We start from the raw sequence: 144,179 nt of genomic DNA, 5'->3' as shown, positions 1-144,179 counted from the left end.
CCCCCCCCCCCCCCCCCCCAAAAAAACAGGATGGAAAGACAAGTGTCACCTTCATATACTTCTCCTCTGCCTGGGACGCTTTTTTCTTTTCTCAGTTCTAGCAAAACATATGGAGGGGATGGGCGGATAAAGATCTATCAGACTCTCACAACAATTATTTTGTGCCATGTTCTACTGAAGGTGCAATTAGATAGAAGATCACGCGTCAAAGAAGAAGAGCCGCATTTTCATTCCAAAAAGGTGAACGGTCTTCAAAAGAGGGCGGCGCCGCGCTCATCTCGCCATGTTTTGTTGTGCGTTTATAACACAGTATTAATTGAACACATGCTGTTCCTACGATGGAGTTGACCACCGTGCACACGCGATTGATGGAAAACAAAGTGAGGAGAAAAAAAAGTAACTCAATACTTCCAGCTTTGATAAAGCCCAAGAGGAATTAAGAATTCACCGTACAGCCTCCAAGAGTCATTTTCTAAATTACAATCTCCTGAAATTGATTTCAATAGAATGTGCAAGACGCCTCAGGATTGACTGAAACTAAACATTATCCATTTTATCGGTGTTCCCTAGAATCCGACTGGAAGACAGGCCGACTGAGGTCCACCAATGAACAGGTGAGTGAGACAGAAACAGCAGAACCATTCGTACCTCTCTGGTGATCAAACTGCCGTATCCTCTGTACAAGCCTCGGACACCCTGGAGGAAAAAATAAAAACAAATTTTAAGAACACACTTTCATTCCAGCTTGATTACAATTTAATTTGATGGAGAATTTTTCATTTCACAAATCAAGGAGTTCGATTTAAACGGCACCAATAAGATTTTTGGATTAACCTACAATAATCCATCTTATTACACCTTTTTAAAAATTGATTTGGCAACACATCTTTTATTCCACCTTCATTTCACACATTAAACTTTGTTAGAGTCCAGATTTGAGTATGATCCGACCGAAGCACCTGAACAGCATCCGAAACTCCCAACCCAGCATCACCAAACTCAGTCGGTGATGCTGCCTGTCATCGCTAACCGGAGCTGAAACCACCAAAGACATCATCAAGCTTGTGGTAAGATGGAGTCTTCACTTGAGGAACCTCCGTTGATCGATGCGTACCTCTTCTCTGATTGTCGCCAGCAGGACGTTCCAGGTGGAGGATGAGGGGTTAGACTGAGCCCTTTGCTTCACCATCTCTGTAGGGACCCTAACCAGACACGACACCTATAGGATGGAAAGAGGAATTAATACAATCTCAATGTACAGGACTTCATTTTCCTCCTAAAAGGCTTTTGAAATCCAAAAATACCTCACGCCTCACTGCCACACATCACGACCATGGGTGTGCCCCTTCTGCAGCCGGTGTGGCTGGTGGACAGCATTTACAACTTGGCAGGGTAACGAGGGCTTTAGTTAGCATCCACTTGGGACGATTACCCAGCCCGACGCACATGGGACCCGTGGCGCTGCAGAACCCGGACCTGTGGCTCTCTGACATTTATAGTTTTGTATAGCAGCTCTGTAGTCCGTATCTTGTTCAGCAGCCTATATGCTACATTATGTTTTTGTCTGCTTCTGCTCTCTGTGTGCGTCTCTCCCCCCCCCCCCCCCCACTATGAGCCTCAGGCTCTGTCCGAGGTATCCGCCTAATAAAAGGAAGGCTTTTCCTTGCCTCCGTCGCCAAAGTGCTTGCTCTTGTGGGTCGAGTTGAGTTGGGTTCCGTCTTTCCCTGCAACACCTGTAAAGTGCCTTGAGATAACTTTCTGTTCTGATCTGGCGCTGGACAAATAAAATTGAATTGAATGACACCTCCCCAACCCCTGGAGAGATCCAGACACACATCCACACCTCCAGTAACCACTGTCCACGCCACAAGTTCCAACCCATCCACCGAATGTCAATACAAATATGGACCGTCAACCGCTAGAGAAGATAGGCATAAATATTTATGCCTTATAACTTCCATTGCCCTAAAGTTGCACAGAAGAGTTGAAACAAAAGACTCTTCAAGTCAGCGCAGCTCTTATTGATGCTTCAGGTGAACGGATGTGGAGCAACAGTGCCACCAAGTGGCCAGAGTCTCACCTGCGTCACCTCCCTGTAATAACTAATCTGGCTGCATCCATCTCCGAGATCTCATTTGCACCTCCCTTTGGTCAAGTTACCATTTATAATACATTGTACATCATGTTTTCCCCAAACCAATTTTCCAGAAGGACATGAATAAGGCAGCTAAATAGAAAGAAAGTGGCTATGACAAGTAATTACTGACGTAATTGGATGCGGGGGCCCGGAGTTGGAGCAGCCTTTTTTCTCCTGTCAGTGCAAAGGGGAAGGGCGGAATGAGCCAGAGATTATACCAAATAAATTACGGACATTGTTTATTTGGGAGTAATTTGCACGCTTTGGAATGGTGAAAAGGAGGGTGAGCGAGGCCTTGATGGCCATTTCAGATATCTGAAAACAGCGGAGAATAGGAGGAGGAGGCGGCGTCGAATCAAGGCGTGATCAAATAGGACCGGGGCTTTGCAAAGTCTGGATAATAGATAATAGATATCCAACGTGGACATGAGGTAATCTTGAAAAAAACAAACTAGAGACGGACGCTCGGGGAGACATCAGATGTCAGTTTCTGTTCTTTCTATGATTGCCCTTCATTCTTGGAGCTTTTCTCTGGCTTGTAAACATATAAACCTGCTGGTGGCCTCTTAAACTCCAGCTAACGTCCATCTTTATTTACAAGCTGTTGGATTTGTCAAGCAGCTTTAATTAGGAGTCTGCCCGCCTGTGATTGGAAGCCTTTCCAGTTTGCCTTGGCATTTGTTGCCGTTAATCCAAATGACGGAGCATGTTTTCAATTTCCAACACTGTGGCCGCCAAACAGCGAGGTAACAAGCCAGTGCGTAATCACGGGCAGACCGACGTGAGGAACGGGAAATCATCGGCACGGCTAGAAAATCAATCTGCGGATTGAGCCATCGCATCGCTCGGTCCTTGGTACGTTCCCTAAGGTGGGAAAAAACTCTGCCCTCTCCCCTCCGCGTCAGAATCCCACAGCAAAGGCATGAAATCAAAAAATATCATCGGCAACACAGGAAGACTAGAGCAGAGACCGGATAGATAGAAAGTTCGCACAAAACAAAACTACCAAGACTTTGTTTTTCATCGCTTGCCCAAACCTGGAAATAAAACACGGTGCCAAGGAGGGCTGAAATAAATGTGGGGGGGGAAAGAGAAGGAACAGAAGGAAGAAAAAAGGTCATGGAGAAAAAGAGATGAGGACACTGCATGTCTCCAAATGTGAAACAACAGCCAATAAATCACGGAGCGTGGCGCTGCTCGAAGGCGATGCATGGATTATTTCTCAGTGCCAAGTTAAGTGGCTGCCAGTTTTTACCCCCAAAACTGCTCCTCCTCCTCTCAGTCCCCCTATCTTGTCATGTCACACTGTATTTTCCAGTACATCCTCCCGCAGACGTGTGGCGATGGTGGGCGGGTGTGGGGGGGGGTGTTCAGATGCGAGAGCGAAGCCCCGATGCCTGGCCTTGACAAATGAGCTTTCAGGGCAGACGTCGAGCGAATAGGAATGAAGATAAATTTGATCTAATGGCTGGATAACGGCCTGCTAGAGCCTGACAAACGCCATCAGCGTACACATTCTCTCTGGGAGCGTCTCACCGCCGCAGTCGCACAAACATCAGGATCGCTCTCATTGGCTTAAACCTGCTTAAAGTCCAGTCACACGTTAAGCAGATGAACACGTAAATATGTTTAATGATGATGAGGTAATTTGGGTTCAGGGATTAAAATCTGGCTGAAGGACCAGGTCAAAGCCATGAGTACATTTGTGTTTTGTTTTTTTATCACAAACTCTTGTAGAGTAGAGCACGAAAAAGATGTAGAGCGAAGTAAATAAAAAATATGAAATTATTAAAATAAGATAATAGTGCTGAGACTAAAAGTTATTTCAGCACATTTTGAATTATTTGGTCAATAAAATTTAAGACACAAGCTCCGAATCGCAGCGCCCTAAATATCCACGGTGACAGCTTCAACTGCAAGTCAAAAGATCTCCAATTTAAAATTATATAAAATAGAGACCCGCTCAATTATTCAAGCATACTGCACCCACTCCGGCCGGTGTATGTCAGAACCTCAGTGCAGTAGCTTCATTAAAAATCATTAGCATTGACTGAGGAGACTCAGGATCACATGTGGCAGCCGTTGCATCATATCGCAGGCCTTAAGGCTGTGCACCGGGGCAGCACCGGGGCAGCACCGGGGCAGCACCGGGGCAGGCCTTTCATGGGAAAGCCTGAAGATTACTTTCTTTGAACAAGATGTATCCAGTTGCCAAAATGCAGTGGGATTCCGCTCCTGCCTTGCTCCGCTCCACGCCAGAGGATTTGTCTCTTTGATGTGCTCAAATCCAGAACAACGGGAAAGGGGTTAAAGGTAAGCGCAACCTCAGCCTCACCTTTCACACTCGTCTGAGTCGGGCCATAGAAAACATTTCACAGATTTGCAGCTCATACAATAACTGCCGCTTTGAATATGATGACCAGATACAGTAATAGTAATAAAAGAACACGCACAAAGTAAAATACCTTTACAGGTAAAATGCATTGCATGCTGTTAATTTGACTGCCGTAGTTCCATAATGAGAGGTGGAGTTACTATTAACTACAAATTCATATCACCGTTTCCTTTCGAGGGACATATGCTAAGACCCCTCCCACCCCGTCCCTCCAACGGTTCGAACTCCAGCCGCCAAAGTCTCACAAAACCCTGGGGGGGGGGGGTCTGAACACGCCTCCTCTCCCAAACACTATGAGACTCCAACACGCTGTGAGCACCATCCCATTATAGTCTCATTTCATAAACATGCACAACAACTTGTCTAAATTCTATCCATCCCAAAAAAAAATCAATGAATACTAAAAGCCCAGGATTCTGAACAAAATCACAGTGGTCGAAGAGGGGGGGGGGGGGGGGGGCCCTCTTTCCATACCAAACATTGACCTGCCCCCCCTACATTTCCAATGCGAGTGCACGTGGGCCACACACGGCTCCGGTCCCGTGAGTCCCGAAGCGTAAACGGTGAAAGTAGACGAGGCAACGCGAGGGAATGATGAGATCTTATTTATCCCACCAGCGAAGGAAACGCCGGGAGAGTCCTGAGGAAGCATCCTTCATTTACCAAGCTGGAGCCCGAGGCCTGTAGCCTCTCCTTTCCAGCTGCCCCCCCCCCCCCTCACTTAGTGGTCTGTTAATTCTGAAAAGCAATAACGTTAACAGACATGCTTGTCGCGTTCATCTGGGACTTCCACTGGTGGGAAAGGACCCAACGAGGCGAGAGCAGAGAGCCGGCCTTCAGCGATACGACGGCTGAGAGTGAATTATTATTAATAAGAACGAGTTGTCTTCCTGCAGAATAAATGGAAAGAAATAAAAATGAGAGGAAGCAAAAAATAAGGAGAATGAGGGACAGGAAGACTTACAAGCTCTCCAAAGGAGGCGGCCAGCATGTGAGTGGCAAGCGTCAATTGGGGTGATGCTTCCCCTCCGCAAGGGCTCAGCAGGGATTTTGTGCCGTCGTAAGTCACAAAAAAAGCAGCAGCTGTAACCAAGCAGAACCCACAGCCATTTAAAGCCCATTAGTCAACCGGCACAGGGCAATTAATATCCCTCACTAGCACCGACAGGGGAGAGGCTGAGCTACGAGCATTAATGTGTGTGAATGTTGCATCATAAAGGTCAAAGCTGGAAAAGTTAAGTGTGTCTCATGCGGACAGAGTTTAGTTCTTAACCCCCCCCCCCCCCCACCGGTAAAGTAAATGCTAAGGCTGTCATGAAACCGGAATCTTTAACTTTGATTCTGGTATAAAAAAATATATTGATATGGCAGCAAAAGAAAAAGTCATAGGTTCGAATGAGAGGAGAACTTTCCTTTTTTTTATTATTATTATTACCCGAAACAAGACGGCAAGAGGAAGTGTGTGTGTGTGTGGGGGGGGGGGGGGGGGGGGGACAACGACAGACTGATGGAGGTGTGATTAAAGAAACAATCCATTAGATTACATTGGTGACATGGATCATCATCATTCCAAGTTTAGTTTTAAAGGATTTTGAAATGATTACAGGACTTCTGTCACGCGGGAGGGGGGGGGGGTTGTTTGCTATGTACCTCTGACAGATCGATTACAGTCAATACTGAACAGTCTTACCACCAGGGAAGGAGCCGGCAGCAGCAGATATGACTCCAGCGTAGATTCCCCTGAAGCCCCCCGCCTTGTAGAAGCCCTGCTGACTCTGCAGTCTTGTCTTAATGGTGTCCAGGGGGTATAAGGCCAGATCCACAGTCATGCCTGCACAGCCTCCTCCCTGGAGAAACAAAAATCACGTCATGAGATCACAGGAGGACATTGTCATACCTGAGTTTATTTTTATTTTTAAAAAGATAATCTTGTATTCTTGTTATCTTATCTCTGTCCAATCTTCACGCTCACCCAGGCCGCCGCCGGTGTCCATATATGGGGCGCAATCTCTAATTTACTTTGACCTATTTTACGTTTAATCTTGGATTATTTTAAATCTTGTCTTAATTTTTTTTTTTCTCTGGTTTATAGTCATTCATTCATCCTCCTATAATCTGGGTTGCAGCATTTACTGGATCCTATCCCGGCTGACTACAGGCGAGAGGCAAGGCACACCCTGGACAAGCCACCAGTTCACCACAGGGCTACTAATAGACAAACAATCAATCACACGCACGCGCACACACACACTTGTGTAACCAGTCCACCAAGTTGGACTGGTTACTGATAGATTTCCACTTAAAATCCACAAAACATGTCTGGACATTTTCACAGGTTTTGCAAACTAGAAGTTATGTAGGAACAGTAAATCCCGAGAGCTGTCCACAATCCAATTTGTACCCAACATTAAAATCGAAACATCTCATGTCAAAATCAACACAGATCCTACCAACCTATTATTTATATAATACTATATATTTGTGATATAAGAATAAAGGAACAGCTTTGCATGGAATGGAAACTTCTTTAAGAGCGCATTCTTTTCTGAATGAGTTTACCTGGTCCAAGACGTGAAGGAAATATTTTGACATTTCCTTTTTAGAATGTGGACAAATTAAATGGAAGAGTGTGTGTGTGTTTGTGTGTGTTCATTTTACAAACATTCACACACATTCATCAGGGTAAAATGAATGTGTGTGAATGTATGTTTCAGTACTACTTCTACACTGTAGTTGACAGTAAGCATGAAACACAGTGGCGGTATGGTATGGAATGGAGTGGAGAGACCTGAAAAACAAAAACGAAGGAACGTCTGCGAGTTATGGAGGTTTTGTGGAGGTTTTGTAATAAACCGGCTGCATTATGATGCAGCGTGATGAGTTGCATCTACACAACTCGTTTATCAATGGAAATAAAACCCTGGAAAACATCCGTGACCATGAGAGCAGCTGTTGTTTAACATCTGGAGTTGTAAAATTCAGTTGAATTCCTGTCTTGAATTACGCAGCCATTTCATCTTTATATTAAAAAATAATTCTGCTTCAACTTTCCTCTGGACCTTAATTTTGTATAACATGAGGTTTGTTAACTAAAAGTAATTCACTAACCTTATGTTAAGAAAATTAATTTGTATTAATTTATTCTTATTATTTTTGTTATGCCACGCCCATCACACCCCGGTTTAAGCGTAACGAAAGGTGTCCCGGTGGATATATATATAAATACTACACATTTATAAGTAGAGAAACATTCTTACCATCAGCGACGCGACAAACTCTCGATTCTTCATGCTCCGCTTTTACAACCTTCTCTTCTCAGACGTGCACGCACTCTGGCACCTCAGTTGTAATAAGCAGCAAGGGCGCTGACATCTTAGTTTGCTCACGTGGAAATGGCGTCATGACGTAGGTTGCAACGCACGTCGTCTCGCGAGAGCTCCCGAGAAGCAGAGTCTCGTTTCGCTATCAGGATTTACGCAGTACAGTAGAGTGTAGTTATTTTTGACTTGCTGCGGATATATGTAATTTCAAGCAGGATTTTTTTTTTATAAACATTAAAAATGTAACAGTAAATATTGTTTTCAATAAAATTGAACCTCAGATACAGTCAATAATCAATCGATACGCCTCTACCCTACAGACTTGTTCCACCTTAAAAGACAATGACTATTTTTTGGAGCAATAAAACATTATAAAAGCAGAGCCTTGTAGATATTAAAATATCTAAACTGCTTCCATGTCAGGTGACTATAATAATAATAATAAATAATAATAAGTCGCTAAATTAGAGAGTTTTTGTTAACTTTGTTTCAGTGAATGAATTTAGCCTCACTTGGTGCATTAGCTACGTTACATCCACAAAGGATCTTCAGTCCTATGAAAAAGAATCCATTTAAAGGTCACAATGTGCCTCCGTGACTTTTGTGTTGGAATTCCATTACTGCAGCCGTTGCGGCGCCTGCTTCCCCGGTGGATCCTGTTGAGTGAGTGTGCTCAGGTGAGTGTGTTCTTTCCAGCGACACGCCGACCGGGTTATTTATGGGCTGCTGTCAGCCAGGCAGCGCCTACTATTAGGGAAGAGCAGGTGAGGGGGGCCACCTCTCTTTATTCAGCCTGGAGCAAATGATGTCTGGGCTGAGTGTGCCCAGTTTGAAGCTCAGCACCTGCCATCCATCTTGCTGAAGCGGCTCTCACAGGAATCCCATTGGATGTGAGCATCAGCTGGACCGGGACCAGGCTGCTGTCTGCACTGTCGTGACCTGTATTAGGCCCAAGGAGGGCCGTAACATCGCTTACACTCTGCTTCTCCAGCTTTTATTGTCTGTAATGGACTTCAGCGTGAATATTTCACAGCATATTAGGATGCCACCAATTGCCGAACATGCAAAACAAATATTTACTGTGGTGCTTTTGGTGTGTTGATGGTTGATTTATTATTGCAGCCTATCCCTATGAAAGGCTGTCACCCATGCCAGCACATTAATAGCCGTTCCATATCTGAGATATTTGATTTCTTTTGGTTTTGTTATGTAAAGTTGTTTTGTCCAGATTCCTGTCTGTTCTATCCTGCAGAGCCATTCATCACCTTCTCGCAGCCCGTCTCGAGGCTTTTAGGTTTTTTGACTGTATGCAACCCTTAAACCAGGGGTCCCCAAACTTTTTCCTGTGAGGGCCACATCACTTTTCCCTTCTCTGATGGAGGGCCGGGGTCAGTTTGTACAGGAAAAGTGTGATGATGGCAGGGGTGCCTAAACATTTAGGGGCCGAATGCGGAGGCAGGCTGTAGTTTAGGCTTCATCTCACCATCACAACTACACACAGTGACATGAATCGAGCGTCACACACGCAATGCCTCTCACACCCAAACTCAGTCTCTCTCCAGCACTATCACGAAGTGCAGAGGCGAAGAACGACTGGATCAATCAGCTGATCCAATACAGCTGCAGAGGAGCAAACAACAAACCTCGAATTATTGTAAAAAACCCGAATGCTGCACGCCTTGGTTTCGAACCCAGGATCTTCTAGCAGGGAGTCAAGTGCACTACCCACTACTCCACCTAGACGTCACCCCATCAAACATTAGGATAAATAGACAGTAGCATTGTTGACTTTAGACCAGAGGCACTGGTTTTGAATCCAGTACGACGTCACCTGGTCTGAGACACGCCCACTCCACATAACACAAAAGGAAAAAGCACAACACAACAACACAACAACATAGCAACACAGAACAACATAACAACACGCTGTGGTCTGAGAATACCTCAAGTTTCCCCACCTTTACGGTGGCGTGGTCGGTAGGGTTACCGACTCACAGCCGGAGGAACTGGGTTTGCATCCAACTGTGGGAGTGGGGGTGGAGTAGGGGCGGCAGGGTAGGCCTAGGGCCTTACCTGGGCGGAGTGAACTGGACCACTGGTCCACTCCACTCCGCTCAGGTGTGCCATGGACCTACCCTGTTGCCCCTGCTCCTTCTCATTCCCGTAGTGGGATTCAATACCAGGGCCATTTTGCCCCCTCAACAATGCTGCCAACTATGCCACCGTGGAGGTGAGGAAACCTGCCCTGTTATTACAAAGTAATTACTATGTAATAAGTTGATATTACAGAACATTGGAACATTAACTTTCTGGCCGTATGTGACCATCATTAAAAAAAAAAGGGAGGCTACTCATGTTGTATGGAAAGGAAAATAAGTACATTTTATTTTGGGTCTCTGGTATTGTTCAGGGGGCCAGGCCAAATGTGGAAATGGGCCGGATCCGGCCCGCGGGGCGGGGGGGGGGATGGAGCTGGAAGCAGCATGGTTTACCTTGGACAGCGCTTTAAATTCAACCCTGATGCGATTTGGCTGAAATGAACTATCCATTCTGTTTTCGAACACTGATTCAAATCTCACCTGTTACCACTTACAAACCCGCAAACTGAGAGTCGGTGCGTCAGGTCACCTTTGCGTAAGGTCAATGGGATGCACAGCGAATCTGGGCAGATTTGCAGGGAGCACCATTGATCCTGACCCACTCAGCGTATGATCTCACAGATAAAAGGGTGGAGACAAGAGGAAACTAATTCACTGTCAGCCATAAGTCAGCAAAGGGCAATTCTAGCCCGCAGGCTGTCTTTGAAAAACTGAAGGGCAAAAGCACAGAAGATTAAACCGCCGAGCTGGGGAGGACGGGAAATGCAAGCAGTCATAAGGTTTATTTTATAACACAGTTAGCATTTTGGATGTATTCTCCTCTAGAGGCTGGTGTGTGTGTGTGTGTGTGTGTGTGTGCGTGTGTGGGCTGATTGCTTACATCTGAATTCTTTCCTTTTCATTGGCTTTATACCTAGAAAAGCACTCAGAGAGCGCAGACCTCCACCAAGCAGCTCATTCCCCTCCTAATTTGATTTACACTGTCCACATGGTGATCTGGATCACCATCAAAAGGTTCTAAATTGTTCTCTGTATCTTTATACACCAACCAGGAGAAGTAAAAGTGAATCAGAGTTGATGTGTATTTAAAACAGATTTTCGAATGCATAAAAAGGGTTTTCAATGTTAAAATGAAATATTTTTTACTGACTGCATTGTGGATCCGATCCGGATGAAATTTCGAAGCTCCGTTTGACTGCAATGTTACCGAAAATTTCAAACTGATCCATAATCCAGGATCTCTCCAAAATGTAATCAACTGTTCCTGGATTACCATTCCCAACATTTCCCAGAAAGTTCATCCATAACCTTTTGAGTTATGTTGCTAACGGTTGGACGGACGGACAGACAGACAGACGCCGGTGATTAGATTACCTCCGCCTTGCCTCCACCGAGGTAATAACGGCTCAGTTTTTCTTTTGGACGCTGCTATGGACAAATGATTGGGTTTATTTAATTTAAGGAAGCGCCATCTGTAATGGTCATTTTGTGAGACACACATCTTGAGGCTGATAAAGCAATTTTATTCATGAGACCGGGGACTTGAAGCATGAGGAAAACTTCACCCGAAGCGTAGCTGCTGCTCATTAGCCGGCCTAAAATTTGCATCATTAGGACACGGCAACAGCAGGGGTAGGAGGAAATGGAACTAAGCGCCTTTCATACAACTCTTTGTTTCTGCTCTCAGGATGATAGGATACATGAGTCGGTGACAGGGAGCGAGAGAAACTGGGGGGGGGGGGGGGGGGGTTGGAGTATTGCTCCAAAAAGAGGAGAGGAAGGAAGGTCACAGGGTGAGAGGAAGAAGGGAGGTGAGATAAAGAGTGTAAAGGAGGAGAGAAAGGTGAGAGAGAAAGAGGAGAATAAAGGAGCGCTCATTATGTATTCACTGCATCGACAAGCTGTCAGGCTGTGCTGCCTTCCTGACTTGTTCTGCACCCCCCCCCCCCCCCCTCCTCGCACCTTTGGCTGCATCCCTTTCACCTGTTTCGACTTCACGCTACCTGTTCTCCAGCTTGACCCCCAAAAGCCACGCAAAAGCCATGTCATCATCTCACCCCCCCCCTCTGCGCTCTCACCCCTGTTGGGTTTACAGTGAAATATGAGCTGCCTGCAGCATATTGATCCCATTCTCAGCTCCTGCTTCAAGATGGATAGAACAGGGATGAGGCAAAGCACTCCCGATGCCTCCTCCTCCGCCTCCCGATGGTTTCACCGTTTGATATTGATTGTAACGATCATTTTCACCACAATGCGTCCTGATGGCTTCTCTGCCATTGTCGTTGTAAAAGCAGGTGAGCTGAGTAAAGTTCACCGGCCTCCGAGAGGTAAGAACAGGCGGAATCAGCCCTTTGTTTATTGCCGTCCAGCAGCATGGGCCGCAACTGATTTTTACAACATGAGTGAGATAGAGGAAAATGCAGCCTCATGGGTAGCCGGAGCTAGCGTAGCAGATGCTACTTCAGGCGTAAAGAAGGTAGAGGACTTCAGGTACCATCAGTGCAGGGTGATGGAGAGAATGTGGAAAGGAAGTGAAGAATCGTGTTCAGGCAGGCTAGACCGGGTGGAGGAAAGTATCAGGTGTGCTCTGTGATAGGAGAGTGTCAGCGAAGATGAAGGGAAAGGTCTACAAGACAGTGGTGAGGACAGCCATCATGGACGGCTTAGAGACAGTGGTGAGGACAGCCATGATGGACGGCTTAGAGACAGTGGCTCTGAGGAAAAGACAGGAGGCGGAGCTAGAAGTGGAGGAGATGAAGATGCTGAGGTTCTTCTTGGGAGTGACCAGGTTGGAACACGATTAGAAATGAGGCAATAAGAGGGACAGTGAAGGTCAGACGTTTTGGAGACAAGGTCAGAGAAGACAGACTTTGATGGTTTGGACATGTCCAGAGGTGAGACGGGGACAATATCGATAGAAGGATGCTGAGAATGGAACTGCCAGGGAACAGGGCTAGAGGACGACCCAGGAGAAGATACATGGAGGTAGTGAGGGAGGACATGAACCCTGTCATCAATGCAACATTGCGTTCTAATAACCTATCAGGGTGCAAAGAACTCATTTCCTGCACCTTCATTCTAGACCCTGTGTCAAACATGATCCAAGAAGGAAACGAGCCTACGTGCTGGCAGAAATCTGCTGACTGGTGCAAAACAGGAAAAAAATGAACAGCCACACTGTTCAAGAAAACAACTCACCAAAGGTTATCTCAAAGGAAATACAGTATCGATTCATCACCACTAGTGTGGTTGACTTCCTCCCTCCGCTGGCGTTAACTGATCGCTTTTTTTTTCCTTCTCTGCATCCTGGTCACAGACGACAGTTACATTTGTCATGGCCTAAACGCTGAGGAGGAAAAGGTGAGAGAACCCAAGAAATAATAGTCCTTGAAAAAAATGATAAATCACCTCACGCTCAATATGCGTCGCTCTGATGCAGCACGGATGAAACATGAAAGAAAAAACGCTTACCTAAATTTGCTAGATGTTTTTTTTTCTGCATTGCCTGTAGCATAACATAGCATGTGATGCGAGTCCACCTGGATGACGCCACTAATGTCAGTCTGTCATTTTATCTGCAGTGACAGATATCCCTGCCAAGCCTTATTGCCATCCAGCACCTGACGCCGAACAGAAGAAGAAGTTCTCCCATGCACAGGTTTATTACCTCGGCCAAGGAGGTCTTGTTTTTGCAGGCATTTATCTGTCTGTCTGTCTGTCTGTCTGTCTGCACATGAGCTCAAAAGGTTACACACAGATCTCGAGGAAATTATCAAAAAATAGTTGGTAATTTTGTTACATTTTGTTACATTTTGTTACATTTTGGTCCATGATCCAGAAGGGATACTGGATTCTGGATCTCTTAGAAATTTCTGTTACCATTGCAGTCAATAGAGCTTCAAAATATATTCCTCAATATCTTGGTTGATTATTGACCGATGTTTATGGAATTTAGCACAGTCATGTCGGGTGGTTACCTCGATGTTACCACCGAAATACATCTGGATCGGATCCGGATTGCTCATATCAGGATTTATTTTTAAAAATGGGGAGTGCACTTCTGTCTATTTAATATGAGAGACAGAGATTTCGAACAAGCATCGCCTCGTAGCTGAGTCAATTCCACATCGGAGTGGAATTCAAGGGAAAAAAAAAACGTGTTTGGATCTGTTCAAGATTTCTGCCTGTTAAAAGGTAGATTTTCATCACCCCCTCACGTTCTTGCGCATAAAGGATTGTCTTTTCAGTAGAATAAGAATCATTCAAAGCCTGCTCTTTTCTGGAAGTGCATTCGTATAACTTCTATTAGGTGCTGTATAAATGCATTGATTTGAATAAATTGATTGAATATTATTTTCTACATCTGCGATGAATGGCTGAATAAATATATATCGATTTAAAATATAATTAAACTGCCTCATTTCAGGAGTTTGTTGAAAGTGGGTCATTCGTTTCCCGCAGGACAGAGGAGTTTACCGAGTGTGAAGACGACGCACAGGTTACAAAGACTCTTGGTGCACACTTTCAAAGACTTTGGAATATCCTGGGACATTGTGGTCATGTTGCAACCGTCCAGAAGCACAGCTGGAAGGGGAAGATGGAAAAACTACAAATTGACTACTTCACCTGTCACCCACCAAGTAGAACTTGTACTACTACACCTCACAGTGCGCAGCTCAGTCAATATCCACCGGTGTGGGATCGGTCTCAGAGCTCACAGTTGATGTGCGGCCTGCCAATAGCCCCCCGCTGTGCTGAAGGGCTTTGCAGCGCAGGGACCAGATGTGAACAAGTAGGTTTCATCTTCGTCGGCAGTCATTCCCTCCAGCCAAGCTGAGGGCGGATCAATAATGGCGGTCCCCCATGTCTCAACATGAATGAGGAGTCTTGGAGAGGTTCTCGCATTTGTTGGTTTGCGCGGATCGATTCGGGACATGAGCATCAAATGGGAGAGGAGGATGGTGATGGATGTGCGTGAATGGCCGTCCATCTCTGCATCTCTATCAGCTCCTGTGCAGGGCAATGAGGATGGAGGAGATGCATCGCGGCGGCATAAATATGCACGAGCATGCTCCGGTCCTATCTGCTCCGTCCGTGGAGCCGAATAGAAATATGGATTTTTGTGTACTCCCTATCACATTGACATTTGATCCATCCCTTCATGAGGCGATGCAATCTGGCACCAGCGTGACACAGAGACGCTTGGGGGACAGTTTGTCACGAGACAATTGGACAGCTATTATCGTGCCACAAAGGACCGTTTGCCCAGCAGACATCTTCATTTGTCACAGTTGGGATTTTAAAATAGCAACATGGTTCATTTCCATCAAGTTGAACAGTGACAGTAAAGCAGCGTGTAGTAAGTGGAATACAATACGCTTTGACCAGTTTATCGTTCCTGCAACTGGGCAGCTCATAAGTTGAGACCTGCTTTCTCCAGCAGTGACACGTCGCACCTGCAGGTATGCGTTGGATAACTGAGAGGGGCCTGAAATATTTGACTGTGATCCAACATGTGATGTTGTTTAACTCCACGCCCGGCTGCAAAACGCCGGCATAATTCAAAGACATAAATGTTACACAAAATGTTCTGCTGCCTGCAAATGATGACCTTTAAATTCCCCCCCAAAAAAAAGGCACTGGGGGAGATGCTAACCTTTACATTTGAATGACATCAACTTGCTTTTTCTGCAGTATCAGAGTGCCACCTAGTGGTCAAACGGAACTCTGACAGAGAACCGAGTGCTGCATGTCGTGCAGTCACCTGTAATAACCGATTGAGTTAGAAAATTATGTTTTAAAAAAAACAAGACAAATTAGAGAAACAATGTGATTGAGATGCTCTTTCAAAGGCAAAATATTATGCGGCTTCATTGACCGTGCATCTATAATCCTCCCCCCCCCCCCCCATTTATCAGCTCTCAAGTGTTATATATTGTTCCTCCCCACCTTCAACACATGGGAACGTTTTCATCAAGCCACAGGGAGGATGAAAGTCATTTGGGGGCTCATGTATTTGACTGTCTGATAATAAGCCATTAACATGCTAATTTTAGAAATCATCTGTGGGGTAATTACCTCCATCTATATAACCCACAGCCTTCATTTGTAGACTGTGGTTCTGGATATTTTTAATACAAGTTGCATTACGACTTTTAATGTGTGGTGAAAGCAGATTTTCGTGTAGGTGGACTTGTTCTAGGAACCCTTTCATTCCTGATTGACGACAAGGACCTGGTTGTTCTGTTGTCGGCGTCCCGCCGGATCGGGTTCCCTCGTACACTGATGGTGTCTCTCAAACTTTCTTCATCACTTTTTGGACTTGAACAAACAACCCGCCGGTAAATGCAGTGACCCTGTCAGAGGTGTAGCCCACATTCTTCTTCTTCTCTGTCTCTGAACTCCTGCTCTTGGTTGAGGCATTAGATTAGTTCACAAGAATCAGTGATCACAGCAGACTCCTCGTAATCCGTGACCTGCACGCCATTGAAGTGGGATCAAACATACACCACATTCATGCAGCCTCTGAACAATGCAGTCCTCATTATAGAGCCTTCTGTTGAATATTTCTTCTTGTCTTCAGTCAGGCCAGTCAGGTGTCAAAGCAAACAGCCACTGTAATGAGGATTAAACGTGACTATTAATCTGAAACAGCCAGTAGCACCAAAGGGAGATCGATGCTTGGCCTGGAATTGGGAACTTAGAATGCAGTAATTGTTCCTGTTCTAACACAATCCTGGCTTCATTCAGACCTCAAAGCGCTGTCATCTCATTCCCCTCCAGATTTAAAAGTGTAAAACCTCCACAGGACATTTACAAGATCATATAACTCATCTGAACTCAAATGAGGCACATCTGTCATACATACATACATACATACATACATACATACATATACGTACGTACATACATACATACATATACGTACGTACATACAAACATATGTACATATGTCTTTGCAATTGTCATAATTGCTCGCAGGGCATCTGCACTGGTTTAAAAAAGAAATCTATTATATGAGATAATGGGAAAATGGCCATTTATTTGATTTATGGCCATTTCTTTGATTTATTACCTCAATATTCAGTTTCATAATGAGGTTATGTTAAATTATGATCCCATTCAGAATAAAGTACCAGTAGACAACACAGGGTAGGGTGCTGCTACATTGAGACCAATTCATCACTATGGAATCAAATATAGTAGATATAATAATGATAGAGGCGTAACATTTTTTTTTTTGGGGGGGGGGGCTTAGCAAACCAACTGTAATAATAATGATAATAATAATAACTGAAATAAATAAATATATACAGGCTGCATTTATCGGCTGTACACATCTTCCACCACTAACCAATCAAAATGCCCCATTATGTTTGACAAAGAGATATAATCATTCATTATATCATTTAAACCTTTGCAATTACACATCATCAGTATTATTAACACTAAACAAGACAAGGCCTCGTTGTCTTTATTAGCTTGTTTACCAGAATAACAGATGAATATTAATAGCTTGGACAGTAAACGTGACTAATTACGGTCTCCCAGTTTATTTCCTCCAATGTGTTCCCCTGACTTACTGCCATGTGTCTCCCCATACTAATTGGTCTAATCATCATTTCTCACGAATCTGCTGCCAACAGACTGTCCCAATGCTCGACTGGAAGCCTCCTGGGAATGACTTCCGCTCGATGTTCATTACTGCCAGGCGCTCCAAAAGGTTAGATACGAACGAGCAACACGGCGGGCTATGAGATGTACCAGATATGAAAGGGGACTGTGTAGCTATGCATGGTAATGACACAAGAATGTTTGTGGCATTTAAAAAAAAACATTATTTATTTATCTCAGAAACATTCTCAGGTCATGCTCCTAAATGAGCCAAGTTGCAATGCATAATATCGCCGGTAGATGGCGGACGAGTCACTCTATTAAGTGTGGAAAGTTCTCTGGGTATAATCAGGCCTCTTGGAACACAATGAATGAACTAAAATCCCATGTTTCATGCATCGCCCAAAGATGGAGGTTTTTCTCATGGTCCGCTCTGAGATCTCATGGATGCATGAGAAAACGAGAACAAATCCCTTCACAGCTGCTGCAGAGGCCGAAAGAGAGAGGAAGTTGAAGCTGCAAAGGATGGGGAGTGACGTTTCATGATATCCATCCATCCATCCATCTTCCACTGCTTATCCGGGGCCGGGTCGCGGGGTCAACAGTCTCAGCAGGGACGTTTGATGACGCGCCCATGCATGTTAATGCTGTTGGATAATGGCCGATCGCTGCAGGTTGTTTAATTAGATCACAAGCTAATAAACAAGTCTCAAATTTCAAATGAGATTTCCACTGGGTCGAAAAAGTAATGAGACAAAGTTCAAACAGCCTGTCTGAACTTTGTCTCATTACTTTTTTTTTATTTTCATTTTATCTCTGCACTGTAGATTCATTGATAACCCCTATGGGCTGCTGACTATTATGGGATAATGCCGAGTCTCAGCTTGTCTCCGACAGGGGTCTAATCCCGGTCACTAATAGGATGGATATGAGGATTATTCTTTACCTGCGCAGAGACGCAGTAAAAGAGGGAGCTGCATGGATATGTGGAAAGCTGATCTTTTTGATGGTATGACTACTCCTGAATGTGAAAGTCAGTTTTACATCCATCCATACATCTTCCACCTCTTTTCCGAGGCCGGGTCGCCGAGGCAACGGTGTGAGATAAAGCGTGAAAGCAGCGATGGGATAATGTCGCAGCCATATGAACCTCCTCGGGGTTTATGTAAGGTATTAGTCGGAGGGACCGACTCCGTTGAAGACATTTTTCTTTTGCATTTAAAGTTATACAAGTTCACAGAGAATCGTTTGGGCATATGAAGAGATGAATCCCTCTAATCTCTGATCCAGTTTGCTCCCAGGCTTTTTGCTCAGTGGAAATATCAAATGTTTAAGCCGCTCTCTCACTAAGAAGAAAGTCTTGCAGTCTGGTGTGCTCATACTCTCGTAGGAGTCGTCTTATACTTGGTGCATCTTAATACACCCTTAATAAGCACTGGACTTTATTTTGCATACATAGTTAACAGTTGAAAGTGATGTCTGCGTAGGTTCTCAGTCGTCCAGCAGTTTGTCATGTATGGCTCTCCTGCAGTTTCTTACATTACTTTTAGAAGGTTTCCTCGCTACACAGAGTATATTTAGAGTTTCACATCTTAATCATCAAACCAGAATTTTCAAACTTCTATAATATTTTAGACCTTAAACCCGGGGTCAGATTAACGGCGCTGATCTCGCCACCCCGACGGCAGCGTCTCGCAGGTCAGCCATGTTTGCATGCTCCAGCTGCTAATTTGATTATTCAAAAGAGAACCGGTAAACACGTTCTCATGCTCTCTTGCCATTTGGTTTGCTCGTTTGATAACAAGGGCTTCACCTTGTTAAGATTCCATCAGTGGATCATCAGATTGCACAATAAGAATAAGCCGGTACGCGCTTTACGTCTGTAACCAGCAGGATACAATAAAGCTAATCTCATTACACAGGTTCAATGGTAAATATACGCAGTGATCTTCCCTTGACTGGTTCACTTTGAAATCCTGTCAAAAGGCTGTAAACAAAGAGGACAATGTGTTCCTCTTCCACCATTCAGCCCAACCGGTTTGTTTGAAGGCAGATCCCCTGATGATTCTCCACTTGAGAGAACACTGGTGGGAATTAAGTTAACATTTCTTCAAAATAAGGCAGCGTCCATTAGGACTGGAGCGTTATCAAGCCAGACAGTTTGTTTCTCGGAGGTATCGGCATACAATGATTCACTTTGTGCAGATTGAGAGATTTGTGGTCATCAAATAAGACACTTCTGACAGTCTCGGCCTTCAGTGCTTTCTGGGTCTGCTGGGAAACGTTTGATCATTCAATCAGAAATAATCGGCTACATTAACAGGAAGTGTCTTTAGCATTACAAACTGTAGTAGAACTTTCAAAATCTTCTCTTTTTGCGGGGAGTTTTATTTAGAGGGTCTTTAATATTATATTATATTTAGACTTAGAGTGTGTAAGCAATATCAGATTAGCATTATGCTATATATATTATATATAACTATACCTTAATGTATGATCTTGTGGTATGTCGGATGTGACTAGCGAGGCTACACTTTAGTTGTTGAATTGAAATGAATAATTGAATTAGCACGGCAGCGTTAGCGTTGATTCATTCATCTAGAATCCAGATGTTATGTTTACTGAAAGCGAGTCTGTACACAAGCTCGCGTTCTGAAATCCCAATTATAACACAATGCTCTGGTGTTCATGGATCAACATGCCTTTTCTCCTGACCCTTTGAATGAAACTCATTTTCCTGCCTCAGAGGAATGCGCTGCGCTGAGCAAGTTCCACCAAGAGGAGCGAGCCGCACAGTAAGCCCAGTCCTCCGGGAACTCATTTATGCTGCTTCTCGGGAGTTTCCACAAACTCCTGAGAATATTGCAGATTTCCTCGCTCCCCATTCGTCTCCCTTACACGTGTACCTTCTATTTAATGAATAACAAAGCAACAACGCAGTATTCTGCTTGCTTGTAAAAACCTACACACTCGCATCTTGAGGCATTTGGATATTTTTTTTTGGTTGGGAATCGCAGACAGAACTAGAAAATGCCTGCTGTAAAAGCAGGTGCACATCTCCATTTACAGGACATAAAATATCCACTAAAAAAGAAAATACACTAAGCTTTAGCTCAGTATGTGTGTGTGTGTGTGTGTGTGTGCGTGTGTGTCAGAAGATAACATGTTCACCGAGTGGAAAGAGGTGCACTAGAGATGTGAGTACTGTACTTTTTATCATGGGAGAGAAAGAATGATGGGGAGGATGCTGCAAAGATGCCATCAATCAAACCACATAAACTCTGGTCTGGGCGCTGCAGTGGTGAGATGGTGAGCTACAGAGCCGGGAGGTGTTAAAGGCGTTTTATGAGCGTGTTTATGGAGATCGATGGGGGGGGGGGGGGGGGTGAGCTGCAGAGGCTGTGGACCGAGTGCAATAACATCAATGGGATTGCTGTTAAGTACGGAGGAAGCAACTGCCTCCCGCTGTGGGTCAACGCCAGCGAGGGTTCGCAGTAACACGTGAATCGTGAAATGACAGTAAAGTACAATCAGTTGGTCACATGACCAGTGTCAAAGGTTTGGCTGCCACCTAGCCAGGTTGAATTAATCATCATTAGATTAGATGCCCTGCGATGGACTGGCGGCTCGTCCAGGGTGTACCCCGCCTCTCGCCCATTGACTGCTGGGATTGGCTCCAGCTTGGCCCGCGACCCGATAACGGAATAAGCGGTTGGAAAATGACTGAATGAAGGATTAGATTAGAAGAATATGTTTACATAGATTATATGATGAGAAATAGTTTTATTGGATACAGAACTCATTTTACTCCTAATGATAACAGACCAAAAATACATGACCCCCAGGTCACATCAAACTGTCAACTTTCAACACGTAGCAAAACATAAAACACGATTACAGCCATAGTGGGTATAAATGCAGAATGGTAGTGACTCTATAATACACACTTGTGTCTTCTATGAAGGTCCACGGTCACAGCCGGCTGCTAATTGGCTGCTCCAGTCTTCTAGTTAACCGGGACGACGTCACGACGGCAGACTCGTTAGCAAAGAGGGTGTTTTTTTATTTGCACCGCGTTGGAAGTAATGATTCGTGATGCATTTACGTGCCCAGAGAGCGTCTCTAATGTGCGGCGCCATTTGATGTCGGGTAATGGTGTGAATGTGAGTATCAATTACTCACCCCGTTAAGCTCAAGAGAGGCTTTCATTCCGCTGTCGTCATCGGTTAACTATTAATACAGGAATATTACAATGACGGAACTTCTCTAAGCAGTCTCAGAGGCCGACAGAGAAGCTCAGGAGTTTTCCTGCCAAATGCAGTCCCCCATTTCCATCAGCTACTTCACGCTTGAGCTTTTCATGTATTGTTATGCTTCTATACATTTTCCACAGGGATGCGAGTGCACGGATAAATGGCGTGCTGTAAAGTCAACACGTTGGAAGGCGCGCATTGGCTGGAGCTCTGTTTTGAATTATTGTTGGCTTCCTGACCTCTCCCTTCCCAGCCGTCCGACGTCTCTCCCAGTCTAATTCCCTGCCCCTCCATATGAAACATTATAGAGCCTTGACATATATAACGGCGCTTTGTCAGAACCCCCCCCTCGGTCCTGGGGCCTTCGCCTCACCGGGGCACGGTGACTCCCTCCCTCGGACTCCTCCGACATCCTCTGAACTTCAGCCAAAGCTTCACGCAACAAGAGGGTAGCAGATAAAGCAAAGATTTATAGTTGTGAAGAACATTCTTTATTCTGAGACATTTTAACTAAGAGCAGAAGAATAAAAAACATTTGAGCCAGGTGCACAGGAGAGAGATGAGTAGAGAGTGAAAAAACCAACTCCATCATTATGTATTTATTTAATTTATGTAGGAGTTGGTGTGGGCAGCAACTTTCATATGAAGCTTCTGTTTCTCTGTGTATTCATTAGGTATGATATTTGCTTTTACTTCATGGTTAATACAAGTTTGAGTTGAGTTTGAGACTCATGCTGATACGTCACGAGGGTACGCCCTTTGTGCGTCTAAAGTCCCGCCCCTTATGTGTGGCACAGAATTACACCGTCTACATTCCATGGTCATCAGCAACAACCACACAAACACTGTTGGAGCCTTAACCCATGACAGCAGCAGTTGTTGTTGTTTGTTACCCTCCTCCAGTCAGCCGTGAGTTCAAACACAAAGGTTGGCTCTGTCCTGCAGAGAGACGATGACCAGAGGGTCGCTTGATGCACCAGGCAGGTCAGCCGCTGGCGGGTGGAGCAACAGGCGTGTCGGGATGCAGCTGTGCAGACTTGTTTTATTCATGTAGTGGATTCCATTAGAGCTTTGTCACCTGGTGCAGCAACAGTGACCCGAAGTTCAATAAAACCAAAATCTAATCCGTCCTTGAGCGTGGAAAGTGGAAACCTTTGAAGAAATCTCTTATAGGCGTTCCTGAGATTTTGCATGGCCAACGATGGGATGGACAGAAAGACATAAAACGCTAGCCGTGCAACTATAGACATCAGATATTCAAAAATGATATGAAGGCTTTCAAGCAAGGCAGAGATTACTTTGAAAGTTCTGGTTTAGGTCCTTCTGATGCATCTCAAGCAGATTATCACAAAGAAACATAAAGTATGAAGAATATATAGGGACCATTCCTTTTAATGTACTTTGGATTCCGTCCAGATTCCACTGGGTTTCCTGTTAAATCTGCAGGCTGCAAAAAAAAAAAAGCAGTGTGTCCCTTTTAAATAGCAGAGCGACAGAGTAAAGCACACAGAACAGGAATAATGGTCTATTATTATTATTAGTATTACCATTATTAGTATTAAAGAATCACTGATCCCAAAATGTGGCAAAAAAAAGAATAATTTATAACACATTTTAACAAAATAAGTCACAATCCGAGCCTCAGAGATCCGAAGCTAAACACAGCAGATGTGGGAATGGAGTCACGCCTGACGGGGTGAGGAATTTGTTGAGGCCGTGAGGGTCCTTCCTCGCCCCAACACTCCCTTTGTGTGCTTTGGTACTTTGTCATGTTTTTGCAACGCAGCTAAGTCGAGCAAACAATGGAGCACCTGGACACAATAGCAGCTCTGTGTGAGAGTTTGACAGGTATTTCAAGGCCAAGAGGCTGCAGGAGATGCGCTTTGAAGGCTAAAGTGAGTCCCGTGACAAGTCCTGTAAATAAATTAGCAGCGTATTTCAAGCAGGAACAGAACGTTTTATAGGCCCGGTCAACAAATTTGTGTCTTTGGAAACAGTCTTTTATGTTTCTGCAGGCAGGTTGGTATTATAAATGAAGTTAAAAAAAAAGGACAAAGCTCCACTTCCCTTTGTTTGGCTGGACTCTGCCCCCTAAAACGAACACTTGACTTGTTTCTGTTTTATTCCAGGCGCTGTGGTTGTGGTGCTGGCACGGGAGTCTGCAGCAGAGGGCTCAATGAATAAAAAAGAAATCATTGTTATTTGCGTTGATTTGTGTGTTTTTAGACGGCAGGAACGGATCTAATTGTTTTCAGTTATTTAATATGGGAACAATTGATTTGACATACGAGTGATTTGAGTTACGAGCTCGGTCCAGGAACAAATTATACTCGAATGTCAAGGTATTACTGTGCATGGTGTGGATCAGGTTTGGATAGAATGTGCTCAGTGGAGCAACAGGTTGGTGGTTCAATTCTTGGCCAGGTATGACACGGAATGGGAGAAGTTAGGATAGGATGGGTTAAGATAGAAGAAGATAGGATTGGATGAGTTGGGAGAAGAGGATGTTGGAATATCTCCTTTTTATCATCATCATCATTAGTTTCTTTTATTTGATGTACAATATGAAATTATAGCCACTAGCAAAATAACTCCATGTACACCTCAGTTGTACATGGAGTAGCATATTTAACATTTTCCATACTGGCAACAACAACAAAAAAAAGCCTGAAGCTGTCAACAGAGACAAATGTTAGCCGCTGTTAACGTCTGGAAAAGAGCAGAGTAGCGGAAAGACAGCTCTCCATGCACCGGCAGGCAAGACGAAAAGCACAGAGTCTAATTACCACGTATAAATCACTCAAAAAAATCACCGCAGAGCGTGTTCCACAGAAAAATGGCAGATCCTGCTGATAAGCAAGAACAAGGAAAGAAGACCAAGAAGAAACCACAGTTTGAAAAACAAAAAGAAGATCATTCATCTTTTCAAAGACGCTTTTCTATCTTCAGATCAACACTTGCTAGCATCTCTATACAACTACTGCGTTTTGAGCTACTTTATGGTGTTGGATTGTTGCTGCTCCTTCAGAGCACAATGTGAAAATGGTCGGTGTGTTCACCATCCGCCTTTCCTTCACTGAATTGATTGCATTCACACACAGCCAAAAGAGAACACCGACACACTATTGTACTATTTAGTAGCTTACCCCTGGGTAATGCATCTTTTACAATAGCATATATTCAGAAGTGCGAAGTTAGTGCTGTTTAGTTCAGTGACGCTTTGTGGATGAATGAGGATGTTAATAATTTACAACTCTTGCGTCTTGTTCTCTTATCACTGCTGTTTCATATTCACATTTATTGCTAATCAACTGTCTGCAAAGGCAATGCCCCTCAGAAGAAAGTGCAATAAACCGAAAGGCATTAAAGATGCATTTGATGTACGAGCAGCTGGAAAAGGATGGAGATGAGGAAAAGTTGTTCTTACTATTTCCCAACCCATCAATGCCATTGTTTTTTTTTTTTGCTCCCATGAGACCTGGAGTACTTTCACTATTATTTTAAGGATTGGACAAGCCCATCTTCTGTTCCCCCGGTGAGAGGCCCGGCCCATTTTATCCCATTAGGAAGTGTGTTCATCCCTGCTATCCCGCTGTGTTATCTCACTGTTCATCTTGCTGACTGTCCATTTATATATTCTGCCTTCCTTACTCAATGAATAATAAACATGCTTTATAGTTAGGACATCTTTCCTTTGTATTTGATGGGCTGATCATGTGAAATTTAGATGCAGGAAGGAAGAGTTATAACGCTAAAGTAACAACAAATATTAAAAACGGTCTAATCTGACAAGTAACGCCTCAGAGGAACTAATCATGATCAATTTTGCAGTACTGTACTGTGGGGATAATTATATCACCTTCAAGTGATTATGAGTCCTTGGCATACATTTCCAAAGGGAAGCAAAAGGAATTAGGAATGCCGACAATGCGTCACAATTGTTTTTTTTACAAAAATGTAAAATATTTAATGTACATTTCATATTAAATGAGATACAAGACGTAGTTTAGCAGTACGCATGCGCGCGTTGTAATTTTGTTGCTTTCAAGGGCAAGTTGAAGACTGCGAGGATCAAATTAAGCTGTATCCTTAACGCTAAAATAAAGTTTGCTTCGACACAAAGATATAACACGTCAAGCAATATCATATTATATTGCTCTACATTCATAAACGTCGGTGGTTACGGAACATTTTCATTTCCATTTCACTTATTGAGAACTTTCCACGTTTCAACATTGCACTGATCGCCTCCACAAGGTTGTCAATGCGCACTATTGATTTTTTCCGACAGCATTGAATGCAACACGAACAGCAACACATCCCCTGAGCTTCCAGCCGCGCGCACAGAGATAATGAGATTCAGCTAAGCGCACGAGAACGCCGTACCTGGGCAGCGCGCACGCGGAGGACCGTGTCACGCACCTTTGAAGTCGACCCTTTGACACGGAGGGAAGCGTTTACGGTCCCCGGTAACCGGCGGAAAGAAAGAAACATCATTTAAAGTGAGTTTATTGGCGTAACCGCGAGATTAGCGCGACACTTGAATGGGACGTAACGATAAAGGTGGATTAAACTGCGGCGGGGATGTTTAGGAAATAATGAAAACTATTTCCACGCAGCAAGGAGTGACTTCAAAGGCGACGGGAATGGCTTGATTGGACCCCCCCCCCCCGCCGGTGGGACAGCACTCTCAGAAGCACCCATGTTTCCGCTGGAGAGGAGGAAAGTTCGCGGCGCTTCATTCGGATATAAGTTAACTTTGTGAGAGACCTCGCTGCTCGACGCGACGGACAGAACCCGGACCGCTTCGGAGCCGCTTCGGAGCCGCTTTGAACCGTCGCCATGTACACAGCCGTCCAGAAGAAGCCCCACTGGGCCTCCAGGGTGAACGAGAGCTCCGTCAGGAAAGACGCCGGCGGCGACTGGAACGTGCCGCTGCTCGGCGGCGCGGAGAACGGGGAGTTCGCTTATATCGGACAACTCGACGAGGATGTTGTGGTTTACCAAAGTGGGAGATTAAATGAAGGCGAGCTGCTGCTGGAAGTGGAGAACCTATCGATCTCCGGATTACCCTTGTACGACATCCAGACCGTGATCAGGAGCTGCAAAGGTCCCGTCAGGTTGAAAAGTGTCAGGCAAGGTGAGGGGACCGGACGAAGCGGCGGAACGTCATCCAAACTTCTGTCGTTTAACGGTGTCGGGCTTTTATTCACGAAAGCGAGGCTTCAAAAAAGTTCTGAAGAGTATTAAATCAATCCAAAATCCTGAATAATCAATTCGGCGCACGAAAAACAATTTAATTTCGCATTACAATCTTACTTTCCGATTGTAGTTTATGAATCCCGAGCTACTTTTATTTTATTTTTTAATCTAGATATTAATTCCCAACAATCTTAAACATACAAAATGGTTTCAGTGACTTGTCTCTTAAGGTACTCGGACCCATCCCATATTTCTCCCTCCATGTACCAGATCCAGAATTGACCTGCTCATAAGATCATGGGCTGATTCTGGATGCAGTTATGGTTTATTTGTGGGGGGGGGGGGGGGGGGGGGGCACTATTGTTTGTCCAGATCTGGATTTATTCAGACGTCATCTTCTGAGCAGGTAGTGTTTCTGTTTCTTTTGGCTGCTGTGGAGGCTGCATACTATCTGCCGAGTCCTCAAACCGGCTGGACTGGTATCACGAGTCTAGCAGCTACCATGAATGTGAGCATCAGGTAATGCGGATCTGGCTACTTCCCGGTCAGATGCAGTAAAGCTGAGCTGCGTGACACTGAGTCACTGTGACAGAGTACCAGCGTGGGGGGTGGGGGGGGGAGCAGGCCTCAGAGAGGATGTCCAGAAGCCTTATAGATGCAGGCAAAAAAGAGCAGCTGGTCAAGGACAATTTGGGATATTTATACTCTGTGAATCCTGTCAGCGGAATTTGTTGGGCATTTTCAGAATTTGTGGCAGGCTTTTTATGCGTCCAACGGTGAACATCAGAATTTACCTGCTTAATAGCATATTGGGCGCTAATATGAATAAAAAGTGAAATATTGTACATGGAAAAACAATCTCTACCTGTTTTAATGTTTTTACAGTGTTGTTGAGTCTCGTGTGCTCCGACCTGCATCCCTTTATCTTATTATCTAACCAGTTTCTTTTTGCATGGACTAAAAGGCTTTTTTTTGTATATTATTATCTCCAAACAGTTAAAATTGTTCAAATTTGACTTTAAAAATCTGCACGGAGGGACTTGAATGTCACAAATTCCTTTTTATTCAGAAACTGTGAGGACACAAAAACTTCTAGGAAGAGATTTGTCTTGATTTCTGATTGTGGATTCTTTCTTGCAGCTTTCCCGTTGTGGAGCATGCATGAAACGGAGTGTTCACGCGTACTGAGCCCTCGTGTACACACGTTCAGCAACATTCAGAATTTAAATAGCTGTAGCAGCAAGTGTTTACGATGTGACGCTTCCTCCGTCCTTTGTGCGTCTTGCACGGACAATAAGAGGAAACTCGTGCCTCTCTTCTAACCAATCAGAAGTTTCAGTTGGTCCTTTTTCCAGGCGTCCATCTGGGGATGTTGGGTGTCACTGGAGTGTCGCATCCTGTTATCAGGTTCTGTTTCAAGTTTTTAATCATTCACACTGTCTGGGATTTTCCCCTCCCTAATCAGCCTTAATTGGAAAAATACGCCTGGCAAAAATCAGAGTGACCTAATTTTACCCGGAGCTGATGCCATTTTCTTACTTTAATTAAGTGAAACGTGTGGAGAGGTACTGCTGCAGTCTCCGTTTCGCTGATATTAACAAAGCATTTGGCGATGTTGGCAGGGAACCATATGAAAAAGAAGAGTTTTCTGTGCTCTGTTCAGACCACACACTCTTTCCTCAGAGACTGACCAATGTTGTGGCAGAATTAAGCTAACGCTTGCTTTAGGTATTGGTGGGGGAAAAGATAAATCCAAACTTACAGACAGAAATCAATGTTATTACACAACCTGTAAATCTGATTAATCTGATTTCTTTGTGGATAGTCGGCACAAATAAAATGACCCGCATGTGCAGCACAGTTATTGGCCAAGAGTATGGATAGATAGGATGGCAGTTGGCGACCCTGATGCTCAAATGTACCAATCTGCATTGCGTGGACTCCCAGCTCTGTGAGTCTCTGGCAGGAATTGCATATGGAAGTGTTTATTTCCTTTCTCTCAACAGGACACCCCTCCTAACCCCAGCCGCCCCTCCAGCGTTGTGTTCTGACAGCGGTAGAAAGACCCGACTTCCTTTCTTGTAGCCTGTCTTCAATTTGAGTTTGTCTGTTTATCTGTGCAGGAGAAAGCAAGACGGGGACACATATATAGGAGTCGTGCTCGGTATAATCGTACCTCCTTTAGGATCGTGTTGGGCTTAAGCTCAGCATTTCAATGCGGAGGTAGGTTCCTTAGTTATCAACTACACAGGCCAAGAAATGCTGTTTGGCTAGTGCACGGCTTTTCATCACACTAAATAGGCACACGTGTGCTGCCTTTTCTTTTGTTTGGCGTGGGATGGTCTTTCTTTAGCTAATTAACTCAAGTGTCAACTGTTGTCTTGAGCGTGAATAGAGATTGGTCTCACTTGGCACTCGCTGTTACACACTCTGTCACAGGAGAAAAGCCGGCTAATTTACGCTAGTGAGTTTAGTAGGCCCGAGGAGGCATCGGTGCGGTGCCCTTTACTTTTCCTTGGAAAACTGCTGTTATCCAGTATCCTCAGACCAGATTATCTTCCCAGGAAGGCTAGCTTTGAGGTTGTAGCCATTATAATAGTAAGTCAACAACACAGGCTGAGAGCTCTGCACAGCCATCAGCTTTGCCGAGCAGCACCAGTACTTTTACTGAGTTGGTTAGTTTTAGTGCAAGGCTACACCCTCCACGGCATTCTTTGTCATCCCCTGTCCGGCAACTGAATCTGTCAATGTGTTGCTGAGCTAAAATAGCCAAATGCATGTTTGTAACTTCTGTTGCAACTAAAGCAGATTTTGCAGATGTTGAGCAAAGGCAGTTCAGTCAGGAATGGGATCCTATACAAACCTTCAGATAGACATGGCGTGTGCGCGTATATATACTGTATGTGTACGCGTGATGATGTGTATGCGTGTCGGGATAGCAGACATCCTGACGTCTGTCAGCTCTGCTGCTGTTGAACTCTGAGATGTGGGTTTGTCTGCAGCTTAGAATGACTGGGAAGCAAAGTGATGGGGATAAAGCCTTTACGGACGCATCTTTAAGTTCCTGTGCATCTTTCTGTGATCTCGTGTTGGGAACATTTGGCATCTTTAGATACAAGCTAGTAAGCTCCAGGGTCATCATGCGACCTTTTCTTCTCACTGCCATCCTTACCACTCGCTTTCTTTGGACCCATCACTAATAATAAGGAATATTCTCAAATGCAGCGGAAATCACTGAACGAGTGAAGTGTACAGTGCAGACAATCAAAAGTAATACTCAGTTTTAACACTTTTTTAATAAATTAAATAAAACAATTATTTCAGTACCAATTTCCTTCCTTCTTCCTGTTTGAAATGGTTTCAATCATCATGTGTTTCAAAAGAAAATGCATTATTCAGTGCAAGTTATGTTTGTGATTTTATACGGAACCCTGTTACATGATGGGAATATTTATCTTTCTATTTATTGTTTTGCTTCCTTTCTCCCATAGTGGTCTTCCTTCTTTTCTTTTTTTTTTTTTTTTTTACCCTTAATTACATTCTGGGTGAGGTCTTGGGGTTCAATTACCCAAATCCCATTAATGTAAAGCCTCAGGAAGCTTACTCATGCACATGCATGTGCTCACACAGACAAAACAAAGGGGTATCTACAGGGTTTAGAGAAGAGTCTAGCCCTGATTAAGAGGCTTTAGGCACGGGTCTGTTTGTTCACGACAGCACACGCGTGATCTCAAAGTCCCGCTGTAGCGCTGCAGTGGTAATTACACGGCTGAAACCACGCTGCCTTATTTCTCCTCCTGTTTACTCACACTATTCATCTTGTCTCCTCTCACATCTTTATCTATTATCTCAACCCTCATTGTCTCTCTGAAAATGGGAATTGTGGCGACTCTTATTATGGGTAGCTCCCCCCACTCCTGTCCTTTAGCCGCTAAAGTCTCCAAATGAAAAGAATCGTCCAAGAAGTCACTTCACAAAAGTCTTAGAAGACAGCGAACGTTGGAGGTGGCTCCATGTCGGTGGCGTTCACTGCGTGAGTTTGGTGAATGATGGGTTAAAAAAAAAGATAGCATTCTTTGTTAAAGATTTCTCTCAAGTGCCTTTATGGATTGACGCAAGTAGTCTGCGAGGCTTGTCACGTTTTCACAGATATGCAAAGCAAACAGGCAAACCCAGGTTGCACTCTCTGGCAAGCACGCTAGTGTGTTGGTTGAAAGCGTTGTTGAAGGCTTTAGGAGTTGCTGCACGGCGTTCACAATTTCCTAAGTGTGATACAACCACAACAGTTTCACTGATGACATTTTTATGATAATATTAACTGTTAAGCTCGTTTCAAAGCTGAAGTATCACACTGGGGCAATAGCAGCCGGTGTATATCGATGCGTGCCCCAAGATTTACGGCCCCATCTTGGACCACATGCTACTGTAGAAGAGTCTGGGCTGATACTCATGTGGAAATACTACGATGTGGCAGGATTGTGGCTTTCACACACCCTCCAGGCCTGGACTCCGTGCCTGTATTTTCAGTTTATCCAGTGGCTGTTTTGCAGACTTCTGACTGGATGTCGCCAGCCTTGACGGAGCCATTGTGAAACCGAGGTTTACCACATAGCAAGCTGTTTATGCTGTTTGCAAGGACTTTAAGTGGGCACCATGTCATTTCTGCCTTTAGTCCAAATGGTCAAATTGAACAGGATTGTGTCTGAATTCAGTTCCACCACCTGGTAATCCACCGCTACAGTTTCACACACGGGAAGAAAAGCCCTCGTGTGTATTTTTTCAGTATAGGTTTTTAAAGTAAGGCCATGTGCAGGGGTATTGTCTTGGTCACTCCAACTTTATGCGCCGGTTACGGTTTCTGTGCACTCAGTACGGTTCAGGAATGTTTCTGTTTACATAGCTGGAGCCGCCAAGATCGCTATTTTAGTCTCTCAGGTGTCTGCTCTGTTTCACTGACAGTTATTTTACAGGCCTTTAGTATAGCTTGTTCTGCAGCATATCCACCTGCACCTTGCTTCTCCTCTGACTGAGGGATTTGCAGGAAGACTCAATGATCTCACAGACAATAGTGGAGTTAAGTCTGTCATTGAAATGCACTTCATGAGTCTTTTTTATCACAGGAAAAGTTGCCGCGGTGAATTCTTGAATAATTTACTTGGTCGATACGTCCGACACCTTTCTGCAGCGATCAGTTTACATCTTCAGGTTATTTATCTCCCTGAAATGTTGGATATAAGATTGGACGAGTTTACACAACTGTTACATGTGCAGAAAGACTGATGCCATGTGTAAGTAGGACCTGACAGTACTGCGCTGGATTTATCTTCCTACCTTCTGGCAAAGTTGAAACTTCCTAGCATGGCTTCCAGCGTCATTGTTCAAGTGAAGTGGAACTTCAGCGCAGCTTTTTTTAGTCTCTCTCAGAACTCGCCTCCCCCTCTCATTGTTTAATGTTCCTACTCGATCCGCCTTGCCATGAAATGAAACTTCCTTTACTGTTGATTTATTGCATCAATCCATTTAAGACCCAAAGAATCACTTATTTTCCTTTAAAAACTCATCGGTGCAAATAGGCAGAAGATTGCTGCCAAACACAGACATCCCTCCAAGACTTGAAGCTCTATCGGGCTCCAGAGCTCATAAATTAGACAAGAAAACTAATTTCCCTGAGGGTCTCTAAGGATCCGAGTGCTTAAAGGAACACCGTTTCTTTTCAGACGTGGTTGATTTCCATTCTTTTTGATGAAGACGGGCTGGTAAGGGGACATTTGGAACCAGATTGTGGCCTAGTTGCTTACCGAGTTGCTGCAACCGAGCAGCGCTCTTCTTCTCCTGCCCTGACCTTTGGGAGCAGCAGACATTAGTCTCCCCCGCTTTGGATTTTTCACCTCACTGTCTCCAAAGAGTTTATTATAAACTTTGAATTGTTTTGGTCTTTGGTGCTTTCCGTGACCCTCAAGAGGCTTACGGAAAGCACCAAACACTTTTAAACAATGTTATCCCAGAAAACCGCTCTAAAGCTGAAGTGTGAATGATTGTGACAAGAAAGGTAATTTTTACCAAAGTCATGTTATTGAGCTCTGCTGTTGTGTTTCTTTTTTGTCAATGGTTTAATTTTCATGTTCAGAGGAACTGCTTGCATTTCCTTTATATTTACTTTTGTAAACACTTGGCAATTATTTTCAGTCAACACAAACAAAGCAATCAGATATGTGCTAATAAAACCTGCCAACTAGTGACTCAGCCAATTGTAATGTGAAAGCAAACTCCTGACATCCGTTTGGTGGTTTCAGGATATGATTAGGTCATGATTACCTTGGCTTATTATTCTTTCTCCATCAGTAAAGCACAGTTGCTCAATATGTTCCTCATATTTTAAGGTTATTTTAAGGAGTGGTTGCCTTAGAGTACTGAATGCCTAGTGCGAGTAACATGGGCCGAACTTTATCATGACATTCGTCCGATCTTTATTTTTCTGCTAACTGAAAGAAGCTTTGCCCCCACCTCAAGTTCCATCTCACTTTCCAAATGAATCAGATGGTCCATAAAGTAACTTAGAGGATAAAGACTATACCCATGCTGCTGGTTAGTCTGAGTCGCTTTATGCGTCGACAGCCTGCTCATTGTCCTCAGGAATGGATGGAATCCTACGAAGCCAGTCGTGGCTGTTTTGTTTTTTATCATATGATCTTGCTGTCGGTTCAAAAATATGCCTCCGTTAACATCATAAGCAGAACATTTTTGAAAACGGGAGAGTAAGGGCTTTTGATTTCGTGTCCTTGTTGCATGCTTCCGGCTTTGGGAGCGTACCGATATCTTCTGTAGGGTTTTCCTGCTTAATAGGGTTTGCAGTTTGCAAAGATCAGGTTCAACTGAATAATCACCTGAGAGCAGGCGAGTCATCAGACGTCATGCTTGTTGCTGATCCGGTCCAACAGGTTGGAGTGAAACTGCAGCATACCTCGGCTGCACCTGTCGGCACCGGGCGGCATTACGACTAGAGAGAACACGGGTTGTTGTGGTTCCTTGTGATGTGACCACACCCTCGTACGTCCCGTTCTAAAATTTACTGCACTCTTGTTTCAGTGCTGCTAAATGCAAATGCCACAAATGCCACATTACATTTTGACTTTTGTCTTATGGTTCAGATTCACAAAACTAAACGGAGATTGATATTTCTTTGCAGTTTGCACCGATGCTGCCTTTACCCTTGTTAAATACCATATCAGAACACTCTGTAATCCTTCACCCTCATCTAGTTTTCATCTGGAGAGTGTAAACACGGTGTGCGAGGTGATTGGTATCGGATGACCTTTTGGTTACCACGGCAACAGGGTCCTAAATCCCAAGGCGCCGGCCGTCTCCAGGGGCTTGGCTGATTACTAAATAAAATCTTCCCAGACTCTCACACTCACACACACACAAGTGGACTTGGAAGGCGGTACGTAAACAATGGTCGGGAGCGCAGGAGCTTTCGGTCTCATGATGTTGGAGGCAGATTAATTTGTTTAGCTGTCTGAGTATGGACAGACCACATTCCTTCTGCCTCTCTGCACTGACATCAAGGTACGACGGCACATCTGGTCGGGGCCGAGTTTGACGTGCTAGACTTTTACCACAGTTCTGCTGCTGGCTGTTCAGCCTCGGCTCGGGCAAGTCTATGGTGCACCACAGGGAGAAGGTGGGATTAGCATGACCAACTATCTGATTGTGGTTTACCTCTGGCTTCATATATGTAGGAATATTTTCATAAAGCTTCTGCAATGAGGTCGAATCACCGACGCTAACGTGGCATCTGATGTGATGGAAACACAGGACAAATGGTCTTTATTTTTTTTGTATGTGCATCCTGAGTTTACTTTTAAGACTTTCCACAGGAAAATAGTCATTGTAAATGCCTGACATTTTAAACGAATGCTGTTGTAGCTTTGCCATGATGTGATTTGCAAAATGTGTGTGTATCTGTGCGGTCTAAACACAGCTATCTACTGTTACATAATTCATTGTGTGATAAAAGGCACTAACAAGGTCATAAAAGTGACTTTGTTTTGCCGCTCTGAACATGGGCTTTGTTTTTTGATAACATTTCCACAGGCCATTGTGTCCTTGTTTGATTGTGAGTCAGCAGTGAATCTGTATTCAGCTAATGCTGGTGCATGAAATACCAAACCTCAGAGCAATACTCTTGTCATTAACGCTTGTGCCCTACTTAGAATCTTGATGGAAGGTTTCGGTCCTATTTTTATTCAACAGATTTGGCTTTGTTGGTTGACTGTGTGAATATTTGTGGAATTCCTATCCTTTCATTGTTTTCAGCCACCAACTTTAATGATTATTATTATTATTATTATTAGCCCTGACTGAGGCGGGTCTGAGAGTTCCTTCAGCGACAGGCTGGTGCCAGGAGGAGCATTACTCTTGAGTCCTTCCTTGGACTACAATCAGTTCTACTCCCAGTACATTGAGACAACAAAACAGACAATAGCTACACTACAATATACACCTACCATTGTGGCATGAATATAGTATTGCATCCTTCATTTTTATTTATTTTTACATCATATTTTTATTTCCTTTCTGGCAGCCAGGATGGCTCAGTCAGCCGGAGTACATCCACGAGGTGTTTTTGGCTATCGGCTAAAAGTCAACAAGTGACTATTTTGCCCGTAAGTGGCTTTCCCTTTGACTGATGGGATGGGGTTATTTAACTGCAAACACACATGCACACACTTATACGTGGACAAATGCATGCAATGCACATTTCCCTTCTACATTGCAATCAGATGAATTAGAGCAGACACAGGAACAGCGGCTGGGTGTGTGTGTGTACCTGCACATCTGGTCTGTCTCTCCAACTGATTCATGCCCTGTTAAGCAGCAGCAGCAGCGTAGTTAAGAATTTCACTCATCCCCTGTGTGGAAGCTAAGCAGCTACTTAATTTACTAATGCGTAAATGAGACCGAAGATGATGCGAGTCTGACTCACAACGGTGTGTTCGTGGACAATCTGGAATAAGAGGATATCATTATGCTCCCTTATTTTTAACTTTACCCTTCTGTCTGGAGCTTTAACAGATTTAGACATTCATTATTAATTCTAGCCTCTGACTTTAACTTATAGTTTGTGATGATCTGCTCTTGGAACATCTAGAGAGAGATGGGAGAAGATACTACATCGGTTACAGTTAAAATGCTGCATAGATTGCAAACAAACAGACTTTCAATATGGTGTGGAAGAAGTAAGTTTTGGTCAGTTTTTATGTTGGGTTTGCGACGCTCCCACCAGTTTGTGCTGCCTTTCCTTTAGTGGCTTTATTTCATTTGCATGTAAAGTCACACAGTCGTGGACATTTAATAAAACAAAATTGCAAGCCAAGATTACACAGTTCTCCCGCTCAAGACATGGGAAACCAGTAAAAACACGGAGAGATGACCTCATTCTTCTTTCATTAGCGCTTAAGCTCACACCCATTTTAACTTAATTTCATTCCCTTGTGTTTTCTCTCTCCAGTGAGCTATTTTTCTCTCTTGCCGATGGAACAGAATATGTTGTAGATCATGGCTGGCCTCACGGATTCAAAGGAGCCTTAGGAAGAAACTGGAGTGGCTTTTCCACCAACCGAAGCCCCTATTCGCCCCTCCCCTGAGATTCTCTCCATCACTCAAACTGAAATCAATCCTTGGTCTCTTGCTCTGCACCCTCCTCCTCTCATTGCTCTCATTCGTTCACTCCCCTCCTCCTGTCCTCCATCATTTTTCTGGAGCCCATATGGAATCCACTTTCCTCACATGCTGTAAGTGTCAAACCCTAACTTCTTTCCAGCCGCGGTGCTACCCTTCTAAAAGATTTCTCCTATTCACCAGATAAATTCCCGGTGGGAATCTACCCCAAGGTGTGTCGCTCTGTCCTAGGTTGGCGGCCCCTCCTCTCCAGGGGCCAGGATGTCTTTGTGTTCCCACACTAAACAATGGTTGTGTTGACACTGTTCGAGTGCTGCCGTCACGTTTCTTTCTGACGCAGCAGGTGAACCATGAAAGAGAGCAAAGCCACAGGAAGGGTGGATGACGGTGGCGCTGGTATTGGAGGTAGAGGTTGTGCAGCGCCTGCCCTATCATAATGTTTTTATTAATTCTTCAGGGAGAAACAGAAATACTCAAACTAACGTCATCTGGCTTGCCTGTGTCGGGGAATTACACTGGGACAGGCATTCATTATTAAATCCATATTTGACTGGATTAATGGAGACGGATGTTTTGCCTTCCACGGTTTTGTCTTTTGAGTGTCTCTCAGTGTGTTGCGTCATCAAGTTGCTCGGGAAGCCGCAGACATTGACTCTATATTTCTTGTCATGCGAATGGATGTGCTCAGCTGGTCCCACTATCTAATCAGGGCAAAGTGACCATGGCAACTGCCATACCAAATCACCCTCATTTCCTGTTTTGGGCTGAAGTATGTCGTGTTTGTTTGTTTTTCTCAAAAATTCCACGTTGCCTTTCAATCTGCAGGGTTTCTGTGTCGGTCGTGGCAAAAAACGAATATTGGATGTTAGTGGCTGATCAGAACAGATTGATCTTTCTTTGTACTTGACCCTTACAAGTGCGTGACAATCACATAGATAGGATAGTCATAGGATAATCTTATCACAGGCTCCCTTATCAAAGATAAATAGATCAATAAAACCTAGTAATACAATTTTGGCCTAAAATTCTCCATGATTTAACAATTTAACTGAGACATGGGGTCATTTTTTATTTTATCCCACACACACTGCTCTTTATCAAAAGCATTAAAGACTATCTTACACATGCCAAAACAACTGACTGCCAACAGTTCAGTCTGAGAATCGGGATAGTTTAGTCTCAAACATCTGGTGTCACACAGGAAGATCTGTTAAGCCCATTTATTTTTAACCCAACTAGATTTTACTTTTCATTTTTTAAAATTGTCATCTTCAGGCCCAACTAAAAGTCGAGTGACATTACTTGGGGGCATTTATCAGACTTCTCACAGCCCCCCCCCCCCAGAAAGCCACTATAAGCATAAAGAATTCCCCTTTTAAGGAGCATGACTTTTGCACCAGCACATAATGAAAACAAATATTTTGCTCATACAACATCATTATTCCCTGTTATTCTATATGTGAAGGAAACAGCCGCTAACATCATTTCCCCAAAACCTAAGGATAAGTAGATGTGACTGGCTGCAGGGATAAGAACATCGAGTAATGACATTTGTGTATCAAATGGATGATATGGAGCACAGGAGACCGTCTGTGGCAAGATATTTGTTGTAATCCCTTTGTTTTTGTGTGTCTGTGTGCACTTGTGCGACGGATATGCTGCATGCTTAGCTGTGTCAGATGCGGGTACTAATCTGGAGCGACGCCCTCTCACAGCTCCAAGAGGAAGCGTGTGAACACGTCTGAACAAATCCTCCTCCTCATCCCTCTGTGTAACCTATCCTTAAAGGGACAGTTCACCCCAAGATATATATTTCTTACTTGCCTATAAAGCTATTTATTATCCATCCGCTTATTACCAAGTCTTTAACAGAATAGTTAGCTCTTGAAATTAGCATTACAGTTTACATTGGCCGCCTGAAAATTGGTAATTATTTTCAATCGTTTCTTGTATCTTGTCATTAAGTTTTGCAGCACACCTGTCGAAATCCTGATGCCAGTCATTCCAAAGGAATACTTTAGACAATAAAAGCCCCCTTGGATTACAGCTCTGCAAATTCGGAGCACAGCAGCCCGAGTGCTGTGACTGGCACAGACCATTTTAAAGCTCCTCAGGCAGCACGCTAATCTAAGTGCTGTACTCCCCTACCCCTGTTTTAATCACAACCATATGCCTTAAATTCCGCCCCTAGGAACCCGTACCGCCGGTACGCCTACAGTTAGCCAGGAACATGACAACCACTGTTAGCAAGTGTATTTATGCTCACCTCGTGAGGGCAAACCAACTTTAAATGCTTCAGTTGATCTCACATCGTAACCGAGGAAGTAGGAGCCTGGCAGCTGTTAAAGCAAGGTTGTGGTCAGAGTTTTGGAAAAAGGATGTGTAATATATCCTGCTTTTTCATATTAGCCATTGTCAGCAACTCACTTAACCCCAACAAAAGATAAATGGTCCAATTTGGATGTTTATATCCATACTGGTAGATGAAAAAACAAAACAACGGGCCAGGAATACTTTCTACTGGACCTTTTGGACAAGATTTCTCATAACTTCTCTGCTGAAATCAATGACATGTAGGAAAAAATAAAATGTGAAACAACTTATATGGTGATTGAGTATACACCTCTGAGTTTATAAAGTGCTCTTGACTGCATTGTTCTAACGTATGCTGTTTCCCATACATAGCAATATAAATTTCAGAGTTCCCGAGGTGCTGCCTGAACCTTTAACAGACCCAGACCAATTTAACCTTAAATATGGGAAACATTATGAACAGACAGGGAATCACCACAACGCTTAGTATTCATCCCATGGAATATGAATGAATGAAATGGAACATGTTTATTGTCGATGAACTTCTCTGTGAAAATTGTGACCTTTCAATGCTGCTTTAAATCGGAAGAGCAAAAAAAAAGGCATTTACAAGACTGACTGGCCACAGATGCAAGACGGGAAAGTTAACTACCCCAAGTACTGCCTGGAATTCCATAACAGTCACCCAGCTACATCACAAGCCTTTGGCATTGACCACATCCTATTATCCATACGAAGAGTTGACGTATAGACGAAACCTAACCAATGAGAAGCCTTGTGGGTTCATAAATCACTGGCCTAAATACTCAGTCCAAAATGAGGCTCTAGAATTTACCGCTTTTTGTGAAAACCTTTTTGTTTTCCCATCTTCTGTAGGACATTATCATTGTTTGTATTCTAGGTTTACGTGAATGCGGTTCTTACTTCCAGGACCCGACCGCCTCTTTAGGATGTGACCCCACTTGTGGGTGGAAGGTTCTCGTTGGTTATCACCACCATGTTTGCACTGTTTGGCTGCTAACATCCGGTTCCATGATGCCCTATTTCACCACTGAATTAGCAACGGATATTATGCGAGGACACAACGCCACAAACCGGAGCAGACGGATTGTCATTTGGTGTGTGTTTTTTTGGTCTCATTTTTCACCACCTATGTCTTATCGAGACTCACTCCTTCCATCCACTTTAAAAAATAAAATCTATCCCAGTTCCTCGGTTCTGCCGTCCATACACTTGTGGCCAATCGCTCATGTCCTCCTGACATTCCTTGTTATTTCCCTGCTTTGGCTTGCGGGACTGTGACGGATTGCTTTTACTGGACAAATAGCTTTGCATTCCTTCCCCCTGCTGATGGATTTGAGAAACATAATTTGTCCCAAACTATGAACAACCCAAGTTTTGTTTGACTGTGAGGAAACATCCAAACCTTAATAAAAAAGCCCAAATGATATAAAGCAAGGCAAGCCGTGGCCTAGTGCTTTGTGTTTTAAATACTTCGACCTAACAAAAAGTGGGAAGGGGAACAACTGAGGTTTTCTTTCTAAATCAGCTTTGATGTCAAAAGTGGCCTGTCAAGACCAGTTTTGCGAAGTGAAACAAAGGAATGAATGAGAAATAAAATCGGCAAGTGACAGACGAGAGAAAAGTATTTCTTGTGGTCAGACCTGTTCCGTTGGGTTGTGGGTGGTCTAATGCCATCTCGGACACATGTTGCCGGTTCCTGGCTTCTCGCTGCACAGAACAACTTCAGTTTCATGTTCGTTTCTCCAGCCCCCTATCTGTGAGTGCATCTACTCGTCGGGAACTTGGAAAGTCCTTTCAAGACCACCCTTTTTTTCTTCCACTCTTCGGGTGGGGGGGGGGAATAACTTTAAAAACAACACGTGTGTACTTTTTCTTTTTTCTTTTTTCACATGTGTACTCTTATCCCAGGCCACCACTTTCATGTTTAAGGAATGTAAGTCGCTAGCCCTTAACACAGCGTAACAAGCGTGATATCCTCAAATTGGACACCATCTTTGGTCTGTTGGCCAAACTTCCCATCCCATAAGGATCCAAACATTGCCACCTTCATGCGGCTCTTCTGACACTGACGCATGTTCACATTCATCAGCATGTTCCCAGCCATCAGCAAATATCCCATGCAGGTTCAGTCACAACTGACTTGCTGAGAGGACAAGAATATCCCTTGATCTGTGCCTAAATTCTCCTGCCACAAAGAAGCAGTACTATTTGGACGGGATCAAGGTAAGATCCATTTTATGGCTGTTTTCCCTGCAATAAATAGGATCAGGAAAAGGGACTTGTGCTTGTCTTCCTGGGCCAAAACAAAATTTGTTTTAGCCGGTCTCCTATAGTGTATCTGTTTTTCCATTTGCTGTGTATTATACTTTCTGTTTGTTGCTCAGGGACATGCAGTACTCTAAGAGTGATTATTACACAACTCTAGGCAAGGTGGTAATTTTTCACTCCAATACAGTCTTCTTTATGTGGTCTTTATTGCTCCTCTTATTGCTGAAGCTGATGTAATTGTTAAGACGGATGATTAAAGTGCTGAAAGGCGGAGAAACACTTGCTCCACTTTATTTTCAAGGAGAATGATGGTGGGTTTTTTTTTTTTCAAGGTGTATACTACAAGCTGTGTTGTGTTGTTTAAATACCTGTAATGTGGAAAAGTAGCAAAGTACCGACGACTGAGTTTAGCATTCTATCCCATCGCCTATAAGCAGCTTTTATCTCATTTTCTCTTCTCTTCTCCCCCCTTTTCTGGAAAGGTTTCAAAGCCATATTCTCTTCATAGATTTCAAAGTAAATCATGTAAAAGTGCAAGACGATGATGAAGCAGCTTACCCTTTCCCCTACAGCCAGTCATCATCCCTATGAAGACAAGGCAGCTCTAACACTTCCAGCCGACATTTTTCAATCCGCTTGGTCCTACCGACTTAAGATGGAATCAAGCAGATGCAAGCCATCCCTGGGATGACTGGTAGCCTTGACCTCATCTGTTATGCTTATAAACTTCACATTCTCCACACAGCTAATTGGTTTTTCTTGCGAAGATGATGTGGCTTTTAGTTCATTATCCTTCTCCACACACAGGAAGTGGGATCTGACTTTTTGCTGTCGTCCTCTGTGTGAGCGTTGTCCTTTATTTGTGTGGCGGTGGCTGGGTGAGCCGAGCCTGGCAGAGGCCGGCCAGCTGCTTTGTTCCAGTGTCAGCTGCAGTTTTAAGTTCCTAAATACTTAAAACTGGTGGCGTAATTAACTATTGGAGAATCCCAGTTGATATTTGTGGGGCTATCAAAAGTCAACAACAAGTTGAAGCTTAGTTAAATAATTATAGCAAAATGTCCATCCTTATTCCAACAAAGCCTTCCTGTCAGCGAGGAACCTCAGACCTGAGCAACATATTCGGCTCATCGTTTGGTCTTTGATCATCGCAGGAGAGCTGGTGAACCCGGTTTGCTCTTCCTGATGAGACGGCCCACGCCACCCTGCTGTCCGCTTTACCTCTGACTACCCAGCCATCTGCTCAGAAGTAACAAAAGTTCCTCAGTGGAATCAGGGGTTAGCCACACCTCACTGCGCGCAGCCTTTTCAAAGAGTTGTCACTGATTGAAGCTCATTTGCATATAAATTGACAACTAATTCTCTCCTTAATCACGCTTGGATGAAAGAGTTCCACTTGAAGAAAATCGTTTTTCGCAAACTTTCAGGTACATTTTACTCACATTTGCGATGAAATGAAAGTATTTTCTTTGATGTAAACTTTGAAACGATCTTATGGAAGACGCTGTTGTTTTGTCTGCGTCTGATGGAACAGATAATGTGTTTGCAGTAATGGACACGGGCCATCGTGTCCTTTCTCTCGTTCAGTGTACAGCAAAGAGCTCGTCTGGGGACGGATAATAATTTTTCTTTTCCTGTCTGGTTGTCTTATCTCGGAGCCATCCATTAAAAGCAGTAGAGGGTCAAGGGGTCTCTCCTCTCCTCGCCCACCCCTCCCCTTTCTCCTGACATGCGCTCTTTCCTCCCCGCCTGTCTGTCTCATGTCTTCTCTCCATTCCTTCTCCTCCATCCTCCTCCCGTCTTTGTGTCTCTAATTTTCGTTTCAGTTCTTTAGAACATTTTTTACTTTCCCAACATGTTGTTGCATTGACTGTTCATCGGGCTCTACCTTGCGGTCATTTGATAAAGTTCCAAGAATTTTTGAACCAACACCATCAACCAACCCTGCACCCTTTCAACATAGCTGAAATCCCGTGGGTTCTCATTATCACGTTTTTAGTTGCATCGGAGAGAGGCAGAAACTAATTGGCAGCGCTGACCGACCAGCTCTATCCGGAGAAACCTCGAAGAGGAAACAACTGACCTCTTCAAGTTTATGGTTGTCGCTCATCTCTCCATCATCTCACTCTCCGACCTTTCCACGATTCCTCCAGATTAGCTCCTAGGCATCGCCTAACCTTCTCCTAACGTCGACTCCTCTGTCTTGCTCTTCCATCTCTCATCCATATCTTTCTCGTTTCAAATGGTCTTCATTATTCCGGCCTTCCTGGTTCTCGGTTGTGTGAGGATTCAGTTTCCTCAAGAAGGAGATTGCTTCACGCTCCACAACAATGATTAATGATGCTTAATATCCTCGTAGTCATTGCGTGGCCCAGTTTAGAAGAATATTAATTGCATCAACATGCACTCATTATCTCCTCATCATCAAGGCTTTCTGCCTGTTGGTCTTTTTTGATTTACTCTGTGTTAGACGTGCCATCTGTCTGTTTTTTTTTTTTTTTTACATCAAAAGATGGATAATGCTGTTAAAAACCAACAAGAACTAAGATCTCATTCAGAGCTGAATGGAAGGTGGAGATGATGTAGATTACAGGTCTCCTTTTTAACCCTTCGTTTTCAAGCGTCCTTCACTGTCTGTTGAGGTGCGTCCAGCATCCAGTGGTCTATCGATATAGTCCCTGTCTCTCCTCTGGACATGTCCAAACCATCGAAGTCTGTCCTCTCGTACCTTATCTCCAAAATGTCTAACCTTTACTGTCTCTCTTATTGTCTCTGTTTCTAAATCTATCCAACCTGGCCACTTCCACAGAGAACATCAGCATCTTCATTTCCGCCACTACTAGCTCCGCCTCCTGTTTTTTCCTCAGAGCCACTGTCTCTAAGCCGGACATCATGGCTGGCCTCACCTTTCCTTTCATCCTCGCTGACACTCTCATCATATAGCACACCTGATACCTTCCTATTCATATATCTGTTTTATTTCCTTCATTTTTCTTTGCGGTTTTTGGTGGAGGTCTATCTTTTTTTTTAGCTCGAGCCTTGCTGAGTTACATCTCTGTTTGCCTGTCAGGCTCCAAAGTTAACATGCCAGTAAGCCTCAAGCCTGTGTTCTGTCTAATGTTAGCTTTGGAACTGGATCTCACACACTGCTTGAATTAACGCTAAGGCTTTTGACTGTGCCTGGGAATTAGCACGGGCAGTAATAACGGCCACCATAAGACACCCCCCCAATCTAATTAAAACAAAGTTAGTTTCCAAAACGATGACCCACATTGTACCTGTGACTCCACAGGCTCGCCCTGGAACCTTCAGCAGCAGCATGTTGTGATGATGTTTCAGGGCAAGAACCGATTAAGCGTTTGTCCTGCGTGACCTCGGCTAGTTTCAAGTACCGGTACTCTGGTTGGATCGGGATCCTGATCGCTTCTTCCCCTTTTAAATTCTGCCGTTCTGAACCTGTGCTGTCGCTCTCTACTTTATGGCCCTCTGCGTGCCCTTTGTTTAATGAAGTCGTTTTGCTGAAGGTGGCTTTCAATATGAAGACGTAAGCAGTCTGAGAAAATACGTCAGCATCCGCTAAAGTTTCACCATCAGCACATCAGTCACTTGGGTTGTATATTGGGGCAAAATGCATCCAGAATGTGCAGTGCATTGATCCCAAAACTGTGGATCAATACGCCACTCAGCTGATCACAGTTTAATCTTGGCTTTGAGTCCAATTAGTTGATTTCTTAATTTGTCTGATAGGAGTTCGGTCCTCCTGTGTTTGTTGGGTAACCATGAAGCTACAAGTTCCGTATTTGTTGTTGATATTTTCAATAGTCCAAAATGTGTAATTTCTCCAATGCAATTTCTGTTTTTTTTTTTTTTTTTGACCAGCCATTTATAGATGAACGAAATAGCCGAAATATAAGTACATGTTCGTGTCGACCAAATCATTACCTGTCGACCGACTGCTGGTGGAGAGAGTGAGGGCGTTCCGGCACATTCCTTCCCTGGGTGGTGGGGGCACACTCCCCGGCCCTGGCATCCCTCCTGGCCTCCACGCCTTGACTCTTTTTTCACATCCCCCCTCCCCCCCTCTTTTCCTCTCCACCCTCTCTCAGCGCATAAAAAAAAAAGAGTTAAAAGTTCTTTCAAACGTAACATTTGAATATTCAACAGTTCAATTTTTTTGGCTTACAATTTTATTTTCTTACCCGCACATCTCTGATATCTTTAAAACAACAACTTGTCGTAAGTTGAAAATAGACAAATATTGACTCATTTGTTTTTGTTCAAATGTAGATTCTCCTCCATTTTACTCATTTCTTTCTTTCTTTCTTTTGTTCTTTTGTTCTCCTCCTACTGCTACATCTACTTCCCTCTGACCCCCCCCCCCCCCCCCGCCTTCCTGTCATTTTCAGCATCGTCCATCTTTCTCCGGTTGAGCTCTCTTGCTTTTAAATACACATGACCAAAACTCTTCCTCCCATTGTGAGTCACAAAGGGAAATCTTTTAACTCGGGCAGGTATTTACGAAACAGCTGGGACCTTGAATGTCACGGCTTCCTGCACGTCATTCGCCAGAGGGAGGAGCTGCCTCGGTAGGAATGTTGTACCCACAGTACAGTAGATGGTCGATCTGTCCTAAAACTCATTGATATCTTTTTATCCATAACTACTTGCTTTCTCCTTGCTTTTTAAACAGAGTTACGAGGAGTGGGTTTGAAATTGTCATATCATTAGATCAGTTACGTTAGGGTTGAGATAAATATTAGACGTTTTTACCCCCCTAATTGGACAGTGAATTATTTACCCCACAAAAGAATTGCCCTCTGAACTCCTGCACGGTTCTTCTCGTGGTTCGCTGGGCTTTATGTTGCTCAGCATGCTACGCTGCTAGGACTCTGCATATAGCTACAGCTAATGTTTAGATGCATATGCTTCTGTTCAGCGAGCGCACGCCGCAAAGTGCGCACACATGAATGCAAAGGCAGCTGCACGGCATGGACTCATGTTGGGATGCAAGTCTGGCCTGGAGTCAGCTGTAAAGGGATGCGGCGCTGCATGAGCGTAGCCTGATGCTGACCCAGAAACAAGCATAGACTTAACTGGCGGCGACTGCTGCCCTATTAGCCCACAACCCCAGAACTCACACACAACATGCACACAAACTTTGAATGCTTTTATTTTTCTTTTCTGCGTCGAGAGCAGGAACTCGGCTCCGTGCGCATGTCGCTGTCGATGCTTTATCGGACATCACGGGACCGCTGCAGATGACGGATGAAGATGACAATGAATTGTGCGTTTCCTTTTTGTGTTTATGTTGCCCTGCCGGACAGGAGGAATAGATGCGCCTTGAGTGTTTCCCTGTGCTTCTATTTAAAGCTTGTTTCTTGCGGTTGTCTGTATTTTTTTCCCCCATCCTATTTCTAAAGATGGATCATTGTGCAAATGTGGTGCGTTTGAGCATCCGTTTTGCGTGCGAATATTCGTGCACATTAGTGTATTTGTGCATCCACGCAGCATCTTGAGCTTGTCATAAGTCAGCAGTGTGACGGGGAGCAGGAAAGTGGGCCAGTCATGCTCTCTCGAGGCACAGGGGAGATGGATGGGTAAATGCACGGATGGATGGACTGTAGAAGATGAGCAGAGAGGCATGTTTGCCCTTCACTGTTGTGTCTGTGGCAAGGAATTAAGGGTTTTACCGAGGGAACGGGGGTGAAGTAAGGGATTAAATAAGAAGGGAGGATTCAAAGGAAAATGGTGAGCAAAAGAGAAGCAGGCTGCAGATCTTGGATTAAAATGAGAAGATGGCAAAAAATGGTATTAAAAGTGGAATGTGGTAATTTATAAGAAAACGTATGAAAAAATAAAACCAGTCCAGCGCCTTTTGGGTTTCTAGATTGTTCATCAGAGTAAACAACACATTGACGGCCCGTTTAGGACATACTGAGCCTTTAATAAACTTCATTAGATATGACTTAGATGCTACAACAAGTGTCACAAACTGAATCGATCAGTTTGATAAAGCAGATTAAGTGATCGGCTTTGTTACACAGACATATATTTACACACACACACACTTACTTAGTGATCCTGAGTGACATGTGCCCCCTGGTGGCAGCATTAATGAGCTTGCCCTGCTTATCACCGTAAACAGAACAACCAATGACTTTTCCCTCACGGCCAATTAGAATCCAGGACGTGATGAAGACCAGCCCAAACAGCTGATTGAACAGTGTCGAGAGACGGGAGGAACTAGCCTGGAGCTCGCTTAATAGAAACCTCTCACTTAATCAATAAGTCCTCCTTTCTTTCCTTCTTTCCAGCCTCCTATTTGCTCTTTATTCGTACATTCTTTCTTTTGCTGCTCCTCTTCTCCCCCTCCCCGGTGGGTCTCTCAGAACGCTGTTCACCTACTGTGGGCTGTGTGACACACTCTCTCTGATTATAGACCAGCAGTTGTTCATTTATCTTGCTGTGAAATGGAATGGGGGTGTTGGGAGGCCAGCTGATGTTATGGTAATACGTCTCACCACTGCACATTCCTAATAGACTTGCACATTTTTCGCTTAGTCATACATTTGCCGACTCATTTATTCTGCGCTTTAGCGGTAATTTGCTGACTTTCCTGGCTTTTATTTCACTCTGAATTGCCTTTTTAACATCTCAGATTCTTTTGTGTGCAGGATGACAAATGTCTTGTTTGTTCTTTTATGGTATCTTGTCCTATAAATGTGCTTATTAGAAATAAAAAAAACATCCAGATTGCACCATAGGATCCATAATAATAATAATAAAAAGATCCACTAGAGTTTAACGTGAGGACACCGTGACATTTGCCGCTTCGATTTTGATTTGCGTGTCGCGATTCCCCGCATTGAATAGCATTTCCTCTATGAGGTCCATAATATTTCAAGGACGGCAGCATGGCATCTGAGTACATTGCTCTGTGTACAGAATTGCTGTCTTCTCAAAGCATCTTATGCCTGAATATGGTTTATGGAGGAGTGTTCCCCTACGGTTTGTATTGGCTATAATTTGTTCTGAGGATCTGCTTTTCTTTTTGCATTTACGCCTGCATTAGCTCTCAGCTAAACGACAGATGAAGTGTGTTATGGTTTTATCTCACCATCACCGGTGCTCACACTGATTCCTTGTCACGATTCCCCCACTGATTCTTTTTTTTTTTTACATTGAAATCAAACTTTAAAAAAAGTCAATCCTGGGTTGACTTGTTTTAAATCTGGGAGCCAGTCAGTCGGCGGCATGCAGCCATGCAAGGTGAAGCTGTTTCTCTACTGCGACTCAGCAAGAAGCGGATTTCAAAGAAGGGGGTATTATTCTGCTGTGTTTCTGCGCTGAGTGGGTGGATAGAGATTTTAGCTCAATTCTTCTAATTTCTTTTTTTATAAAAGGTCCATTTCATATTGAATTGCCCTTTTCATGATAAGATCATGAGGGAGTTTGGTTTCAGACGGGCCTTGAGTCTTCATTTTTATGCTGTTCCAATACGGGAAATTCATGTTTTTAGCTAATGTAGTTAAGTCCATATCCAGATGCAGTATTTTAGTACTTGAGTGTGTTTTCTCCTTGGTTTAGAACGTCCTTGCTTCGTACAAGCAAAGATTGGACTTTACATTCTAGTATCTATGTTGGAGTTGCTTACATATCTTCCCGCCTGTCGGCTCAAACGAGCCTCTTAAAAATAAAGCCGCTAGAAATCCTCTACCTCGTGCATTAGTATGGATAAACCATCACATAAACCAGGAGGTTAAAAAAACCCACTCACACACACAAGGCTGTAGATCCTGTAGACAAGCAGGCATCTTGTTCATTGTCAAATAAACTCTGTGTACACGTTCTCAAGTGGGTGCGTTTCTGTACACTGGGTTCAAGCTTTAAACATTTGTAGTGCAATTTATTTTGTTGTTAGCATATGTCCATTTATACAGCTATCAATGATTAGCTTAATGGGCCTATTAACTCAAAATGTGGGCACTAAATTTGCATTGAAAATGAAGTGGTGATTTCTAGATGTATCTTTTGGCTTTTTAAATGATCATTGCTTTACCAGGTGATTGTGTTTATGGGCTTAACCCTTTGACATTGTGTCTTTCTGTCACTAATGCATTATACGTTCATCCATTCCCACATTATAAATTCTTAACACATTCATTTTTTTTAATATATCTGAAATCTCACTATGAACGCTGACGTTCCATTTCTCTCACATGAACTTGTTTTTACTGGTGAGATCACTTTATTTTTGTAATAAACAACCGGTCCAGACGAGGGCAGCAGACGATGGCTGACTGGGGGGCATCCTCACCCTCACCACATTCTCAGCAGCTGTTGCTATGGATACAAAGCCCAGCCAGTGCTGTGCAAGCCACATCTAATAGAGGAAAATATGGTGTAATGATAAACTCAGAGACGGGGATGTTTGTCAAATGCCTTGTGCAAAATCATACTGTGATGCAAGTCAGTCATGAGCCAGTCATTGTCAGGAGATTCATCTCCGGTGGTTCAGTAACATCCTGTACTTGGTGGCTAGGCTAGATAGCATATAAAATCCCTAATCTGGACTGGGCTCTGTTGGACTTCGCTACACGCCCCCTAATCACCGTGACATATTGGTAAGCTGTGATGACATTGCTAACTGTAGATAGATGCTGCTGTTTTCATCAATTAAATGGCGATTGGCCCTCATTAACTGATTAATTGGAACAGTGAGTGGACTCCTTGCTAAAGAGTTGACCTGCCTTTCCATGGCTCCGGGTGGCCTGTGCACAGTCTACAGTTGAATCCAGTTCTTGTCGGTCAACTTGTGCGGCCGACTTTTAAAGATTTACAACATCCCACTTAGATCTAGCTAAATTTAACATGAAACGGCACACGGCAGGCAGGCTTTATTTCTAATGATAGCCTACGCCTGGCGATGTGTCCCTTGATGTGAAAAAGACAATTGAAGAGAAGAGGGAAACATTTTTTGTTGCCTTTTATGTCAGACTGTTTCTGTATTCCACATCGATACAACAATGCTCAGTTACCAGCCAAACATGGTGATGCTGCCAAAGCGGACTTGGCTAAGTGTAAAATAGGCTGGCACGTTGGCATATGACTGCGTTTTCTGCTTTGTCACTTAGGCTGGTGCGTTGTGTTAAAACGGCGACTGTGTCGGCTATTGCCCAATGCGCTGATTACAGATCAAAAGTTTCTGAGATGCCTCTTCTCTACTTAAAAAGCCTTTCAAATATCGTTTTCATTAATTTCTGGGAAGGCCATTGATTTTTACTGCTAAATTTAACCCGATGACACTGCTGGGTCAAGTAAGGGCACTACCATGCTTACAGGGGTCTTCTTGGTCTGATAACGCCAGTCTTAGTTCCCTGTGTTAATAGGCTAACGTTTGCAACCACCAAATACCAGAAACTGTGAATGTCTGTACCGCAGTCCATCTAGTTGTCTAGTCGTCATTGTGGGACTTGTGGACAGATCACTAAAGTCAGGATGTCTCGAGCTTTGGGGAACCTGGATTCGAAGTGGCAGACTGACAATGAATTGTCTGGTCGATATTTTTACGTCAAAGTTGTGAAGATCAATTGAAGGGAAATGGTTTCTCTCGTATACATTTTCCACTGGAATTGCAGAAACCGCATATAAAACTTCTAGTTGCAAGGCTTCGTTCCAGTAAAAGCAATCAAGTCTAAGTGTGGATTTTGGCCTGACTCCAGGTCTGGAACCAACAGGCTCAGCTTCTTTACAGCATAATGCACAAATCTCAGGAATGGCAGTCGAGTAATGCAAAGATATTTAGGAAGCATACATTTTATATTTCCAACATCTAGAAAGTTATCGGTGCTCTTTGCTGCATAAGGACGCTCCTCATCTGGAGCGCGAAGACTTCGTACAACTCAACGGAAATCCGTGAAACCTTCTCACTACAGGCAGAAAGATCCAGTTTCCGTAGTTAGTTTTTCCTTGTCATGAATACAGATGTCGGCTGCCAGCGAAGGTTCCGGATTGTGCCATGTCTGGCACTGCATGTCGGAGCGGAGGCTTGGCTGGCTGATCAGAGCTGAGGGTGCAGCGGTGGGCTCAAGGGGAGACGACTGCAAAGTAGTGGAGCTTTTCACATTTCGGGTGGTGTCGAAAACTCCTCTGATGTTCCCATTCTGTGACAGATGCTGCTTTTCCCTGCCTCCCTCTCTTGCATAAACCACTTGCCTTCTGTCATGGATCGTGTGCCTACTTGCTCTTGCTCTTTTAGGGAGCTTATGGAAAATCTATAAGAGGTGGGCTGTGTTTGAAGGATATGTCTTTTCTAATTATTTCTTTGTAGAGGGATTTAGCAGTACGGCTGCAGGGCCAGATGTTTTCATCCCGGCCCTGCTGAACGCCTCCCTGTGGTTTCTTGCCTATTCAAATTGAATTCAGATAATTAAACCTGGTTAATAATCAATTTTACATAGAAAGCCTACTTTGAATGATGTTAATAGAAAGATAAGGGCGTAAACGAGATCATGGTCAAGCAACAAAATCAATGTGATCCAATCATTATATGCAAGAACAATCTATGTCTGTAGTTCAGTTTCAAGATCACATTCAAATTTCCAGCATATCTGCACTATTGTTTCTTTGCCAATAAGGTCAGCATTGCTTTGTCTCAGTAAAGCAGTAGCAGTTAATGAGCTTATAGTGTTAACTTACATGGTATTAGTTGGGTCTTAATTAGAAGAAGGCGACTAGCTGTCTTAAGAGATTAAAGGTGCAATATTTATATTAACATTTGTGTATATGACCCCGAAGTCTATTATGATGTCATAGTGTCCCTCAAGTCTGAAAATATTTTTTAATAGTTGGAGCAAGTTAAAGAGGGAGCGGATGATTTCTTTCCTCATGTCTGGAGCATCTGCAAACAGAAATCAGAATATAAAGTACCGGTACATAGAATCAGATATTTTAGCTGTTTGTTATGTTTGATCTAAATGCAGACTGGTTTGAATTCATTCATTAACTGGCATAGCACCAGCCAAGTAGATCATATTATGTCAGTTATCCTTTATAACATTGTGTCACAACCCAAATCACAACTGGTTCAGTTATATTGTGTCCCAAAAAAAGAGGGAGGACAGATTGTGTTGACGACTGAATCGTCCCACCTCATGCCCCGTCCGTCCATCGGTGCGTCAGCGCCTCTTGATTCAGACTGTCCCCGGACCGAGTTCTGCTCATCTTCATTCAGACCTTTTCTTTCAGCGTTAATACAAGTTCTGTCTGCATGAATAATTCCTTCACCTGCCATTGTGTTTAAACCGCTGCAGAGTACTACGAGTCAGCAGACAAGATGTCTGGCCTGGTGCTGCCGGTTTTCTTTCTAAGTCATCTCATCTGTTCCCCCCCCCCCCCCCAAATCAAAACAATATTTGCACTACTTACACAAATATTTACTGACTTACGGTATATAACCTGTTTCTATTGTCATTGAATGCTTGCTATTGTGGGCCTGCTGCTAGCACAGTATGAACATTTTGCACTTGGACAGAAACTGTGACACAATCTTGCCACGGGAATCTTAGCCAGTTGGGGGCCCATTGCTTCCCAGTAATTGGTGTCTAAACAAGCACAGTGTTGGCTTGTGATCTATTATGAAGATTACCGTACAGTAATATGTCTCGATGGGAGCGAGCCAGGAGCTTCTTCCTCCTCCTCCTCCTCCTCCTCCTCCTCTGAGATTAGATGGTGCAGCAAAGCTTTTCCAACTAGACTTGACCAAATAGCCTGTCGGTGACTGTCGGTGTTTCCGGGCTCAAGTCAGGCATCATCTGAATCTGATTCAAGAAGGTTCTGGGTTTGATTCCTATCGGTGCAGAGTTTGTATGTTCTTCCCATGTTTGCGTGGGTTCTCTCCGGGTTCTCCGGCTTTCTCCCACATCCACACAGTGATCACTGCGTGTGTATGTATGTGTGTATATATGAGAAAACAATTATTTGACATACGAGCGATTTGAGTTACGAACTCGGTCCAGGAATGAATTATACGCGCATGTCAAAGTATTACTGTGTAGTAAGAACATACAGCAATCAATTCTGTAAAATAACCCACAGTCATTCTGACAACCAGTGTAAAAAGCTCTTCTTTGCAACGTTAACAATCTCAGTCATCTTCTTAAAGACACATACACACACACACACACACACTCTCACACGCACTGAGTTTCCATGGAAACAGGATCCAGGGCCTTTTATGACTGGTTGTTTGCCCATGACAACCAAAAATGGTCTCAGCAGCCATATAAAGATGGGACATAAATCATTGGGATAATAAATAATGGGACATGCACTACGAGAAAACGTCATGAGGTGTTTGCTGTTGCCTGTAGCGGCTTGGTTGTTCCATTTATATCAAGGCTTTTCCATATTTATTAGGTCAATTCTTCACTTTCTCTATCAGCAGGACTTGATACATTTGTGTTCCGTTTTTCCTGCTATATTGCTGTACCGGTTGTACTTCTCAGAACTCGTAAACGCTCCTATAAAGGCCACACACAGAGATACAGCCAGAATCAAGGACAGACGTACACTGCCACGCTTCCCTTCAGTGGTCTAATGTGCGTCTGAGGTCCAGATGGCGTAGCGGTGGGAGGGCTGACTCCCAGTCCTAGCCAAAGTGCTAACCGTTTCGGTTTTGACTAGCCCTGTCTGTTTGGAGAGGCAGTTCTTCCAGCCAGCTACCCCACTGAGAGACAATGGCAAGTGTACAATTCTGGGCGACGCTGTGGTTTCAACTTGATGAGTTCTTTTTGTGGGAGTCAAATGATGTGGTCATGTCACGAATACACAGTGAATCATAACAGTGGCGTTTGACTGAGTCTTGCTTTTATTTGTTTTGAGGGAGTTACCACATGTTTTCTTCTTTGTGTCCACAATGACAGGAAGTAAGCTGAACAAGGACCTTAAGCAATATCTGAACCAACGCTTCCAGAAATCCTCGCCGGACCACGAACTGCAGCAGACCATCAGAGACAACCTCTACCGCCACGCCGTGCCTTGTGAGTCCTTGACTGTTCCTTTTCCTCATGCACTTTGTGTCCGGGCTTTTACGTAAGCCGTTTCACTTCCTGATGACATTCTGGCGTTAATACAAAAACAGACTACTTGTTGAATTATTAAATAATCAATTATAAAAAAGCCTTTGGGGTCAGGACAGTGTCAGCTTCTGTCTGAGTTCCAGGCGTGATCAGTTTTAAGCCCACGCGATGATAAAGTGGAGCTGCCTCACACAGACGTTCGGGATGCTTATCTCATTAAGCCTGATTATTTCAGGCTAATCTGGGCAGGCTTCAACTTGCCTTTTGGACCAATATTGGGCCGTAGTTAGCCGGGCAGATTACTTCGTGTCTTCCTTGGAGCTAATCTTATAATGTAAAGTGATCTGTTTCACTAGAAATCATCCCCAAAAATTTTTCTGCCCCCCCCCCCCCCCCCACCAAGAAGGATGTGTGCTCATACATGCCCCCCCCCCCCATCCTCAAAAATGTTAGCCTTACATCTCCCCATCTGTCCAGCGGCAGCGTCGGCTTTTGCTCGTCCTATCCCAGCATTCAACATTCCCGACCTCCCGTTACCGCCGGCATTCCTCCGCCCGTTTGTTCTGTTCTTCACCGAGCGAATCATGACACCGCATCCTGTCATCCTCTCTCTGCAACCACTGCCCTTGTTCTCCCCCTTTATTGCCTTTCCTTTTTCTCCTTCGTTTTACCTGGAAGTTGATCAGAGCAGTAGCACGAGGAGGAGGAGGAGGAGGAGGAGGAGGAGGAGGAGGAGGAGGAAGGAGGGGCCGTTGCTCTCTTTGGTTCACACCTACCTTTATGGCTCAGCATTCTGTGTCAGTGAGCGCCGACAAGGGAGCTCTGATCTCTCCTGCAGCCGGGCAAGCAGCGATGTTGTGATGCTGAGGACTTGGTGTGTGTGTGTGTGTGTGTGTGTCGTCGTTAGCAACGCAGGCGATTGGATGACCTGCATGTTGGCTACGAGGGCAGCTCAGAGAGAGGTGGGGGATAAAGCTGTCGGATGGGGGTGGGGTGGAGTTCGGTTATGGGGGGTGGGGGGTGTGTGAAGAAATACAAAAACACTCTCGCTCACCCAAATCAAGACTAGCCAAGCTGACGTAATCATACAGTGTACACGTATGACTTGTGGTTCTGGTCCCGCCTGTGGCGCTACATACCAAAGCAGCCCCCCCCCCCCCGGTGCCCGGTCCAGTGACGTTGCAGATTGCATTCACTGATGCATTCACCTGAACAAAAGAAACACACTCAGCTCACTCGGGGATCGTAGAAAACCACGAGACCGGCTTTCGGAGTGAACTCAAGATTTTACAAGACGAGTGTTCGAAAATGAAAATAAATCAAACCAACAAGTTGGACACCAATTTCTTCCAGAAGCAGATTTCCACCACCAACAATGTTTAATGTGTGTCAAATGGTGGTAAAAAAAAAAACAAACAACCTCCCGGGTCATCATTGAGATGAAAAAAATCAGTGTCTTTGATTGAGAAAGAAAGAAGATTGCGTTGATTTGGTAGAAATGGTGAACCCTTTGACCTTTCCCCCATTGACATTTTCTCAATGCTGCTCCCAACCCCCTCCCAGGACCATAGAGCATAACAAATTAATCCTGCCCAGCCAGAGTTATATACACAGACATTAATGTGAACATTCCCAGATGTGAGCCGGTCGGCCACTTTGAGTCAATAAAAAAGGTTTTTTTGGGGGGGTTGGTCCATATTTTGAGAGGGGGAGGGGGGGGGGGGGGGGCAAATTGAAATAGAGTTGTGGGGAGGGGAGGTATGAGTCTGTAAGAGCCAGAAAGAATAGGGGTGAGTCGCCGACAGAAGGGGAGGAGGGGTGAGAAGGGGGAGTTGGGCGGGTGCATGTAGGTGCCAGTGTGACGGGAGCCGGCGGGGCCCAGTCAGAGAGAGAGAGAGAGAGAGGGAGAGAGAGAGAGAACTTTACATTGGTGTCTGTGGGTGTGAGACGGAGCGCATTATAAGCCAACGTGTGGATGCTGCTCTGCTTAGCTCCCTTTAGCTTAGCATCACAAAGGCAAAGCTGGACGGAGGACAGACGCACGGGAGTCGGGAGAGGACGGTTGAAACGAGAAGGAAATGCGATTCTGCACTGGTTTTTGTTCCACTCATCCACACCTGATTGGATTTTCTTCTGGCTGCCGACGTGTTTATCGCTCTGTGGATTGTAGGAGAAGGAGAAGAAGCGCCCCCCCCCCCCCCCTCGGACTCCATAACTAAGGTATTTTGTGTCATTTTGAGAAAAGGATGAGGCTTGCTGTGATTTAATGACTGGGGGAATGGGATGGAGAGGCAGGCGGCGAGGATGGCCGTGCAGGAGGCGGCAGGCATCAGGAGCAGAGCGAGGGAGACAGTAATGGAGGCTGATGTGTTTTGGTCAAACAGAAGCTGTGGGGCTGTCTGTCTGTCTCAGGCAGGCATGCGTCTGTCTGTGGCCCGGTCTGACGGCGGCGCATGTAGCAGAGTGTGTGTTTCTGGTGGAAGCAGTCTGGCTCTGCGACGGCTGCATTGAGGCTGCGATCTGTTGACATGCTCGATGAAACTGGAAGCCATCGCCTCCAGCAGCAAACTGCTGCCTGTCTGTTTGTCTGGAGCTTCCACGATGCTAGCCTCTACCTCTCCCTTTATCCTCCCTCTTTCCTTCCTTCCTTTCCCTGCATCCAGATTGCTCACGTCTGTATGACAGCCCCCATGCCGGCTCCCCCCCCCCTCCTTGATACATTTTAAACCCTCTGCTGTTAGGAATGGAAAGCCCAGAGTGCTTTTTTTCTGGGTGGAATGGAAAGACAAAGGCCGGCTGTGTATGTGTGCGGGGGACATTTTCTGGCAGAGTTCTGGTTGATTTAGCTTTACAATGCCCTACTGGCCCTTTTTCTTTTTTTAAATTCTAATCTCTCTCTCCTCCTCCTCCTCCCGATCCTCAGATACCTGGGAATCATTTAGAGCTGAAAGCATTGCATCACGTCACAGGTCCAGAGAAAGGCCTGTTTTGATCTCATTGTGATGTGGGGTGTGTATGCGCGTGCATCGTCAATTCATCGGCGGCCTCTTTCAGCCAGACGGAGCAGCGAAAACGCCCTCCCCCCCCCCCCCCCCAACTCAAAACACTCCATCCCAAATAAAAGACACACATCGGTCATTTTCAATGACCGCTACCTCGCTATGGGGATGGCGTTTAAGCTTTTTGGGATAGCCGGGGTATCCATCCATTAGGCTAGATTTTAGGACCTCTCCTAAGCCCCATAACGCCAAAGAGTAAATAATGGCCAGACTGAAATTTGAGGACTCAAATATGGTGGAAAATGCTCTGAATTGTGGCCTGTGCTTTTGGTTGGATTAACCCTTTACTGGGACAGATGGCCCCAGTCCCCTGCCGAGCTGACAAACCCCGGTCAGCTCGTCACCCCGGCTGTGTGTGTGTGTGTGTGTGTGTGTGTCTGTGTCGCAAAAAAAGAAAAAACCCACACATTTGGTGAAGATGGTGGAAGGATCTGTTTGGTATGTGCGCGATCCACTGGGTTACGCTCATGAACAATTTAGTTAAACTTTGCAGATAACAGTTTCCTCACGCGCGTGTTTGTCAATGATTCATGCAAAAAAACACGTTTGAGTGCTTCTATTGTTCACGGGGAAGATGTAAAGCACTTAAAATGCACTCTTTCAGAAACTTCTGCACCGATTGACCTGGATGGCAGCAGAATAAGAATATGTTGGACTATTAACATACTAATTGTTCTAATGGAACATCAACAAACGCATTAATGATGGCCTGCGTTTCAGTCAGCTAGCAGTCAGCTAGCAGTCAGCTTGCCTTCGAGGTTTCATTCCTGCATTTTGAGTTGCACAAGGGATGAACACACCGCAAGCTTTGATTTATTTGTGTCTCCTAGTTAACTGTGTCTATGAAACATCCGACTCTTGAACTTGTGAGCCATTTGTGTTAAGGTCGTACCGATGAGTCTGAATCTGTGCCAGTCTCAGATGGTAAAATGAACCTTGAAGGGGAGAGTCTGTTTTGGCTATCTGGTGTCTGAGGATGATATAAAGATTTCAGACCTTTGTGAATTGGTGCGTTTCGGAATGATCTACCCTCAAGCTCTTTTACCTTCTGCAGTCTTTTCTTATTTTTCGCCACATCCCAATTGTCACTGTGTGTTTTCTTTGGTGTGTTTTCTCAAGAGCCAGACTAACTTGTTTAAAGAAGTCTGTAGCATCGGAATTCCAACAACAGAGTAGGGCTGTTGCAAAAAAAAAAAGTCCTGATTAATTTTCATTTCAGTGCTTTGCCAAATTTGACTAATAATGCTGACAATCTAAAATTGTCTATGGATGGGGCGCTTCTTTTAACCATACGAAATAACTAACAGTATCTGCGTGCTAATGACGAGTGAGGGCCGGTTAAACAGTGGAGCAGAATGTTGGAATGATGACAGATAGTTCTGTTTGAGGCAGCTGTTTTTATACAGATGAATGGAAGCAGTCCAACATATTTATGCAAAATTATTCTACTTAGCTTGAATAAGAGCCAATCGGGCACGTATGCAATAATTATTTCAGGCCGGTGACTCTGCTCTCATTCGTGGTGGCTCATGATGAAGGATAAAGTTATTGAGCCTTGCTGTGACAGATGTATTTATGACTAACCAGTCATAAACATAGTCCTATAGATGCTCCGTAGAGCTGTCCCTGCAGTGCAACATTCAGAATGTGTCATTGATCCAGTTGGTCTTGTGCTAATGCTAACACATGGCGTTATGTTACCACCAATGACACACTAAGGCTCGAGTCAGTCGCTGTGACTGCAGCGGCGTGGATGGACGTTGCTCACTGGTCCAGATTGAACCAATGTTTATAAACTTATTCATTGATCTTTTCGTTTGTCCTTTTCTTTGGATTATTTCTTCTGTTAATGGTAATCCCTTTGCTAACCGTGTCCTAGAAGCCCTCAGGCCTTCATCTAAGCTGGTTTAGCTGAATAATGCAATGCTAAATTGCCCGTCTGTTTGCAGTTCCTCTGCATGTGGATGCTGGCAAACGGGAAGAAGCTGTAACACTGCTGAGTCTTTATAGCCCTCGGCTCACAATTAGGACCTCCTTCTCATTTGTGTGACTGAATTTTTCCTATTTTACCTCAGTGTGCAGCTACGCTGTAGCTTACGTGGCCGAGGATTTATTTTTGCAATCTTAAGGGTAGAATTCACCAAGGAAGACAAGTAATTCTAAATTCTTTAGTCAAACCTTATTTTAATTATGCTTTTTTATCCGAGGGATACGGAATCTTAGCTGTAACTTTGCCATTGCAGCTTTCCATCGTGGAGAGCTCAGGTTCACGGTTTGACCGGGGATGCTCACGGATGTGTCGACACGTTCACCTGGATCTTCAGTGGACGTGGTAGGACGAGCAATCAGTCATGTTCAGTCTTTTTTCTTTAAAACTTTTTGGATGTTTTGGATTCTGCAAAAAGAGAAAGAAACCTGGCACCAATATGAAAGAGGTATTCCAGTCTGGTTCACTCGCACCTTTTGAGATCAAGGAAGCGGTGTCATTCCGAGAAGATGAAGACATACTGAAGAGGAACTACAAACTACGCCGCCAAACTGGCTCCAGTGAAGAAGCCAAGCGAGACTTCTCGGCTCCCAACCATAAAGTCAGTCAAGGAATTGAGCCGGACCTTTTCCTTGTGGAGCGAATTAAATGTAGGTCACAGTTAAAATGCAAGGACAGGTCTGGGGGATATGGGGGGCCTAGGGGGGCCTCTGTTGCTCCGCGGGGAGCAGATTTCTCACACATGGTTATATTTAGAAGCAGGATCGTGCCTCTGTTTATGTCTGCGCAGCCTCCTTTCATGTTTTTCGTGTGTTTTTATGTCATCGTGTTAAAAATAGAGGGCTAATTTTAATTTCTGTAAAGTCAGTAGTTGCCAGTCGGACACATTTCCCGCTCCCTCTCCGGTTAGCACTTCTGTCGTGTCCTCTAGCGAAATCTAGCACAGTCAGAATGGTAATCATTTACCTCGCTGGCTCACCTGTATTGATCGTGTTGTGGGAGGTGTCTCAGTAATTGAATAAGGTCATTTTGTTCCTATGTGAATGTTTTCACAGCTAATCTTGGCGTTGCCCTCTGCCTGAGTAAATGTCAGCATCCCGAGTCTAGAAGGGAAGATGCTTCCTTAAAATAGTCGCACATCAATTAAATATAGATGAAGCGCTTGGCTTTGTCTGTCGGTGAGTGTTCGCCGTGTCAGTCGACGGAAGAGATGAACGTCCACATGTTAAGTGCATTCCAGAATTCCACTTTGTTTTACAGTGTTTAGGTTGGCTTGTTTGATCTGAGACAGTCAAACCATTTTTTTAATTTATTCTAGTAAAGGTGCAATAAGAGGCTCGCTATTGTTATGCACGAGCTGGAGAGATGAAAGACGAATATAACACACAATGAAAGAAGGAAATGAATATTAATTAATTAACAAAAACCTTCCAGGAGTGCTCGTCACGTATTCAGTAGAGCTTCTATTAGAATATTTCCATCGTGATATTGAAACGACTTCTTTATTTTGGTTCTGCACCTGCCACTCGTTTCTGAAAGTACAAACCAACACACTCCGGTTGACCTTGAACCAAGACCCGAACCTCAAATGTGACCAGTTGAGTCAATTCCGTCCAGATGATGTGAAGACGACGGAACGGAGACTATTTGATATTGATCCTTTGTAATCTGAGTGACAGTGTAGACAAACTGAGAAGGACGAGGTCACAGCGGGGGTTTTCACTCGTCGACCTCATGCATTGATTGTGCTTTCAGAGACGGTGTGGCGTAACTGGATGCTCTCTCGAGTTCAAAAACCCAATCCTGTGCACCAAGTGGTTGCTATCAACATTTGAAATGGCAATATTAAAAATAAAAAATAGTAACCCTCACTTTGAACTTATATTTATGGTTTATTCCAGCAGCTGCTGAAAACAACGTGGTTCTCCGCAGCTAAATCACGATGTCACTGAAAACCGTTGGTCGTGAAGAACTTCCTTCATTATGTGATCGCCGGCATTGGTTTGTCCGTCCGTCTTTTAGCAAGATAGTCTAAAAGGTTCTGGGTCGATCTTAATGAAATTTTCAGGGAATGTTACCAGGAACATTTTGGTGAAAAGATCCTGCATTCTGGACGAGTTTGGAATTTTTGTTAACATTGCAGTTAATGGAGCTTCAATATTTGTTCCTCAATATCTCGGTTGATTATTGATCAATGTTTATGGAATTTGACACAGTCATGTAAGGTAGGGGCCTTTATCTCGCCACCGAATTGCATCTGTATGAGATCCAGAATGACTTTAGAAAAAACATGACATTTTTAACAATGAAAAGCCCATTTATGCATTCGAAAATCAGTTAAAAATGTTCTTTCTAGATGTAACCTGTTGTATTCCATCCAAGATCCGTTGGACTACAGTGAATAAAGGATCACAGTCAAAGTCAACATCATGATGTGAGTTTTATGAAGAACATGACTAGTAGCTCCAGGCAGTTTATTATGTCACCTGTTAAAGACACAACTGAGTAAATGTTGGGACACTAATCCTTTTAGCTTCTTTATTGACATGAATATTAGCTGACTTGATGCATTCAGGATGGAACATTCAGAGGAAAATGTCTGTGGCATTGTCCTCATTTGTTTTGAGACAAAATAAAATAAATATATATATACTGTATATTGTTGCCATGACAGCCTTTCATAGCTGGGCAGTGTGTTTTCACCAGAGAGCCATGTTGGTATTTGATAAGTGACCTTCCTGGTTGTGCAGTTCTTGATTTTTACTTGCTCCCTGCAGCTCCACACCCACAGCAGTGCCGCGTCGCCGAGGTCGCTGAATGCTGCGCCCTTTGTCTCAGTGTTGCTTGAGACTCTGTCAAGCTGCTTGAACAACATGCTTGAATATTAGAGTGCCAGGTCATTCGGTTATAATGAACAAACAAGTGACACAGATGCTGAAGGAATCTGGATGGCAGCACTCCCAGGTGCTGAACTCTGAACTCTGGTCCCCATACTTCCCTTATGGCATAGATGAGATCCATCTCCGAACTGTGGCTGTTGGAGTGATGGACCTATGGGCTTTGGGGCGTGTGCTGCAGGAGAAATGTTGCCTAAAGCTCCGCCCAATGAGGGCGTATGCTCGTCTGTGTACATGCGTTCGCTTGCTGCCTCCGTACCCTCCGAGCAGGCGATGAGATCGACCGCCGTGTAGCAGGAAAGGTCAAGGAAATGGTCTCTGCTGTGATATTTAGTTGTTTATTAACCACTGCTCGGTGCATAAAAACACCGCTGCTATCCGTCATGCCTCTTTTGCATACAGAATGTGAGCTCGCTATCAAAAATCACCCACTGGAGCGCCGCTCTGTTCTTGGTTTGTTTAGTGTAAATAAACAAAGGCGGTGTAGAGATGGGTGTGTGAAAAGGGCTTGTTTGAAGGAACAGACATGGTAATAGAGCGAGAGGAAGGACCAGCACCAAAGGCTGGATGTTTTATACATTCCAAAGTAAAACTATACATATTTTCCTGCTCATGGAGCAGTTATAGTCATCATCCTTTGAAATATAATACGATTTTTTTTTATACAAGATGATTTTTTCTTTCTGTAAGCCTGTTTGAGTCGAGTAGAGATAAAATCCTCCACCAAACAGGTGGTTTTTCAACAGTCCGTTTGCCAGACGGTCTCAGTCTTGGCAGGATTACACAGGAACTACTCAACAAATGTTCTTGAAACTCTGTGGGGCGGCTTGACTTACGACAGGGAGGAGCAAAATCCATTTTGAAGCAAATCCCGTCAAATGGGACCGATCTTTTCAAGAAACCTCGCTGACTATAATTATCAAAGATCCCAATGTGATTCCTCGGGGCTTTACTGCTCAAGGAATAAACAATTATGAAGGTCCGAATACGGAACTATTGCTTTGAGTTGTGATGACATCATGGTAGAGGTTTCTGCTGTGTTGAGGTTTGCGGTGTGTTTCTTGTATTCTAATCAGACCAACTAGTCGCACCTCTGAGGCGCTTCATATTCCTGTCATACTAAGAAGGGAGTTGTGAAGCCAGAGGTGACCACTAGAGGACTGCGTCATCACTGGAGGTCAAACTTGCCCCCATGTCTCTAATATCCTTCCTTGGTTGTCCTAGCAACACCAGTGATGTAATACAAAAAGGTTTCTTTTTTGTTTATCATTTGGAAGATCATTCAGTTCTTGTGCATTCATTGTCATGTATCATACAGGCTACTGCACATTTACATGTTATTCTGACATAGTGGCTCCAGCTTCTATGATGCAATACGACTGCAAATATCTCACCTCTTTTAGGAATCGGTGCGATTTTTTTTTTTTTTACACAAAATTCCCACCTTTCCTTCTCAGCTCAGCTGAAGGTGTGAAAGTATGAAACCATGAAACCGACCGGCGCTAGACGAACACCCTCTAAGCCGGCGTGTGCCAGACGCCGGCACAAAATGAATTAGGTGGATTAAGATAACCTTTAAATGTCTCACTCTTTCTTCTTCTTCTGTATTTTAGAAGTCAGTGTATGGAATAATAGCCCTTTGGCTCATCCAGTCTCCTTTTTAAGCAGGACTGTCTTTGCACAGCTCCTGAGCCTCAGCATGTATTCACAGCTTGGTCAATGGACTCTTTGTGGAGCGGTATTGCATTAATCAGGCCTTTAGCGGTGACAGTGTCCCGCCCTTGTTTTTAAGCCAAGGTTCTGCCTTTCCATCACTTTTAAAAGACCGGTCACAAATCCACTTTCTACTCAGATTCCTCAGAGCAACCACGTCAACATATTACTGTATACCCTTTTTCCACAAGTTACCGCAGTTCCAAAACACTTGTGTGAAATATCTGTGCCAGTGCACGCAAATCTTGTGCACGTTCGCCCGGCTTGGCGTCAAGTCGAAATGGATTTCTTCCAGACGTGGTTCAGTAGGTGATTACAGACCTACGCAAACTACGAAGATTGACTGGATGGTTTATTTAGCTGTTTTTGGGTTAAGGACCCAAAATCATCATAATAGTGTAGAAACATGGGAAAAGTGAGTTTTTCATAATATGGGACCTTTAATTAATGAATCATTAATAATTCATAAGACATAACATTTGTGGCTTTCCCATAATTTACGCTTTGTTGAAATGCATTAGTAATATAATTAGTTATGTGATATTTAGATGACACAACTAACTACCTGTCATGTCCTTTTCAGCCTCTGCACAGACAACAATACAGCTTCCAGCAGCGTCCTAGCAACAACCACTGACGTGTTAGTTTGTTACGAGGACGCTGTCCCACTGTCCAACCTACAGCTTTGTCTTTGTTATGGTCCTGTTATACAATATAATGCTCCTGCGCTATTGGACGATGGTTTCTCCAGCTGACCCGTTCTCGCGTTTCTCCACGAATAGATTTTCTGAACTGCACAGGTGAACCACGTAGGCAGTCAATAGATGCATTACAGATAATGCATTATCATGGATTACATGTTTAAAACCAGTTACTCAACTTATAAAGGAAACATTAGCGTCCTTCAGAGTTGACAGCTCATTGATTTGTGTTTTGTTGATTTGTCTTAACGTATTAGTGTGTCTTGGTCAGAGTCGGAGGTCAAACACGAATGTTGGTGATGACTCCCAGACCGTAGACCTGAATGACGATAACAGAAGACTAGCCGCTGGATACTCGGAACTCGAGTATTTTGAGAGCGATCCGATGTTTTCAAACATTTGATGCTTTTCTTGGGGCTCGCTCGAAATAGGATTTGCACGTCTGTGATTTATCGCCGCTGTCACTGAACGTTGCTGCAGCGGGGGGCGCTCCCCTGCCCCCCACCCATCTATTTTTAACAGCTTATATTGCTTGCCAACCCAGTGGAGATAAGATGGATAGATCAAGGGATGGATGAGGGCAAAGGTAGCAAAGAGGGGGAAGCCCTCTTCTTGCTGGTGCCTGTGAGACCCAGAAATACGTGCAGCGTTGTAGTAGAATACGGTAAATGCAGTAGAATACGGTAAACGCAGTAGAGAGAGAGACGAACCCTGAAGGAGAGCGGTGGTGAGTCGTGTGGGAATGTGTGGCAGCAAGTGTGTCCACGATTTTTTCTTCTTTGGCAATTTAATTTAAGAATGAGGAAAAGGTGTAACGCCTTGCAGGAGTTTTTTGTCTGTTTCTTGTTGTGCTGTTGTCGTCTGTTTTACCATTGACACCACACTGAGTGTCACAATCTCAGTTTACCTGCCAATCCCTCCCTCACACACAGCATATGGCAGAATCCCACTAAGGTGTTATTACAGTACCCCAATCTCCACCCATGTGTGATGGAGGTTGAGCTCAAACAATTAATCGTCTCCCAGTTTGAGAACGCTGTTGTGTTTTTATGGCTGCCAGATTTTCACTTCCTTTAAAATCGATCTTTCTGCTATTTTTTACTAAACTGGGTGGAAGCCGTGATCATGACAATAGAAACCTGCGAATCTGGAAAGTAAAAGTGAGCACAAATCAGTGCAAGGAATGGAGTGAACGCTTCCAGTGACATATGAAGATGTATTCTTTCTCTTTTTTTTTCTAGCTTGATAACTTCGAGTGTGTCTCTGATTGGTTGTCCAGGTACAACCCGTGCCCCACGAGAAGGAGAAGTTCCTGGCGTGGACTACAGCTTCCTGTCAGTAGAAGAATTCTTGGACTTGAAGGAGCGTGGAACCTTATTGGAAATCGGAACATTTGAAGGTACGTTAGAGAATCACAGATCATCATTGTCACACTTTGGCCTCACCTCCGCCTCCATCCCATATTTAGTGGAAATTGTGTCACAAAATATTTGGAAAAATACCCTATTATATAAAGCTCATGAAAAAGAAACACATCTGGTTTCTTCATCTGACCCGTGACAAAGTATTTTTAATAAAAAAATAAATAAAAAATAATGAGATAAAATGATAACAACATTTACGTGGGTAAAGATTTAATGGATCCACTCCCTTTATTCGGATCTGTGCAAACAATTCGTGTCTTCTTTTCTGGTCCATGCTTTATCCTTCAGGCAATTCTCAGGAAAATCATTCAGTAGAGTTTGCATAGTCCTGCTAACCAACCAATAACCACACAGGTGAAAACACAGCCTTCTTTATAATGAAAATTGTATTTTAAAATACATTTTTCTCAAATGGAAAAGTTCTATTTCTCCTGGTCATAAATGTGTCCCTCGGCAACACGTTCACTTCATAAAATACTCTCTAAAAAAAGAAGCGAGCTGGAAAGACTCCACCAAACAGCTTGATTGAAAGTTGAAAAGGCTTCTGTGAAAACTTTGCGATATATCTTTCATCTAGGCAACATCACAAAGGTACATTCATGAAAGACAAAGGAGTAGACACTGCTAGCTTTTAGGTGACATCTTTGCTGATTCAGTTCAGTGCAATCAATCGCGCCGCAGCTTCTCCTGATTCGACGAGACTCGTTTGACTGATTTTGCCACGTCCGTCTTTTTTTTCTCATCTTTTAATTCCCGTCCACCTTCTTCTTTGTTTCCTAGGTAACTATTATGGGACACCCAAGCCACCGGCGCAGCCTCCCGGTGGGAAAGTGATTAGCAATAGCGGTAGCGGCGGTGATGCGCCACTGCCAGACGAGCGCAGTGGTAGCCTGCCGGGATCGCAGCACTCCACTCCCCGACGCGCCAAGTCCTACAATGATATGCAAAATGCTGGAATAGGGCCTGGAAAGCAGCAGCAGGAGGAAGACGAGGACCTCCCTGATATGAACAGTAACTACACAGGTGCGTACCTGGAAGGGTGGAATGGAGGGAAGATGCATGTCTGCACAGTTTAGACTGTTTGTTAGATTTTATATTGGCTGTGTGAAAATTACAAGACTGAAGCCTTGGAAGCAAAGATGTGATTGTGAAACACGGTCTGAGACTGCGATTCAATATGATGTTCATTTATAAAAGTCGAAGCAGAATTTTTTTTGCGAGGTTTGTTGGAGGGTTTTCCTTCACACAAGATAAATTATTGCGCATCGCGAGTAGAACTTGTCCTTGTGTCGATCCTCGATCAAAAAGCTGAAACCGATCAGTGAGATGGTGTTAATAATATTATGGACAATAATATGAAATAGGCCCAATGCGCTGTGAATTGATTTATTGTTCATTTGGTTTATTCCATTAACTAATGCATGTGTTCAATTACTAAGAATTGCTTTCTTTCTTTCTTTCTTTATCTTATAAAAGGGGCGGGGTTACATTAAAATCTATGTTCAGTCTGTCGCCTAAAGGAGCTTCATTGAGTTTTAGGTTATAAATATGACGTCATCGTTTTGGAAAGCTCGTCGCATAAGTTGGGCACGGATGGAGAGGTTTGATAAGACCCATCCAGACATGATATCCACACCGGCCTGATTGATTAGATCACGAGTGGAGCTTTAAGTGCGGGTGTGAATGCACCCAAGATGCATTGCGGATGCATTTGATATCCAGTCACTCAGACGTTGAGCGTTGGCTTGGACTCCATTAGACGCGAACCTTTGATCTGTCTGTGAGTCAGAGAGTGCCCCGGTCCACATTGAAAGACCGCCGACTGAAATGTCCTTTTGTGAAGTAATAACGAAGCGACATGAAGAATGGATTCCGTGCTGCCTGATTCCCAGCTCACTGTAACGCATAAAACGCCGTCGCTGTCTCAGAAAGCAGAAAGACGTTCAACTCGGTCCAGAAAAACTGGATCAACTTTGATAAGAGATCATTCCAACTGAAGGATCTTCGGCTTCTGCTACTGCTGATCTTTATTCTCTACTCGTACTTCATTCAAATTCATCCTGAATATATTTGTTCCATTATCAAAAACACATTTAAGTCACAATGAAAAGTCATCACAGCTCAAGCAAAATGAAAGTTGATTTGCTTTTGCTAAAAGTTTGTCCAAGCCAGGCTTTAAAGTGTGAAACGAGACAAACTGTCCTCCAGGTGTTTGGATGAGCACAGATGTGAACTCCAGTCACAAGTAGTTCCTTCATGCATATGAAACACAAAGGTGAAGCCAGGTGTTGACGGGGGTCTTTGTCTCTAAAGGAAATACGACGCACGTCTCTTTAATTTGGATGTAAAATACCAAACTAGAACAGGCCTCACACTGGTACTACCCTCCAAAACAGATCCACTTCACATCTTTGCACATGAAACTTAGGGGTGACAGGCTAGTTAGCATTAGCATCACACGTTTCACAATGGTTCTCTCCTTCAGGTGGAGTGGACACCTGAAGTGAGGACGCAGACGGTTGGCACTGAGGGCACGCCTTTCAGTTTGGAGTTTAAGTTGATAGGAACCTGCTTAGAGTGGGATAGAGGATACGGCGGGCGGTGATTCAAACGGAGACAGAGGAGGAGAGGGGAGGAGTGGCTGGGAATGGGAGGAGGAAAAGGAAACTGAAAAAATGATTGAAAATCCGTGGAGGAGAATCAGGGCAGGGTCATATTTTGTGAAGAAGGATCAGCGCGACGACGTGGAGCACAAGAGCTCCTTTGATTTTGCAGAGAGCGGTCTCTGAGTTTGATTACAGCTGCATGTATTCAAGCAGAAATGAAAATGGCGCCATCTGGCTGCAGGAAGCAGAGGGTGTCTGATGGCGCGAGCTCCATTTCTGAAGTGATCTTTTTGGGGGTCGCATTTGTAGATTTTAATGAAGCCTGATCCAAAGATCATTCACGAATCTGTTGGTGATGATTTAGAATGATTTTACTCATTTAGTGGCATTTCCTCTTGTTAGCTGCTGTGTGCTTTTAGATGAGTGGGGGGGGCAATAGTTGCTGTTCCGTGCGAGCTGTGAAGGCGCCAGTGAGGTGCGAGTGTGCTAACGAGATAACGGGAAGCTAGGTGATTGCGCTTCGGAGGCCTGCTTCTCGGTCCGAACCCTTCGACTGGGAGAGGAAGTGGATCCGTTCTTTACCAGATGCATGTCTCAACGCTCAGGCAAACAGTTTGAGTGCTGTAGATTTGATTTTATATGTTTCTCTCAGTCAACCATTGGTCTTTGACAGAACTGCGAGTTTACTGCGAGTATTGATGAAGGGCGGGCCTTCAGGAGGACTGATTGTTTCTGCCAAAGACATTTTTAGTCGATCTTCCTGCTTAGTCATGATTCCCTCCTGTGCCAACCCTTTTTGGTTTTGTTTTCCTGCTCCCTTGTGGTACTGAAAGTTCTCGACACCCTTCATCCTTAGATATTCCCAATACTCGTGATTTATTCATGGTTTGCCCGATTAATTGTTTAAGATAATCGATATCGACAAATGTCTGCGCTCACATCGCTGATGTCTGCTGCTTTCCTAAAACTCCTTGGTCTTCATTTCCTTTTCAAAACGTTAAAATGTTTCTCAGTAACAAATTGTCATGTGCATTATTATTATTATTATTAAATTATAATACTATACATGAGTGGTTACGCCCGTATTGACGGGCCGCTGCTTCCTTCAATCCACCCCAGGAGACTCGAGTGAATTAGACGAGATTCAACACTCAGTGCGCGCCTACGTCCCCCACCAGAGTGAACCGCCCTACGTCGGGACGTCCCCCTCGCCAACGGCCACCACGGAGAGCACACAGCAGTCTCACTCTCATCCTAGCCATCCTCCCCAAGAGGACCCGTTGGGACCTCTGCCTGACAACTGGGAGATGGCCTACACCGAGACCGGAGAGGTCTACTTCATAGAGTAAGTAGCTGTAGACTGTAATGGAGCCGTCTCTGCTACAGATGGACGAGGTCGTTGTATATGTGTCACGTAAAATGTCTTTTTGAACCAAAAAATCAAACGTGGAAACAAAATGTAAAATGTTCACATACTTGTTTTTTTTCTTCCTATAAACTGGACCTATGTGTGCATTTTATTTTTATTTCAAGCCCGGGAATGCAAATGTCCTGGTAGGAGAATGAACATTAACAACATTGGTAATTACTATGAGGTTCATCAGGACAGCTGCCCAGTAAAAATATCCGGAACACATTTTATTAATCTGTTATTTAGTTATTTCATTAACAAAATTGTTATTAATTTCTAGTCCTTTTACAAATAATGAGCATTTTAAAAACTCCGCTACTTCATGTCGGCTGTGACTATGCAGTATAGCGATTACTTTTTACCCGTCTGTCTCATTGAGATGAAATTGTGTTTTTCTTTTAGCCACAATACAAAGACGACCTCCTGGATAGACCCTCGGTGCCTGGACAAGCCTCAGAAACCCCTGGAAGAATCTGAAGATGACGGTACTTTCATGTCATTAGATTGTGTGTCTTTTTGGTTCGCCCTCTGCTTTAGATCTGAAAACTCTATCGATATTAACGCTTGAGGCTCAACATCATGTATGTTTGCACGTCTTGATACTGAAATCAGAGGCACCTAAAGCTCATTGTGGTCCTCCTGTGAAATTTAAAGGTGTAGTTCCCTGTGAAGCCTGTAGGTGTCAGTGTTAGGTCACAGAAAATGCTGAGCTGTCAGTGTGTGGTTATTTTTGTCAGAGAAAGATCAAGCTCAAAGGAATCAATGGCTCAATTTCTTCCACTATTATGATGACACTTTGCTATAATTCCTTCCTTACGGTGCTGATCACAATGTAAAATATGATAACTGTTACTGCCTCAATCAGATCTGGTCAAGTGATTAATGTGACTTAGGCTCCGGGTTCGACTAACTCCTGCCTCCCAGTAGCCATACGTAGATGCCTGACTCACAGATATGCATCTCTTCCCCTCTCTGCCTTCCTGAAACAACGATCCTGCGCTGCCTTGTGGTCCATCTCGCTGGATAGAAGGGGTACATACAGAGGAGCTGGACAATGACCTGGGTAGGATCCTGTCTCCTCACACATCGCACTGATGCTACACAAAAATGTCGAGACATCTACACTCATCATTCATTGATCGCCAACAATGTCTCATAAAGAGACATCTACCAGTTAGTGAGCGGTGACTCAAAACTGATATTAAACAGAGTTACAATGGTGTTGTCATGATAGCATGTAGCTGTGCCGTTTAATATAGGCGCGGACACACACAAAAAAAACACTCGTCCTTTCATACATAAGGGATGAGGCCTGGTGCGAGGAAGATTGTTACAGAGATGATTTCCTAATGGGTGTCTGTCTGAGCCAGACGGCAGCGGGCCTTTCTCCCTGAGGGCCATCAGCACTCTAACTAGCCGATCAGACACAGCAGCGTGGCTACTTCCACCAAATGAATGGTGTCTGGGGGCTGTGCCCTGCACGGGTAATCAATGATGTCATTCCATCTGGGGAGATATGGTCCTTCATTATTAACATGTGTTGATGTGACCTGAAACACAGGGACAAAATACTTTACAAATATAAATGTTCTTGTCTTTTTCTGTGACACTGAATTATTATTGAGTTAAAAAAAAAAAAAAGATGCCTGAGGAAAACGTGTTTAATCTTGATTTTAGTTTCGTCAAACGCATGTTTGAAAGGCTTTCATGAGCCCTCGGGTCAGAAACGTTTTCATAGTGAAATAGACGATCTTCTTTAAGCGCATCAATCACTTTTTACATTAGCACTTAGTCAAGTCACTAAGTGTAATGCAGAGAAGTTACTCGCAGAGAAAGATCTATTTATTTGTGGCATTCTGCCCTTCATGGAGAGGACAACGTGCCGCTGATGTAAAATGTCTATTTATTTCCGCATTCATTTTAAGTCACCGAGCATAAAAGCAGGACAAAGACAGAAGCAGATAAGTGAAATGAAGCTGAGGCAACTCTGTGCTTCTTTAACAAGAGTGAAAGAGCGAAACCTTGTTAAATACTCTCATGATTAAGCATCTGAAAGAGCCGGCGAGTTGCAATCATTAGATGAGACGAGGCTCGTATCCATAAGACGACCCTCGATGGTTATCGATCAGCGAAGTCCAATACGGGTGGGCGAAGAAATGTAATGAACTTTAGTCGGCTGAGAAAGAGCGGAGCAGTTTCTCATGAATGCTGGTCCACACACACCACAAAGAGCGTCTCCATGATACTCGCTTACCCATAAGTAATCAATCACAGCACTCTATCAACAGAATGAGCTGCAAACATTTGAACTTGTCGCTCATCGTGCACGTAGGTGTAGCGTGGGAAGAGGAACTCGGGGTGAGGAGAAAACGCTCGTTAACAAGTGGCAGGTTTTCCTTTCGGTATTTCTAATTCGCTTCTCCCTCTCGCCGTGCGTTCAACGCATCGCGACGACATTTGCGGCAGACGCCACGCGTTTCCCGTCGCACACCGACGGAGACGCGGGCGCTCCTCCTGGAGCGAAGCTAGTGCGGCGTGCAATCAAGTGGGTGATTAGAATGTTGCGCAAGGTGAACTGGGACGACGTTACATTTAACGTTTCCGTTGGAATCCTCTGAATGAGAATTTAGCCCCGCGCTGCAACAGTAAAGCTATAACCTTGAAACCCATTTACGTCTTACTGTATTATAATTGCCGCTCTAAATCAGCTTTGCTCCTAAACCACAGCCACATGGTTGAATATAGCATGTACACACAACATAAGAATCCCTTTTTTTTTATCTGCTGCCGCCTCCACTCCATCCAAGGGCCCTCGTCACCACAAGGCAGACGTCGGCTCTCCAAATGAGATGATTGTGTAATTGCAATTTTCTTGCGTAAAGGCTAAGGCTTAATTGGCAGAGAGTAATAACATGTAGAAGTGAAGTATCACAAGAGATTGCATCCAGTTGGAAGCCTCTAACAGCATCAGTGTGGCTGGCAGCCAATAATAAATGCTGCCGTAATCAGACTGCAGAGCTGAACGGTCTGGTTCCGTCAGAGATAATGACGACGCTGCATGCAGCTGAAGTGGGCCCAGTCTCGCACGTATATTTACTAATTACTGCCGATTGCACGTTTGCATTCCCTAGAAGTGGCTGCATATGCTTTGCTTGGTTCTGCAGCACAATCGCACACAAACGGGACGAGTCATGCAAAGCAAAGGAACGCTAATGTCAGCTGACCACGCCCACGGCACGAGGACAGGCGTCCTCTCAATACCTCCAAAAAGTAGATTCTACATATACTTCTCTTTAGTTTGCTTGTCTCTGATGCGATGATAAAGAAAAGGAATTTATATCATCCTGTAAAAAAAAAAGAAATGGTCTCACCTTTGCTGCTCATTGTCACACGTGTTTTTGATGATGATGAATATATTTATTAGATAGAATGTTAGAGTACAAGTACAGTCACACAGTAGCATGTATTACAGTACAAATAAAGTCAAACATCCTGTCTAAGAGGAGCATTTCAAAAAAGCCCTTGCGGTCTTGTTTCCGTTGAAAGTCCTTCGTACATAAATCATCCACAAAAAACAATACAAATAAAAATAAATCCAATATTAAATTACTCAATTGATGCAACGTAACATTAGAAAAACAAAAATAAAATGATTTTACACCGCCAGTGCAAACTAACAATTAATCTAAAATAAATTACACCACTGATGCAAAATGACAATAAATAAATTACATAAATTACAATAAATTACTAAAGCAATTAATACGTGCAACGTAGGTGGACAAAAAAAAGGAGGGGGGGTTTGATCCGGAGAGAGTCGTGATGACTATCTCCGTTTCTGCCCCCCTAAAAGGTGTATTTTTAGGGCCTTTTTGAAGGAGGCCAAAGAGGTGCATGTTTTGAGGGCGGGAGTCAAACCGTTCCACCCTTAGGGGGCAGTATTGTAAAAAGATGATTTACCCATGTTAGTCCTATAGGAGGGGGTAATCAGGTTGTTGTTTGAGCTCCCTCTAGTGTTGTGGCTGTGGGTGTCACTAAATCTGTGGAGGTGTTTCGTCAGGTATGCAGGGATTGAGGGGACTGAGGGCAGAGCTGCATTGACTATTTTAAATGCCAATCCCATTTTGAGTTGTTTAACCCTGTCTTCTACCCTGAGCCATTTTAGGCTAGCAAAATGTCCAGGAAGAAGGTGGGTCATGGGCCCCAGATTGAGGAGTAGCCGAATCAGTTTGTTTTGGGAGGTTTGGAGCCTGGTTTTCAGGGACATTTTGATGTTTGAATACCAGGAGGTGCTAGCATAGTCAAAGAGGGGCTGAACGAGGGCTGCAGCAAGCGTCCGGAGAGCACTTTTGTTGACAAAAGCAGACATTCTGCCCAAAAATCTTGTTCTTTGATTGACCTTTTTGATCACCTTAGTTGCCATACTATCGCCAGACAGGTATTTGTCAAGAACACAGCCCAAATAGGTAATCTCTTCTTTGCTGGAGATTACTGTGTTATCGACTGTGACCTTGAAATCATTAACATTTATCTCACGTAGAGAGTGTTTAGACCCAAAAAGAATCGATTCGGTTTTGCCAAGATGTAGTGACAGTTTGTTATCGGTAAGCCAAGTACGGATTCTGGTGACCTCAGAGCTGAGAGCCTCCTCAACCTGCACTTTGTCCTCTCCCTGTACTGCATTAATTGTTTAAAGAGCTCTCCCCGCCCCCCGTCTGTCCATCTGTGCTTTGTCCCACCGGCAACCTTCCCCCCCGCTCTGACCCCGTCACCACGCTTTCTCTGAAACTGCTTTTACGCCGGATATTTATTTTTTCCCTCTCGGTGCCTTAGCGATTTTTCGCTCTATCGCTCTGGAGAAACGAACAGGCCTATGCTTTGCTCGCGTCTCATGGCCCTTCACCACCATTTTCTTTGACTCAATCTGTGTCTTTTTCTTTCTTTTTCGCAGAACTTCCAACAGGATGGGAGAAAATATTCGATCCAGTGTATGGGGTCTACTATGTTGAGTAAGTGAACATGAAGTATGCAAAGGCGCAGGCCTCTCCCACGTCCTCGTCAACGGTTGACTCTCCTGTAAACAGGAGGGACTCTGATATACGAGCAGTTCTGCCATGAAACTTCATAACCGCATTCGGCTGTTTTGCTATTTTGTGCGCAGGGGAAAATGTAGGCCATTTAGTTTGCATCATTATCATTTGGGAAAGCATGCTGGGAGATTGTGTGCGCGCGTCTCATATTGTGCTTTGCTCCTGGCGTCGGCATTAATATGAAAATGCTTCATGTGTTTGTGATGTTGTTGAAAGCAGCACCTCCAAGCTCTGGCGTTTCTATTTTTTGCGTCTTTGTCTCTGCAGTATCTCCGGCTTTGTTTTCCCTGACAGACATTATTCATTGGTTTCCCTTCATTTACTGGATAATGTGCTGCTTTCAGGTGTCGTTTCGCGGGGCTGGTAGATTGGTAGGGAACCTCCCAGGATCGATGTCGATGAGATGTTTGTAGTTTCTGTGCATTAAGCCCGTCGTCTAAGTAGTATTTAGTTGCTTATATGTAGGCGTGATTGTGCCACACATGTCTCACAGAGACACTTGCGTGATTTGTATCGCTGAGTGTTAATTAAAAAGCTCATTACCCTGTCTCTCCTCCCTCTCTTGACCCTTATCTCTCGCTTTCTTTCCCTGCTGCGCTCCACTTTCCTGCTGATACTCATCCTACATCCTCGTTTCTGGTCTATTTTCACCATTCCCATTATTCATTCCACCCGCTCTTCATCTTCGTATTCCGCCGCTTCCATCCACTCGTCCCTCCTTCCATCTTTTCCAAAGTCACATCAACAGGAAGACCCAGTATGAGAATCCACTGTTGGAGGCGAAGAGGCGCAGGCAGCTGGGACAGCAGCAGCCTCCGCCGCCGCTTCAGCCCCAAAGCCAGCAGCCACCTGAAGGTGAGCGCTACATCCGAGGTTCGTTCACAAGCCCCCCCGCCGAGGGCGTCATTTTCTTTCTTTCTATTCATGTGTGCGATTGAGTGGCCTGCTATATGTGAATGAGATTGTCTGTATTGCAATAAATGCTGCAGCGCTTGATGCTGCCTGCTACTGCGCTATGATTTGCTAAGTGCCCGTCCATAAAGGCATAACTATTATTTGCGGCTGCGCCATGCAGCCTTTTTGGATTTGATTTTTGTTTTGTGTTTTTTAAATGTTTCTCATCATGAAAGATTTTCTCCGTAGGTGAAGAGGGGTAAGTTTGTCTCCGACTGAACTCGGTCTGACTGCGATAATCAAACCCGATCAGTGACAACAGTCGTGCTCTGCTGTCATAAATCAACCAATTGGTGACCGTTGGTTGCTCCCGGGTCATTTCTTAAATCTCTTGCATTACCAGGATGCCCCACAGAGAGATAAAAATGCAAATGCTCCTCAGGCCACACGGGAACGCTCCTTTCACGCTTCACCTTCTGCTCTTTCGGCAGGAATTATTCCCATTCGCTCGATTACCTGCTGACTTCTCTTTTTTTGAGGCTGCGGCCCGTTTTTTAACCTCTGCCACGATTCTGTTTCGCTGATAAGAATATTAATGAGTGTTATAATCTGACTGGCGATGCGTCCATGATGAGGTTAGGAACCAAACATGATAGTCATAATAAAATGGGCCATTTCTAGTCACAATGTAGAAAGTAAAATGCTTTAGTCCTGTCTATCCACCATTGATTGAACGTTTATTCCTTAACATCTTGCATCTTGTTTGTGTAACTGAATATCAGGCGAGAATCACAGAGTCCTCGCCAGTTCTTCTACCTTCCGGGAATGTCAAGCGGCTTTTCCCCCCAAGCAGACGGCTCAGTGGTCCCCGTTGTCCCGAAGTCCTTTGCCCCATTTTATGTTCTAATTGGGGAACTGTGCACCTGTTCAGACTCCATCTAGAGAATTTGTGCCTCTTGCTGTTTCAGAATGGATCGAGGACGCTGCGTTGGCAGGGGCCCCCCTTACGAACTACACTGCCAACCAGCAAGAGACCTACAGAGACCCTCAGACCGGACCTCCAGTCCCCAACGCAATGGGACAGAAACGTAAGTCACCAGGAAGGAAAGTTTGAAACTTCGTTAAATCGTGACTTTTGTTTTACAAAGTGTGATTTATTCTGGGTTCATTCTGCAGCGTCTTTTATGCGGTTCTAATTTGCGGATCGAATCACCACTCCTACAAACATCCTGTCTCGCTGATGTTTCTTTCTCCTCGTTGCAAACTCCTTTCAGACCAGCCTCCCACAAGCAGCTTGTCTAATTAGCGCAGCCGTGGCTGAGCATTAACTACCTCAACCTGTGCTTGCCTCTTACGCTCCTCTGCTGCTCTGTCAGCTGTCTTTTCCTTTTTCCTTCATCAATCTCTTTACTTTATGGCTCCACAAACACCGTCTCCATCCGCTCTCTGCTTCGGTTCACTTGTTGCTTCTGTCCATCATCCTCTCCTTCTACCTCCCTCCCACCCTTGCTGACTTTGCTGCTCTGTTGTGTCCTCGGCTTTGACATTCCTCCAGGGAAAGGCATCATTTGAAATCTCTGTATCTAACCACCTCCTTTCATGTTTCTCCTGCTTCCTGCTGTGTTCTTATTTCTCTGTGTCCCTTGTGGTTAAAGCTGCTATCTGTGTTTACAGCTTTGTTGCATTCCTCATTTTCTGAAAATCTAATGCATCACACTGAAAAAGCAGCACAAACACAAGGACACAAACTGACTCGAAGGGTAGAGCATCCTTCACTGAATGCATCATCCAGCGTTGCTCCGTAGGTGACTGAGCATGCCTCGCTCGTTGGCTCCTTCTCCATCTCCATATAAATGTTTGCTTTCGTTCTTTCCTCCACCTCTGCCAAGAAACCCTGAACCATTTTGTGAGGTAATTGTCTCCAGCGTTTGGATTGCACTGTGACGGTTAATACACTGAGCATTCAACTGTTGCGCTAAGTGGCTTTCGTTCTCTGCCGCGAAAACCGTGAATGAGCTTCTCACTTCATTTTGTTTTATTCAGTGATTGCTGCTCATCTTTTCTTTCATTTCATCCCAATCGTCAAATGATGAGTTACAGAAGGAAAGAAGGAAAGGCATATTTTGTTCTCTCCGAACATTGTGAAAGGTGTTTCCAGTCTTGGATGAGTGACCTGAGGGTCTGTGGTCGAGGTTGAATTTAAAGAAGCGGAATCCTCTCAAATCAATGTGACTTTCAACGATTGAGGTTTCCGCCGAGGCGTCATTTCATTGCTCAGAAACCGCATTCTGTTTTTTTTTTTAGTCTGGGTAAGACATTAAACTGAAAGAAATCATTACCAATCTTTAAAAAGTACCGTCCTAAATTAAAACAATACTTATAATAATATACACCATATTAAATATTCCTCTCACCTCCTTCACTGAGGATTTTAAATAGTATGGGTTTTTTGTTTTGTTTTGAGAGACACCAAAAGACAGGGAAATCCTCAGTCGTTAATACAGTTTTTTTTTTTACTACACACTTTTAAGCACCTGTAACCCCTGTAGTTTTTTTCAGCACAGGTTCAGTATCAATATAATCTGCCCGGTTCTGCTTTGGTCCAGACTCCCCTTCAAACCCAGAATCAAAGCAGCGGTCGTTGTCTAGAGGCGGCTCACACCAGCAGGGTGGTTTGTTTTGGCTTGAATCTAGTTGTTCTGAATAAAATGTCATGTGACCTGAATAAATCTCTTCAAACCATAAATAAAAGTCCAGTTGCTTCCGCTTTCAACCCTCCTTGATCACTATATGGAAATAAATGAAGTCAATTGATCATTTCCTGAAATTCAGAGCTGCTTGATTCAGTTTGTGTTCTGAAACCAAAAGATCAGCGAGACCGTTGGGTAAGTGTTTGGGCTTGTGTGTTCAGGAGGGAAGCCTTTCTTCACTCGCAACCGATCCGAGTTGAAGGGAAATTTCATCAACACCAAGCTGAAAAAGAGTCGCCGGGGGTTCGGTTTCACCGTTGTCGGGGGTGACGAGCCGGATGAGTTCCTGCAGATTAAGAGCCTGGTCCTTGATGGACCCGCTGCCCTTGACGGCAAAATGGAGACAGGTTGGCACACTACTTCTATAAAATGTGTTGTTGAGTTCAGGATACAAAGACGCCGAGGCATTTGACACTTTTGTCAAACGTCCGTACGTATAAAGCAATAATCCCTCTTCCCTGCCTCTAAGGTGACGTGATTGTGAGCGTCAACGACACGTGTGTGCTCGGCTACACTCATGCTCAAGTTGTGAAGATCTTCCAGTCCATCCCAATTGGTTCCATGGTCAACTTGGAGCTGTGCCGTGGCTACCCGCTTCCTTTTGACCCTGATGACCCCAACACCAGCCTGGTGACTTCAGTGGCCATCCTCGACAGCAAGGACCCCATCATCGTCAACGGCCAGGCGGTGTCCAACAGCTACGACTCTCCGTCCAGCCACGGCAGCCATAACAACAACCACGGCTCCACCAACAGCGGGGCGCCCGTCAATGGCCTCCCTCGAGCCGGCAGCCCCTCGATGGAGGTAGCCTCGGACACCTCCTCCCAGCAGGGCTACCCCAGTGACGTGGTCACCCTGGCCTCGTCCATCGCAACGCAACCAGAGCTCATCACCGTGCACATGGAGAAAGGAGACAAGGGCTTCGGCTTCACCATCGCGGACAGTCCCGGAGGCGGAGGCCAGCGGGTGAAGCAGATAGTGGACTACCCTCGATGCCGAGGCCTCAAGGAGGGTGACATTATTGTGGAGGTGAACAAGAGGAATGTGCAGAACATGTCTCACAACCAGGTGGTCGATTTGCTCAGCAAGTGTCCCAAAGGCAGCGAGGTCACCATGCTGGTGCAGAGAGGTGAGTGTCGTCTCTACGTCGATCATTTGAAGAGGAGGGGCATGAAAGAGATCATGTGGCTGCTGATTCATGTGCTGACAAAAAAAAACATAGACTATTCCTGCCTGCAGAGCGCTCCAATCCTGAAACACAGCGATTTATTCATGTAACGAGAGGTTGAACGCAAAAAAGACAGACAAGAACACCAAGTAGATGGATATTTATGTTATAGGAGGTAAGGGAGGCACAGAGGAAGTTCACGTTAACATTTGAGGAAATGCTGAAAGTGAGAGGGGAGGGGCGGAGGGGAGGGGAGGGGGGGAGGGGAGGGTGAGGCGCTGACAGAGAGGAGCTTTAGCTATCAGAACTTTACAGCTGTCTTGAGATGGAAAAGAGGCAGAGGAGGAGAGAAGAAGAATGGAGGAACCATGACGATACTGTTCAACCTGGGAGAGAAGCTCATGTGTGAATATTCTGCCTCTCTTTATGCAAAGCTTATAATCTGCGTCTCGCTCTGCCCAGGTAAATGGACACAAGGCAGCTGTGAATGTAGAATAAAACCGGAGTGATTGAATTTGAGTATTTTCTCCCTAAATCCCCCTCAGACTTGTGAGACTCTACACACATTACGCGATACAAGTAATTGGTCTGTTTCCTCTGTCGGACTGTCGATAGTTTGCCTTTGGGCCTCATCAACTCAAATAACGAAGGTTTTATGCGTGCGCGCACGTGCAGAGTTTGTGTGTTCAAAACTGTCGAGGGAATTTGGCCTGAATGGTGGTGAAAGCTCCTCGTCGTAGTCTCACTGTTCATTCTCATCGTTGCAATGACGTGCATGCATTTCTTCTCCATACACAAATCGCACTCCAAATACGACCAATCCGTTCCACTCCAGCTAACTGGCTTTTTGCTAAAGAGTGGATTTTTTTTTCCCCAGCATGTGAGTATACACAATGTGGAGCCTCATCGGGATCAGGGGCTTAATGCACTGTCAATAAATAAGGAGGTGTTTTAGCTGGGCGTGTGTAAATGCAGTAATTAGCTTTGATAGAACAGAACAGAATTATGGATAATGAGATTGTGTATGAAGTGTTTCAGTGAACCAGCATTAGTCGAGGTCTTTTCTGGATGGCTTTTATCCTGCTGGGCTGACTGACACGAAAGATTCCAGTCAGCAGAGAAGCACAAGCAAAGAGGAAAATGAGAGTCAGATAAAGTGTTCCGGCAGGATCCGCTTTTTTTGTTTTGGTGCATCGTGAAGATTAATAACGGAACACGACTGCATGCTGATAAATCTGGCATGGAACATTTTGTTTTGTCCAACCAACAGTGAAATGTCTTTCATGTCTCAAAGCCCCGCCCACACCGCAGGGGCTTTTCCAGAGAAATGAAGTATGAAGGGTCAATCTGGAGCTTTTCAAAAGTCGAGGTGAAAGTGGAGCATTTTTGATTCTTTGATTGAGGAAATGTGTTTTGCTCGATCGATCCTTTGATGGTCTGATTCCCCGTTTTTCACTATCATCTTGATCGGCTTTGATGACGACAGAGAAATCTAATCTTCCACCCTGGACAGTTCTTGGCTTCCTTCCATCTTGTTCTGGTGGTTAAAGGTCACCAGAGTGCAAGAATCTTCTCTTAAGTCAGCTGATGCTCTGTGTGCGTGTGCGTGTGTGTGTGTGTGTGTGTGTGTGTGTGCCCTCACACAGAACCTAATGGCACCGGGGTCTGATGAACCGAACAATGAAGATGGGTGAAACCAAATGAGTTAGAAATAGTACCGTTTCAAATGTACAAATAGAACATTTGCAGCGAGTACTTTGATATTCTTAGACGTAAGATGACTCGTCGTTGCGTAAGACGTTACTTTTAAGGTGAAATCCACATTTTGGTTCAAGTACCACCAACATTCTGAGCGTGCTTTGCCCTTGTTACCTGATTCAGAAAACCCTGCACTGCGTCATTCATGCGTTGAATCTGCTGCTCGCGCACACACACACACACACACACACACACACGCACACACTAATGAGAACATAAGCCAAGGTTCCAGCTCTTTGGCTTTTACTTTATTCATTGCTTTCTCACCACCTCGCTGGTCTCTAATTGGGGTCTTCATCTTATCTTATCATACACACACATCTCTTTCTCCTTTGTGTTCCTTTACTCTTCACTCTTCTTCCTCCCATCAAGAATCTCTTCATCCCTGAGAAAGCGCAGCTCGCGCACGCTCCGGAATACACGAGCACAGTGCACGGCAGCCTCAAACTCCGCGAGGCGTGCGTCCAATTAGAGATTTGTGGCAGTAAAATCCTGCTATGTGCTTAATTTCGTGCGGCTCCTCTCTCCCTTCTCCCTTTCGATCCCCCCCCCCCGCTGTCAGATTGTAGATTCACACCCACTCGCCCACATGAACATGGGAGCCAATCCCTCTGGTTCGGAGCACACACTCGTTAGCACATGCTTGCAGAGTGATAGCATGCCTGTGAAAATGTGTTTTCACTTCAGCACCTCATCACTCAGGATGTGCTGAATGTTGCTGTGGAAGGGGGGGGGGGGGGGGATGTTGTTGCATGACCCCTTTGGTACAATTAAAACATACAGACTGGGAGGTTTGACACTGTTTTTTAGATTAAACACAAGGCAATGATTTATTACTTCAGTTAGGTGTGTGTTTGGTGATGCACCCTTCGTTCATTTCTCTAATTACACTAGTCTAATGTGCTCATTTTCCATTGCCGATGCCCTGACATAACATCATTTGCTGTCTCGCCATAGCGGCAGGCCTTAATTTCCTCTTCTCCGTTCCCTTTTAAAAGGCGTGAATGTAGTATTTCCCATCGACACTCGTACACCTGCTGCGTACCCTTCGGTAGCGAAAACGCAGCCTCACAATAGCTCAATACGAAAATGTTTGTAAGGCCTGGCAGGTACAACAATCAACCCGAGGTCATTTGTGCTGCAACAGCCTATCGGCGAATGCAGGAAATAAAGAGAGAGCGCTGCAGTGGGTAGAGGGTGGGAGAGTAGAGGATCAGAAACGTGGTGAAGAAACCCCATGATGTTCTACCCTCTCTTTTGCACTACCCCCCCCCCCCCCCCACCCCCACCCCACACCCCACTTCAAATGGGCAACAATCAATGGCGACACGCCGGTCGATGCTGAGCGGTCACGGCTCGTCCTTCCACACAACCAGCAGACACGGACAGCAGGCTGAGGGACGAAAGCAAACAAAGTTAGGCACCCGGAGACGTGTGTGACCTCGGATTATCTGCCAGACTTCTTGGAAAACGGTTCGTCTAAAAAGCATCTGTAAGAGTGAAGCACAAAAGGGCGTTTAGCTTTTATTGCGTTTCCCCTCATTGCCTTTAAAGTGCAGTTTGAAAGAGATTTATTGTACGCTTGAAGACAGACGGGTTGAAATGTGTGTTTTTTTTCCCTGTCAATGCCTGACTTAAAATGTGTAAAAACAACAAATGACTCATTGCCTCGCTCGCCAGTCCTTGTTGGAATAGTGCTGGGCGAGTGCATGGGCTGCTCGTAAATGCCTCCTGTCAAAAAGCACTCCGGATCAGGGTCCTTTAAGGGCACAGACCCGATCGTATGTGGCTGTCTGCACTCACACGCCCGTTAGAAAGAGCTAAATGTTGGTGATGGGTCCTTGCACAGAGCAAAGCAAGAATCAATTCACTGCCCCGGACAGGAAGCGGTGAATTATTGTGCCCTCTTCACATATACGCTTCTGCTGACTCTGCATTTCAATGGCATCATAATGAATCGCTGCGTGGGAGGAGCTGCCACGATTCACCTCGCCTCATGTTCGACTTCCTGGAGGCTCGACCTATGAATCATTGCTTGTTGAGACCAGGTGACCCCCCCCCCCGCAGGCAGATGGAGCTTCTTATTGGAACTCGGCACTCCAATTCGAGATCTATCAACAGCGATGCGCACACGTGCACTGTGGACATAAAATATAATCTGCTTAATAACGGCTTCCGTTTAGTGACCGCCGTGCTCGGTGTTTATAACACATTCTTCCTGTTGATATTCTAACTGCGTGCCCCAGTTGGCACGTAAATGCTGGAGTAATAATCCTGATCCCCCAGTTCCAGGGTTCTGCAGTGTGAGCAGGCGAGCAGCTCGCTGTGCAGCCGCAGCGCCGCGGCCTCGGGGCTCTGCAGACGGAGGCTGGCATCTCCTCACCTGCGTCCGCAGCCGCACGTCGACCGCTCGCCGCTTTTACCTCGAGAAAACTGCAGCCGGCTTTAGCACAGGCTGCACAGACTTAGGGACCGGTCTGCACCGCTGTCTGTAATTAGGACCTGGAGGTTGGCCCGAGCATCCACAAAAACCTTCTGTGACGAGTTCAGACACACAAACGGACCTGAATCAACCTGGGACTGACGGGTTTATTACTGCCATCATCGTGTCAGGTCTGTTTACCAGTGTGGTTGATTAAAGATTTAAGAGGACATGCTGTGAGAAAACCGGGTACGGGAGACGGATGAATGACTGGCCGACATCGGTCTGACAGTTTGACAGCCGGAATGCTTAGTCTGGGGAGAGCGGCTCCGGATTGACGGTGTACGTCGACGTACATGTCTGATTTGGGGAATCGTTACGCTCTTCAGTGGATGATTCCTATTGACTGAAAACATTGGGATATAAAAAAAAGAGAGAGAGAGAGAGGGAAGAGAGAGGAAGGATACAGCAAAGATTGCAGACACTACGCAGTTGGAGCTGTCAGCTGTGAATGAAGCCAGATGTGTGAGAGATGAAGATGAGGGTGTGCGCTTGAGATCTTCCTCATCCTCCCCGTTTCCCTCTAGGATTGACACACGATAGTGGCCCGTTTCCTCAGTTCAGACGCCGCCGCCGCCGCGTCTCGCTCTCGTCTCGCTCTCGTCTTGTGGTCGTTGGATAGCCGGATCACGTCGGATATTTTTGTAATTCCTGCTTCCACCCATTGTTGAATTTTGAGTATTACAGAGGTAAACGCACACGGAGGCTCGTGCACTTTCTTTGTTTCCCCTTCTTATTTGCATAACTTCATGTTAAGTGTTTATTTTGTGCGACGTTGAGGGAGGTGGGAAGCAGCGAGCGAGGGGGCGGCGGCCTAAGGAGCCGCCGCCTGTGAGGATCGAGGCTGCGTTTGTATTTCAGTCACCCGGCAGGTCTTTTGTGCTCTCCTGTCCGTCATTCCTTAAACATACTTCGATTAGTGTCGGGGAGGTCCATGCAAAAACATCCCGATGCCCCCGCGCGTGCGTGCGTGCGTGCGTGTGTGCGTGTGTGCGCCGCTGCATGGATGTTTACCAGCATGTGGGGGTGGCTGGGAGACCGAGATGGAAAGGGGAGGGAGGGAGAGATGATGCTGAGGGAGGAGTGTGCAGTGAGGTAAGAGAGAGAGAGAGAGAGAGAGAGAGAGAAAGGGAAAAAGGGCAGCAGGAGAGGGGGAGAAAGGGAGGACGCTGCTGCTGCCTATAGATGCCGGAGCCTTCGACAGTGGAGCGCCGCGCTCAGCGGACACAGGAAGATGGTCTCAGTAAGAGGGGAACTGACGGTTGCCTATAATTTAATGTTCAGTATCTTGGACTCCTTTTCCATGGGTAATGCTACAGAGTACAGAGTACCGAGTACAGAGTACCGAGTACCGAGTACAGAGTACAGGGCGCCGCTGCCTCTTACTTCTGTGTCTTTATCGTGCTGCTTTGTTTGCGCTCCAGTATTTTTTTGTTTTTGTCCTTTTCTTTCCTCCCTCGACCACGCGCTCACTCGGATGCGTGCGTCGCCGTCGGGTAGCCTGGGACTACCGAGCGCCGGGTTTAGCCCTGGGGGGCGGCGGGGGGGGGCTGGCTTCACGCTTCCGCGGCACCAGTCGAGCCGAGCGCTGGCCGCAGCAGTTGATGCGGGTGGATGGCGCTGCCTACACACCCTGCTCTCCCCTCTCCCTCCTCAAGCGCCACAAGCGGAGGGGAAAATAGAGAGAGGGATATTAGGGATAGACCAGCGCTGTCATATTCTTCTAGACTCGCCAATTCCTGGGAATATTTTTTCTTTTTTTTCTGAAAATTGACGGTATGGTAAATGTGCATTGTTAACCTCTTGCCCCCCCCCCCCCCCCCCTTACGTTTCTGTCTTTAACAGGGGTGGCGCCTACAAAGAAGAGCCCAAAACTGGTAAGTATTACTTGTATTCCTTCTCTCCTCCCATCCATCCATCCTTGATCCGTCCTTCATCCACATGGCGGGGAACTCTCGGGTCCACTTTAACTGCCTGCCCCCCCCAGCCTCATTTCCAACTCCCCCCTGTAAAGGTGTAACTCGTGCTGGTGACATGGGTCTGATTGTAGGTATGGGGATAGCGTGCTGTGTGCGGGGGCGGATCCCTGTGCCTTCACGCCGGCGCCCCCGTCCTCCTGTTTGGCGTGGGCTGGGCCGAAGGGCTTTGATGCACAGCGTGAGCGCCGTTGCCAACACGCCGCTGATCTTGTTGCACTTGCAGAGCGAGCGTTGAATGTATGATCGCAGCTGAGAAACGCCCCCCCCGCCATCCCTGCTGCTCTAATTGAGGGATCCTGTCGATCGTCTGACCGAATGTTTTTGATGATTCTTGTGTTTTGCAGGACGATTTTGAGCTGGCGCCTCCATACAGAGATTACACTAGGAGGGTATGTGATGTTTGGGTGGGTGGAAGGTTTTTGGGAATGAGGTGTGGTGTGTTGGTGCTGGGTACGTACCGTATTAGCTGGTAGGTGGGATGTACGCTTCTATGTATTGTCTGGCTCTTTTGGGCTTGTTTAAGTGCAAGAAATCACTTGAGACAAGGATAATGCTGCAATGAATCAGAGCTCCGTGGTGCGGATTTGGTTTCATTGTCCCGTACGCGCTTCCCTTCCTCCTTTCCATCCTCGGCCTCCTTAATAAGTTGTTGGAGCAGGAGAAACAAGCATATTAGGCCATTCCCGGAGCGCAGAGGCAGAGCACGCTGACTGCAGAAGGTCAGATCCAATAGACCCATCAAGAACAAGCGATTTGTTTTCATTGGAAAGGGGAATATGATTTCGATTTTTTCTTTCTGTGCATCAAACTCTGCACTAAAACAAAAAAACAAAGAAAATGTTGCCTTGTTGACTGAAGGAGACACCATTTTGTTTGAAGGTATCAAAGTGACCAAAATAATCATGCTGTGCAGGAGCGGGGGTGGGCCGGGGGGGCGGGGGGGGTCTACACGTGACATCTGAAGCCCAGCACCTGGGCGATGATGCAGAGTGAGCGTTCCAGCTGGATCCACCGTTTGCTTCGGTGCTGATCTTTATGTCTGTAACAAGGTTGATGAATTTCAACGTGAATGGCAGAGGTGTGGGAAAAGCTGATTCAGGGAGCGATAAGTCAAAATGGGATTGAACACACGGCTTCTCTTTGAAGGCCGAACACTTTGATATCTGCGAACAGACGGAGCTGCCTGCTCCGTTTTCATCCGTCACATCCAAACTGCTGGGAGGTCGCACGGTGTGAAGAGAGCGCTGCCATTTCCTCTTTCTTTGCCGACATTCGGTGTGTAAACATTTCTCTTTGAAATCAGAGTCGTGATGAAGACGAGGCTGGAAAGATGGTAAAACGGGGGCCGTGGAGCAGAATATATTTCTTTGTTTAACCTGTACTCATTTGTGTGCTTGTGCTTGGACTTGTGTAGGGGATCCTCTACCCTGCCCCAAGCCCTTGAGCAGGTGCTTATGTCGCTTCGGGGCTTATGGGTAATCTGTGGAGAGTTTATGCTTTTGACTTGCCCAGTGAATCCTCCGCTTCGAACCCTTCCAGTGCTTAATTTGCTGAGAGGAGCGGCTCCTTGTTAATGCTTTCCACTCTGTTAAACAAAAGGAATAGACGATGAGCCCTCCAACCGAATGGCCTCATCATGAGGAGCTGCCGAAGTCGTATTTCTCATTTTAACAGCTTGATTGTGTTAAATAAGGTAACAACCCAACGACGGTCGCCATTGGACCGCTGCCGCTTTATTTTACCCCGAGGAGCAACAGTTTTTATCGTCTCTCTCTCTTTCTCTTCTTCACAAACCGCTTCCCAAATTTGTCCCGTCTTTCCGTGCTCATCCTTGTCGGCTGTCGGGTCAGCTGACTTTCATTTGTCAAACGATGCTGTCCTGCTTCCTCAACAGCAGTTGTCGAGAAAGGACAGTCAGCACAGCGTGTCCAGCCACCGGAGCGTCCACACGGATTCGCCTGCGCACCCCTCCCTGGCGCCGCCTCTCCACGAGAGCGTCGCGCCCCCGGCCCCCTCTCAGCCCCTGCCGAGCCTGCCGCCGCAGGACTCCCAGGCAGACGGGGCCGTTCAGAGAAAACCGGACCCCTTTAAGATCTGGGCCCAGTCCAGGAGCATGTATGAAAGTAGGCGTAAGTATTTAATTTTTGGTGGCGGTTTCACGAGGGCTGCATGCGGGCAGGGGGCAGGGGGGAGGGGGGTGGGGGTCTGCTCAAAGGAGATCCTTGGTGTGTTTAAATGGTGCTGTGCTTTTTGGAGCAAGTTGGGATGTGTTTTGCATGTAAGTAGCTGGTTTACAGTTTCTGCAGAGGGACGTGGTATCACTTGGGTGCGTCCGTCCATCGCCTGTATAAAATACACTCCAGTTTAGTGGGTGCTTCTTTCTGCATCACCGATCAGCCTGTTACAGTCCTGTAACAAAAAGGTTTAAGGTTATTCAACGTTGTCACGCAATCCCAAAGATTATAAACTCATTTTTCCTCAGTTATCACGGAGAACTGAGGAATAGCGTTAGAATAGAATAACTTTTATTCAAAGAAAAGAAAATGTGTAATTAAAATTCGTTCTGCGTTTGGTGAAATAGGTTATTTGCAGCCGTGAGAAGAATTGATCCCATTTCTGTGCTGCAACAGATTAAAGCATAGCCAGCAGATGATTAGCTTAGCGCAGCCCACACAGACTGCCAGGCTGTGTTCTTACATTCATGTGTGTGTGTGTGTGTGTGTGTGTGTGGATCACAAAGCAGACTTAGCTATTGGCCCTTTTATGCGTTCGTTGGACATGAAGATGGAAAGGCGGAATAGATTTTATCTTAGCAGCTTATGATAGTGCTCCAGTTCTTTTTGGTCCACTTCTTGTCACTGGTGCCATTGCCACACTTTTTTAAACTGGTTTCCCTACGAGGACAATTGGGAATATAATTAGAAACAGTGGAGTGCATATCCCCATTTTCCTTGTCAAGCCAGGGGGGTGAGTCCAATTAAAAGGAACAACTCTCTGATCCATTAGATGTTAAGGCTGAGAAATCTTTACTGTCTAATCGCATCAGGCACGTCTTCTAAAGGATTTTCATTATTTAGATGTCTGTGAAGATAAGATCTGAGCGTGGGCAGCTAGAATAGCAAGGCTGAGAGTGGAATAAAGCAAACCAAGACGAGGGGAGGGAGATCAGGGAGTTCTGGTTCTGTACCAGCAGGTGTATAGGACTGAAAGTCCTCCACATCTTTACGCCCAATGTAGCTTTTGTCCTAAAATCCATCTGGTTCGGGTCGTGCCTTCCTTGCCGTTTTGGACTGTTGGTGCTTGATATTTGCCGTCCTCACAGAGATCTGGTGAAGTTCGTTCACCTTCCTGAAACACAGAATCATTCACGCCCGGTTACCTCACTGTGGAGATCATTTATGGATCAATTAATCGGCAGGAGGAGGGTTGCACCTCAGGTGAGGCTCCCGAGCGCAGGTGCAGATTGCGGCAGTTAGCCTTCGACTCGTCCCTCCACGGGCACCCTGTGATAGATTGGAGGATAAAGCGGAATTCCGCAGGGATTTGAACTGTTGACTGAGGGAACAGATTGGGAGCAGGATGTTTATTCCTTCTGCCCCCCCCCCCCCCCCCCCCAACAGTGGCATTAGTGGCCTTGGCAGCAGCGTGCTGTGCTGGGGCAAAAAGAAATCTCCCAGGGAGTTCGTACGGAGGTGTGCGTGTTTGTCAGCCCAGACAACACAGCTGCAAATCCAAATGCATGCACATACATGTGCACAAATGAGTAAATATACACTTCCTTAGAGTGAAGAACCATCACATGCTGCCCCCCCCCCCAGGGCCACCCCTCATCTCCTGTGCTACATGAACCTCGAGCTGGCATGTGCTGCATTGCAATGATTCTGTTCTTTCTCTTGTGGATGGGAGAGGAGTGAGAACAAGACATACTGTGCTCAATAATAAATAGCCTATTCCAACATGCATGAGCGCGCCCGCCATGTGCACGGCGCTCCCCGACGTGTGGACGACTCACGTGGAAACATCACTGGATAGGATTCAAAAAGCTTAAAGGAAATGTGCTATTTCTGACATCAGAGCAACATTTCAGGCTGATCATGTCTAATTATAGAACCTGCGAATGAGTGGGCTCGAACTTCCTGTGACAGCGATTCCACCTTTTGATATTTTATTTAAGCTTATATCTACGCTCTTTACCAAAAATAGATCCTTTTGACGATTTTGACAGATCAGCGCTTTGTTCTTTTCTTAACACCTCTGGAGTGTTTATGCACTGTGTGCTATCTTAGTGACAGAGCTGGGAGGATTCATACTGTGGGCGTTGCCCTAACTGGACTGCCTCTTGTCCTGGTGTCGGCGTAGAACCACTCCTGTGCTGGTTTTTTGTAATTAAGCAGAATATTAACTGTGATCTGTTGATTCTTACAGTTCCAGACTTTCAGGAGCAGGACATTTTCCTGTGGAGGAAGGACACCGGCTACGGTTTCAGGATCCTCGGAGGCAATGAGGCGGGAGAGCCGGTGAGTTTCTCTCACAATGGCTTCCAATTTCCTCGATTGTAACCATGTATGTAACAAGAGGTCAAGATTCCGTGACATGAACGATGGAATGGATGCCGTCTTCCCAGCGCTAGTCGGAGCGTCTTTGCCATGTATGTTTGTCTTTTCATCTTCCCTGTATGCAGTTCTTCTTCGCAGCTCGGTTCGGATGAATGGATGGCGCTCTGGAAAGACGAGTTAATTGTAGAAGACCTGTTGTACATTCGTAAGATCTCACAAGTCTGATTCATCTACTCTGTGCTTCAGATATATATCGGCCACATAGTGAAATACGGAGCTGCAGACGAGGACGGGCGTCTGCGGTCTGGCGATGAGCTGACATGCGTGGACGGTACCGCCGTGGTGGGCAAGTCGCACCAACTGGTGGTGCAACTGATGCAGCAGGCTGCCAAGCAGGGCCACGTCAACCTCACGGTGCGACGCAAAGCCAACTACGCTGGTGAGAAGCGAGGAGGACCAAACGCGTACGGCAAAAAGTGAATCGGAGTTTAATCTCTAAATGTGGATTTCAATGTTAAAAATAAATATTTTTTCCTGACTTCATTCTGGATCAGATCCGGATAAAAATCGGTGGTGAGATAGAGACCCCCCCCCCCCACCCTGCATGTTGGTGTCAAATTCTATAAACATCGGTCAATAATCAGCCGAGATATTGAGGAACAGATTTTGACGCTCCATTGACTGCAATGCTAACAAAAATTTCAAAGTGATCCAGAAACCACTATCTCCTCTGGATCATCGCCAAATCCATTCAATCATCTGTTCCTGGTAACATTCCCAACATTTCCTGAAAATTCCATCAAGATCCAGCCGTAGCTTTTTGAGTTATGTTGCTAACAGACAAACCAACGCCGGCCAACAGCAGCTCCGCCTCTCAGAGGTAAAGAGACTGATAGCGATGTGACGAAAATAAGCTAAGCTCGTGTCTCATTTCTTATCGATCCTTCGTGCATGTGAAAAAGTTTATTTACCGTGGGATTCATGCAGGATGAAATGTATTCCATAGAGCAGTAATTACTGCATGTAAAGACATGACACGCCTCACGCAGCATACTCTCAGAAATAGGTTGGCGTTAGTTCAAATCTCAGGGACAGCAACGTTGAAGTCTATGCTCAAGTTCAGCATATCGTCCCAGCCTGCTGTGCACGTGCACGTGCACGTACCGTGGTCTGCTGCTGAAGTGCACCCCGTGCTTTCATCGCCGTTCCACCGGTGGCCCGGGGACCTGCTTTCTATGCGCGTCGGTTACCTGCCGCTGTAAAGACAGAGTTCAGCGATTACCTCGAGAATTTCACCATTTCTCTGTTCGAATCCGCTCCACTCCTCAGCCAGCAGCGGAAAAAGAAAAGGAAAAAAGGCCTCATAAATATGATGAAGAGGGTGGTCGACCTTCGGCCCGATGACAGCAGCCAGAAGTTAATGTATTGCCGTTCCCCACGGAGTGGCGAGAATATGAGGCGCCTTCCTCGAGCAGCTGTACAGGAAATTAAATGTAGAATAAAATGTCTAGGTTCAACTAGGAGTCTGCGTCGTTAGTCCATCTTCAGCTTACAGCGGATCAGAGACCAGATTCTTTTCTGCTTGTGTCTTTCATGTGCACAGAAATACGTCTGTTTGTTTAAAAGGCTTTTTATTAATAGGTCAGATATTTGATGTCCTTTCCTGACCGTGTCTCACTTGTCTATACTATTATCCCTGCAGTTTTGTATTTAACACTGTCTTGCCTAATATTTGTCTCTTATTTCTCTTCTTGATATGCTTCAAATTTCACCTTCCTATCCTAAATGTGTAGTTTATTCTTATTCCTTTCATTAGCCTTGCTCTCTTGCTCTCTTTCCTCCTCCACCTGTACAGCTCCATGTTTTTCACTCCCTTCTTCTCCTCTACCATCAGTTAAAGTGGAGGGAGAGGTGCCTCCATCGCCAGCATCTTCCCACCACAGCAGCACCCAGGCGCCCAGCCTGATGGAGGAGATGGGGAAGCGCACCCCGCAGGGCAGCCAGAACTCCCTCAACACTGTCAGCTCCGGCAGCGGCTCCACCTCCGGCATCGGCAGCGGGGGCGGCGGGGCGGGGGGCAGCGGTAATGCCGTAGTCGCCTCCGCAGCTGTCCCTAACTCGTCCCAGCCGCTCAACTCCAGCGCCGCCGTCTCATCCGCCTTGCAGCCCTACGACGTAGAGATCCACCGCGGCGAGAACGAAGGCTTTGGCTTCGTCATCGTTTCTTCGGTGTCGCGGCCCGAAACTGGAACCACCTTCGGTGAGAGAAATCACGTTTCTGGAGTTTGGAAAGTTGCAAAGACAATATTGATGATTGCACATGAAACACGCTTTTCCTCATCACCTGGGTCTTTTATCTTTCTGTCCCTTCATGGACTTGCTCTGTATTACCCGTAAAAACCAATGAACTCTAAATTGCTTGACAACTAACGCACATTCTGGCGAGTTGCGTTCCCACCAGACCAATGCCTGCACTCTTCAAAGGAGCAGTTCTGCTCTCATTTTCATCTGAACCTGTCTAACTAAGACGCTGAAGCCCTTTCTTTGCCTGCAGCTGCCGCTACGCTCACACAACGCTTTCATAATTGATCAAAAGTAAAATGGCTCTTACATAAAGCAGTTCTATTATTGAGCTGAACTTAAATGGCTCCTGACAAACAGGTTGGCCCTAAAAGCCTAATGACGACTTAATGGCGAGGAGCGCTGCGAGCAGAATGAATGTGATCTGTGTGCGTTATTTTTATTTTACAACATCGCATTCGTACAAGACTCACCAATTCAAATCACATTTAATGTAATGATATTGCATTTAAGGCTATTTTCTTTGTTTAGTTTGTCCGTGCCTGCCCTCGAGCCAATAGTGAATGCAACATATGAGACATTTTAGATTTTCCACTATGACTGTGTTACCTGAGACAGGTGCACTGCTACGAAATGATGTTCACAATTGCGAGGGCGGCAGAAGACGCAGAAGGAGTCAGATTAGCAGTCCACTGGTCTCGCTGTTTGTTTGACACGTCCTTTGTTCCGTGTCCTTGAAGGTAAATAAGACTCCTCATAACCTGTTTATACAACCGAACACGCCACATGAATAAAACATTGCAAACCGCTATCGATAATCCCTCTGAGGTTGTTTATTGAATGTTTTAGCCCCACCCCCTGCTTTGTGGACCTCCCCAGCCCGTTGTCACCTCCAGGGTGGCCGCGGCTGCGTACGGCCGTCGTTCTGCTCTCTGCGCTCTTACCGCCGTCGGTGTGGCTGGACTGAAAAGGCCTAAAACCTTTCGCAGATTGGCTTAAAAAGTGTCAGACGTCCATTTCAGAGGCCGTAGTCGGAGAGCACGGGCCAGCAGACAAGTTCCTTTTGATTTGACCTGACACGTAAAACCTAATGGAAGGCATGAAAGTTTCAAATCCGCTTCGTGGCAGCGACGCCGTCGAGCGCCAGCCCACCCGTTACCGTTAGCGCCTGGAGTAGCGCTTGTTCAGAGACGTTACAGCGCCTCTGCCTCTCTTTCATCTTCTTTCCCTTCAATATCGTGCAGCTAGATTAAACTACGAGACCAACAAGGGGTCGGTTACAGACGAGTCTGGAGAGTAGCTGTGAAATAAATTGCAGCAGAAAGGAAGATACGATGGCGCTGACTGGCGTCGGGCTGCAGGCAGAGAGACCTCTGGGGCTTTTGGTGAGATGTCAGGGGTGGGTTTGTCTTCTTCAACCCTTAGGCAGGTGTTTGAGATTATTTTATTCATTATTACCTTGAGTGAAAATACTAATTCTCATTTTAGAAAATTGGTACCAGGACAGCTTTAGGTGAGGAGGATGAAGGAGGATGAATCTGTAGCCGTGCTGGTTTACAGGAAGAGTATTTAGAACTGTATCACACGTTTTAATGTTTCCTTCTTGCATTTTCTGTCGTTCTCTGATCAGCTTCGCTCAGCGACTTTGTCCAGGCTGGCTTGTTGGTGTTGGTCTGTCAGTGAATTAACGCTTGACTTTCTGATCTTCTACTCTTTTCCCAATATTCCCTTCCTTTTCCTTCTCCTTTATCTCTAAAAAAAATTCTACGTAACACAAACACAAACCCCCCAATGTGTCAATGGTGACCATAGCTGGCAATGCATGTGTGGCCATGCCCCACAAAATAGGGCGCATCATCGAGGGCAGCCCGGCAGACCGCTGCGGGAAGCTGAAAGTCGGCGACCGCATCCTGGCCGTAAACGGATGCTCCATCACCAATAAGTCCCACTCCGACATCGTCAACCTCATCAAGGAGGCCGGGAACACCGTCACATTACGCATCATTCCCGGAGACGGTGAGTAGAGAACGACAGCTAAGCTTTTTAAAGGAAGATCATTCACTCTGTTCTTCAAGCAAAACGTCTCCCATTGAGCAGGAGCGTGATTGTGAAGGCTGACTTTAATCATCAGCCGAGTAGCAGCGGCTATTTGTGTTGGACTGCCGTGTTTCAAATGGCAGCGGAATGGCTGGAGCGCCCGGAGCGTTGACAGGACTGCTTCTCGGCAGATACTTGTGAAAGTTTCCAGCCTTTGGAGTTCAGCTGTCGGTATGCTGGAAATATCCAATGATAGATGGGATGCGTGTGTATGGGCGGGGGGGGGGGGGGGGGGGTGATGAAGACCTTCCTCTTCTTGTGTGATCGTGTCTGTTGTTTGTGCAGTTTGTTTGCTGAGTGCTCTCTGAGTTTGTGCTGACAGATCAACCTGACGTGCTTCACAAGTACTGTTGAATTAGGTGTGTGTGTGTGTGTGTGTGTGTGTGTGTGTGTGTGTGTGTGCAAGGGCCGGCAATATTCCCTGTCACACGGAGAAAAATTGGAGCCATTTGTCTGCCGTCCGTTGCTTTCCAGCTCATTTCTCATGGATGAAGAACTTTTCATATTTTTTCGGAGGGGGTTAGAACAACAAACTAAAATCGCTCTGCCAAGGAGACACAAAGAGCGCGAGACGGTGCGTCAGAGAGAAATAGGTGGGTGTGTTCATGTGCGCGTGTCAAACAAACGTCTGACACCGATGCACGGCGAGCGACGGGAAGAGATTGCGCTTGGCGGTTCTGAGTCGTGTCTCTGAGTGGCGGATCTTTCTTTTCTCACCAGACTGAACACGCCCTATTTTTGTGTGGATCGGTCTCGTCCAAACTTTCTGACGTGACTAAATACCGGCTCGGGATGTTGTTCCAAGGTGAAACCAGGCTCGGCTACTTTCGGCGTTAGGACACTGATGACAGGCGTCGTCACAGCTTACAGTCTCAGCACAGCTCTGTTGTCTTTTTGGACAAGACAAATGTCAATAGCATTATGTCCAGATTTACACACATTCATGATCAACAGAGGATGAACCCTGGTGGTTTTAGTGGTTCACTGACTTTTCCTCTTGTTCTGCCAAGAGGTTAAAATCCACGATGATGACGATCGGAAGCCCCGTCGGGGCGTTTGACGAACATTCTTGGTTCCCACCAGATGAACTGGTAGCACTGGGGAGGTCCTCTGTCTTTCCCTCTCGCACCATCTTCAGATCAAAGCTTCAATTTGACCCAAAACACCCAAAATTGTCACTGATTTTGTGTTTAGTGCTGTGCATCAATAGTTAGCCTGCTAAACGCTGCGGGTAATTAGCATCAATTCTCAGCATCAGTGCATGCTGACATAAGCATGTAAAAAAAATTCTACCCCCCCCCCCCCCCCCCCAGAGTCATCAAACGCATCTTTGTTGACCAATGCGGAGAAGATCGCCACGATCACCACGACTCACACACCTCAGCTCCAGGCGGCACCCGAAGCCAGGTGAGGAGCGCGCCGAGAGTTCTGTGAAGCTGTAAATGCATCGTTTCTAACCTGAACCCCTTTTCCCACTCATTTAATGTTTGTCTTTCTGTCTCAGGACCAACACCAAACCAAAACAGGAGATTTACGAGTTCAAAGCCCCACAAGCCCCTCCTCCCCAACCGCCAACACAAGTCTCCCCTCAGGTAAGGAAGGGGCGGTCCAGTCGACCGGCAAACTCTCGTGCGTCCACCCATTTCATGACTCCATGAAATTCAGATGACTCTCACTGATAGCATTGATCCCTCAGCAGAGGGACGACTCGGGGGGGGGGCTGAAGACCGGAGCCACTGTGGCTGTCTGCCTGTCCTTGTGGTGTCCACATTCTGCTCTTTCCCTCTTGCTTTCTTTTTTTGTCCACCCAAGGCATCAATAATTCAGCATCCTTACTCGGGCGCATGTGCATGTACAGACGCACTAAGTCTCGCCCGTCTATTAAGAAGGTGTGACTTTCCTGAAGGCACCATCTGTCCCCCCCGCTCCTGAAATAGGACCAGAATCGGAAACCGTGATGCAAATGTGCCGCCCTCACCTCCCTTTGTGTGTGTGGTCTGTCTTCATAAGGATTCTGAGTTCTACTCGGTGGACCTGGAGCGAGACAACAAAGGCTTCGGCTTCAGCCTGCGAGGAGGCAAAGAATACAACATGGACCTGTATGTACTGAGGCTAGCTGAGGAAGGAGCGGCTGTACGCAATGGAAACATGAGGGTATGGAAACACTTTACAAAAACCGACAAACAAATTAAACAGCAAAAACCATCCAATGTCTGACCAAGAAGTTATGTTTTAAAACCATTACATTAATATTGAAACTTAACTTAAACTGTATAATGTCCTCTGTAGAGTGTAATAAAAAATATATTTAATTTTATTGTAGTCATTTTGGATCTAGACTCGTAACATTTTGAATATCTCATCTTCAGCTGCATTGATTTTTATTTATTTATTTACAAATTCACTGTGGTACCAATTTAATACTGTATTTAATTATAAATTATTTATTTAACTTTTTTTATACTCTAGTGTCTCTTGAAAACAAGATACTGGCCTCTAGAGGACTTGAACTTATTTATTATTCATCCTCTGGCTGGATGAAATCAGATGTATGACTGTTTATTATGGCACAGAAACATTTGCCTCTGTTTGAGTCCATTTTTCATGTTTCAAGGGATTTTCTTAATCGGGATAGACCCCACCAAATTGCTAGCAAATTACAAAAGGGGAAGAATGCCGGTAGTTGGACTCCACTATTGCAATATGTAGGACCATCTGCATCGGTCTCCAAATCGTATTCCTCTCGTGTGCAGCTTTGCAGAAAAGCATCTTTCAAATAATCCTCTGGTGTAGTTGATGTGAGGAGTTGATTTTCCCAACTCTGTTTTTCTGAAAGATTTAACTGGAGATGTGTGGTCTCCATTGGACGTCGCAACACGTCTCACCGTCCGCAGTACCGATTCGTTAAAGAGGCCATTAAATGCATCACAATATGTAGACTGGTTGTTTTGCTCTTCGCTTATCGTGTTTGATCTCCTCTCAGAAAACGTCCGGACCCGTATACGTACTTAACGCTCGGCATAAACGAGCCTTAAGCGGGTTGACTGGTCTGACGATATTGTAATCCACCAATCTATGTAGCTGCTTATCTACAATACATATGTGCATTTCTGTGTATGTAAAACACTACAGTCGGGGCGCATTTGAGTGTGCATGCATGTGTGTGTGTGTGTGTGTGTGCGTGTGCGTGTGCGTGTGCACGCCTTATTAGCACCGGTATTAATAGTAGCAGCTCTGTGAAGCAGAGAGAGGTGTCAACAAGAGCTCTGAGGAATTCCCTCGGTGCAGACGGAGCTGACAGATATCTTGAAGCGTGGAGGCAAAGAATCAGTTTCCTCTGGCTCCCGTTTGCTCCGTCTCTCTCTCTCTCTCTCTCTCTCTCTCTCTCTCTCTCTCTCTCTCTCTCTCAGTTGCTGCCTTTCGACACAATTTTCTCCCATCTGGAATCTACTAATTTAGTGAAAAATGCTGTTGTTCGGCCGTTCAGAATATTGAAAATGTAACAACTTCTCCCTTTGCATTTCTTTCTCTTCCGTCTCCGGTCACCTTCCAGGTTGGAGATGAAATCTTGGAAATCAACGGCGAGAGTACCAAGGGCATGACGCATGCACGAGCCATCGAGCTCATCAAGAACGGAGGCCGGCATGCCCGTCTGATGCTCAAGAGAGGCAATGGCTCCGTGCCTGAATATGGTGGGTCAATCTACGAAAACATTCCCTTCTCCCCCATCTTCACACCTTGAGCCAGGGGGGACGCCCGGTTGGACGGTGGTGGGTCGAAGGAGGAAGAACTATATTACCCTCCCAGGACCCTTCACCCATACCTGGGACAATCCACCAGGCGGGGCTTGGGTGTCTTTCTGGTGGAGGTCACTACTGGTCTTTGGGATTTTGGGGGTGGAGGTGCTCCTCTTGGTGATGTAGCCTCCTCCTGCTGCCACCTGCACTCACTTTCCATTTCATCCCGCTGTCACTTTTCACCTTCTGGCCGGTGAGAGAAAGCACCGTGCCGGGACTTTACGGGAATGTGGTGGGTCCGTTTTTCAACGCTTCGATGTGCTTTGATGTTTCTGGTGGGGCAGGAAGTCATTTTAAGGATCTAAAACCTCAGTCATTTTAGCATTGATTCATCACATCCCAACGGGAACCAGCTCCGGTTAGGAAGTGACACACACACATATTTATGATATTTATTGAAGGTGAATGTAGGCTACTGAACGCTCGAGGGGTTTTAACTGAACTGTATTGAAGAAAAGGCTTTTTTTTTGTTGTCTCATGATACTGTGCTTGGCATTATTCACTGATCCATGGATTTTTCTTGCACCCACTGTCAGTGTCATTGAGAAGCTGTGATGATTGGAACGCCGCCCATGTTGCTCCAGTTATATAGACGCTTTGTACAGCGGTGAAAAGAATAGAGGCAACTATTTTTGTTGTTCCATGTAAAGAGCCATTAATCAAAGCCACATATTAATGGGTCAAAGTATATTTGCTGCATGAACTTGTCAAAAGTGTAAATTGATTTTTTGTTTCTGTTTATTTTCCATAATATTTATGGAAGTTTTATTTTTTTATCGTATTGACCAGTTTTATTGATATTCAAGAGTCATCATGTTTTCTCTTTGATCCTTGGAGTGGAGATGCATTTGTCTAGCAGCTCATCAATGTAATTTGATTTACGCGCCGATATGACGTCATGTGAACTTGTACATTTTGGGTCATTGTTTGTACTTTATAGTTTTTCTTTTTCTTTTCTGTAAGCGATGTTAAACTGCTTCATACACTGTTCTCTTTTTTTGTTTTTGTGGGTGATCAAATATCACTGTCTTCATTTTGGAGGTTTCTGCTGCTTCTGTCTACATCTTAAGGTGTGTGTGTGGGTTTGTATTTCTGAGTGTGTGTGTGTGTGTGTGACTGGACGTTTCTGTGTAAATGGTTTCCACTGACGGGTTTCTGGTTATGCTTCTTTCTTCTCAACGACTCGGTGATCAAATAAACACAATTTTTTCATTGAAAAATCAGCTCAATAATTCTACTCTTCTTCCTTCGATCTAAAATATGTGCTCTTCTCTTGTCTTCTGTTTTGCTTTTTTAAATCTTTCCTTCTTCCGATATCGCCCCGGGCTCTTGTCTTCCTTCAGGGATGGTGCTTCCCCATCTCACTGCATGTATGAGAAATGACAAGATGGGGGAGGCCTCTGTCCTCCAAAGTCAGACCACGGTTTGTAACTGTCCGCCCCTGTCGTCCGCCCCCCCCCCCCCCACTTTATTTTTTTCTTTATCTCTCTCTTTATCCATCCTGATTTTGCTCTTGCCCATGCTGTACTTCATGCATATAAATCCACTCCGCCGTTTCAATATATTTGTGTATTCTTTCATCTATTGGAAACAAAAGGTAGCACATGCCTCGTATATATATAATAGTTGAGACATCGAACCTGCTCTGTTAGCTGCTAGCTTCTTCTTGTAGCTGAATTAATGCAGATCCCGTCTCGTGGCTGCAATGCAGTCGACGCGTTTGGGCCTCGCCTTGAGCGTTTAAGCTGCTTTAAACAATTCCAGATTGTAAAAGGCACCATGACAGTGCATGGAAGCGCATGTAAATCAGTAGAATGGACGTGCAGCATGTCGGCCTCCGTCCAGGCGCCTCACCGGGTCCCACCGGAGAGATCTAACTGGAAACAGGTTTGTCGTCGGTAGCAAGTCTCCTGAAGCCATGGCTGCCTTCGTGTCACTGCCTTTTATTCTCATGCGTTACACTAATGCTCCATCATTGGCTGCTTCTGTGCCATCTTTTTCTGGCATTAACATCCGTATGGCTTTCATTGGAAAATGTCCTCGGCCTCATGTCTGACCGATTCGGCACGATTGATGTTAAAAGCGAGCCTTTATGCATGTTTGATCGGCGTGCCCACGTCTGTATATCCACACTGTGTTGCAGGCCGCAGCCCCAACAACAGCTCAGCCAATCCAGACTCAGGGTTACAAAACCCTGCGGAAGTGAGCGCCCCGCCCCAAAGCTATGAGCCATTGCAGTCCAGCCACCCTCCAGAACCCAACCCAACATCCCGGAGCAAGAAAGAGCCCGCTCACCACCACTCCGGCAAGCCACACCATTCCAGGCATCGCCACCGCTCCCCCCACAAGAAAACCAGCGCGGGGAAGCAGAAGGAGAAAACGTCCGTAGCAAAGTTATTCAAGAAGAAGGAGAGCAAGGGAAGTAGCGGCGGCCACCACCACCATTCCAGCAGGACCCACCGGAGCCCCCACCGGAGCCACCACCGCTCTCCTGACAAGGGACACAGCCACGGGCACCACTCCTCCTCTCACCACCGCCACCGCTCTCCTCACCGCTCACCACACCGCCACCGCTCTCCTCACCGCTCTCCTCACCGCTCTCCGCACCGCCGCAGCTCCCCTCACCGCTCCAGGCATCACTCCCCCAGACGCCACGCCCATTCCTCGGAGCCCTACCGCAGGGAAGCCTCCCCGGAGAGACAGATCCGTGACAACGAGAAGCCCAGCGTGACGGAGCCGCCCAGGTCTCCTGAACCCAGCCTTCCTTATGAGGACAGCGTCCTCCATGAGGCGCCAGCACTGGACCGCCTGAACAGGGAGGCGACGCTTCCATCGCTGCCCAGGGATGAGCGCCTCTTTGGGGAGGACAGTCTGCTGCTGCGAGCGTCCTCCGTGGACAGAGCTTACAGAGGGGACAGCCTGTTGAGGGACCTGGCGTCCCGTGAGCAGCGAGACAGGTACAGGGACGTCAACCTGCCCAGAGTGCGCACTCCAGACTCTGATTCGGCCTACAAGAGGTATAGCTCGCTGCTGCGGGGGCGCTCGCCCGAGAGAACGGGGAGGGACGGACGCTACGCAACCGGAGGCTATTCCCCCGAGCGGCAGTACCGGACCCGAAGCCTGGAGCGAGGCTTCTCCCCGATAGAGCGGTCCAGAAGGGACGACTCGGAGGACGAAGAGGATGATGACCATTTTGTAGCGGCTAAGGTGAGGGAGTACTACAGCACTCTGAAGACGGGGGCCGGGCGGTCCTCCAAGCCCACGTTCCCCGAGCCCAAGAAGACCTACAGGGACAGCCCCAAAGACCTGAGCATCTGATTGGACGGCTGGCAGCCGCTCACAATCGCTACTCAAGTCCTCGCATCACCACTCCATTCCACAGAAATGCACGTAACCGTGAACACACACACACACACACACACACACACACACACACACATATCAATATTGAGTTACCGACAAGATTTTCCTTTTCCTTCTTCTATTCTTATTTCTTTCAGTTTTTTCTTGTTTTTCTGTTCCACATTCTGCATTTACAGTCAGACTTTTCCAGAAAATATAAAACCATAAAAAACAATGATGTGCCTGAACAGTTTCATTAATGAACTACGACTTGTGTCTGGCGTTTCGTGCCGTGCTCACACGATGAGACGTCTGAACTTTTCCGAGAGGATCCCACGGAAGTACGACGCCCCCTCATCGCCGGTGCTCACAACGATGCTGTGCATGTCTTTACCGGTTTCAGTGTCTCTCTCTCTCTCTCTCTACCCCCCCCAGTGCCACTGTTTTTTAGACATCTGACCAGACTATAGCACAAGCCTGCATTTGTTTGCATATTTTTGACGGTTTGCAGTGTGTGTACATTCAGAGGTGATCATTTTAAATGAATGAAGGGAAAATTAAAAGTTCAACTATGATGATGTTAAAATAAAATAATATATTCAACAATTGAGAAGGTGTGCTTGTTGTTTGTGTTTTGTCTCAAATGTGAAATATTGACAAATGTTTTTAGACTTTATCAGTATAATTGGATAATACTTTACATCTTGGTCATAGGATAATAATTACCTGCTAACGTTAATACAATAAAAATCAAATCTGGGCAGCACGGTGGCGTAGCGGTTAGCGCTGTCACACCCACAGCAAGAAGGTACTGGGTTCGAGTCCCACCCGTGTGGAGTTTGTATGTTCTCCCCGTGAGTCCTCCGAAAACGAGCAATTCAAGTGAATTCATCGTTCCGACGTTAACTTCGTGTTACGAGAGTGTGTGCGTGAAAGGTTGTTTGTGTCTGTGGACCCGCGATGCGCTGGCGACACGTCCGGGGTGTACCCCGCATCTCCCCCATGGATTCAGATCTGCCCCTGACGAGCGAGGCTGGCCCACGTCCTGCGACTTGTCTAACGGCACGGAGATAGACTTTTGCTGCATCTCTGCTTTCGGCGTCGTTTTTCAGTCACAGAATGAAGAAGCTGATTTTATTTCAGGCCTTTTTGTAAGCGTGTATGAAAAAGGTAAATCGGAGCGCTTCAATCCTTTCACGACATCAAAACCTCAGGCGGATCAGCCTGCTAAATATTCCACCTCTCCTTCCATTGGTTACTTTGATTTGTGCTTTTCCCGGACCCTTAACGGGCCTTTCTCTTGTTCCTGTATCCACTGTGAAAGACTTCCTGTTGGCAAGCGGCGCTTCTATTTCAGGCCAGTGATCTGGTAGGATCACCAGGTGCAGTCTCTGGTAGGATGCAGGGAAGCTCTTGTTTTCATCCCTGAAACTACAACGTAGGAGACGAGAGGAAGGATGGCGGGAGAAAAGAAGGCGGGAAAATGGGACGTGCCCTCCAACAGCGTTCAGTGCTGATGCGGATGGCTGGGTGGTTTAAAGGGTGACATCTTCACATCCGTTTCCAGCTGTTTGATGCGTGAGCTGTGTGTTTGTTCTAGAGCATCCTGCAGAACATAAAGGAACTTTGATGCCATATGTTCAAACGTGTGCATTCAAGATGCCCCTGTGGAGATAATCTGCTGCTCATGAGGGGAACTGGGAAGCAGAGATGAGATGAGGCATCGCAATCAAACGGCTGCATCTGAGCTTTTTTTTTTGCCCCAGTTTTTTGGCTTCAATGTGTGTGTGTGTGTGTGTGTGTGTGTGTGTGTTTTGCGCCTGATGCAACGGTCTCACATGCCTGTGTTCATCTATCTGCTCTCACGCGAGACGCACGCATTAAAACTCATTAACATTTATTTTAAGAATGCGAGCACCATAGTTGGGGATTTATTGAAAAACAGACGGGCTAATGTCAATTTTGCATGACTTATACTACATTTAGAGCTCCGTCTATAATTTGTGAAGTAATGGGGCCTTATTTAGGAAGTACTGCGGCCCACAAAGAGGCTCGGAGGAGACGTTTGTATCCTGCAGACACTTCTCTATCTCAGCAGCTCCTAAATAATGGATGTAATCCACTTTCCTGTTTGGAAACACTCCTCTCTCCTCTCTTGAACTGTCTCTCTCCCGCTTTATCAGGACATATTCTTCTACTCCTCATCAAATACAGGGATGGAGATCCGTGTCGTGTTACTTGTGCAACTCCAGAAATAATTAACAACGCGTGTCTGGTGACGATTTATCAAGAACCAGTCCAATAACAACACCACGACAGCCCCGCTTGGCTCCAGGTGTTCTCGCGCTGACCTTGGAGATGCTCTGCTTTGCCGTTGTCATGGAAACACCGATGCAACGGGGCCCTTTCTTCAAGCCGACTGGAGAAAACCAGAGTCGTAAAAAAGCATAAACGAAGCAGAGGGTGAAAATGAAAGAGGGAAGGGGGGGTGAATGCAGGGTTATTTTGGGGTTTGTGCTCGGGATTTCAAGATCCACGGTGATACGAAATAAGCCTCAGGGAGAGGGAGGGCGTGGTGGACGAGTGTGCTGACTGCTCAAAGGACATTTTATCAACTTTTAATATTTAATAACGCTCGATAGGACGTGGTAAATATTTTTCTACGTCTTATACTCACTGCCATGGGGCGTTCAAGGGGCATTTTTTCAGGCATGACATAATTGGGGTAATTGAACATGTATTTGCCCTTATGGGGGGGGGGGGGGAAGCAACGACGAGTCGCCAGGTCATCACGGGGGCCGGTACATGGTCGTGCTGACTGACGAGAACAGTTTGGGTGCAGATACTGAGAGTGTTTCATTTTCAAATGTGACTCAAACTGCTGCATTTACCGACTGCAGCTCCAGAATGATTCGACTCGCTACGTAGCATCCGGGTGATTCGTTTGCACATCAGATGCCGCTGTGCCAGCCTTCATCCACGCCCCATGTTGGGTTTCTCTTTCTGCTTGGGCCTGATTTACATCAGGGCTACGTTTCTGCATTTCAAAGCACCACTGCTGAGCCACAAGCACAAGACAAGTCAGAAGTTTTGAGATGGCGTTCTGTGTCTTTGGGTTAAGGTTAATAGTGAATAGTTGAAGGTCAATGTAAGCTACTGAACGCTTGAGGGGTTTTAACTGAACTGTATTGAAGAAAAGGCTTTTTTTTGTTGTCTCGTGATACTGTCAATGTCATTGAGAAGCTGTGATGATTGGAACGCCGCCCATCCCCGTTGAGAAATCGAGGGATTTTTAAGACTAGTTTTGCTTTAATTTTCTCTTTGGCAAAAATGGAAGCACAAAAGAGACTTTAAGGTTAATTCTTCATCTTGATTCGACTCATTTCATAACTTTAAAGGGGCTCATGAGACACAGCACTGCCGGCAGAGTTTGTCGGGATAACAAAACGACAAGTTTGATGTTTTCAAGTCTGTGATTTTAAAATCTGGCAAAGACAAAAAGGATTTTGCGTAATCACTTCAAAACAAAAACTCCTGTCCGCCTCAGTGTGTAAATGCTAATGCTTTAACGTAGTTTAAAGTCTCTGTCTGACGGGTCTGATCTGAATTCACGCCACGGACCCTCTTGTTCTCAATTCTTCTCTGATATTAAGCACAAATTTGCTCCATCGACGAGTGGAAAAATACTGCATGTAGGAAACCACAGTTCTTTTCAATCAAACGGGTCAGAAGGAGTTCATTGAATCCATTCAGAACTTGAATGAGTCGCTGAATAAGTTAGTACTGCCATTATTTTTACTCCATGGCCAGTGAGTGAAATGTTGCTATGGTTTCCACTGTATGAGGAGTGAATTTACACACTCATTCAAACTCTATCTCGATAGCTAAATGGGGCCACAGTTATTATGCACAAAGGAAAAATGTTTTATTCAGCTTGGCCTTGGGGGGATGTGAAACTCAAAGGGTCAAGGTCTGGCATAAAAACCAAATAAAATACACGTCAGCTGTTACTTCTATGCTGCAGCCCTGTCCTCTTGTTGGATACTTATTATTATCATTATTATGCTGCAATAACAGCCAAGAAAACAGAGAACAATCAGACCCGTGGATCCCGCCGCACCATCTGGTGGTCACTTTGGGGTATCACACACTCTCCACCTTCCTTCTCTTGATGCTGTGAGAGCATTGGAGGGAGAACAATGACTGGTGTCTCTAAAGGAGAGCAACCTGCCCCCATCCTCACTTATGAAGCAGAAGGTTTTCTGTCAGGGTGTCACACATTTAACCTCTGAGAGAGAGACGGATCAATAGCACCGTAGCGATCTGTGGGTCAGGGGGGAGACGATGATGTTCCTGGTCTTGATTCATCCTGGCAGAAGTGAGCTGATGTCATGTAAAGGCAACTCGGGGTCAGTGGTGTGGTAAAACGCCCCCTAACGTTGCTCTCAGGTGAACCGGGGGAGGTAAGACATGACATGGAAGCACTTGCTAGTCAAATCGATGTTCTGCTGAGAAAATAGTGTCTTCAAATGTGCAAATGACTTCCTCCCTCGTTTCCAAATTACAACACGTAACCTCTAGATCTTTAATCGGCGTCAGAGATTTGAAGGATTTATCTCGTTCTGTTGGAGGTAAGAGGAAAACACTCATCAGCACGCTCGGTTTCCATTTTCCATCGGGGAGCCGTGTGGACTCCCAAACACGCGAGTGATTCAAAAAGTCAGCCGGGACATAAAAGATGGGACACCTGGCGTGGGCCCATTACGGGCTTACTACAGGAAGTAGAGCGACCAACACCCCACCCTGTTTGTAACCCTCAAGCACGAATAACGCATGACCTGCGTTCAGGTTCAGTTCATGCGTGGCCGCTGCATGGAGAGTTGCCCAAGGTCTTTTATGCACCGCCGCATTTAAAGGCCAATTCATCCACAATATGGTGAAGTCAAAGGCGACGGGCATGGAAAATGCTGAGATAAGCGTTTTCGTATGGCCCTTTGCCCATCTCTCTGTTCTAGTAAAACTTTTAAGGCCCCCCTGCACGCCTTTGCTTTGGACGACAGAACCAAACTTGTTTGGCCCCTTTAACCCCCCCCCTATGTTCTTTACACATGTGTTTAAAGAACATAGAGGCCCTCAGCTTCCTGCTGGCTTACCTGAACTGAAGTGTCTGTTTCTGAGTGGGCTTATACAAAAACAAAACCCAGGCTGGGTCAGTCGCCGCCACCGGAGAAGGGGGGGGGGGGGGGGGGGGTCTGGTGGGTCGAACACGATACTCAGCCGACTCGGCTTGCAACCTCCGACTGGGGGATCAGACTTCAAATCAATATCAGAATCATTAAGATCTATTCACCTTCAAAACGCACAAATGTAATGTAATCATTTATTACTATAAATATATGGGTTGGTTCAGATCTAGATCTCGGGCCAATAAGATCTTATTCAGATCAAAACTACAAAGGAAGGAAGTAACGAAGAAAGTTTAGCAGTGATTCCACAGAAATCATTTAAAGGAGAAATCGTCCAAAATAAAAAATTATGTTTCCCCATCAATAAGGAGGATTGGGTCGCTGGTTGGGCAAGAACATTTTGCCAACATTTTGTTGCAGTTAGGATTTAGTACACAAACATATTTAACCCTCAGAAAGGCCACACACACACAAACACACACACACACACACCAGAGGGACCTAAAGGTCCACAAAGCAAGGCTTTCTTTTCTTCATCTGACCCAGCGAGACCTGAAACCTCAGACGGAGACGATGAGACTCGCTGCTGTTTCAGGAGACATTTGACTCTTTCTATTCGCCCAGCAGGCCGGGAGCAAGAGAGACGGCCTAGCCGTTTGCATCTGACTATTAACGCAACCTTTAGTGCAGTTTAAGATGAACTTGCTGATCCAGCTAAAAGAGCCTTTGCGACGTTAGTGACCTTAAACTAACCTGGTCGCCAAAGTTTTGTCTAGTAGACACAGTTCTAACCTTTTCCAGGCACACCGTGGTTGTGTTGCAGATTTGCACATCATAGAATAGTGGCCTTATTCACCCTAACGGAAGCACGTGCGCTCTAAGTGCCCTTCTGCCCTGGATTGGGGGATTAGGGAGACGCCTGTCTTTCCCATTATCATCAAAACACAAAATGAGGGGAAATGTGGAGGAGGAACGGCGCTCCAAGGACCGCTGAAACTGCAACGAAGTCTCAGGATGGTTCGATTTCAAAATGAACAATAGGTCACATGACTGTGAAATAGATTTGCTTGGTCCTGACTTAATAATGGAATCACGTTCCAAAGACCCTGTCCCTAAGCGATTTGAAATGAAGCCCCCATTGACAGACTTTATAGGCCATGGGGAGGCGCCTCACAGCAAGAAGGTCACAGGTTCGAATCCGACTTGTGTCCTTTCTGTGAGGCGTTTGCATGTTCTCCCCGTGTCTGCGTGGGTTCTCTCTGGGTTCTCCGGCTTCCAACCCCCACTAAAAACATGCGATATTATGTGTGTATGCGTGTGAATGATTGTCTGTCTACATGTGACCCTGCGATGAACTGGCGGCTTGTCCAGGGTGTACCCCGCCTCTCGCCCGTTGACTGCATGGGATAAGCTCCAGCACGACCGGTGACCCGGTCCAGAATATAAATGAATTGACCATTTCATCATCGCTTTGGGTATCAGCTGGTAACTTTGTTAGTCTTGGTCAGCAATTAAAAAACAACAACAAAGACAAAGCAGTGCCCATGATGTAATAAAATATATAAGCTAAATCTTTCAAGGGTCATAAAATACTAAAATCTTCACATTATCCTTTCACAACAATGGTGGAATGATAAAAAATGCATCAACATACTACAGAGACGGGATGGAGACAGTTCACGTGTGTTGAGTTCTGCCCCCTAGTGGCGAAAAAAGGTTTTAATGAGGGCACCACCCAACCCTTACTGCACCATCAGTCAGAAGCAGAAGCAGGTGGAGGCTCTCACTGAGGCCTGCAGGTACCTGACCTTTCCCATTCATCTTCCGCCCCCCCTTCCCGCTGAGTATATCTCCAATCAATCTGAATTTGGTGGACTGGACAAGTCTGATCAATACTTCATCTGTCGGTGTCTGTCATTTGAATAAAGACGTTGTTATGTCAATGTAGTCGCTGCATCGTTTCAGGATGATGATTAAAAGCGGGGAAGATTTCAACATGAACTATGACTGGTCTCCTTTAGTTGTACAAAGATGGGAAGAGCAGACGGGAGCGTTTCCTGCCTCGGTGACGAGTTTCTACGATTTGATCCAGAGGATATTTTCTTGAGCAATAAACTTCAAGTGGGAACATCCACCTGCACTGAGGCGTGAGCACTGTGTGTGTGTGTGTGTGTGTGTGTGAGAGAGAGAATCTGTTTTCCTTCCATGAATTCTTTGCTGCTCTGAGTTGCATCCTCTGTGGGTGTGGATACGCACGAGTGTCCCAGATCTGATGTCTTATGGCAAAGAGATGAACAGAAATTGTGAAAGAGTCTCGGTGAGTGTGTGTGTGTGTGTGTGTGTGCGAGCCGCTCCTGGAAGGAAAAGGTGACACCCTTCATGTACGATTACGCCTACATCCCACCCCGTGCTGGACAATGCAGGGGCCGGTGGGCCGGTCAGAACACGGGCTGAGTCATACCTGGAGCAGCCGGGTGGGTCGTGTTAAATGAGGTGTGTGCCCGGATGTGCACTTTCCCATGAAGTCTCGGGAGGTTCTGCATCCTGAGAGGATCTCAGGAGGGCGTTAAACGATGCTGAGTGATGGGGGGGGGGGGCACAACGCAGTGGGACCAGGGACACAAGCCACGCCACCACTGTGGGAAAACTGAGCCGAGCATGCTCAGTGACCCCCCCCCCCCCCCCATCTCCAGCATCTGCCCAGTCTGGTGGGGATTTCTCCAGGGACGAACCCCAGAGAGAAGTTCCACCGCTTTTCCTGCTGTGCAGAAAGAAAGAGAAAGTCACAGACTCAGTTTCTCTCGGCTTCTTCTTTTTCTCATACGCCGTTTCCATGTGAAACTTGCCGTCGTGCCTCGATAGCACCGTCTGAGCAGAGCGTCCGCACAAGTAAAGGGTAAAGGGCAAGCATGCAGCGCACGATTACCGAGATACTCGTGAGCTGCAGCGCGTTTTTGGAATTAGAGTGTGTTTATTTGTCAAACCCAGAAGTGTGTGTCTGTTCAGGGCACACACACACACTTCTGTACAAAGATGACATCAAACTGGCGAGGCTTCCCAGACTCCCACCGTCCGCAGGGTGAATCCTCAGTTCTCAAAGCGTTGCTGTAAGCCGGGGGTTTTTTTTTTCCCGCTCGTATTTCACCCTGCTGTCGTCACGAGCCGGCGAGCTGGCGCGCCAAACGGCGTGACGTCGGCTGAGTTCAGGAGGTTGCAGTTGTTCTCTGGTCATTGCCTCTGTTTCGGAGTCTGACACAAGCAAGCGCGTCAGTGTGATGTCACTTTACCACGGTAACCAGCTCATGTTGTGATCCCAGCTACCGTTGTCCATGTGCATTCATTTAGTGGCGTGCGTCCGGAACTCAGTTGAGGGTAGCTTTTATGGGAACGCACCTTAAAGTGCATACGGACTCCGATAAGAAATCAATCTCTCATCTTAACATGGAGGAGGGACAGGAACTAAGTTGGGTTAGCGCCTTAAATCCAGTGACAGGAAATCTTAATACTTCATCTTACAAACTTTGTGGGATCAGTTTCTGAACGATCCGTCTCTGGCTCCAGCTTGACTTTACTCAAATGCACAAATGAAACTCCGTAACGAAGCGGCTTCGGGAGTTCAATGTGGAAAAACTCGAGTGGCCTGTGCAGAATCCCGACCTTAAACCAGGCAAACGGCTTTGGCACCAACTGGAAGGGAAAAGTCCGAAGAGTAGAAGCTGCTCTAGAGCGATGGCCGCGTTAAGTCCAGGTTAATACCGAGAGCAAATGCAAACACAACTTGAGGAAACGCATAAGTAAACATATATCTAGCTAAACCTGGGGGGATTTTGACCTTACTAATACACTTCAAGTCCATTTCCTCACACACACATCTCCCTTTGCCTATTCGGATAGGGCGCCCCTGCGCCCCTCGGGCTGACCCCCTGACTGACCCCTGTCTGGTAGCGATGATGTCAGACGGGGTCAACAGGGGCTATCACAACTGGTTATCAGCGCAGTTTGGGCCTTGTGTGCTTGAACATCCATAAATAAGCCTCCCACTGCTAAGTCAGCGTCCCCTTCAACATGCACACCCACATATGGGATGGCGTCGCCCTTAAGCACGGGCAGAGCTGCGGATTCGGTTTGTCTGGATTTAACCCTTCACGTACTCTCAGTCGATGCGTACTGTTAGCTGTTTCATGCTCATGGGGTTTCATGCTCATGCTCTTCTCGGGCTGATTTCATTTTAAGGTGCAACATCTACAAATCGATGACGCGTGACCAGTCTGTTAGCAACGTAACTCCAAAAGTTAAAGATAGATCTTGATGAAATGTTGGGAATGTTACCGGGAACAGATGATTACATTTGGGTGATGATCCAGAAGAGATCCTTGATTCCGGATTACTTCGACATTTTTGTTAACAGTGTTAAAAGTTAATATCTCGGTTGATTATTGATCGATGTTTATGGAATTTGACACAATCATGTAGGGTGGGGAGCTTATTTCGCCACCAAATTTTGTTTCGTCCTGCTGTGCATTTAATATTAGAGACAGAGATTTCTAACAAGCGTCGTCTTATATCTGAGTCAATTCCACATCGGAGCAGGTCAACGGATTTGTTCTCTCTTTAATACCTGAGGACTTCAGATAGTCTCTGAAAATGTCATTTTGACATTCGAGTGTCCAGAAGATTTATGGGCCTTAAAGAATGGGAACAATATTTTGATTAATCCGGGGTGAAGTGATGTGTCTGTGCTCACATGCCCTTCTCCCACAATAGAACCAGGACCTACTGCTCGTCCCCTGGGGGAGGGTGGGGGGGGGGGGGGGGGGGGAGGGTCTTGTTGAAAGTCAGCAAACATTCACCTCAGCAGCTGCACAGACAAACAGACCAACCCTTTTAAGAGGATCTTGGGATGCATCGTCAAACTGTACAAAGGGTGTTGCATGGCTTAATGCAAGACTGCAATTCAATTCCAGCACAATTCCTCTTCCAATTTCTTGCCTTTCTGAAAAAACAAATCTGTTTGTACGGTTGTTAATTAGATGGGAGGGTTTGGATGAGGGGGAATTCCCTGGATGTTCAGGCGATGGGGCCCGGAGAACAAGCTGTGGGAGGTTGTGTGTTTGTGTGCGTCCGTGGGAGGTTGCGTGTTTGTGTGCATGCGGGAGAGATCTGAAGCCTTGTGAGATTGAAGACAGGGACCCAGATAGATGGGAGGAGGAACAGGAGGAGGAAGAGAAGCAGGGAGGTGCAGAGACATGATCAGAATGAGAACAGTACAGGAATCTGGGAAGAAGATGCGGCAACGTCCTGATTTTCTTCCTCTCCCTCTATTTCTGTGTTTGCTCTGGAGGGATTGCGGCCGAACATTTGTCTGCTTCGGTACTCGTTCTCCTTTGACTGGACCAGATCGTCACCACTTCTGGCTTTCATGAAATGACACCTGCTTGTACTGTTTCCATTGCTCTTCTTCTTCGGCACGCGTTTTCCAGGCGCAACTCACGTGCTATTTCAAACCATCAAAGGTCTTTGTGTCTAATTTAATGGGGGCGCAATAAGTTCATGACTTTTGTCTTTTTGAGTTTTTTACCTTAACGAACTGAGATAAAGTCTCGGCTTTCATCAATTTCAGGACAAGCCACTAAATAATTGTCTTTCCAAGTGTCAAGTGTTTTTCTAAAACTACAGTTCTGAACATGTACATTTGAACTCAACGAATAAAGCATGACAGTGAAATAAGGAGGTGGTATGAAGGAAACTCCGTCCCCCTGCGGCGCTCCAGATCAGGCCGTGACCTATCTAACATCCCCTTCCTCTGATTGTCTCTCTCATCTTGGCGGCGTTGTCCGTGAAGCCGACCCACAGCAGGCAGACCTAGTAAATCCACCAGTCGCCATGGCGGGCCCTGTTTCTGCTTTCTCATCATCCAGTCTGCTCGACTGCCTTATCAGCCTACAGAGCTTTTCATCTGAATCTCTGGTCCGGTGCCACGCCACCAGGTTCTCGTTTGGCCTCCCACCCTGAGAGAGAGGAGCCGTTTGATCTCTGTGAGTGGATGTTTGGGTCTGCGAGGACACCGGCTACTTCTTGCAATATTTGAACCCCTAGGTTTGTTTGAGCTCGGCTTCCTGAATGTCGCCTCCATCTCCTGCTGAAAACCCTCCGCTCAGCATCGGCATACCGGATTAGTGGATGTCAAATAACCTCCTCGCATCTTTGTGGTCCTACCCGGTGTGCTTGTGTGATCGGGCTGAGGCTAGCTTAACGGTTCTGACCCTGCTCCACTCTGGAAGTGTGTCGGGGTGAGAGCCAAACTTCAGCCAAAGCCAAGTGAAGGATTTGAGCCGCAGTTTTATGGAGCGTAATGAAAAACATTTGCGTGACAATGGAACAAGCGCAGCAGAGGGTTCAGCCAATTCTAGGGACTTACAGGTTCCCTTGGATTGTTGGACCCGGTGACTCAGACCCAGTGGTGGATACAAAAGGCCTCTGCTTTAGCACCTCATCCACCCCCAGCTGAGGGACTCTGTCAGCCCCAGCTCATTACACCACTTCCTGGGAAACCTCTGTTTTATAACTCTGCAGGAAAAGTGGGAAAACCTTTCTGGAATGCACAATAATAACAATGCGCTGTGGGAATATTCCATAGGGCCTGAAAAAGCTGTTCGTTATAAATAAGGGCTCTCTGCCTGTGTTGAAAGCCTTTTTTCTTCTAGAAAAAGCTCGACCATTGGGGTCAGAGGAACGCTTCCTTCTCTGCGGTATTAATGATATAAGCACCTCTGCTGTTTTCATCCTGTACCTGCAGCTCTGAACTGTAAGGAGAAGGAGTCTAACACTTCCACCAGCAACAAGCTCCTGTAGCCACTTCTCTCGCTCCCCCTCTCAGAACCAGAGCTGAGCATTTTGTAAGCGCTTACATTAAGCCTGTTCTTGTTCGCAGATGTAGAAGATCCAGGAAAACAACTGTGTGATTGTGTGATTGGTCATCATGAGTAATCTAACCAAGCAGCAATTTTCTCCTCATTCCTCGACTTTCATCAACTTCTAATCCACCCGGGCCGACCCAGCAGAACTGTTCCACTGTCTGTACCTCCATGATCCAGGCTGCGTTCCACTCGTCCATCTGTGTGCGTGTTGTTTAAGCTCTCGCTGCAGATGCATGCAAAATGCATGCAGTGCATTGTCTGTGACTGAGCTTGGAAGCCATGTTGGTGGATTTACGTCCTGATGCATTTGCAGGACTTTGAGGTTGAGTCTGGGGAATGAGAAATGACCTCTGATCTCCCTCCCCCCACCCCCAATCCACATTTTTACTCCAATTCTATCATTCTCCACAAGATGCAGCTGGTCTATGAGATCATCCCTCTGCTGGACCTGTAAATAAGTCTCCCTCACACATACTAGATCTACCGCCTTTCCCTTCTCTTATCAGTCCCAACGTTCTCAAGGATCATGTCTTTTTCTGCTCGCATTAGAGGAGGGGACCACATAGAAAATTGTACTGAAAGTTAAAAACAGTCAGGATAGGCTTTTCTTGTTTTACTGGGAAACATGTTTGGTATGCTGGTTTGTCAACAATCCAGGTCTGCAGGTAAGGCAAAGTAAAAAGGTGGAGGTAATAAGAGAGATATTATTGAAAGGGTCCAAAAACAAAATCGTTTTGTGGTGAAAATTGACCCCGATTTAAACTGGATCTGTTTAATCAGGTATTAAAGATGGAACAAATCTGTTGACCTGCTCCGATGTGGAATTGACTCAGCTATAAGACAACGCTTGTTAGAAATCTCTGTCTCTAATATTAAATGCACAGTAGGACGAAATGCAAGTGTACCCACATTAAAAAAAAAAATTCTAAATCTTGATCTGATCCAGATAATATTTGGTTGTGAAATTCCATAAATATCGGTCAATAATCAACTGAGATATTCAGGAACAAATTTTGAAACTCAATTAACTGTAATGTTAACACAAAATTCAAAGTGAGTCAGAATCCAGGATCTCTTTTGGATCATCTGTTCCTGGTAACATTCCCAACATTTCCTGAACACTTCATCCAGAGTTTGGTGGCGGTTATGAGCAAACCGAGGAGAAAAGAACTGAAGATACAACAACAAACTGGCTTGGAAGGAAAGAGGTCTTTAGCGGGAAGAGAAAATGACACACAGGTGATACCACTCAGGGCGGGGCCTGTCTGGATTGTGCTCCTGAAATGTTCGAAAATGCACCTGCGCATGTGCGATTAGGGCTGCAAGGAGGACGGTCATCTCAGCCAGCAGTCCAAGCCATAAAGGGAGGCAAGGACCGGAGGGGGGGTCGGGTCATTGTCTTTCCATGGCTTCACGGTCATTTCAACAATGGCGTGGAAAGCTGTCTGAGTGATGTAAGAAGGGATTTGTGTAGCTTGTTCAAAGCTCTGTGTTCGACCTTGACTTCCATACCTCCATCTGTGTGAGCGAATGCCAGGATGCCTCTCAAACACAATGCAGCAAAGCCAGGAAGGAAGAATTAGTAACACGCCCTCCGCACGAAAGCCTCGGCCCACGTCTTCGCGTCTTCACACGTAGCACATCCGTTTATTCAATTTAAGCCTGGTTACTTCATCACCGCCACTCTGGGAGCTGCGTGTGCGTTTCCACACCGGTATAGATGCGTGTATGTTTTCATGGCGCACCGAGATCAAGGAAGTAACTCGAGTATATGCTTGAAAAAGGTGCTACATGAACACAAGAAGGCCAGGAAAAGGATCTGTGTCTTTCGACCTTGTCAAGAATGGATGAGTGACATAAATGAAATGCACAAACGGTTTATCATTTGCGGACCGCAGCTGTTCTGGCATAGTATTAATCCTGTGTCTCTCACAGCCCCCACCCACATGAAAGGATAATATCTTAATTATAAAACTAGACACAGCTGTCCTGAAGTGTGAGGAACACGCCGCATTTAAGCAATCTTTCATTCATCCCCCGAGGACAGTCATTGGCATTGATGCCTTTCCACGAAAATGAAAAGGCTGTGTTTCAGCGCTTGATTGATGCTTTGGAGGAGTTTTGTTTGTGTTTATATGTTTTTCTGCAGATCATTCAACAAGCACGAAACAAATAGTTGAGATTGAGTACACGAGCCCTTCCTGTGGTTTGATTTACAATGCAGACGTGCAACGCGCGTGCCAAACCGCCCTCGCGTCGCATGTGTGCACTGGAAGGAAATGTAAATGAAGGGAGATGGATAATATTGTGTGTGTTTTGCAGAGGGTTGGATAATGGCAGCATGGCATCCAATCATCATTTCAGGTTTTAAACAGCACGGGCTGAAAGACAGGCGGTTTGGATCAGTGCCAAGTAACAATGTCTGTTTGGACGTTTCTGTAATTTCCTATCCTGTTTGATGCCAGAATGCGAACAATGACGAACTGTTCCAACAGCAAAATGTGTGTAAGGTGGGGGATCCTCAGCAGAACCGGTGAAGGTTGTGTGGGGTGGGTGCAGAGGTGAACCCTAGGGATCCGCTCATCTGCCTGGCGATGAGACCGTTGACCAGACATATCAAATGGAAGGGAATCAGGACAAGGAGTGTGTATCAAGCGGAGCGTCACTATTTAGTCTGTTACATCACTTCCCAAGGACGTATCGATAACGTCGCTGCGTTATTGGAAACAGGACTGGATGTTAAAGCTGCTGACAGTCTGTTATCAGGAGCAGCACCCTCAAGTGTTTCATTATTTCCTCTTTCTTCATCTGTGTCTTTCCTGTCCCTCGTTTACTGTCAATATAATTAGAGTTGACTTTTGTACAAAGGCAAAGGGTTTAATTCTGTCCAATCAGAAAGCCCAGCTCACACGAGAGCCGCCAACCCTAAGTCCTCTGTGTGACGGAGGGAATTGACCAAAGGCAGAATGTAGTTGTGTGTGTACGTTAGATTGTCAGAGAGCAACTGACAAGACATCTATTTGTTCCAAATATAAGTCTTAAATAATTATAATATAACACAGTTAGCTTACCGCTATCACAAAGATTTGGTAGCAGGATCTTGTTCCATTCAAGGAACGTAAATTTACCAAGATCTGTCGACCAGCATCATAAAAACTCACTAATGAAGCTTATAAACTTGTGTTTAAGTTGTAAAAAAAAAAAAAAAGAACACCATGAAAACAACAAGCTTTGCAAGCACAAGACTTCTTTTAGTGAGACACATGTCCCAGTATTGATCTGCTGTTCCCCATTAAAGTCTCACATTTGGGTTTTATAAGCTCCTACTTTTGGCAGTGGATTAAGATCTATAATAACTGGAAAGGTCAAGTCAGTTTATTCATTTAGCACATTTAAGATACACAACAGCTTTGCAAAAATACAAAATCAGCCAGGGCATTAAAAAAAAACTTTAAGAGCAAATAAAAACAAATGAAGCAGAGAAGGAGAATAACATGCATGTATGGATGTCTGCAGGTGTAGTGATAAATATGATACGAGAAAACAAACTATAAAAACCTATGAGAAAAGACGTGTTTCAAAGGTAACTACATCAGACGGGATGGTGAGAGCCATCCCATGTTTGCTATGGTGATATTCTACCCACATATTTCAGAGCCCCTCCCATTAAATTCTGCCCGTGTTACACTCAGAACGTTCACACTACCCGGTACTTGCACACATTACATTACACTGTTTTTCAACTTCTGAGAGATAATGGCGACTCCCAGCAATGAACACGATGTCCTTGGTGCCATCAGGTCAAACAAAAAAGATCAAGAGTCTACGAGTTGTTGAAAAACTGAAAGAGCGACTGTCTTTCAATGACATTATATGCAACCTGGTCCTGCTAATGAAGTCATTATTCACACAAATGGAATAATCTGTGGACAAGGTGCTGGTCTGATGAGGACAGTCTGGTAAAATACCAATACTGTGCTGACTTGAGACCAGCTAAATCTGTAAGTAAAAAAAAACCCTGACAGGCCAACTAATGGAAAGCTGAGTGCTAAATGCGGAGCGTAAGCCGGCCCACGATTTGCTTTTCTGTGGCTGCACTTGCCGACGGACACATAATCGCATCATAAATCGTTATTTGTGAAACCTCTGAAACAACACAAGCTGTCTTGTAACAAGCATGCAAATCATTTTCCAGTAGAGGATGAGATGGCGTGGGTGGCATCGGGACGCACGCCATTATGGAAGGAATGAAGCAAGCGGAACGTAGCTGTGGTGAAAACACCTGTTTCATGATTACAACTCAATACTCAAACAAGTCCAAACATCTAGAATAAATAAGCATCTCGTCGGACAGGAATACGTCATGCTAATGCTAACGTCTATATTACTATATTTATCCAGCACTATTGCCTTTCATAGGAAAGGTGGAGATAAACTGCTTCTACACAAATTGGAAATGTTCCTGTCGACATGCATAAAGTACTACGACATTTTTGTCTGTCTTTCTCTCTGTTCATCCCTTCCTGTCTGCTTTCTGTCTTTTCTTCTTCTTCTTCTCCAGTCACAACTGGTCTTATTTATTGTATTTACGTTTGTGCAGTAACCCTGTCATTAGAGGACATTAACTATGCTGAGATCCAAAACAGTGGAAGACGAGAAGGCAGTTGCGTATAAACAGCTTCATACGAGCAACATGGCGTCATGAATCTGTATTCTCAAACTGCATCCAAAAAGACGCAGAAAAGTTCACTTTTTTCTGTCAGTCGGGACAGTGTTGCACAAACTTGCACATTCTGTTTCCTGCAGAGCTCAAATGAAAGACAAGGAAACAACCTTTGCACACATCACAGGTCTCCTGAATTAATCTTTCTTTAATTTTATCCCACCGAGTGCCAGTTGTTCTATCCAATCTGGCACATAACTTTAAAAGTGTGTTGGAGGTAAAAACACATCAGGGGTAAAAACACAGAGGGGTAGAAAGTGAAAGAGGGGAGAGATGGATGGGGGTGAGGAACAGGGACACAGACATGTAGAGCAACAATAACTTTTGCTCACTCTTTCCTCAAAGAGAAAGAAAACGGTGCATCTCCCGGATTCTAGCGATACTTGTAAACACATGTGGCACTGTTTGCCAAGCACATCTGGACTTCCCTCAGTTTAAACATCCCAAATGTGACCTGAGCTGGAAACGATTTGTTCTCCGGCTGTGTCGTCACTCTTGCTAAGAGGCAAGAGAGTGGTGGTGATGCATCAGGTTCCTCTGCTTTTTGTTTGAAGATGCAATCTCCCACTTTTCTGTTTCCAGTCAGCAGGTAGGATGGCAGGGTGCCGGTCCCCGACCCCCTGGGGCTAGCACATCCAGCATCAAGCAGACTCTGAACACTGATTACAACAGCGGAACGCAAAGGTTCATGCGAACAAAGCCCAGCAGGAAGCAGAAACATGCAAAAGCTAAGTCTAGCTGCTGTGAATTAAATTGAAGCTCTGTGCAAATCTCTTTACAGCTATATTTGATCTGCAATTCTCCTAATTTCCTGATTGGTTGGGTTTGTGCAGCAATGAATTCAGCATGCCCAACTGTTTTCCATTGCTTTTTAAAATCATGGGATTTCCCATCATGTTACTGATGTCAGGCGATTTAAAAGGAAAGATAGAAGGATGGAGGAAAGCTAGAAAATAAACCCGGTGATTTGGCTTTGAACATCCACGTGCTGTCGATTTTTTTTTTTTATATATATATATAATTTTAAGGAAAACGGCTTACTCAAACATCAAAAAGAATAATTGGTACGAGGGGAACCCATAAAAAGGATTTATGGGTCAAAGTAACCCTGCCCACAGCAGGATGACAAAATGAATGAATGCTTTGTTGAGATCCATACAGTATATGAATCCAATTTATTTGTGCTTGTCCTCTTTCCTCAAGGCATGTCAGGAGCAGAGCAGTTGCAGATGGCTTGTTTGAGGAAACCACAGTCCCAAAAGGGATTCCTCTCTGTTGTGCATTTAGTATACAAACTACAAAGGCGGGCTGCGGTCAGCACACCCTTGTGAAATGGGCTAAAATAGTGTCAGCAGGATGTCCAACAGACTGCAGACAAGCAGCAGGGAGAGCGGAGCAGAAACTGACATGTAAAAGAAAGGAAGACACGGGTTCTACTCCCGAGTCACTACCGACTGTTAGGAATGGAAGCAGAAAAGAAAACATTATTTTATTCAAATAATTCAACTGCCATTGGTGATGGATGCAGGGCTTGAAAAATGTGTGTGTGGATAAGTTACAAAATATGACTTCATTAACTTATTCTGAAAATGTCATTAATAACATTACGTTTGTATTTATGGCAAATATATTCTACGGCTTATCAAAGTAAATTACTGCCTGTTAATAGTGATTTCAAATTTCATTTGTATTTATATTGAAATGGAATACAGTTGGGGCTTCTCATATGGAACAAGAGCAAAGACTTCATGAGGTCTTTGATTAAAAGCAGCAGAAACAACCCTTACTAAAAAAAAAAACCTGCCATATGTATTATACAGTGGACAAGTTCTGGTCAGGAAAAACATAGATTCTTTTAGTTTGCTCCCAGAAAAAGTGCTAATGAAAAATTAGAGGTTTGTCCAGTGGTTGTCATGGAGACCTATGACCTTTGAATGTTGCTGGTGCAACTGATGTGGTAGCCAGCAGCAAGACTAGCGAAGGCCAGCAGCATGACCAAGAAATGATAGTAAATTATATATTTTCATGCATCAATAAGTCTTAAATATGTCATATCAACTTGTTTAAAAAAATGGGAATGAAAAAAAAGTGTTGCATATAAAAATTTATATTCATTTATATTTCTGATGAGACGGAGAAGAAATGGAGCATTTCCAGCTGATTGGAAACAGCTGAGCAGACTGGGAGTGTTGATGAGTTGATTGCAGACAGGTGTGTAACGTAGAAAACTGTGAGCCAGTCGACCAAAGAAGACTGATGACATCAACACACACAGCCTGACCGGTGTATGAGGAAGGACGCCATCCTAATTGATGGCGAGTCAATCCTTTCACGCCACAAACATCGATCATGTGGTTTTGCGTCACACGATGTAAACTCAAATCCTCCCGGTTCTCGTGTTTTGTTGTTGGGGAAATTTGATTTGCTGCTTCAAATTTTGCATTTTATAAAAGCGGCCACTCTCTTGCTGTCTAACGTCAGAAACAGAAGCCTGCTCCTCCCACACAGGAAACCATGCAGCTTTCTGTGTAATTTGCTTAAATCACACGCTGTTTTTAACTTTTAGAAATGTTTTTGTGTCAGAGTTGGCATTCCTGTAATATTAAAACATTCTTGAACTGCTGAAAGGATGTGATTAACAATGAGGCGCCACATATGAGCGATGTGGTGGATTCTTCCCACCTTTTGCTTCTTAGGAACCCACTTGGAGTCTCAGTTCTCTGAAGCACCAGGTGGTTTGTTCTGCTCATTTATGAGTCTGTTCTATGCCTAACTTTAGTTCTGTGATTCTATCGGGCTCTAACGAAGGTTTAGTTCTTATTGTAATCGGGGTCCAGCTCTTAAGGGCCACTCACACCTTTTTCAGGATATCTGTGTTTAATTTTACTCACTTGCTCTTCTTGCTAAAATACCAAAACATGAGGTTTTGGTATCCAAACCCTTGTGCTATTTGACCAGAGGTGTGATAAATACTCCACCATGCAGTAACTCAAACTGATGTGTGACGACGTGACCTCCGCTGAGACGCCGATGCTTGAGCTGGATTGAAAGTGAACCTCTGGGACATCCAGGAGGGAGTAAATGTGAAACACAGGACAGGGGTTGAACAACGCTAATCTTGCAGGTGAATTTGTCCTTGGCCCCCCCGTGCAGCCTCCAGTAATAACAAGTATCAAACTAGAGTTAAATAATTTCCTAATGCATTCAGCAGCTGAAATACATGCCCAAGTGGGATATCAAGAATGATCCAAACGCAGGATACTGTAGCGGCGTTCCAACATTTCTGGTGTAAGTACGCCCATCTAGCTGGGGTTATTTTTGTATCAGTAACTTCATATATATCTCCACTTACAGCAAAGCAACCTTTTCTATATAGTACCCAATTTCCTACATAGATGAGCATCTTAACTTTTTATTGGTGGAATAACTGTTTCCTGGGAATTTAATCTGAAGGAATTCAAGCCATGGGATATTTCCTAAAGGAATCCTGACATGGGATATTTCCTGTACCACTAAAGACAGCCATTCTGAAACTGTAATGTACCCGTAAATGGATACGCAATGTGGTTTAATTGATCAAAGGTCCATTAGCAGCAGTATATGTTTAAAAATAAATCCGGATTTAATTGTAATTTTACCACGAATCTTTATCGTGAAATCTGTATTGCAAGATACGAACAAGACGGATCAGTAAAAAAATATATATATACAGAGCTGGGATACTCCTGCAGCCTAGCCTAGTTTGCACAGGGTAAGATGGTATGCCTCCAGTTCTCTGGCCAGTTGAACATGGCTGGGGGCTAAAACCTTTGGCAGGAAAGAGATATTTTCCCATAATGTGACCCCAAAGCGTTCTGCCTCCCACTGAAAGCATGTAGGGCTGATAGAAGGGCCATGGAGTTCACTCAGATCCTTGGCTGGCCACCAAAAGAAAAGCAAACTTCATTCACACTGAAAGACACTCAAAGGCATTCCTGCCATGGGCATGAAAGGTGAACTGTCAAGTCCCGCGGACCCAGCGGACGTCCCGGTGCCGTTCTTCCACTGCGGGATATGAACGTGGCACATTCACCCAGTACCATTTAGTAGGCGCCGCCATTCCTGAGGCTGCTCTAAGAATTGTCCGTTGCCTGGCTCATGTTTGGATGGTCAAACTTGCTCCAAGGCAGAAAGGCTGCAGCACGCCCCCTGGATCCTCTGGCCCCCACCTCAGTGTTGCATGTTCCCTCATTACCCCCGCAAAGCAGGTGATGAGGGTAACAAACAGCCAGTCATATTTGTCCCTACGGTCAATTCGGAGTGACCAATTCAGTGGTGGGAGTAAGCCAAGGAACCTGGAGGGAGCCCATGCCCAGTCCTGAGGTGGGTTTGAATCCACGCCCTATCAATGATTCTGGAACGGAGGAAAGTCTTCAGTCTTTAGAAATGAAGTTTTGCCTCTCTCCATTTAAACCGTCTTTGTGTTATTGTAAGCCTTCCTCATGGTAAAGATTTCCTCCTCACATCCAGCTGGGGTCCTGCGCACTGCTGTGCACCTGTCAGCTATACTGAGCTCTCGGGCTCCTTCTGGTCCCACAGAGTCCATTTAGGCAGTGGCCCTGCCAGCAGGACCAGAGCCAGCCGCTTCTACAAGCCTTGACAGCCACAAAATGGAATCTCTGACCCAGAACGCAGAGCTATATGCAATTGGATAAAAGGCTGGATGTAGAAGGAGAAACAGATTTTACTGTGCTGCTATGTGGGGATTGAGGAAATCACCACCAGAACGGTTCTGTATGAACTTATTTTATTACTTTTGCCACGACTTCTTTGATGTAAAACGTTCATGAGAAAGTTCACGTATTCGCACGTGGAAAAAACGCACGTGCTTCAGATCGGCACACGAGTGCTAATGCGTGAGTAAGCATGTGCTACCCTCGCTTAACATGTCATTGTTTGTTAACGGGTAAAGCAGCTGGGGCGAGAGAGATCTGGCCTGTTGTATTAGATGACATGTTTTAATGTGTCTTCAGTGGAGGAGAAGTGATGATTTTACTCATTCCCATATAGACCCTCATTCCCCTCACACTTACTTTGTCAGTCCAGCTGTTCTGTGTCCACACAGAAAGACTGCTGGTTAAAAGGGCGTCACCAGCCCCCCCCCGATTACTGTGCCACTAACAGCTCCTGACCTTCACCGACTGCGCTCAGCATAGTGTTATGAAAGAATACATGCCGGTCTATTAAGTTTTAGTGGCTCACTTAGCTTTGTCTTTTGTAAACCAAGGAATTCGTGGAAGCACTCAGAGCTTTTTCGGAACATGGTGGACCATTAAGTTCAGCTCACCTCAGTGCGTGGTATACATCATCTCACATTGTTATCCAGGCACTGTACGACTAATTTCTTCCTCCTCCTCCTCTTCCACATCCCTTCATTCCGGGGTCAGTAATTTGGTCCCTGGTATAAAGTCTATTGTTTGCCATTCCACAGAGATTCAGAGAATCTGGGAAGCATTCTGATTTTGGAGAGACCCACTGACAGCTGCTGCACGACTTGGGGCAAGTCCAGACTCTCTATCTTGTGGTCCTTGGAAACTCCAACACCCTAATTGCACATTTTGAGAATTGTTTTCACTCAGCTCTCACACAATGTAAGCTTAACCAGGACCAACATGAAAGTCCATTTATGGACTCCCCTCCCCTCCCTCTTTCGAGCTCACCCACCCTGATAAAGCTGTCATTGCCCACAGCTTGTTTTACCGAGCAAAAGGTGTCACACAAATTGAAATCTGATCTTATATTGTCATCTGTATTTGTCAGCGAATGGTCATACACGTGTGTCTGCAGACCTCAGGGCAATATCTGCCTCTGAACGTTTTTCCAGTCACTCCTGGAAGTACAAGTGATTCCATGCAGAAATATCTAATAAATGTGCACAGAAATCATTATTTGTTTCTCATGAGAACATTTGCTGTAGAACTTTAACATCAAGAGATGAGTACTATGTACAGATACACAGATAAGGGAGCAGCCACGCATCACAATGACTGAAAATTATTGTGTAAAAACAATCTCGTGCATAGACTGTTCAAAATGCAGCCGTAGCGCTCGGGTCCGTTTAAGGTTTCTGCCTGTTAAAAAGCTGATGGAAAGACGAAGTAAAACGAGAGCTTGACAATTAGAGTGTATCTCGTTGGGATCCCCGGCCGGACTCGACTACTTCATTCAAGCTTTCTGTTCCCCTGGCGGCCGACTATCTGATCTGGAGGGGAAGTGAAGTTTACACTGCTGATAGCCGCTCTGAATGATGCTGCTTGCGTACAACACAGGAAGGGTGACTGTGATGACCTCAGTGACCATACGGAGAACACACACATCTGAACACACCCACAGCTGTGGCGACTGCACCATTGAGAGACATGGGGAAAAAGGTCAGTTCAGTCAAAAATAAAAAATGGAGGCCGGCTTCAAAACGTTTTCTTCACCGTGTTGGCACTAAATTCATGGCATCAAAGATTGATCATTGATGAACTTGAAGAGCTCTTCTTAGTTTGAAAGGAAGGGCGCCTTGAGGAACGGCGCGGTTAAAGATTGAATTGTCCATTTAAAGTCTTAGCTGCTGCACACCAAATGTCCGTCCCAGGACATCTGTTGGACAACCGTGCAGTAAAGCCTTTTTATGGAGAGTTCTATGAAAATGGACTAATTGTGAATGAAAGCTTGTATTTTAAAAGGGGGGTACAAGAGTCCATGTTGATGTTATAGTGTATAACAAGAAGAGCATAAGAAAAGCGCTGCTCCTGTGCGATTGTATGGATTTCTCTGTGGGCTATTCTGAAAGCCACAAGTGTTTTTAATTCATTTCAACCACCATTCTTGGCATTTGGGTGACCCCTACGATCATTCCTAATTAGTTCCATCATGCTGTAAAATAAGTCTGCAAAATGCAGGGTGCGCCACGGCTGTTTTTGCTAATGCCGGTGTTTTTTTTAAACAGGGAGTCGTGATTACGGTATGTGAGTTTTGGTGAGAAATTTATTCACGGTCTCTCTGAAAGAAATGTTTACGACTGTTTCTAACGCCACAATCCTGCAAATGTAACGACCATAATGACAGAGGGTCAGAGCTTTCTGGGACTGTTTCAACTTTATACGGACCTGAGAGTATTCATAGTCATCGCTTTGCACCGGATACCGCAGCCATTCCATGCAGGACTTTTGTTTTAGCTTTATGCACCTGCAAATTCACTTTCGGTGGCAGAGTGTGTCGGTCGCACAGAAAAGAAAACCGAGCTGTAAAGTCCCGTGGCAGCTGTTAGCGTTTACCAGCACATACGTTCTTGTGGGGCAGGAAACATCCACAGATGCCTCCAGTGATGTGGCTCTGAATGGAGTTACGACGCGGAGGCCATTCGAGTTCATCCCAGGATAGAGATGCTGGCGATACTTAAGGATTACAGGTATTATTTGTTTGGTGAATGTGTCATAGCTTCAATTTAATCTGAAGGTTGTTTCCTCTCAGAATGTTCTCAATGAATGAATCATGTTGTTTGTTTGTTCTTCTCTCAATGTGTTAAGAACAAGACTACATTCAGGACATAGTGTTTTCTTCCTTGTCAGACTGGGAGCAATCTTATCTTGAAGATGATACTCGCATGTTCTACTCCTATGGTGTAAATATTGTGTGTATTCATTCCAGCTTTCAAACTAACTATCCCAGCATGCACTGCTCAGATGCTGGAAAACCCATTTTCACTGTTAATAAAGGCCAAACCGTCTGTGACAGCGCTCGGGCAAATTTTAGGAAGGAGAAAGAAGAGACATTTGGTTTATTAGTATTTTCTTATTTCTCTCAGATTTAATTTTTTGAAATGTTGGTATTATTTGTCATCCGTAACTTCAGTGTATATTGCCTATTAAACTTTAAAAATATATCTTTTTATTCTGAATTTAGCCATGTGTTTTGTTTTGCAACCAATGTGGAAAAAGTAATTCATTTAAAAGTATGGAAAACTCTACCAAAGTTTAAATGTAATAGCAGAAAATAATTTACCAAACGGTCACTTTTTTCAGGAGCTAATGAGTGTGAGACGCTAAAAGTCTCCGGTAGGCATGAATGTGAGCGTGATTAGTGGTTTGTCCGGGGCGTTTCCTGCCTCCTGCCTCCTGCCTCCTGCCTAATGTCAGCTGGGATAGACTCTAAAGGTCTTCCTTGGAATCGGTCCAAGACTCCAACACATCAGGTAAATCATTCAACACTCACAGTTATGTTCTCCCATGGAGTCTAGTGAGTAATAGTTACAGTTTACAGAAAATGGTTGATGTAACCCTAAATATAGGCGGCAGGCGACACACCAGAAAGCCCTCTTTGACCCTTCGTGCAACAAAAGCACCTAAAACATCTCATAGCACTGCTGTGGGGACGATATATCCACTTATAAAACCACTATCCCAGAACAATGCCTTTCTCCAGCGCCTGCTGAAAGCCCAAGTGGCCGATCTGCATCATGTGACTCTGTGAACTTAATATACGCTCATGCCCACATTGCCTTGCTTGTGGTCCCAGGACAGGCCTTTTCTAGATGGGGGCCCCCACCTCGCTGTCATGATCCCTGATGTGCAAACACCCATTCCTCCTAAACCCCCGAGAGCAACACCAATGGTTCTAAAAGCACTTTAGTTCATTAGTGGTGCAAGTTTACCTCTGAATTTCCCCATACTTAATAAATTCTCTCTCACCAGGGGGTGGGGGTGGGGGGGGGGGGGGGGGGTATGGAGAGAAATGTGTTTATTTTTATGCAATCAAACAAAAAATGGATTTGCAAACAAATTTCTCTCCATGAGGGGAGGGGGGGGCTTTAGTAGTACCGTCCCTGGTCTGGTGTAACAAATCACTGATCAATCACATCACTTGATCCAGAGTGGGCATGCGCGGCCCACTCTGCGCGCATTCAGCAGAAGTCTGGCTGATCCCGCCCCTCGCTGGGGAGGGAAAGCTGGTGCGCACAGCGATGCAGCGGAGCCCCACAGCAGCGGCTGTTCGAGCAGCCCACCCCTGTCTGCAGTATGCACGATCGGAATCCACGAAGCGCGCACGTCCCGACAGCGTCCTTCACCGGCCAGAGACCGTCCACTCAAGAGTCAAGGATAACACGATTGGATGTGGCAGGCGGACCGGAGGCGCAAAGCCCCGTGTGACCGGAGGAACCGAGAATCACCACAGGAACACGGGACTGACGCGCCTCTCTGAACCTGGACAATCATGCATGCGCGCTTCTGGGGTTTGGGATTCCTGCTGTTCCTTGGTGCCTTGGATGAAGCCACATCTGCGAGGACGTCGCGTTTGAGTTCAAGCGCAGGTAAAGTTTTATTGCTCTGACATTCCCGCAAGGATTGATATTTAAAAAAAAGCAGCTCAAACTGAGAATGGATGCGTTTCCAACGCGCCGAGCTTTGCGCTTTCTACCCAGTGTCTCCTCACCCGAACCCGAACCCCAACCCTTCTTTATTTGATTTAGATCAAGTTGCTTTGCAGTACTTTTAAATCATTCTTTGTTGGATGGATAGAATGTAACACCCTTCCTTTCTTTTCCCAGCGTCAGAGGAGCTCGACGCGTACGAGGTCGTGACGCCGGTGCGGGTGAATGAAGCCGGTGACAAGTTCCCAACCAGGCTGCACTTCAAGAGGAAAAGACGCAGTTTAGACCAAAGTACCGGCAATAACACGGATCACTGGGCCGCGCCGAATATCCACTACCGGATTTCTGCTTTCGGACGCGATTACCGGCTGAACCTCACGCTGGATTCGGGATTTATCGCGCCTCTCTACACCGTCACGGTGCTCGGATTGCCCCGGAGAGACAACATAACGGATTTTGCCACAGATGGGGAGGTGGATGAGGAGGACACGGAGTTGAGGCACTGCTTCTATAAGGGAAGCGTGAACGCGCAAGGAGAACATGCGGCGGTCATCAGTTTGTGCTCCGGGCTGGTGAGTTTTGACGCACGGTTCGAGTCTCCGATGACATTTTCCCACTTGGTAGTTTTCTATCGCGAGTTTTTAGTGGGTCGTTATCACTTATGAAATACTTTTACTGTAACTTTTACTCGTTTTACGCCCTGGTTTTGGTGCTGATCGTACAAATGTTCACGTTGTTGTGCGTATCTTTCATAAACGCATCTCCGACGAGAGATAAATGAATAAATGTCTTAAAACAGTCTAATCCGCTGACTCGCAAGAGTCCCAAGTCGATTACTCGGACTCAAACTGAATGGACGCTGCTTTTTAGGGTCTTTCTTTGGTCTCCCGGCTGTATGTGACGTTTTTTTTTACGCACGCTGGTAACCGGCAGCGGGAGTACGGGAGGCACTGACGTCATCACGATTTGGTCCCACTCCCAGGATTGCTGAAGCGTGCGTTTTGGAGTGGATGAAAAGTGCACTGAGTTTATTGGCCTACAGGGAAACCACAATAAGTTGACAGATATGAGTAAGTGGTCAGTCTCTTCCCGAAGGATAAATGAAATAGAAATGTTCTGCTTTTCAGAGAGCTTTAGGGAGTTGAGCTGATATTTATGAGCCATATTTTACTTTTTTCCAAGACCTGCCAGGGCACATTTTTCTATTCTAAAACAGGCTGCTGGGTGCAATTGTATTTTATTTCTGTACGTCCAAAAATACTTTTACTCTTGCAGGGAATCTTGTTGGAGCTTATCTTTAGTCGAGTCAGCTCCTCAGGTCATTAGAAGTGCAGCACGCTGCAGTAATAGGTAACAGTGTTGTAGGAAGCGTCTCCTTGCTCCTTCCTGATACAACGCAGGCCAGGCAGCGCCTAAACTTTACACATGCTGAATATTCATTACTGATTCCTATCATTTTTGCCTTTGCCATCGTGAGTGTGATTTGCATCACACATAATTGCACCCCATGTGGATGCCATGATATTGTTTCTTCCCAGTCAATGAACTACGCCTGAAATGTGCTTGGGTTTGCATGTACTTTATCTGGCCCATCATAGACCTCCAAGTCAGAGTCACTCCAAACATGCAACATGTAACGAGGCTTTCAGCAGTTTTCTCTGATAGGCATCGCAGGTCTCAAAAATGGGACCGTTTAGGGCTTTTTTCTGTTGCTTTTTATGCAAAGTTGCTGACTTTACTGATTTTATGAAAGCCCTCAGGTCTCTCTCAGCATTCCTTCCCCCCCCTAATGAATAGTGAGTACACCACAGCTCTGTGTTACTATAAATATTCTTTGAGCGAAACATGCATTGCATGAGAAGACTATTCATTGATTTTAAACATTTCTATATGTATTGCCCTGGCCCTGTTTTTTCCTTCTAACCATGTTTGCATATATTGTCGCTGGAAAAGGAGTAAACATCTCGAGAACATGGATTGATCATTGGATTTTCTGCTATTCTAGCTTGGCACTTTCAGGTCTCCAGAAGGGGAGTATTATGTGGAACCCCTACACAGTTATCAAGGACAAGACTTTGAAGAGGAACACACAAAACCTCATCTTGTGTACAGGAAGGCTGCACCCAAAAAGCTGACCTCTGGGGAGAACTCGGCTTGTGACACTTCAGGTATGATTGGGATGCAACAATGTAGTTTGCACAGACGAACGTGCATCGATGCAAACTTAAACGTACAAATGCGGACAAGCCAGTCTGTGCAACTGTCACTGAGGCAATGTGCTCCAGTCACACTTAGTGTCTCCTCCCATATGCAACCCCCCCCCCCCCCATTTCTCTCTCTGTATAAGCACTTTGTGACCTTTAAATGAGTTTCCACGGACAGAAACAAGCTCTGCCCTGCCTGCAGCTTGTCTACGTTGCAGCAGGAACTGATTATGCAATAGTAAACGGGCTTATTGCGCTATCGCCGTAATCGTGGCCTGGTACAGGAGAGGCATGGAACGTATCTGGTGGAAACAAACAACATATTGTGTTATTAAAGGATTAGAATCCAGAGAGTAGTTCTGCTGCAGAGCTGGATTCTATACAGCAGAAAAATGAACAGATTTGTCATTTGGCCATTGTTGCGTTGGGCTTCGAAAGGAAGCGTGGCGACAGAATGTAATATGGCGCGAAACCATCAGGGCTCAATTTCATATCAGAGTCTTTACGCCGCAGCTACAGCTGCGACGCAGAAGTGAGGAAGAGCTCCGGCTCCCACACAGGAAAAATCATGTGGAAGTTCGCCCTCCTATCATCCCATCTGAGTTTACCGCCTGAACTTCCTGTTGACTCTTCCACTTCCTCTGCCTCTTTGATAAGAGCGCTGGGTAGACCTACTGCCGTGAGCATCAAAGCCATGGCAACTTGAAACTGCAGAGTAATCAAACATATGAATGAATTTGGAAATATCTTTCTTCAAATTCGCCTCAAAATGACACCGTCTGCTGCTGATTGGCTAAGCTGCTCATGAACGCCTGTTTTTGGACCGTCCTGAAATGAATTTTGTGTTTGATATCACAAAAGCAGCAGCCATTATCAGCTAGTCAGGAATCATCCTTGTACAAAACGCCGTTGTTACCATGGCAATCAGATTTAATGCCATGTTTAAATCGGACATGTCTGCCTTCTTTTGGTGCATTTATGTCAATTTGTACTGCATTGTGGTGATTGCTGTGTGCCGGGTTTACCGAGCTTGAACTCTTTACCCTCATTGCTACTCTCTGCCGAAAAGGGAGGAGAAGGGGGGGGGATGAAAGGGGTTCCAGGCAGGGTTTATTTGTGAAGCCATTCATTGAGCAACGATAAGTCGCAGCTTTTTACACCCTTTGTTCAGTCTTTCCCTGGACAGAGTGTATTTATCACCATCCCTCCGCTTTTATTTATTTACACAAGCTTCATTCCTTCTTCTCTTTCTAGGACACAAACACAGACATAAGAGGCACAAGCTAAAGAGCAGGCAAGCGGTCGGGGTGACCACCATGTCCAGCGCGGTCCCTGCGGTTGGCGCCGGTATACTCAACCACGTGAAGTCGCTGAGCGCCGGCGTGGCTGGCGAAGCTTTGCTCACATCACAGAGCGTCAGTTCTGGTGCTCGACCGTCAAACGACAGCAGCGGCGACTCCGGACCTCACAGGAGATCAAAGCGCTTCCTGTCCTACCCGCGCTTCGTTGAGGTCATGCTGGTGGCGGACAGCAAGATGGTGGAGCATCACGGCGGCAACCTACAGCACTACATACTCACGCTCATGTCCATAGTAAGTTCTGGGATGACCTTTAATCCGTACTTGGCAAAGGCTGCCTTCTTCACGGGGGCTCCGGTTACGCTCAGCTTGATAATGAAATCAAATTCCCAAGTGGTTGCTTGAATACGATACGATGGCGTTAAAGATACCTCATGAAAATAGCAGAACACATCGATCGCATAATTAAAGCTAACCTTATCATCTATGGAGGTAATGTCAACTTGTACCTGTTTGTTTGTTTGTTTGTTGGATGATTGGTTTGGCAGTAAGGTTATGTATAATAAAATAAGAACTCTGGTATGATGGGACTTTGGTGGGAAGAATAGACACGCCTAGTTTATTCAGATTAACTAATAGCGTGATAAACACATAATGACGGCGGAGAGAGCGCAATTCCTGTCTTGGAAATGTTGTCAGTCGGGAATCAGACTTTTTTCTTTCCCTTTTATCCAGGTGTCTTCCATCTACAAGGACCCCAGCATTGGCAACCTGATAAACATTGTGATTCTCAAGTTAGTCATAGTGAACAACGAGCCGGTAAATCTGCTGACTTGACTTTATTTATCCGGGCTTAACGGTGAATTCATTCCTTTTAACTGAACCTTTTTGGCTTGTTTCTCAGGAGGGTCCAGCCATTTCATTCAATGCACAGACCACTTTAAAGAACTTCTGCCTTTGGCAGCAGAACCAGAACATCCTGGACGACAGCCACCACTCCCACCACGACACCGCCATCCTGATCACCAGGTGCGAGACGACAGTGTATATCCACATGCAGGAGGATCTCCTGGGTTTTGGGGACGTGCTCTTCTTTTGCGCATTCATTTTGAACCATTATCTCGTTCTTCACCGCAGACAAGACATCTGCAGGGCGAGGGACAAGTGTGACACATTAGGCAAGTGCATCTAGCTAATAAGTACTGCATTTCATATACCGGTGACGCTGAGGAATCTCTCAGTGACCTGATTCATTCCGTTTTAAGGACTCGCAGAGTTGGGGACGGTGTGCGATCCGTACAGGAGCTGCAGCATCAGCGAGGACAACGGACTCAGCACCGCCTTCACCATCGCCCATGAACTGGGCCACGTGTAAGCACAACGTCTTTCCAGCAGCGGTTGAACTCGACTCTTCTCATCACCAGGACGTTAATGTTTGTGGAATCTATAAAGACCTCGCCAACAGATGGGGACGAATTACACAGCAGCCGTCCATTGGTTTCTGTCTGGAACACGATACGTTTGACCGAAATACTTTGGGACCATGTTGGAGAGATGCAAACTCCCGAGAGCCACTCTTAGAAAATAATGTTTTCTTACGACACCTTTTCCTGTCTGCCTGTTTCCTCTGCTAGGTTCAACATGCCTCACGATGACAGCAACAAGTGTAAAGAGGACGGGGTTAAGATTCAGCAGCATGTGATGGCTCCCACACTGAACTACAACACAAACCCGTGGATGTGGTCCAAATGTAGCAGGAAGTACATCACAGAGTTCCTTGAGTATGTCGTCCTTTTTTTTTCTCCTTTTCAAATAGCCTGAAGAAAATAACGAAGAAAAGCAAAAATAAAATTGTTTTCGTTTTGTGCATTTAGATTGTTTTGCAGCTCATTTGTATTTTTTTTTTAAAGCTTCTGGGCAAACACGATTTGAAGATGGCGAAATTATTCAAATGCGATATAGTGCAGTAGCAGTATCAAAAATGCTCCACGCGTCCAACTATCCGAAGTTTGTCCCCTAATTCCTGACGCCTCTTGTAGGGGACATAATCTAAACAGAAATATATCAAGACACTAGAGAGTGTGTACAGTAGGGGTTCTCTCTCTATATATTGATATATATATATGCACAGAACAAATACCTCTCCCGCTGGACTGAGTGTGTTTTCTGTCTGTTTGTGTCTCTTGTTTTCCCCCTTTTTTCTTTAAGTCATTTGATTTTTATTTCTTAATAGCACAGGATATGGCGAGTGCTTGCTTGACGAGCCAGTTTCTAGGCCGTACAGTCTCTCGCAGCAGCTGCCTGGACGGATATACAATGTCAATAGGCAGTGTGAATTGATATTTGGGCCAGGAACGCAGGTGTGCCCTTATATGGTAAGTGGACGCTGTCATGTTGGGTCTCTGACGCAAACGTCTTGGCGTTGTAATCGTGTGCTGCAGAACTTTAAAGCAGCGTGCCAAGTGATTCTTTATGAGGGGGGGGGGGGGGGGGAGGTGATGATGGGATGATTGACACTTCTGGCACCAGGTTTTAGAATCAGCGATTGGATTTCTGTCTATGAATTACGAAAGTTGTCTTGAGGTTATTTAACGAGACGTTCATGCTATTTACATTGTTTAGGTTTGATTTGAACTTTTGTCTTTTGAATCTGAGTTAACACCGTGCGTGTGCGTGTGCGTGTGTGTGTGTGTGCGTGCGCGTGGCCTCTCAGACCCAGTGTCGGAGGCTGTGGTGCACCAGTCCGGAGGGCGTCCAGCGGGGCTGCAGGACCCAGCACATGCCCTGGGCAGACGGCACTGACTGCTCTCCAGGAAAGGTAAACCTCAGGAGGAAAGGAACTTGTGACAATAAATTAGTTCTCTTTTCTTTTTTTTTATACAAAATGCAACATAAAACTGGTTTCCTAACCTCTGATTTGAAACGTGTGCATGCTCCAGTAATCGAACCGTTTCACGTTCAACTTCATGCCATGCCGAACTAAATACGTGACCTTATATTTATGAAGAGGGTAAGATTATCCTCATGTTATGAGCTGAGATATATCCATTGACTACATGTGTGATGTTTTCTTGTCTACTGTCCAGACACAGGCATGGAATGACCCCCCCCCCCCACCCCCGCTTGCTTCACTCTATAATCTTTCCCAGATTAGCATCAAAGCAGCAGTGAGCAGATAGATGTGTTGCCAGGTCCATGGATCAGATTTCATGTGGTCACATTGTCTGTTCCTCTTCCTTTCTGATTTGCACACCTCATCTTCTCCTTCTGCTCACATTTTTCTCCCCTCATCCATCTTACCTCTGGCTTTCCTGCTTCCCTCTCATTGCAGCATTGCAAACATGGCCTGTGTATCGCCAAAGAGCACGATGCCGCTCCCGTGGATGGGGCATGGGGAGTGTGGAGCCCATTCGGTACCTGTTCGCGGACATGCGGAGGCGGCATCAAGATTGCCGTGCGGGAATGCAACCGGCCCGTGTGAGCAGCCACTCTTTTTAGTCATGCATGTTTAGTGGGCCTTGTCTCCATCTTAGCTGCCAAAGTCAGTGTTCCAGAGATCGAGCCTCCTTAAGGGAATTCTTTCCATAGCTGGTGTTCATCAACACAGGTCGTCTGACGGCAGAGCTTAAAGGGCTGTTCCGTGATGAAACGGCCTTTGGAGATTCATTGTCGTCTTTCATCCTGGTTTCATCCTGGAACATATGTTGCATGGATACTGTCCTGAAACTCAGTTTATTGCCAACTGTCCTGAAACAAGTTCTTCTCTCTTTTTAATGGCTCTGGAACTAAAAAAAAAAAAAAAAACTTAATCTTGCTTCCAGGCCCAGGAATGGAGGAATGTATTGCGTGGGTCGCCGAATGAAGTTTCGTTCCTGTAACTCTGAGCCGTGCTCCAAGCAGAAGAAGGACTTCAGGGAGGAGCAATGCACAGCGTTTGATGGCAGGCACTTCAACATCAACGGTCTACCTCCTAATGTCCGTTGGGTGCCCAAGTACAGCGGAAGTGAGAATCCTTTTCTCATGACGTCCAACATGCACGTTTTCCTCGGGCATCATAATTAGTATTAACTTTTGATGTCTGCCCCCCCCCCCCCCCAGTACTGATGAAGGACAGATGCAAGCTGTTCTGCAGGGTGGCGGGCAGCACTGCCTACTATCAACTCAGGGACAGGGTCATTGATGGCACGCCATGCGGACCCGATACCAACGACATCTGCGTCCAGGGCCTGTGCAGGGTGGGGCGCCAAACTCTTTTGTACCATGAAACAGAGAGCCCTTCATTGTTTGGGTGGATTTAATATTCTCTTCAATCTCTTTCTTCTCATCTGCACGGAAAATATTGATTGCTTCAATCATCGGAAACCCAACTCTGTTTATGGCCTCAAACAGATTGCGTTCTAGCTTGGAAGCTTGATTACTAACACGTCATGCACACCAATCCGTTCTTGAGAGAAGCTGTGGGATCCTGTGTGTGCGCTAAAAGCCACACACTGTATGTCTGTTATGCTGTAATATAAAATCTAGACTCTTTACAGAATATCAGAAATGCCTTTTTTTAATCCAACGGCAGGCACAGTGGATTTTCCAAAGGCTTTTTTGAAGCCAATGTTTTTTAGATGGTTGTCAGTGATGTCTTCAGCTCAGTAAGTTCATATGAAACTATTTTATGGGTCACTGAGGTTATTTCTTTCTTATGTATAAATACTAAAGTGGTGGCCAAGTAGAAGATGAGCTAATGTCTTAGTGTTGTAACTTTTCAACGAGCAAATGCAAATATTCTTGCGGCAGAAAGCCTTTCTATTTTGTTTTAGAAACTCCGCATCAATTCCTTTTTTTTTTTAGTCTCTTGCGCAGACTCCTCTTCCACTTCTATTCTTCGTGCCTCTTTGCCTCATTGCCTCTTCTCAACCTGTATTTCATTTGTCTTCCTCTCTACTTCTTCACTGAGCAGCAAGCGGGCTGCGACCACGTGTTGAACTCTAAAGCCAGGAGGGACAAGTGTGGCGTGTGCGGAGGGGACAACTCCTCCTGCAAAACTGTAGCGGGCACCTTCAACATCGTCCACTATGGTGAGTCGCAGCCTCGCGTCGTGCACTCGGGACACGATCATTCGCTTTCACACTGGGGTTACACTGCGCCGGTACATGTTTACAGATGCTAAGGCAGGGAACTCCCAATAATACGAATCGAAAAACCAATGCTGATGTCATTTGCAGGCTATAATGAAGTAGTGCGAATACCCAGCGGGTCTACAAACATAGATGTGCGTCAACACAGCTACTCAGGGAAACCAGAGGACGACAACTACCTCGGTAAGACATCCCATATTTTGTTTCAAAGAAACTGCTGACCTGCATGTCTGCAAACTTAAGCCGTTAGCATATAGTTGTGCATTCTAACGTGTTAATGAGCCAGAACTAGAATAAATCTCTCTCCATGGTCGTATAAGTGAAATGGCGAGTGAAAACAAAGGCAGGAAATTAGCTCCGTAATCACAGTAGGGTGAGAAAGTGCTTGTTGAAAAGGACAGGGCACCTCTCTGGGAAAAGAGGAATACTTATTCCCAATAGTTCTACCTTTACCACATGCCAAACCAGTTGTATTTGGCAGGGATCATTCAAAGAGTTGACCCTTAACCTAAATGAGCACAAAATTCACCTAAATCTGAAATTCTTACATCCGAACTAAAGACGGTTTGATCAAACATTGATTCATACTCATTCTGGATTTCTGCATCAGTGGCATCGACCACAGTGGGGTGATTTTTTTTTTCCTGCTTCCCTTCAGCCGTATCAAATAGCCGTGGAGAGTTCCTGCTTAATGGAGAGTTTGTGGTCAGCATGTTCAAAAGGGAAATCAAAGTAGGAAATGCCGTCATCGAGTACAGCGGCTCCGATCATGTCGTCGAGAGGATCAACTGTACTGACCGCATTGAAGAGGAGATCATTGTCCAGGTAAACATAACCCCCTCCTTTGGGAAATGTGGACAATCCACTGTGTTACAGTCCATAATAATACATATCACATTGCTGCATTTCTCCCAGGTGCTGTCTGTGGGAAACCTTTACAACCCAGATGTCAGATATTCCTTTAACATTCCCATAGAGGACGAACCTCAGCAGTTCTTCTGGGATGCCTATGGGCCCTGGCAGGAGTGCAACCGCCTGTGCCAAGGTGAGTGGGATGTCCACGGGGCTGGCACAGCGAGCTGACGGGAGTGATTAATGGTGAATGTTGCAGCGGCGAGCGAGGGAAGAGTAAAGGAGACAAAGGAACCACTGTTATAGGAAGCATAGTAACTTGACAGGTTCTTGTTAGACCCCTAGGTTTGGAACAAGAGATTAAAGATAGCCTTCATATTAAGTTGAGGCCGATTACTGACCTTGGCGTGATTTATCACGGTCTGGCCATGCAGAGGCGGATTGCAGGTAAACTCAAAAACCAGGTATTTGCTATGACTCAAACAAGTTTCTGAGAATTCCATCTGCGGCATTTGACACAGTGCTGCTTGAATAAGCTACAGTAAGACTCCAAAAGAAGGATCAAGAACATGCTCCGGCACCTGCCGATGCTTTACCGGCAGCTCGCGGGCTCACACCGCTGCCGTGCCGCTGATGCACGTAATGCACCGAGCAAGCTGCTCTTGGGAGGTCTCGCTGAGGTCAGGCAGTCAAAGCCGTTTTATTGAGGATGATATACAATAGGTGCAAATATGCTCCTTATAGGAAAGGAAAGAAAGTACTGATGGGTACAGTGTGTTGCTTTCATTCGCCATGCTTTGAAGTTATTTAACCTTTGAATTTATCTTGGTCTTTCCACAGGCGAGCGCAAGCGGAAGATTCTCTGCAACAGAGAGTCCGACAGGGTGGTGGTGTCCGACCAGAGGTGTCACGGCACACCTCGGCCTGCAGTCGTCACTGAGCCCTGCAACGCCGAATGTGAACTCAGGTTTGGGTCAAACACTTTAACCGACCGACATGAAACAACCCAAAAAACACATTTTTCGCTTTGTCATTTGGAGGAACTGACATGGATTTAATGCCCTATCGCCTCGATTCAGGTGGCACGTTGCTCGCAAGAGTGAGTGCACGGCCCAGTGTGGCCTCGGGTATCGTACGCTGGAGATAGACTGTGCCAAAATCAGTCGTCGAGATAGCAAGACCCAGAAGGTTGACAGTCGCTACTGTAGCGGTCAGCACAAACCTGACGATAAGGAAGGTTGTCACGGAGACTGCAACCAAGGCGGCTGGGAGTATTCGTCTTGGTCAGAGGTGAGATGGCTGCGAAGACTCATTTATACTCATTTATGTTTGGGAGGGGCGCATCTGCTCAAACAATAAATTCTGCTGACGGGGAGAAGTTTAGGGGACGTTTGATAACTGTGACGGTCCCAGTCAGGCAAAGCTGTTCTGCAGCAAAAGTTTTATTTAAAATGTATAACCAGTTCAAACGTTCTCTCCTCAAAAAAGTTTCAGCACATTTTAAAGCTCTGTAATTCCCCATTTTCTTCAATGTGTCTTGATTAAATTGCCCCCTACCGATTTCCAGTGGTACTGCGGCATTTTATCCGTAAAAACATGCACAAGTACGGATGGAACACGGAAAGAAAGATCTGGATATCGCTTTCCGTATCTAATCTCTTTGTCGCGTTGATCAACACGAGGAGTGAGGTTTGTGCGTGGCCGTCCAGAAGTTCATCGCAGATTGCTTGTTTGTGTTTACGCTGGCTGATATTTGGTTGTTTGTGTTTACGCTGGCTGATATTCGGTCGTTTGCGCTGCAGTGTTCCAAGAGCTGCGGAGGGGGCGCCCGCCGTCGAGGGGCGGTGTGTCGAAAGGCATCTGAGGCTGGCGGCGATGAGAGCAAGTGCAGTCAAAGGGACAAGCTGGCGAGCCAGCCCTGCAATGAATTCCTCTGTCCACAATGGGAGACTGGAGACTGGTCTGAGGTCAGTTCAGCTCTAATTGTGATCTGCCAGTCATTAGATGTTAAAATGTTTCTTCTTTCATTCCCACATATACATAAAACCCATCGAGGTGAACGATGCTACCGTGAATGGATGTAAAAAACTGCAGTACACATCTCAGTATGTGTGAATCCTCTATCCTAGTACATCAATCTACACTCTGGCTTTCTCTTCTAACAACTTTAAATCTGAATACATCACTTTCTGCAACAACCTCTCTTTCATAATGGGATTCCAGCGAGCTCAATGGCTGCGACCCAGGAGTGCTCGTGCAATATTCTGTCTACGCACGTAATTAGAAAAACTGCAATACTTTCCTCACAGTGCCTCGTGACATGCGGGAAAGGCTATAAGCACCGTCAGACTTGGTGTCAGTTTGGCGAGGACCGTCTCGATGATCGCTTTTGCGGTTCTTCTAAACCGGAGTCGGTGCGGACGTGCCAGCAGCAGGAGTGTGCGTCTTGGCAGGTTGGACCCTGGGGACAGGTGAGTGGACCAAGTACTGCTGTTCTATACCTGTAATATACCAAACACAGGCACAAAGAAATAAAAGAAAGAATTAAAGAATAGACAAAACATTACATTATTATCCTTTTTAACACGTCATCATATACTTTATTAAGATTTGCAGACTGCATTATATAAAATAATTGCCATAGTATCGAACATCTGATGGAAGTCTTCATAACGGAAGATGTGAGGCGTTTAAGAATCTTTTCCAGATGGCCTGATTCATAGACTTCATATAAAAGTCGACCCGGTTGATGGAACAGAGTGCAGCGAGCCGACGCTCACATTAGCAATGCATGTTCTCAATGAATGTGCCCAGATGTAAACCGAGGGGATGAAACAGTTATGCTAAGCTCATCTTTTAGCACACGCCCCCTTTCCTCTGGCCTGCTTAGACACAGAGCACATCTTGTCATGATCAATTTAAAACAGCTATTGATGATCTGGCTTGGCGTGCTCTTCTGAAAGGGGCCGTCTGTGTGTGCAGGCTGAATCTCGTTTGTGTGTTTGAACAGAGAAGTGGAAAAAATGTGTGAGATATTTTTGTGCCCCCCCCCCCCCCCATCAGAGGATGTGCGCATGTTAAGGTATATTTGAAATCGTTTAATGAAGCATTGCCAAGCGGTATTTGAAGCTGCCGCCACAAAATGTTGACCCTGTTTCATTGGAGGCAGTGAGGCAGAAGAGGTGGGGGGGGGGGTAGTGGCCTCTCTCTTGGCCAGAGCGGATGGGAGATGACCACAAAGACGCCTTGTGTATTTCACATTTTCATCTGTTTGAAATTGGGACGTTAAACATGTTTGCCAGAGGATTAGAGAAGACTTTAAAGGAAGTATTTTCATGACGCAGATAAACTTGTGGCTTTTTGCTTGCTATGCGTATTCCTCATTTTCCCTTCGCTCCTCTTTCTTCCCTCTTTGAACCCAGTGCACCACATCGTGTGGGCCAGGATACCAGATGCGTGCGGTGAAGTGTGTGGTTGGTTCTTACGGAGCTGTCATGGATGATACAGAATGTAATGCTGCAACCCGACCCACTGACAGCCAGGTAAGGAGGGCATTCAAAAGTCACATCGTGGCCTCAGCAAAGCAGAGGGAAGCTACTCAGGCTTCACCGCCCTGTGAAAGAGACCCTGGAAATAAACCGTGATATTGCTTCAAATGACTCCTTTACATGAATGAGGCTCGTGAAAACAATTATACAGTTTCAGGTATCTCTACCTTCCTCTACTCACTGGTCATGCAGACTGGGAACGCGTCTCCCCAAAGGTTTACATGTAACTAGAGCAGGTTGTGTGCGTGACACACACACACACACACACACACACACACACACAGAGACACAGAAACTCCAAAGAAGCTCTTTTTTGATTTATTATGACAGCGTGGCGCGTAAACCCGTTTGAGAGGGCTGAGCATGATTCCCCCCCCTCCCCGTTCAGTCGCAGTGGCTCTTAATTCCGGTGCTTAGGCCGGCAGCGCCAGTGACCCTGAAGTAGTAGCCCAACCTCGTTGTGATTCTAACCACCCAGCCATGAAGTGGGCCACCAGGTCGAGAGTCCCGCCATTACCAGCCACCAAGAAGGGCTTAGAGCGAGAGGGACAGACAGATCGATGGAGGCCTTTGTGAAAGGGAAAAGGCGGTGGAGGCAAGGAAGAGATGCCTGCATGGCGTGACGGTCCTAGAGACTGAAAAAAAGGCTGAGCAGTTCTGGACATTGATTGGTCCCATATATATCTAAGCAAAATGTCTGTAAATCACCTTAAAACATGTCCTGATTTAGTTTATACTGGTCAAATACGAGACTTTGCGTAGAGCTACCTGGGGCTTCCTTTAGGAGCGCGGAAGGTGGAACCTGATGAAGGCCGTCATTCCGATAGATGGGGGTTAGAGGGCATGAGTTGGAAAAATGGAAAGGGCGGAAGGTGAGGGACAAGGGGGCGGATTAGGGGTGGGGTTTACAACCACGCCAGCCTTGGTATTGGCGCCCTGAATACCACTCCACTATGACCTGTTATGACAAGGATCAGGCCTTAATGCTGAGTGGCTTACTGCCACAATCCATAGTTTGAACTGACAGGGGGGGGGGCTGTTAATGTTGTTTTGGTATGGTAGGGGGAGACGGTTGATGGGAAACTCAACTGGTCTCAAATAGAGCGGGTCTATTTCTGATATTAGTGGTGTTTTACAGTCAGGACCAGATGTTGTTGCGGTGTCTCTGATTTGGTCATCTCTGCAGGAATAGGTGTAATTGTCTTCCCCTTCCACAGGACTGTGAACTGGCCCAGTGTCCCAGCAGTCACCCTGCTCCACCAGGTACCAAAATCCCCTCCCAGCCTGGCCAAAAAACCCAGTGGCGGTTTGGTTCCTGGACCCAGGTTAGTTCTCACACATCTTCAATCCATGTGTCTCTTTGCTGGTTTCCAGATTTTAACCTCTCCATTCTGTACAATAGTGTAGCGCCAGCTGTGGCAAAGGAACTCGGATGCGCTATGTCAGTTGCCGCGACAACCAGGGTGGCGTGGCAGAGGAGTCCGCATGTGCCCACATAACAAAACCCCCTGCCAGGGAAGTGTGCTCTGTAGCGGCCTGCGGACAGTGGAAAGTGCTGGAATGGACAGGGGTATGAAAAACACCATCATCATCATCATCATCATCATCATCATTCTTTTTTGTTTTGTTTAATCCAACTAAGTTGTCAGAATTCTGTCGAAGCTAAAAGAGGAGAGGGCTGTTTCAAATAAGTGGAAATTCTAAGAAAAGTTTTCTTTATTTTCCACAAGAGCTGCATCTCATTACAGTCAGACAACACCAATCTCAACTGGGTCATCAATATTGTCATCCAGATGTTTGTCCTCCTGCAAGGTTTATTTATTTCAGTTTACTCTGCGTGGGTTTTCTTCTTCTTTTAAACAACACTGACGATTAGTGTCTGCACATGCTGTGTAGATGTGTGTGTGTGTGTGTGTGTGTGTGTAAACGGAGAGGTGGAGACGGGGCGGCAGCTGGAAGGCCGGTGTGTATCGAGGCCTGGAGGAGGGCTGGAATGAGACGAGGGAAGGACTATGTGAGATACAAGAGGCTGCAGTGAGGGGCGCCGGTCTTTTTGACAGATGTTTCTCATCAGAGTAATGGTGAAACAGTACAGCCAGACAGCAGGCCTGGTCACCATACACACACACACACACACACACACACAAACCAAAGATACTCATTGACCCCTCAGTCCATCTCAAGGTCAAAAAAGATTTCATAGCTCTGCCCCAGCTCATGATTTACGACCTCAAAGTAAAATAACCTTCTTTCAGTAGCAGAACAAACCAACATAAACGTTTTATAAGGCCTGGAAAACTGTATGGGATGCACGGGGTCCCTCGTGTGCGAATTCTGACAGTATCCAAAATCGTGTGACGTGCATAACCTTGTTATAGAGCAGTGTAAACATCTGGGCAGCATAATCCCAAGCAAGGTTTCAGAGCAGTCAGCTGTTGCATAAGCAAAATAGATTACTTTATGTAAGACAGGATGTGCGGGAGCTCAGTGAGACTCCTTTAGAGCTCCGCAGAAGAGCTGCCTTGTGTTAG

At 45.4% G+C, this 144,179-nt stretch overlaps 3 protein-coding genes across 3 annotated transcripts in view; 2 read left to right on the top strand and 1 right to left on the bottom strand.

Moving 5' to 3' along the window:
• The window catches only part of slc25a26 (solute carrier family 25 member 26), a 32,420-nt gene extending 24,598 nt beyond the window's left edge, over positions 1-7,822 (bottom strand). The window contains exons 1-5 of the mRNA XM_068742721.1: positions 7,790-7,822; positions 6,223-6,379; positions 5,497-5,615; positions 1,115-1,219; positions 649-696 (exon numbers count right to left, since the gene is read on the bottom strand). Coding sequence (XP_068598822.1) covers positions 649-696; positions 1,115-1,219; positions 5,497-5,615; positions 6,223-6,379; positions 7,790-7,822 — 462 coding nt within the window. The remainder of the gene's footprint in view (positions 1-648; positions 697-1,114; positions 1,220-5,496; positions 5,616-6,222; positions 6,380-7,789) is intronic.
• Positions 7,823-26,576: 18,754 nt separating this feature from the next.
• On the top strand, positions 26,577-99,077 carry magi1b (membrane associated guanylate kinase, WW and PDZ domain containing 1b). Its single transcript, XM_068742854.1, has 23 exons — positions 26,577-26,958; positions 54,227-54,343; positions 66,019-66,138; positions 66,944-67,186; positions 69,889-70,114; positions 70,583-70,665; positions 71,208-71,243; positions 75,132-75,189; positions 76,007-76,125; positions 77,133-77,252; positions 79,076-79,261; positions 79,384-80,043; positions 86,168-86,199; positions 87,747-87,749; positions 88,196-88,430; positions 90,727-90,818; positions 91,104-91,296; positions 92,752-93,117; positions 94,971-95,174; positions 96,569-96,662; positions 96,760-96,847; positions 97,266-97,409; positions 98,809-99,077. Exons 1-23 carry the CDS (start codon positions 26,661-26,663, stop codon positions 98,995-98,997), a joined length of 3,906 nt encoding a protein of 1,301 aa, XP_068598955.1. The 5' UTR covers positions 26,577-26,660; the 3' UTR covers positions 98,998-99,077.
• Positions 99,078-128,460: 29,383 nt separating this feature from the next.
• Positions 128,461-144,179, top strand: part of adamts9 (ADAM metallopeptidase with thrombospondin type 1 motif, 9) — a 17,609-nt gene continuing 1,890 nt past the window's right edge. The window contains exons 1-25 of the mRNA XM_068742785.1: positions 128,461-128,557; positions 128,795-129,189; positions 130,623-130,785; positions 132,076-132,413; positions 132,855-132,938; positions 133,024-133,148; positions 133,257-133,297; positions 133,385-133,490; positions 133,754-133,900; positions 134,353-134,494; positions 134,833-134,937; positions 135,451-135,596; positions 135,941-136,122; positions 136,218-136,354; positions 137,071-137,188; positions 137,336-137,431; positions 137,907-138,073; positions 138,164-138,293; positions 138,941-139,067; positions 139,180-139,390; positions 139,903-140,067; positions 140,410-140,571; positions 141,523-141,642; positions 142,866-142,973; positions 143,051-143,218. Coding sequence (XP_068598886.1) covers positions 128,461-128,557; positions 128,795-129,189; positions 130,623-130,785; positions 132,076-132,413; positions 132,855-132,938; positions 133,024-133,148; positions 133,257-133,297; positions 133,385-133,490; positions 133,754-133,900; positions 134,353-134,494; positions 134,833-134,937; positions 135,451-135,596; positions 135,941-136,122; positions 136,218-136,354; positions 137,071-137,188; positions 137,336-137,431; positions 137,907-138,073; positions 138,164-138,293; positions 138,941-139,067; positions 139,180-139,390; positions 139,903-140,067; positions 140,410-140,571; positions 141,523-141,642; positions 142,866-142,973; positions 143,051-143,218 — 3,780 coding nt within the window. The remainder of the gene's footprint in view (positions 128,558-128,794; positions 129,190-130,622; positions 130,786-132,075; positions 132,414-132,854; positions 132,939-133,023; positions 133,149-133,256; positions 133,298-133,384; positions 133,491-133,753; positions 133,901-134,352; positions 134,495-134,832; positions 134,938-135,450; positions 135,597-135,940; positions 136,123-136,217; positions 136,355-137,070; positions 137,189-137,335; positions 137,432-137,906; positions 138,074-138,163; positions 138,294-138,940; positions 139,068-139,179; positions 139,391-139,902; positions 140,068-140,409; positions 140,572-141,522; positions 141,643-142,865; positions 142,974-143,050; positions 143,219-144,179) is intronic.

This window comes from Brachionichthys hirsutus, chromosome 8 (assembly GCF_040956055.1).
Source record: "Brachionichthys hirsutus isolate HB-005 chromosome 8, CSIRO-AGI_Bhir_v1, whole genome shotgun sequence".
NCBI lineage: Eukaryota > Metazoa > Chordata > Actinopteri > Lophiiformes > Brachionichthyidae > Brachionichthys > Brachionichthys hirsutus.
This window is presented reverse-complemented; position numbering and strand designations above follow the sequence as displayed.

Excerpts from the sequence above, each read along its gene's own strand:
- magi1b (XM_068742854.1), top strand. The coding sequence starts at position 26,661 with ATGTACACAGCCGTCCAGAAGAAGCCCCACTGGGCCTCCAGGGTGAAC. Across the intron at positions 70,115-70,582 it reads GGAGAGGTCTACTTCATAGA|CCACAATACAAAGACGACCT; the intron begins GTAAGTAGCTGT and ends TTTTTCTTTTAG. Across the intron at positions 90,819-91,103 it reads GCAATGAGGCGGGAGAGCCG|ATATATATCGGCCACATAGT; the intron begins GTGAGTTTCTCT and ends TCTGTGCTTCAG.